The following is a 133,036-nucleotide window of genomic DNA, read 5'->3' as shown; positions in this document are numbered from 1 at the left end:
GGAATGATCATGACCATGATGATTGATACCCATGGGGCAATGGAAATGGCTGGAAGGGGGACGGCGTTACATGTCAGATTAGTAAACTTGCTCTCTCAACTTGTCTTGTCTTTATTACAATGGAACGGTTCTTTTCATATTGTGGCCTGATCTAGGCGCTTGATTGTGAAAATGCTGATGCTGTGAGAGGTGTTGTTGTCTGCAGCATTCCGTGATATCATGTGATGTGATGGACGGAGCCAGGCCTTTCCATATGGAAGACACAATACCCTTCCACAATCCCTCTCTTATCTCCCCCTCTCTAAACTGTTGGTCCTCTTCTATCCCTCCCTCTTTCTGGTCTAGTGCAGTGTACTGCCATCTACAGCGTTGCGTCCAACGAAAATAACCGGCCGTTCAAACACAGCTGAAGTTATATGCAGCGTGACGTCGTTTACCGATGCCGATCCCTTCCCGCTTTCTTGGCACAAGCGGGAGTGGGAGAGAACTTTCGAGGTGAGCCAAAAACACCACGATACCCATAACTTTGGTTATCTCCACTGGACTCGCAAGACCCGGTGTCTATGTATTGGGATTATGGTGGGTATTCTTTTTCATGTCGGGACCTCCGGGCGGAACTAACCCGAGCGTCAACTTAATATGGACCCCCACATGGGGGAAAATGCAAGGAGGTTGTGGAAAATGTTGACTACCTTAAGTGAGTGCGGACATTGGGGGAAAAGGTGTCAGTGAGTGAGTAACGTTATCCAGCTCAACTCTGACGACAGTGCCTTATGCTCGTGGGTTTCACTAGGAACATGATCTTTTGTGTTAGAACTGTCAAGCTTACAACCACCGTACGAACGAGTAACACAAGCCCTAAGTAAAAAGTAAAATAAAAAATAATGGAAAACCGCCTTACCTCTACAACCTAAATGATCATGGGAAAGTGACCTCGGTACACACACAATGAGAGGACCCCAAGACCCTGAGACCCTTCTCCCCTTTTTTTACACCCCTCCCCTTTTCATTTCCTCGCGAATCTGATCTCTCGATTCCACGCCGAATTCGCATCCCCCTCCGACCTCCGATCTTCTCGCCTCCTCGCCGATCACCTTCTCTTTTCCCCTTTCGCTTACTCGCATTTCCCGGGACTCAGAAACATGGTAATCCCAGCTTCGCAGACCCTCAAAATGCACACCAGCCACAGCCACAAGCCACGTAGTTCCCCTCAAGCTAGGACGTGCACGGGGGGCGTGTTTGTGTGCTCGGTCCCCCATGGGACAAACACACCTCTGGCCGAGAAGGGCAACTCCCCTCGCTGATCGTGTGGCGCCAAATTGTGGCTTGCGCGTCCATGATGACATTGAAATTCTTGACAACTCCTTTCATGCATGTATGTACCAGTACGAGACGGAAGATGAAAGTGTGTGCGATTCAGTCTTCCGGACCGCTAAGCACTTAAGCGGGAGTTGTACACACCCTCGACTGCCGGCCTTCCCCCCATTTCGGTAGCTGGAAACCCCTGGTGTCGCCTTTGAGCCATTGTTGCACAAGTGGCGCTGTGATAACTAGTAGCAGTCATTATGATGTTCTCCCGGGCCCATAGGTACGTTTTCCGTTTACACTACAGTCCTAAGGCCATGGCCGGGAGATATTCGCGGGCAGAGCTGCCGTTGATGGAGTGAGCTATCGAGCGGGAGAGGTCGGCTCCTCGAGCCGCGAGTTGTGGCAAGGCGAGGGAGCCCGGGGTCTCGGTCCGATTTGTGGCGTTAACCGGAGATGGGGTTTAAGGGCGCTTGTGGGAGACCGTTTTTCATACTGAGGTTATTCCCGAGTAGACCAGCCGCTGCTAGGGCCCTTCCCTAGTCTGGATATTGCTCGGAATCTAAGCTCATCGAGTTCTGCTCCCCTCTCTGCTCCCCTGGTGTCGTGGCCCAATGTCCCTCTGAATGCTGAAACCCGAGGCCGCACCCCCAGCACAATGGTGCGTGGCCATGCCTACAATCCCCTTTTCACCGGACACGAAATCACCAACCATGAGAGACAAATTGTGACACAGCGTAACCCCAAGTTTTGACACAACTGTTCCTCGCGAACCCCATTGGCGGGGCGTCGTCCCAGACGCGCGGCAGCTCGCAGTCCCGAGGACCGCTCACCACGCTCCCGCCATCCGGTGATCGACACGATGATATCCCGATTTGGACTCCGTGACCTGGGCTGGGGGGAGGGGTGACCATAGAGATCCATGTGGGTTGAGACATTTTGATCCCGTGGCAGGAGGGCTCCATGTCACAGAGGGTCACCTCCAACACTGCTCGTTCACGAACATACTCGCGCGAGGCTGTCGTCGGAGGGAGAAGGTGTAGGACCTCACCCAGAGCCCAGCGAGAGGCCGTTCCGATGCCTACAGTCCGAGCCGGCCGTCAGTATATGTGTACTTACTATCACTCGACAGTTCCGCCGATATGGTCGAGAAAAGATACCACATTGGTACTCCGCGATCCCACCGATCTCACCGATCCCATGAATGCCAAGCCGTGCAATTGCGGCCCGCGATGAGTGGAGGTCGCAACGCATGCTGCACAAACTGCGCTTTCGGAACATCTGTGCGTGGGTGGTCGACGTTCATGCCGCAAGGGCAGCGTGATCAGTGAACAACACGTCCCTGCGCCAACATGCCGGCATGAGTTCTCAACAGTCCGTCGCCCTTCATCCGTACCGTGAAACATTAGCAGGGGCCAATTCATAAGTTTAACACGGAGGAAGGCGAAAACAGCCTCGCAAAACATCCCACCTGCTTCGCCTAAAGCCGTATCCGCTCCGGTTCAATCGGGAACCGAGTCAAAATTAGTATCTAGCGACTCCGAGCGTCTGCTCCGCAAATGCATTCCTTTTGGAGGAGTGTTTATCAAACTGATAAGAAAGCGGTGATATCAGCTCGGAGATGGCACGCGGGAGCGATAGTTAGTTGAAGGCGCTAGGTTTAATTCAACGAGCTCCGGCGACGATAGTGGCGAAAGGATGCGGTACACTTGACGCGATCAGGTCGAGCCAAACACTCGTGTGTTTTATCTCAGTCAGGCGACCAGAATCCATCGCGCTTGCCGCAACGATAGTGGAGCGGCAGGGAAGCGCCTGCCATTTTTGTAGGTAAATAGAGGTTTCTCTGATCATTTGTTTTGAGAAGGGAAAGAGCCCCCAGCAGTAATAATAGCCACCATATTGGGTGCGGCGTATCGGCCGAAACCGCGCGAGACGAATAATACTCACGTTTGGTATCGACGGGGGTATGCAAACTGTAACTGTTTGTTTGTTGCCGTCGACGATGGCCGGTGTCAATTATATTGGGGAGTCACCTGGTTAACGCCACACCGAACTAGAGACTCCGCCTGCCGCCGCCACACTAGTTTGTGAGATGTTGTCTCAGCGTGTGTGCGTGCTTGGCTGGGCGCGTAAGCGGTCATACTCGTAAAAACAGATCCCAGATCCCATCTCGGTGCTTGACTGAGTGTCTCGGTACTAGACCATCTCGGCACCGGACCGTCCCCAAGTTTTGACCATCCGAGATAACTCACCCACCCATTTCCCAACAAGCCTCCTCGCGCTAAAGTCCCACCCCGGAGGATGTCCCCACTCGGCCCCCGCCTCCCCTGTGTGGAAGAGAAGACGGAATGAATCTCGGCTCAAAAGTCGCCACTGAGCTAGCGGTTCATCTCAAACGGAAGAATTCCGTGCTATGGGTGAGAAATTCATGATACTTGCGAGCGTTGGTTCCCATCAACTCCAAACCGGATATTCGCGAGTAGAAAAAAAGGAGAATGTCGTTCGATAGACACTGTGTTTAGAAAAGTGGGGTTTAATATACAGGTTCAGCTCTGCATCGATCGTGAAAAATGGTCGTGGGGGCTCACTTCGACTCGTTGCGCATGACAGGGACAAGGGGTTCGGCCTTTTTTTTTCACTCCCCCTCCCCCCCGCCTTTGGCCGAGCCCAGCCTGAGGTCTATTGAAGGAGACCTAAAAGACAAATTCCACCTCTGCTCGACGGAGGTGAGGATGACGATGTATCGGGCGAGGAATATCGAGAGGCCAAGAGAGAAACACCAACGGATCTAACGGAGCGCTTCATTTTCCCTATATAAAAACCATCTCCCAATGAAAACGATCAGAAGATAGCAAGAAGAATAGACACAACCGGAAAAAGAATATAAGTAAAATACGTGAAGATGAATCACAGACAACATCGGCCCGTAGATGGGGCCTGGTATCTCGAATAAAAAGGGGGAGAAATGTCGCAAAGAAGAGCAAAGAATCAGATCCCAAAATGAGACCTGATTTTCAGACCTCCCCGTCCGCGTGCCCACCAGTCAGTTAATCCACCAAACCGAGACGAACGACCCTTTACCTCTCAACAACGCCGCTGCCACCAAGTGTGCACACATATTGTATCCCAGCCGGTAATATTTTGACGTGCCTCAGCCGACCCGCCCTTCGTTTGTGCCAATCCCATAAAAGATAGCTGGGTCGACGCCAGACACCACCTCCCCATCCAGGAATGTATTTTACCCCGTATCCACCACTCCCCTGATCCGTTTCGTTTCCCAACCCAAGTCGCCAGCCACTCCCATCATCCACAGTCCGATTCATAGGGCGCGTAACAAGCAAGGACAAAAGAACAAAAACAAAAACGAATCAAATCAGTACCGCAGCCTCAGCTCAACCGCCCCTTGGCCGCTGCTCTCCGGCGACGGCAGGTCCGATTCGCCAGGCGCATCGATAGCCATCTCCCACTCCCGCTTAATACCACTGGGACTGCCAATCTCGACAATCTCCAGCGTCATATCCAAGCCCTCGGGTAGTTCCCGGACCACATCGTCGTCGATCTCGACCTCTAACCCGCGCGGCTCGACCACGTGTACCGTGCGCAGCACCCGCGAGGTGTCGAACCCCCATTTCGCGGCTAGGCGGGCAACCAGGTCGCGTACGGTGCGCTGCGTGAGGTAGACGGCCCGGTGCATTTCCGGGTTGCCCGTGGCTGCACGGCGGGCGACGTAGAAGCACGCGACGGGTTTCGGCCCGCGGTCGGCAGGTGGGCGGTAGGTGGAATCCACGCCGAGGGCCTCGATCCAGCCGGTTAGATTCCCGGCTTCGTCTACTTGCCGGACCTTGGTAGCTTGGTGGGGGTCGCGTGATGGAGGGTCAGATGCGGGTCGACTGCCGCTTGCTTGGAGGTCTTGCCAATGTGGGGGTTTGCCGGCAACGGAGGCTTGGGAGTGAAGGGAGAGTGAGCTTGGAGAGGGGGAGACAAGGGAAGAGCCGGCTACGGAGCTGCGGCCGGAGCGCCAGGCGTTGCTCTCACGTGATTCGACTTTGCTGAGCTCGAGCGATTCGCCCGGGAGAGAAACTGGGTGAAGGTCGGGGTCGTCGGGGTCTTCGCCACGTAGGTAGAGCACGCTCACGGGCCGGGTGCTGGTAAACATGTCCTGAAGGGTTTGAAGCTTGAAGTGCAGGTCCTCCTCAAGTGGTACCCGTGGGCCGCCACCGCCTGCCGAACTGGCTGATGACATGGACCAGGTACGCTTGTGCTTCTGCACTTTGCCCGGCCGCTGGCTGCCCTGACCCTTCATCTGCGAACCGCCGGCCCTCTTCCGCTTTCCGAAATCTTTCATCCCACTCTCGGCTTGCGCAATCTGCTGTTTCAACTTGTCGATGGTCTTGCGAACGTGGGCCACATCGTTGGAGAGTTTCCGCTCGGCGCCGTGGTCGCGGAACAATTTGACCTTGCAGTAGCAGATCTCAGGTGTGTTGTTGCTCTCAGCCGCAGGTGATCCGTCGGCCGGAAGCTGGTGGGTTTTGGCGCACAACCGGACCGGGATGCCTTTTACGCCCTTGGAGTGGCTGAAGTCTGTTGAGAGGAAGTTGAAGCGAACCGCAATGTTGCACTCGACCGCACCGTTCACACCGGGAGTCCACACAACGGAGAAGCCGTCGAAGGAAAAGGTCTCGAGCTCAATCCGCGTTTTCTTGTCATCCCCTTCCGGCGGTTGGCCAGCCTCAACATACTCGACCGCCTGGAGCTTTCCTCCTCTTTGATGAGCCTCATTGGTGCCCCGGCCCTCCTTCCACAAGCTCCAGCACACCCCGGGCTTCAGTCGCTGCTGCTCGTCTTCGAACGAGACCCTCACAAAGGTCCGGAATCGCGTGCCGGGGGCGATCGGTAGTGTGGGCGTAGTATCGAGAATCGACAGGGAATATGCCTGGCCCTTGTTTAGATAGGTAACCGGAATCTCATCAGCGTGTTTGATCATCGCCGTTGGCGCGTTCAGGGCGGTGTGAAAGCGGAACTTCTCGGCTGAAGCGGGGAGCGGTACCGACATGGGCATTCCGAACTGCCTTGTCTGGAAGGCCACCATGGCGGCCTGGTTTTGGAAGCTGCCGTCGATAGAGGCGATCCGATCGTCGGCGTGGTCCGAGTCCATGGGTGAGCCCTGGTCCATGGTCTCGTACCCCGTGTCCTGGTGTATGAAGGAGGATGGGGCGAAGGAGGCCTGTGCTGCGGGAGGTTGAATGAAGGCGTTGAATTGCGGGAACTGTTGGGGGTGGAAACCTTGGAAAGCCGCCATGTCCATCGTCCCAGCGCCCGAGTGTACCGCGCCTCCGGAATGGGGCATGGATAATGGGGTCCCAAGACCCATTCCTAGGCCGAGAGTGGGCGTGTGAAGGTCGCCGGCTTGAGGGTGGTAGATAGTGTTCGTGCCGCCCGGGGTGGGCGTGTAATACCCCGGTGCCTGGTTTGCAAATTGCGCAAAGGAGAATGATGCCGGATCCAGCAACGACGGAGTAAAGCGCCAGGGATCGTTCGAGGCCCGTGGGGTCGGGTCTTGGTCGCGGAATGCATCGTGGCCCAAACCATGCGGTCTGTAGAGGAGTGGAAACATAAGCGTTAGCTCGGGTGCAGCTCTGCCAGCTGGATTAGTCTGAGGCGAGACAAACCTTTCGGGTCCCGTGCCCGAGATCTCGGGGTGTCCGGCGGTTGCGGTCCGAGCCGGGCCAGCGACCGCCGCGGTCGAGCCGACTGCCGCAACTTCAGGAAACTGTTGCCTAAAATTGGCCAGCAGGTCGTCCCCTGGCTTTTGCGAACTTGTTCTGTGACGTGATGGGCATTAGCGACAATTTTTTAACCGTGCGCATGTCCCCCACGGGGACGGCAACCCGCGCGCATCCAAGCGCAACCGAGCTTGGGTCATAAGAGAGGGCATTCCGAGCTTACCGCTGGCGAAACATGGCTGCGGCGGTGTGGGCGAGGCCACAAGATCAGGAAGAGAGGCGCAAATAACGCAAGTGGTTGTTTAGAGTAGTCGTCGTCGCCGTTGTCGCTATGGTCGTCGGGATGTAGCGGCGCGGGGCAGCCCTCGAGGTACGTGTTGCTGCGTTTCTACGGGAGCGCGCACAGCCCTCCTGCAGGGCAAGCGAAAGAACAGTGGGCGATTCTCTCCGCTGCTGTTCGAGCGTGCTGCAATAGCACCACGACCAAGTCGATGTGCGTTGTTAACTGCGGGCAAGAACGGGAGGTAGTTGAAACGAGAGTCGGTCGGGTAGGTAAAAAACGAGAGAACACGGCAAGCCGCCAGAAGGTCAAGCTTAGTAGATATGACGAGAAGTTTTGTGGTCGCATAAGGGGGGGGGACGTGGGCTTTGGCGCTGGGGGTATATACCAGCCCGCAGCCGCTAATGCACTTCCCCACTGTCGAAAAAATGCAGTGGATTCCGAGCGGCCCAGGTTTGTGTGTGTGCGCGCAGGCGGTGGAGGAGGAGTGGAGCGGCCGTTCCGAAGGACTTCGAGACGAGAAAGCACTAGAAAAAGGGTTCGGTGGAGAGATCGAAAGAAAGCAGGTACCCTGGCGAGTGTGCGCGCAACGGGGCCCCAGAATACCACAGTACCGAGGAGCGAGAGAACCGGTGGGAGGAATTTGGGGGAACGAGGTGTGGCTGTTAGTTACTGGAAATACGGATGGGGTGTCCGGAGGACCGAGGGGTTTCGAGTCCTCCTCGGCGAAACTTTTTCTTAACGAGGCGTGCAGGGACATGGGGCAGGGAGAAAAGAACCAATACTATTGGCTAGGCGAATATTCCGATTCTCTGGCTCGCAAGCTCGGCTCGATGACAGCATGACGGCTCCCCAACAATAATCGAGGGTAGAAAGAACTACACAGGTATGTACTGTGGTAATATTGGTAATGTAATAAGTATGAGAACATAAAACATGGCTGGTGTGAAAATTCAAGCATCGGCTCAAATTCGGACCTCGCGCCGGACTCACGATGCGGGGAGATGAGGCGGCCCAGGAATATGTTGTTACCGGGGCAAGAACGGGCATGATCGTTTTGACATCGACACTCGCGAGAGTAGGAGCAAATCAATGATCTATAATTCACGTTGCTTCATAAACGTGGCGCGGCCCTATAATTCACATTATTGGGTAGCTACACTCGCGAGGGTCACACTTGGGTAAAGTACCGATACCTAAACATCTCAACGATCGTCGCCACGCATTGCGCAAGTCATGGCGATGCACCGCTTCTCAGAAGGGACGGACGAAACGGATTGCTGAATCGGGGTATCCACAGTTGGTGTAGGAATAGCTAAACTCAATAGGAAATCGGATTTCGATCAAATTCCATACATTGACACACAATTGACTATGAACAATGAGATGGGCTAAACAAAAGAGCAGGAGGTTTGTCCGGCCGGAAGATGGGGCTGTGGCTTGGGCAACGCCACGCCTGACCCGCTAAATGTCCCGTCCAAATTTGGGGGGTTGCATCAAGCTGCCGGAGAATCTCTAGAACTTTTGAGCGTTCACATCAAACCTCAGCCGTGGGATTGCCCTCGAGTTTGGGCACTGACGGAACCGAAAAAAGGCCGCCTGACGGGTAGTACTTTACGACTCTGCTTCTGAGAATCACGACAACTTTACCACAAGAGATGGAACGTTTACACCCCCTCAATCATGCCCAATCGCAGAGTACAGCCTCTCCTTGAACCCGAAGGCATTGCAGGGATCTGCAACCCCATGAATGGCGCTAGTCAATCGGGTTGAGCGAAAGATAAGAATGACGTCACCCGACAGCTTGCATTCTCTGGCCCCTGCGCATGGCCTCACGCCGGCGTCAACCGGTCGAATGTCTCCAACACGGGCTGAGCATGCGGTACGGAGAGTACGTAACATGTATTCGGACAACCTGGGTGCCGTACCATTTCATTGACTGAACAGACATTGTGCACATTTGGGAGATTCGAGAAACGGCTGGTCGGTAACAAACGACTGTACGATGTCGTGTCATGTACGAGAAACAAACCGAGGGTTGGGCGGGCCGTATCCCCGGCTGCACGTGGGAACTAAATTGCGCAGTGCCATCGGCCACGGGCCTCCCCGGCTCAATCAATACAACTCACTAGCACTGGTCCCGCGTGCCGACTAAGGTGCTTCTGGAAGTATTCGGAAACCAGGCTTGCCAGGCAAGTTGGTGACAAAATAAGCGGCGGTGCAAAAGTATCAGAACCACCACAAACCGCCACTAAAAGGGCATTTCATGCCCGTTTTCTCTCGCGACTCTTGCAAAACTGAAGGATCCAATCCAGCGACATCTTACTCCGATTCTAATGTATTTTTTGCACCGGATAAGTGTCATCAAATTGTGGTGATATGCTGATAGTTGGTGGTTGGGATACTTTGCACCGCCCTTTTTTTTTGTCCCCAACTTGCCAGGGTTGACTGTCCTGTCGAGTAATGAGCACCTCATGGACGGACTCTTGCATGCTGCAAAGCCTGCAGCAGCACCAGAGGTTCTCGGAACCCATGGAGCCGTGCGGCCCCGAGCAGTGCGGCCCGGAGGAGTGCGAGACGGTCCGCTCCAGCTACCGACCAACAGAGCGACGCAGGGTCACGCCCAAAAAATAAATAAACAGTACAGGAGGTTGTCAGCGCTCTGGGTGCGTTTCTAAAATGATATCAAGCCTCTCGGTTGCCCTCCTTACTTGTAGTTATTTCACGTCTAATCTATTACTTAAGCCCAAAGATTAAACGACCCCTACTTTGTAGTGGCTCCGGACCCCCGGCATTTAGGTATTAAACCGGCAGCAAGGTTACCTACCTCCCGGCAGAAAGCCGTCTCGACGCCCCGCATCTCCGGTCCCGGCAACCACAATACCCCCCGGACTTCAGCAAGTTGAAATAAATACACGGATACACTACAATACTAGTGTAATAAATATCAAAAAAGAGTAAGATGAGTTTATGGGATCCGCCGCAACGGTCACCGGTTTCTTTCTCGTTCAGTCGTCATGTGTACCGTTGGTGAAAACATGACGTCATTGTTTCATCCTCGTCTCCGTCCCCCAAATTTCGACAGCAGACGGAAATTGTGGTCGGTTCATGGAGCTTGGGCGCCAGGCTCGCAGGGCACCCAAAGCCGTGCATAAAATGCAGGCCTTTTACCCCTGACAGTTGGGCAAATCGCTCTGCGCGTTCGGGATGGTCAACACCATTTTGTCAAAATGCATTGGACCACGAGACTCAGTCGGATATGCAGCCATTCGGAGGAATCGACCCAACGTGTCGTGATTTAGCAGCGTGGATCACAGCGCCCAAGGATTTGACAACCGTGTCTTGCCGTCCAAACACCGATAGAACGATTGGGTAGCTTCCACCTCATGGATGGGTCGCGTGTGTTTTTCTCTCATGAGGTCGGCCCCCGCTCATGACCCCAGGGCGTCATTTCTTGGCAGCCTTCTCCTTTGCACAACCACGCAATGGGGGTATGACGTCATCGTAAGATTGGTAAAAAAACACACGTGCCGTCGCAGACACTGGCATTGACAAACAAGACCCCTGCCCGCCTGAACAAAAATGACTTGCTGCCGGACACAAACGCGGCAACCAATCACCGTCACTTCCAAACACAACGGCCCCTCCTCCGGGCGCGAGACGGGATCCGGGTAAAAAACGGTAAAATGGGAGGACCGTGGGCTGCGTGGGACATCGGGACCCTTGTAACAAATGCGAAGGAGAAAGAGCGCCGGGGCAGCGCCACACTCGAAACACCGAACAATCACCGCTCCGAAGGGAGCTCGGAAGCTCGTGAGAAAAACGAAACCCAAAGAAATCGACAAGGTGTGGGTGGTCCGACTGCCGGAGTGGCCCCCATTCGGCACTATCCCCGACGACACGGATCAGCTCGCCGTTGCGCGCGGGATGGCTGTGCAGATTGCCGGTCCGGCACTGCTGCCGTTCGTCTCCTCCCGTCGTGCCAGTCTCTAAGATTCTACAGATTCACCTCTAGCATGTCCAAGTGTATCTCAACAGTCTTTTGAGGTAATGTGGGCGCTTCTAGTTCCGATATCCGCCTTGTCCGCTATCAGCCTCTTGAAAACGAATCTCAGGATTTCCTCTCAGAGCGTACATAGTAAGTGTTCTTCATGGATCATCTCTGCTCATTAGCAAATGGGGCGAGGAGAAGGTGAGGTAATTGCATCGACGAGAAAAGCTACGACCCGTCCTCGGTTGTCGAATTGCCATCCAGAATTGCATCGAAGCAAAAATCTACGTTCGCCAAAAAAAGAAACCGCCCATTCAACACGACGATGCAGTCCAACCCAACCGCACCCCCCTCCTCTCCCATCCGGGAGAGGATCGGCCTGCGATTCTCCTCTGTGAGTCTCTCTGGAAATGGCTGAATGGTTACAAAATTTCTCGAACCCGCCACCCCCAAAAGCGCTTTGGTTCTTTTGCGGTTCTCCAGTCAGACATGACAGATGGCCGAAAACGTGCTTCCCAATGTCACATCGCCCCGTCAATAGCGGTCGTTTGGCCTGTCGCGTGCCCGCTAGGATGTTTGCAACTCTCCAATTCTGCGAGGCTGAGCAAGAGTGCAAGCCGTGTGTGCGGAACATGGGGCGGAAATGAGGTAGGAGAGAAAGGACCAAATATGGTTTTACCCCTTTGCCCTTCTCGTAACAGAAAGGAGTAGTTATATGATATGATACGAGTAAGGGATGAAGTTGGAATGTGATCCCAGACTCTTAATCCCATTGTACAAGATGAGATGAACACGCTGTCATCCAATAAGCTCAACTCAGACATCGCAACTAAGACTTTTGCGTCTGCCACCACGGATTTGGATGCTAACTAGAAAGATTGATGGCATTTTCACATCTCCCCATCTTGGTGGGACTATCAATTCTTCGGTGCTACTAATAAGCTTAGCGATGGTCCAAAGCAACAGTTGCATGCATGATAATATGTGGAATCATCTACGGTAATAATACTCACCTTATTGCAAGCCTCGGCCCGTTTACCGGGCAAGCTTCCTTTAGGGCTGCGAATCACCACGGAGCTGGTGTATGTAACGGGAACTTGCCGGTATTCCCACTTCGTATTATCAATTTATTTCGACGTTTTTTTGAGTTGATCGGCACAAACAAGCCCAATAGCTCGACACCTCAGCAGCGCAGCCTTCGCACGAATTCATTCTCCCTGCGCTTTTGCCGTCAACGTCCCGTCATACAGCGCTGATCCTTTTAGGGAGGAAAAACGGGCAACATATTTTGATCTCTTCACACGTGTGCACTAGGTACATACGGAGATTCAGAGGGTAAAAATATCATGCGATCTTCGTGTGAGCGCTTGCCCGACGATCAAGACTCGTCTCCGGGAGAGATCATCTCGTATTCGGGCGGCCCTCCGTTGTTTTGCGTCTCCTACTTGCCTCGACTTGCGGCTGGCGTCGTGTTGGAGGTCGCAGTTTTTCCCGTCTCCTCCTATTTTGGATGTATTTTGTTTCCCGGCTGCGATTTGCCCTGCGAATAACGGTGGCTTCCCTTGAGGGTGTGCTCGGTGTGTGCCGGCAGACGGCGTCATCGGGGGATCCGCCGGCCGGCCTCTTGCATTCGACGGAGCTTCGCCCGGTCCGGAGCGGGGACGCTAGGGTGGGGGAGTGTGCTTAAAACAAACAGAACTCAACACTCCAAAATACGGATACACTACAGTGCATGCGTACGGCATACTGCCAATGTCTTGCACACGGCCTCAAATCTGGTGGCAAAAAAAAAAAAGTCCACTCGCGGTTCGCACCCTTTTCGCGAAATGGCGATCATATGAAGTTTGGAAACCATTCGGGCGGCCTCTGAGCGGAGCGGCGTTTAACGGTTAAAGCTTCGATTTTCTCCAGAACGTTACCAAGCTGCAACGTCAAACTCCTTTGCGTTGCTCCAAGCATACTTCCTCTCTTCGTGTAAATAGGGAGGCTGTAACACTAGACGCAAGAGATATAGTGTATTAGGTGAAGGTAATAGGTTGCTAGGGAAGACGTGTAAAATGTTCCCTTTGGCCCCTAGGCAGGCCGATATGCGACAAGTTTGAACCAATTTCTGACCGTTCGAGGATCGAGAGATAGAAACGTGCAGATTGAAGCAGAGGAAGCTAAAATCTCGAGTTAGGATTAGCCGCACGCGTAGGCTTCTGCCCACAAGAAAGGGCGCATCCTGGGTTTAGTATCAAGCTTTAGTCTTTTACTTGGAGTCAACCAGACAGGATTGTGGCGTTGTCCACTGAGTATTGGGCATAGGTCCAGCGAAGAAAGACTTTCTGACCGTGAAGGCTCAGCGAGCTTATGTTCTTGTGGCCACACGGATCAGAAACGACAAGTGGCCGAATATGAGACTGCCTTGCAACACTGAAGAGGCGGCATCCCCCCACACAAGATAAAACTGGCGTTCCTCAACATGAGCACGGGTACTTTAAATATGCCCATCAGAAGGTGAGATGCACCTTCCAAGATTGGGCCTTCCACGGCCTCGTGTGAGAGATCGTCCGGATCATTGGCTGGTTTCTGGCTTGAATGTCGCAAGAAGTCAGAAAGGCTATTCGCAGCCTTCTCCTGGAGTTGAGGGTCGGCGAGCTGATAGGAACTCCTGTTTCGCGCTCGTGGTTGGATGATTGGTCCGTGATTCGTCCCCAGGCGCTGGCCATAAAACTGTGCCGTGACCGCGGGGGCGACCGCGGGGCAGACCACGAGACAAGCTCAGGCGCCCTCTGATCTTGTGAAAGTAAGATTACCTACAATAGGATTGCTCCCTATTTTTATAAAATTATGTTATGTTTGAGGCCCTCCCTGGAGTTAAAAATTAAGTCTTCTCGGAATACTTCTCCTATTCACGTATGCAAAGAATTGCACTTCCTTCTTCCATTGGCTGACGGCGGTGAGCTGTTGTAAACGTTAAGGTGCAACTTCCGCTTGTGTTTCGGGCTACTCTTATGGGTGGAGACCCCTCAAACAACCCCCTCTTATCGGTCACCGCTCGCCTTATCAGGTGCCTTGTAATAGTGGCTCCCGGCCCGCTGATCGGCCACTGACCGGGACCTGTCACGACGCCCTGGGGGGTTTACTCCTCGACCGCCTTCCTTCTCGTCGACAACACCGACTCCTCGTCGTCACCTCCTTTGTTTTCATAGATGGACTGGCTCCTGAGGCTTTGCCGGAAGTAACCCGAATACTTGCCCCACCGAGAACCCTTCTTTTGTTCCCGAAAGCTGCATCGTCAACCGAACGCCCTTACCAACCCGCTTCCGCCATGTGGGCGTTTTCGTCTTCGACTACCCCGGCTGCGCCGTCACCGGATGCGGCGCCGTCAGAGGACCCCCAGAATGACGGATCGAAACTCAAAACCTTCATTTCCATCCTGAGAAAGTAAGCTTTGCCGTTCTGGATCCGTTTGCCCCCGTAGCTCCTTGGCCCCTAATATGAGCACCACCTCCTGGGGACCACGCCTTAGCGGGTTGCGGGCCGAGAAGTTGAATTACCGAGACGGACATTGTGCTCACAGTTCTGAATAGGTTCATCGGCGTGGCCGACCTGGCGTCGGTTCGCTTCTCGTTGCCATCACAGCTCCTCGAACCCACACCGAATCTCGAATATTGGAACTACCTCGACTCCCCAAACGCCTTCGTTGCTATCGGTACCGCAGATGACCCAGTCGACCGAATGCTAGAGGTGTTGCGGTTTTGGTTTACAAAAGACCTGAAATATGCAAAGGGGAAGCCTTGCAAGCCGTACAACTCTTGCCTGGGCGAGTTCTTCAGGGTAAGTGGGGCTTCGCTAGGACGCAGTGAACAACCCGGGGACAATGCAAAGAACAACGAGGTGCTAGGAGCTGATGTTATGGCTTGGTCAGTGTAACTGGGAGACCGACGATGACGCTCCCAAGATCGACACAACCGTACTTCGCCAACTTGGCAGTGCCCCGAACAGCAGCGCTTCGAGTGTTAAGTCGAATAAGCTCGCCGTGCCCAATGGCCTTGGGGCTGGCGACTCCCGCGGCGCCTCGACGGTGTCGGTCTCACAATCAGCGAACAACTCGGGCAAGCCCGTTCGGGTTTCCTATTTAACGGAGCAGACCTCTCACCACCCGCCCGTCAGTGCTTTTTACATTAGCTGCCCAGAGAAGGGGATCCACGCGAAGGGCTTCGACCAGATTACCGCCAAATTCACGGGAACCTCGATCAAGGTGATGCCGGGTGAGCATAATTTGGGCATTTTCATCACGGTGGAGCGCCGTGACAACGAGACTTACCAGCTTACCCACCCCGCTGCCCACCTCGGTGGTATTCTCCGTGGCGCGTTGAGCGTGAGTGTCGGCGACATGGCTTACATCACTTGCCCTGAGACGAAATTGAAGGCTATCTTGCGGTATTACGATGACGGCTGGCTTGGACGGACCACGAACAAGGTTGAGGGTGTCATCTTCCGGTATGATCCGGAGAACGATGATAAGCGGCAGATCCAGGACGTCGCTGAGGAGGACATTCTCGTGAGACTTGGCGGGCCGTGGAAGGAAAAGATTGTCTTTACACTAGGTCCCAAGCCACTGGTAAGGGCTAACCGATCCGGCTACGGTGTATCACAGTGCTAACCTATGTCTACAGGCCTCCCACCCCCCAGAACGCCAGATCACCATCATCGATATTGCACCCCTCTCTGTCGCCCCCAAAGTGCTTCCCCCGGTCGAGCAGCAACTACCCAACGAATCCCTTCAGCTTTGGGGCGAAGTCACCAAAGCCATCCTTGCCAAGCAGTTCTCCCGGGCCACGAGTGTTAAGCAAGAGCTGGAAGAGGCACAACGTGAAAAGGCGCGAGAGCGCGAGAAGAAGGGCGAGGAATGGAAGCCTGTTTACTTCGAGCAGGCCACCGATAAGGCCGGCAAGCCGTCGCTCTCGGAAAAGGGGAGGGAGGTACTTAGTAGGGCGCAGAAGGGGGATTGGAGCATGGAAGGTGTCGTTCCTTAGGCACGGGTGGGGATCTAGGTTGCAGTTTGATCCGTCTTTTTACGATCCATCGTTAGGTTGGCGAGGCGCCGACAACGGAAACATGTGGAAGCGGGCGCATATTGGGCTGGAGGGCATAGATATAGAGGCAGATCTCGGCGTTTTTCCTTTGCCTTGGTTTCTCCCCATCACTTCCGTTGTTTCCCGCCCAGGTGTGCATATATCTCCCTCTTTGTGTGGTTTTGGATCCTGGGCTTGATGGACAGAAGGATCCGTTGCTCAGCGTGGTGACGGGCTCATGGACTCAAGGGGGATAGGTTTTTTAGGGGTTGACAGAGGGGCGGCTGGCGCATTTGCACATTTGCACATTTGCACACTGAACAGAGACCACTTGGCTTGCTTGGGAAGAGGGTGTTGCTGAATCCTCATTCTCCAAGACGAGACACATATTTACTGCATGGGAAATCTTGCAACTAGAACGTATAGCGTAAACGGTTCTGCTCTTATTAATACCCTGTTTTTATCCATTACCCCAACTCAGGATGCTTGGTCCCTTGTGCCAAGTCTTGTTCGTCTCAAATAGTGGGATTTACTTCCAAGGGGGATGATAGGTTAGGGGAAGCAACTGGTGTTATAAGACCAGGTTATGTTCTTAACAACTGGGCCTTTAATATTAACGTTATTATTCCGTTGAAAAACAACTTTGTCAGAGACTAATGTTAGTTTAGTTAACGCATTCTCGATCTTCAAGAGCGTGAGCCTGGATGTCTTGGCACAAGGCAACCCATCTGCCCCACACGGCGTTTCGTCGAGCTGAGGCGGCAGGGGTCCCTTATCGTTATCGGAGGACAGCCGCTAAGCCATATTGCGACGTTGCTGCGATGGGAGCAAAGAAAAAGGAGCAGTGAAAAAAAGGAACACGCGAGAGACTAGAGTACCCATTGGGTAAGGCAAATACCAGGCAATCCCACCCATCTCCATTTCCATGCAACCGTTCGAATAAGAACGCCGACCAGCCTCGAGGGAACCGGAAAAATCACGCCCGACCCAAACGGAACAAAGCGTGTGTGTTGGACGCCTGTGAATTTTGGCCCCTGCAGAATCCACTTACGAGGCCTGCCAAGCCAATCTGCCTTGTGCGTTCAGCGTGAACCCCTAAACTCGATCCAAGACAAGCCAAGCCCAGGCCGGGAGACGCATCACCATTCTCCACGACCACCATCGACCACCACCGATCCACCCCGATCTGGGCCCTTGAATCCCCTCGCAAAGGGCACTAGGGCATAGCTTAATCCCGAGCGATTTAGTGATTTCCAGCGTCGCCTGTGCGCCAAGAACACACCCCGAGAGGAAGCGAAAAAAAAGACAAGAGAAATATTTAGGGTACATACCAAGGGAAGCGGCGAAAAGAAAGGGAAGAAAGGCGCCAAACACACAGATCGACACACACACAAAAATTCACAGCATCATGTCGACGACCACCTCAGGGCTGACACGGCGCCGAGGCGGCGGACCCGGGGGTGCGGGCAATGACGGGGGGAACAACAATGGCAGCAACGGCATTGGCTCGCGGACCAACTCGTCGGCCAACGTTCGCGACGCCGCGGGGGGCGCTACGCCCGGGACGGGCTACGAGAACGGCGAGAACGGCCACCCTATCGCTTTTGACCCGCGCGACATGAGTGAGAGCGCTGAACGCAGCAAGCAGCCCAAGCTTACGCTGATGGAGGAGGTGTTGCTTCTTGGGTTGAAGGATAAACAGGTATGGGCTTTTTCAACCTTTGTCTAGCCCTTTTCTTGAGGGGAGGAGGCTATGGGAGAGGGAAAAAGGATGTAGGGAATGTGCCTTATTCTATGGGCCTACAAGGCAAAACGCTGACCGAGACATTCAACGCGCTACAGGGGTATCTATCATTCTGGAACGACAACATCTCGTATGCCCTCCGTGGGTGTATCGTCCTCGAGCTGGCCTTCCGGGGCCGTATAGCCATGCAGAACACTCCGTCGCGGCGGAGCTTCCCGCTGCCGGATCGTATTATCGAGGTTATTGACGAGTCGCTGACGGGCGAGGTACTCCTGGACGAGGCCCTCAAGATGATGAAGACGAGCGAGAAGATGAGCGTGAGCAGCTGGATTGACTTGATGAGCGGTGCGTGTTATGCCTAGTATTATTTGGGAGGCAAGGCCCGTTGGAATGAAATGGGACAACCCACTAACCATATTTTGGGAATCAATAGGCGAGACCTGGAACTTGATGAAGATCGGCTACCAGCTCAAGCAGGTACGCGAGCGGTTGGCCAAGGGCTTGGTGGACAAGGGCATCCTACGGACCGAGAAGCGCAACTTCCTACTCTTCGACATGGCGACGCACCCCGTCGTCGATAGCGGCGCGAAAGAGGAGATTCGCCGACGCACACGCAACGTGCTGACCCAGCGCACTGTCGTCCTCAACAACTCGCAATGGCTGCCGGAGAACCTTGAGTTCCGCTATCTACGCACCGTTGCTATGGTCTGCGCGGCCTACGCCGCTAACGTCCTCGAGAACGCGCTGTCCACCCTCGGCCACGAAGCCCGTGAGAAGGCTTTCAACCAGACCGACGAGTTGCTCGCCGATTACAGCCAGTGGCCGTTTGGTCGGAAGGCTACGGGTAACGACATTGGGGAGAACTTGCCGCAGGTCATTGGCGAGGTGTGTTCGCTTTCTTTCTCTTCCCGTTTGTCAATCATACTGCCTGTATCCATCCATATTAACCTCCCCCACAGGAAGTTACCAACTCCTCAGAGAAGGAGCTCCAACTTGAAGTCGTTGCCGCGTGTCTCAGCGTCTTCACCCGTTTGGATTCACTTCTCTAAATCACTACCTCCGGAAGTGTACCTGATGGGCCGGCCCCTGATCCCTTCTCATGCCCCGTTTATAGCCCAAGGCTTATGCCTCCATTTATTGTCTCTTCAACACTACTTTCCCATCCCATCTTCTCTCTGGGTATCCACGCCATTCGTGATTCGCTATGCAACACCGGAATTCAATACCTTGGGCATAACTGGGGCTCGGCTGTTTCTTCAACTTGAGCTCACTGCCGAGTTAGGGTCACGGTTTACGGCCAGGCAGGGCCAACCGGACGTTCTAATGTTTGCCTGAACCGCCTTATTCCTCTCTTCTTTTGTCAGGCGGTCCTGCTTCCCTGTCCAACGGAATCAAGACAAACGGGGCACGAGATGGAAGAATTGAGGTCTCCTCTGGGCCGTCTAAGCGAAACACACCCACCACACCGATTATCGAACGAAAATGGATTGGCTTTCTGCTTAGGTTACGGGAAGGTGGCTTTGTATGGGGTGCCGTGGACAGCCGTCTGAGCGCTAATTCCGGGGTTATTCCTTGGAATGCTAGATGAGGGCGAGGGAGTGTAAGACAGCTCACAGGACGAACGGCGACTGGGATACGTTTAAGTTTGAATTAAGCAGGTAGGTAGGCCGGCAAAACCAGCGAAGCAGAAGCGGTGTAAAGCGAAGCGAGGGGGAAGTCGTTGTGGGATACATTCAAACAAACGGTGGTGGCGTCTTATCTTGTTCAGCGCATATATGTATGGGCGGGGCGTGCAATTCAATCATGTTCCTTTCCTCTTTTTCCTTCGGGGTTGACCAGCTAAGGGCTTGCGATTGCGGATTAAGATTTGGAGGGGGGGAGACGGCGGGTCGTTGCATAGGGCTGTTGTTGTTCGCCCTTCCGGCCGTTTTTTACTTTCCCACCTTCGGGATTGGACTGCGGATGGCCTTGGCAAGGTCCGTTCGCTGTCGTTTCGCTTCTGGGGAAAGGAACGAAAAGGAAAGGAAAGGGAAGAAAGGGGGGACGGGGGGAGGTTGCTCTTGTTGTCTTGCTGGGGGAGTGGGAATGGAGCAAAAGGGAGTCCGTTGGTTTTTGTTTCACTTCTTTCTACTTCTGTTGTTTTCTTCTCTTGTCACCTTAACGATTTCTACTGCTTTATTCTGTTTCTTCTACGTTTTACCTTCTATCTCGTGCATATAATTGATGGGTATGTTGTGACACTTGCATGCGGTTCTTCGCAGCTTGTTTGAAAAGGTGGGAAAGGATTGATGGGAGGAATAATCTAGGGTTTGGGGCACGCGGGTGAAGTCCTACTTCGTGATTCAAATTCAATTGCTCATGAGCTGGTAGGTACTACATCGGTTGGAAAACTGGTGTTTGGAGAACGTTGTTTGTGGCCAAATCAGCTGGCATGATGATATTTTTCCGTCCACTCAACGCCGAGGAATCGACAATACCGTCCAGCAAAATGAGATGCACAAAACAAGACCAAAAAAGAGATACCGCACCCAACACCCGGTATACCGCGAACGCCAGACACCCACGATACATAAAAAGTAAAGACCCCCCTTCTCATTTTCTCCCTCCACCAAACCCACCCTCAAACCCCGGCCGGCTCTTCTTCTTAGTCTGGACACCCTTATTCTTCTTCTTCCCACCCTTGCCAGCAGACTTTTCCTCGCGACGCTTGCGCAAGTTATCCTCGCGCTTGCGCTGGCGCTCATGGATAGCCGTCTTGACACCCTCGGCCCGCTCCTTCCACTCGCGCTCCGACTTCTTCTTGGACTTCTCTTTGCGCTTGAGCGCCTTCTTGAGCAGCGACTCGCTGTCGTGCACCTTCTCCCCTTCGGCCCGCCGCCGCGCCGCCAGCCATGTCTCCTTCTCGAGTACCTCCTTGCGCTTGTCCTCGTCCATGACGGCGATGCGTTTCTTCTGCGCTTCGAGCTTGAGGAGTGCCGTCTTGGGGTCTGACGGACCCTTCTTCTTAGCACTGGCGGGGCCTTTCTCATAGCTGAGGTCGTGGGATAGCTGGGTACCGTCGGAGAAGGCGAGGCGACCAAAGGCGAAGTTGTTGGCGTTGCGGTCGTCGTCTTGGTCGAGGAGGGTGCTGATGCCGGGAGAGTTACGCGCACTGCTGAGCGTCTCTTCCCGTTTCCTGTCGGCCTCTTCCTTGGCGAGCCGTCGCATTTCTTGCTTGTGTGCCTTGCGCTGAGCCTGTTTTTCCCGCCGCGACTCGATCAGGTCCTGTCTTGTACGGATCGGCTTTCCATCGTTGTCGTCGGCTTTCCGGGCGGCGCGCATAGCAACGAGCTTGGCTTCAAGGCGGGCGCGGAGAGCGGTGGTATCGGCGGGGATCTTGAGGTACTTGGGCTTTTCTGATGGCGGGACGGTGGAAGAGATAGAAGTCGTGGTGCTGGCGGCCTCGACTGAGTCGTTCTTGATGGTGTCAAACACGGGCGACTCAGGGGCCGAATTTGCTGAGCTGGTGTCGTCTTCGTTAGCAAGGCCGGCAACGTCAATAGGCGCCATGTCTCCGTCATCGCTGTTAGCATCGGCATCGGCATCGGCCTCGGCAGAAGGCTGGATAGGCTCTTCCTCGTCCTCCCACTCGCCATCATCCTCCTTGATCGGCTGTTTCGCTGCCTTATTCGCTTTCCCAGCCTTCTCGACCTCCGTCCCCGCTTTAGCACTCTCCTCCTTCAACTTCTTAGCCTCCTCTTGCTTCTGCTTCTTCGCCAACCTTTTCTCCTCCTTCGCCTTCTGCTTCTTGCTCAAAGCAGTCTCCTCCCCATCCTCTTTCGCTTCCTTCACAACCTTCTTCTCCGAAACCTCCTTCTCCTGCCCCTCTCCCGCGGCCTCCTCATCCAGCTTCAACTTCTTCTTCTTCAGCCCCTCCCCGGGCTTCTCCTTCTCAATCCCAGCGACATCACTCTCATCATCATCCTGCTCTGACCCATCCTCGCTGTCCCCGTCTACCTCTTCTTCCTCTTCCTCCATCTCGCGTAACTTCCGCTTATTCCGCGCCCGCTCATCCAACACCTCCTTCGCGTTCCGGTTCCGTTCGCTGTCCGGGTCAAGCTTCCCCCGCTTGGCAGCACGGGCCTCGTCCTTAGTTTGCTTCTTCTTTTTCCATTGGTCCTGTGGTGAGGTGAGATTTATCCCCGCGTTAACATTCCGCTTGCAAGCGCTCTTAAGTAAACGGGTCTCGCAAGGGGACGGATGGGTTTGCAGCGGGTGGGTTGCTAGGTAAAACCCCCGATCCCCGCGTTGCGCCACGCCGCGCAAAAGCAAACGTCGAAAACAAACATCAGAAAACATACACTTGTGTCCTCCCCGTAATACATCTTCGCCGGAATCAGCGACAAAAGGCCATCAAAAGACTGGGCATAGCCGCGCAGGCGTTCCTAGACCACAAAACCAACCGAATTAGCACGGTCAAAACCAAAACCAGATGGTCGTGTGCAAGTCAGGCGGCGCATACCTGCAACGCTGTATCCCCCATCTTTCAAGCGCTCGCGCCGATTAGAACTCGGAGGGAAAAATAAAAAAAGAGAGACACTATGAGGGGTGGTAGCCGGAGTGCCAGTTCAGATGGCTTCTCGTCGCGGCGCGAGGAACGTTTGATCCGGGGAATGCAAAGCCGCCAATGTTCGAGAAAAATTGACGGGGCAGGATGCGAACGGATGAATTTTATCGCCGGCGAAATTTTGGGTCGATGTGGAGGTCGGATTCTGCCCCACTCATGCATGTAAGTGGTTCTGCCGGGCGGTAAGCGCCGTCAGGGTCGCTCGTTGACGGCCTGACTGACAAACAAACAGCGGGGAACAAGAGCTGGGTTGGAAAGGAGAAATGGCCGGATGGTTGAGTAGGTCGTGGTATTTGTATAATCAATTTATCAAAAGGGCAGGTTACCTGGGTTCAAATCCATAATTCACCAGTTACCAATAGTTACTCAAGTATCCTTACGGTTCGACGCTCCACTTCATCGCTACTACATAACGTTAGATCACAACAGCACAACAGCACCGAAAGCACACCGAAATCCCACTGAGCATGCATCTCCGCTGTCTCATGGGTAATATCCTCGATTGGTACGAAGCTGGTTAAAGATAAATACACAACCCCAAGATGGCTAACCTGGGCTGCACCTGCCTTTCACATCTAAACGCCGTCCTGAATCCATAACAAATCGGCCCAACGCCAGCGCTATGCTTTCCGCCTCCCGCATTGCCGCCTACTGTCCTTGTTCCCTCACTATTAGGCGGTCATCGCAGGTCTGCGACATAAAATAATCATGCATAAAGAAATCTCGACAGATTCAACGGCCTGATCACGCGTGGCGCCATGGATCTGTCGTGCTCGGCATCATCCTCCCCATCACTATCGGGGATGATCTGATCCTCGCTACCCATGGACCGGTTCAGCGCCTCAACCTCCTCCACATCCACCTTCGGCAATGGTATGAAAGCCGGATCCACTGGGAGTGAGGCAGACGGCCGAGAGCTGCCGCTCGACATCGGGGTCGGCGGGGTCGAATAGTTTGGCAATGGCTTTCCGCGTCTCAAAGCCTGAGCCCCCATTCGCTGAAGGGGTGTCATCATGGGGCCTCGCGTAGTCGTTTGTGAGCTGCTCCTTGGAGTTGCTGTTTCCTGGATACTGGACGCCGGAGTGGGCAGGCCATGGACAACCTTTGCCCGGGGCCGGGCACTGTTATAAGAAAACCCCTTCAGCAAATCTCCAAGGGGAGTGGCCGACATGGGATTGCCGTTGCTGTGTTGGTTGGCTGCCGATCCGCTCTGGATTGGAGATGATGCGGGAACTTCAACCGCATCGTCATTATCCACCTGTTCACTCTTGGTCGGCGATTGGATGTCCTGTTTCGGCTTCACGGGGGACAAATCTTGGAAGACGTTGAGGCCAGTACCAGATTTGGCCGACTTCTCCGAGCGCCACGAAGGATCCGGGAGGCTACGAAACGCCTCTTCGATCGAATCATCCGACAGCAACAAGATGTCACTGTCCCTCTGCTTCTTGGCTGGCTTCTTCTGACTGGTCGACGGGAAGAACTTGCTCTTCTCTGGTATGGCAGTGACCACGCCATCGACATCTGCGGCCGAGTCCTCGCATAAACGGACCTTCTTGGGCGGACGAGGCGAAGCGACCGTGTCCTGGTATATCTCGATGGCCGGTCCAGCTGTCCGGCGACGGTGCTCCGAGGAATCTAACACCTCGAAACCTAGAAGTTTCGAGAGAGGTTCCGTCTTCCGGCGGAGGCGAGTGTTGCTAGTATATGGCCTGACTGGGCCTGCTGCGATCTCCTCGGCTCCCTCCACATAAGGCCGCGGAAGTGGAAACACAATGGGACGAGGCTCCTCCTCGACGGCGGTACTGCTGTTTTGGTTGTGATCGACGGCAAAACAGTTCGGATCCATCTCACCCAGCGGAATGCGGCGAGATTTCTTGTTCTGGAAGAACTCCGTGATAGGCTTTCCAAGATTCCTTGCCGGTCCGCTCACTGGGGCAAGAGCTTGGCTAATAGTCCGCTTGCCCGGCGAACGTGGCATCACGATGCGCGCCTTGGTGATAGGGTTGATGTCCCCGACAGCAATAGACCGTGCGGTCTCCGTGTCGACCGGCGCGCCAATGAAAAGCATGTCGTCGACGTTGACCGAGGGCTCAGGGTCGGTCAGCAGGACAATGTCCCGCTTCTTGGGGCAGAATACACGTTGGTGCAAAAAGGTGAGTTCCGCTTGCTTGAAGTCGTCGAGGTATGTGTCGGCAATATGGTGCTTCCCACCAAAGCGCAACATCTTGACGATACGCTCGGGGGTTTTGTGCTTTCGAATCAGGCGGTAGGCGGTTTTCAAGCCGACATTGTTAATGCCATCTAGGTAATCGCAACCGCTGAGGATGGCCATGTGACGAAACTCACGGTCCGTCCAACCGGTCAGGGAGACCTCGCGGACAGAGCAAAAGTCCCGTCGGTTGATCTCAATACACTGGCCGTGCTGGTCCATTTTGGTCAAGAGACGCTTGGCACCGAAAACCAGGAGATCAGAATCCTCCGTCACGATCCCGTTGATAAAGCCGTGGCGCTCAAGGTACACAAGTTGAGCGTCCGCCTCGTACGGTGCAACAACATACGGGATGTCGGCCTTCTTGAGCTCTTCGATCAGATGACGAGCCATCTCGGGTGTGACATCGATGGCCTTCTGAAGCTCGGAATAAGCCTGTGACGGCTTTCCCGCTCTGAGGAGCTCCAGCCCAATCTTCTTACTCTCCTCGCGGCGTTTGAGCCGCGAACTCTCCGTTTTGGCTTTGCTGGGAAGGAAATCGCCATCAAAGACGACATACGGCATCACGCCGAAGTATTTGAACATCCGAATACGGTGCATGGCGAAGTCTACATATCTGAGGGAAGGTTAAAACATGCTTCGGCGTTGCGGATCATAACAAGCGGACTTACTTGCGGGTCGGCTTGCCTTCGGCTAGCTCAATGGCGCAGGCCACGGAGCCACGATGGAGCCACGCATACCCGTCGATCCCCAACGTTTCGCCGGCATATTTTTTGAGTTCAACTGGGCGGTGAATGGATTTGAGCAGCGGAAGAAGGCCTAGATGAACATATTAACCAGATGGCGCGATACGGAAAGATAATTCCGTCTCCTACCTGAAATACCCATCCTGGACGCCCTCGATGACTGGAATCACGGAGGATGGTGCAACAACCCGCCCAGGAGCAAATTTCCACCTCAGAACCTCAGCAACAGCTACTCCAGTCCCAAGGCCATGAATCGCTGATGCCGGTTATTATTGTCCGACTGAAAAGAACTCCGGAAAGGAAGGATTGGTGAAAAAGTCGCAGTCGAAAAACACGTTGTTGTCGGGAGCGTGAATCGGTTCGCGACGCGCGCCAAAAGGATTCAGCGGAGGAGAGTGAGGAATATTGGTACAGCAATGCTTAACGAAACCCCGTGGAGGGTAAAGCAGAAAACAATCTGTCGCACCGATGAGGGTCGGGAGGTGGTGGAGGGGGTGCGATGGGCCCGGCGGTGGGTTGAAGTGGGAGTCGACGGTTTCCAAATTTGGCTACGGGTGGGTTCCTGCGATTTCAATTTACTTTATATACGCGCCAAGCGCGACCGCGTTCGGCGTCCTGTTACCCCCGCGACGGCTCCACACCAGCCAGGAACCGTTCCTGTGAGTGCGGGGTTGACGGTTTCGAGAACCTCAGCTAATTACAATCGATTACTACACTGCAAGTATTGTTCACTTGCTTGGGGAGCTCAAAAGAATTGCGTTGTTATTATGATACAAAATCACATTATATTGCTCCACCAGCTCTAAAATACCGGTTTCTGATCTTCCCGGGGCGTAGTTGTGAGAATTGTTTCCATATGCTGTAAATTACACATTGACGTTAATTACATGTTAAAATACATCTCCGTAAGACGCTGGCGCTTCCATTCTTGGACACGGCCCACAAAAAAAATCTCAACCCAACTCTCACAACTCAACATTGAAGACTCAAAGTGTTAGCAACTGGCTTCAGGATTTGATTTTCTCTTCATACATTTCTCCACGGGAAGAATACATCACAATTATGGCTAGGACACTTGATAAAACGCGGAAGCAGATTGCGAAAAAGAGAAACGGTGCTCTTGATGCTTTGCATGAGAAAAGCCGAGACTCCAAACGGCTTCACCGCGCCCAAATCCGTGACGAGCGTCTCGAGAAAATCGCCGGGGCGAGGCGAAAAAAGGACCAACCGCTACGTTAGTATTCCGAGACTTGGTATGGTGGGCCTGTTGACTAACATTAACAAAGTTGCGCGTGCTGCGTTCTTCCAGGACGCCGTCCAGCAGAACGGCGACAAAGCCCTGGCATTCGATGCCATACAGGCCAAGATAAAGGAGTGAGTGTGGTCTGGTATCAACTACCTTGCATAGTTTGCTAAGTTTGCCCCAGATTCGTTCAGCAGTATGACGAAGAGTACGGCGAAGTGAAAAAGAACCGCCGGCCGGGGCGCCCAGCAAGTACCAGGGAAGACTTGTTGAAGTTGAAGGTCGCGGCCCTCCAGAAGGAGCACCGCGACGGATTCTGTACGTCGCCTTTGCGCTTTTCCGGATTCCGAAACACAACTGACAGATCTTAGACCTGCCTGACCTCAGCACCGAAGCGAATGCCCAACTCCTGAGCAGATTCGAGGGATCCTGGTCATACCTGACCAGCCTCGCCTGGGTCAAGGTATCGGCCACAGGAACTGTCAAGCCGTCGAGTTTCCCTCCCCAGGGTCTCTAGGCCAAACGGGCTGTCATCAAGAGGGGATTATGCGGGGTCCATGTGCTCGCCATGCGAGCCATCCGAACACCGTCTGCGGTCGTCGCGGGCTTTTCGTCGCCGTGCAGTCGGATGTGGTCGTGAGCCGCAAACAGCTTGAGACATTCTGACGAGACGTCGGAGCTCCATACCCTGCGTCCTGCGGAATATTTTACGCCCGCATGCTGTGTGTCCGGCGCCCCGCGTTCACCTGGTGCCCTGGCAGCCCCTCCTTGGTCGAAACATACTACCGACCTGCGGCTGGCCGTGGTGGGCTCCGTCTTGCCGGGGCCTTAGGCCACGCTATGGAAGGGGACCGATGCTTCCGTCCTCCATACCCGGCGCAGGTCCGAAACACAAGCGACGCAGGGCGATATGCAACTCCCCGAACTACACCCCGCCCCGGTTGACAGCTGCGGTGTCATCTTGGGGCTCGACACCGCCGGCAATGGTTGTCGAACAATCTTGTACGACGCGGCATCGCCCCGCCTTTCTTCACCGCACGAGGGACCGCACGAGGAGGGCTAGGAAGACGGAGCAGGGCCGGCGCGCGTCCGGCGCCGCAATTGGCCGGATGGGGCGGTCACACACGGAATAAGCGGCAGGTAGCCGAGTGTCAGCGGCGGCCCGGGGCCATGCTCACCACCTCACGTTTTTAGACCGACGCTCAAGGCGCGCGCCAACACCATGATTCTGCCTCGCGGCCGCGGATGCCGCGTCTTAGTCATGGGAATCCGCCCGCCCTGCGAAGATGAAAGAGGGGAATGTGATATCATAGGGCGAGAGCCAAATGTCAAGCTTGTACTTCCGTACACCACCGTGTTCCTCCCGAGTCAATGTATGGAATGTCACATCCGTGTTTGTGCCTCCTCCCTCTCTGGTCGTCGTCGCTCTGGTACTCGTTCACTTTGTCTTCTATTTTGCTAAGCAGCTCGGATACTTGCACCGAGGGAATCCCTGGGCGATGTAACCTGGCAGCGTGTTTGACTTCGACGCCCATGGTATCTGACCACCAACTATCTCGGGGTTCTATGACTCGACAGCCGCAGTACAACCTTCTATCGTGGCCAACTCGGCCCATTGGGTCTGTCCGCGTAGTTGGGACGATGCGGCCACGTTTTCAGGCAGATTCAGACGTCGAAAGTACTGCAGCGTGCTGCGGTTGGTTTGAACCGGGCCTCGAGTCTTCGAGTCCGACAGTTGTGTTCGTGTCTAGATCTAAGGTTAAAGAATCTAGGATATATCATACCCCCCCTTTTCAGATTTTTCTTTTGTCTCCCTTTCCCTAGTTCCAACTCATTTCTTTCTCCGCTCAACCAAACAACACAACATCCATCATATAGTATATCTCAGCCAACCCTCCACCCAACCCATCACCCCCCCCCATATAAAAGCGCTCGCCCCCCCCTTACAACAACCCTTACAACACCCCCACAACTACCACAACACCACACTCCCCACCATTCGACATCGGGTACAAAATGTGCACCTACACAACCCACATCCACACCTGCGCCCGCTGCGCCCGCCAAGAAACAGTCCTCATCTCCGAACAAATCTGTCCCGTCGCCCGACCCAGCGGCATCTTCGGCACTTGTACCACGGGTATCCTCTTCCAGCAACGCGACGCCCACGCTGGGCCTCCCCCTTTATCTTTATCCCCTAGGTTTTCTACCACCACTTCTACTTCTACTTCTTCTCCTTCCTCCTCTTATAGTACCACTGCCGGACCTTGGACAGCAGGATCGGGCACCCCTGGATCAGGTCCCGCGGGACCGGGCCCCGCAGGATCAGGAAGACAAAGACGCAGTACGAGCGGCGCCTACCGCGCGCGGGGGTACAGTCTGAACCAGTGCTGGCCGTGTCGGGAAGCGGTAAGAGTGGCTATTGCTGCGGCGGTGGCGGCGGCGGGGGAGATGGGGGGTGGTCGATGGGGGGGAAGACGTGCTTCTGGCTCTACTTCTAGCTCTAGCTTTGGCTATACCTCTAGTTCGAGTTCAGGTTCTGGCGCGAGTTCTGGTTCGAGTTCAGGTTATGGCTACAGTACAAGCTCTGGGTTTAAGGCTGGGACTGCGCTGGCAGCGGGCGGGCGGGGGAGGATGGAGGGCTGGGTGGGGGGTAGGAGTGGGAGTGGGGATGGTGGTAGTGGTGCGTTGGGTGTGAGGATGGAGGGTGGTGGTGTTGGGGTTGCTGGGGACTGGGTGTGAGGGAGAGGTTGAGGGAACAAGTAAGTGTGCGGGTCACATTTTGAGTGCGTGCGCAAGATAGACTGGTATATATGGGGCCTGGGTTGGTTTTGTGTGCAAAAGTGATGTTTTTATGAGTTAACGACTTGACGACTGATGAATACTGATGAAGACTGATGAATTGATGAATCAATATACTCGAGTTTGTTAAATCTGCCTGGGTCTTTTCTTCTTTTGACGAAGTGAATTGAGTCCTTCGTAAAGTTGTAAGAGAAACGGTTCTTGGCATACGGATAGGGAACGTTATTTGTGGAGCTCAAGCTATCTGCCCGAGCTGCCCCGCCCAATGTGGCCCGTGCTCGAGTTTTTTTTTTCGAGCTTGCCTCCCCGCTCACCACCTTGACGGATGATGTTTTCATCGTCCCATTGCTCCTTCCTCAACCTCCACCTCACTTTTCTACCTTCCTCTTCACACTCCCCAATCACTCTCCCGTCACGACCCCTCGCATACCCAGCCCAAAATGATGTCCCTCCGGACCCTCGCGCGCTCAGCGCCCCGCACCCTAGCCCGTGCCTCCAGCAGCCTCTCAAGCCGCACTCCCAGCACGCTGCTCCGGACGACCCGCACGACACCCCTCGCGGCTCGCACACAACAGATCTCTGCCTTCTCGACGACAATGCTCCGCCCGGCCGCCAAGAAGGGAGAGGTGGATGCCGAGGTGTCGGAGAAGTTGGCCAGCGAGATCCAGTTTGAGAAGGAGGTCCGCGAGAACGAGCCGCAGCCGCCGAGCATCAAGGACTTTTTGGAGAATAGCAAGTTCACGCTGGAGGATGTGCCTGGCAAGGAGGATGTGTATCTTAGACGGACGTTTGGCGAGGAGAAGTACGTTTCTCTCTCTCATTCTCCTATGGTCCCTTACGGTCCCTACTCTTTTTAGTCTTTTGCAAGCTCTTAATCACTAACCCCGCCCAGGATCACGGTTTCCTTCTCCATCTCGGACCTGCACAACATGGACCAGGATATGATGGAGGACGACAACATCCTGGAAGACGCCGACATAGAGGAGGCCGAAGCCGCGCGCAACACAGAGAACCAAGAAGGCGAAGAAGGCGCCGAGGAAGACGAACCCGGCCACGAAGCCCCCGTTCCTGTCCGGCTCAACATCGTGATCGAGAAGCCGAACCAGGGCGCCCTCAACATCGAGGCGCTCGCGCAGGACGGCTCGATCGTTTTTGACAACTTCTACTACTACGCCGACCCCAAGCTGGCGCACAGCACAGACGCCAACGCGGTGCACGAGGCGCAGGACACCTATCCGGGCCCGCCGTTTGGCAGTCTGGATGAGGATCTGCAGGTGCTGATGGAGCGGTATCTGGAGGAGCGTGGGATCACCCAGGGCTTGGCGCTGTTTGTGCCGGACTATATGGACTACAAGGAGCAGAGGGAGTACACGCAGTGGTTGAAGAACGTCAAGGCGTTTATTGATGCTTAGGTTTAGCGGGCGGATGAGGAGTCTTGGTGTCTCGGGAGAATAAAAAGGGGGCTGAGGGTTGTGTTGAGGGCTTGTATTATTTCCACTCTACGAAACGGGATGTTTGGTGTACGATAGATATAACGGGGATTATGACATGTCTATTTGACATACCGGACTGTATGAATGAAACTCGGGTAAAATAATGGACTTTCGGGTTGTCTTGAGTGTGATTTCAAGCTTGGATGTATCTTGCACGCCATGCTCGCTTAGTCATTCAGTCCCAAGTGAGGCTGAGCTGAGCTGAGCTTGTCTTGAACCTCAACTGCTTGATATCTTTATTGTTAGTCCATGATTATCCCCGCTGGTTAGTTAATTCATTTTTTATTATTATTATTATTTTACTTTTTATTCTTGTTATCGATCAAGCGTGCCTATCAATCTCTCAACCAGTTCCTCCTTATCTCACTCAACTCGGCCATTCGCTCTAAGAGCCCGACATCAAACAACTAACATTTTATCCGTATCTCGTCCAATTCCAAGCAATACCCAACCTACATCCCCAAGCATGGCCTCAAACACCCCAGACCAAGACCGAAACCCCTCCGATGACGAAGAAGCCCAACTTCTCTCCAGCAGCGACGAAGACTACGAGCAATTCGAGCTCAGCAACCGATCTGATCCGAACACCCCAACACCAACACCAACAGCCCCACGACCCCGTAACCGGCCCAACCCGTCCATATGGTCCCGCATCTGCCCTCCCCGATCCCTCACCTCCCACCCCCCAACCGTAACCCCCTTCTTCCCCTCCATCCAAGCCCTACCCGGCAAACTCCTCCTCCCCAAACGACCCTGGCAACGAACCCTCCTTTTCATCCTCTTCGTACTATCTTGGGTCATCGTTCTCGTTCTCAACATTTCGTTTGCCTTTTCCAGCGAGGCCTTTTCCAGCGCGGGGTCCGCTACCGACACATCGGGTGGTGGTATCCGGGAGGTTAGTTGTACCGAGACGCTGTGGCGGCCGGGGAATGAGTGTGGGCTGGATGGGGTGGATTGTCGGCCGTTTGGGAATGTGTCGGTTGTGGTGAGGTGTCCGGGGGGGTGTGCTGGTGGTGCTGGGGCTGGTGCGAAGGTGGGGGGGAGGAGGTATGTAGGACGGGTGGAGGTGGATGATGGACTGTTAGTTGTGGGTGGTGGTGGTGGTGGCGGTGATGCTGGGATTGGGACTGCGGACGGGAAAGGGAATGGAAATGGAATCAGTCCGTACCGAGGCGACTCCTTCCTCTGCGGCGCCGCCATCCACGCCGGGGTCATCGACGATACCACCGGCGGGTGTGCCGTAGCGACGCTGGTCGGGGAGTACTACCACTACTTTTCGTCTGTCCAGCACGGTATTGAGTCTCTCGCCTTCGACTCCTACTTTCCGCTCTCCTTCACCATCACCACCGACCCGACCTTATCATGCCCGTCCTTGGGAACAGGCTCAGGCTCAACCTTCCCCTCTCTCACTTCGTCCATCCTCTTCACCACCCTCGTCTTCCTCTTTATCTCGTCCCCCGCCCTCCGCTTCTTCACCACCTTCCTCGCCATCTTCACCCACGTCGCTCTCACCTCCTCCCTCCCACCAAACCTCCCACCAAACCTCCACCTCCCAACCCTCCTATCCACTTACTCCACCCGACTCCTCCCCACCCTCTTCATAACCCCAATCCTCTACCACACCTGCATCCGTCCCACCCTCCCCCCGTCCCACCTCGCTCCCCCCCTCAGCATCGAAACAACCGCTTTATACCTCCCCCCCCTCTGGCTCGGCGCCCTCGCCCACCACACCCTGGCCCCTTTAACCCGCCTCGACTTAACAACCACCACCATACCTACCTTCATCACCGCCATTGTGTCAATAGTAGCGGTTATCGCCCCGCTGATGCTGCTAGCCCATCAACTCTGCACACTCTACCTCACTTCCGCCTCCACCTCCACCTCAGCCTCCAACCGTCCCCCTTACTCCCCCGCCGGGTCATACGCCTACCCCCTAGCAATCTACGCCCTGCTAGCCCTCACAGGTCTAATCCTCCTCGCCGGCATCCCTGACCTAGGCCTGGACATACACGTCCACCTGCACAGCTACTTCGTGGCGCTGTTGCTGTTGCCCTGCACGGCTGTGCAGAGCAGGGTGTCGTGGATTTGTCAGGGGGTGTTGGTGGGGTTGTTTGTTAATGGCGTTGCGAGGGGGGGGTTGGGGTCTGTGTTAGAGATCGGGGGGCAGACACCCGGGAATGAAGTTGGGGTTGTGAATGGGGTTGGGATGCCGGCTGTGGTACCGCCTTTGGTGGAGGGTTTGGGGGGGTTGGTTAGCGGGAACGGAGAGGGGGAGATGAGGATTCAGTTTAAGTGGAAGGGACTAAATTCAACTTTACCGGAAGAGGATCCGGGGATGGTAACCAGTGAAGGGACGGACGCAAAAGAAACACAAGCGACAAGGGCTAAACCAAAAGGAATCAGCGTCCTAGTAAACGACGTCGAGCGGTACCGCGGTTGGTTCGCAGAACAACCCCTGGAGGAACAGACATTTGTGTGGACACGGGATTTGAACGGCATATTAGCGGATGAGTATTTTCGATTTGGGTTTGTGACCGACGGCGGGAAGGCACTGGAGGGGTATACCGAGGCGGGGACGTGGTTTGTGAATGGGAGTTGGAGTCAGGGGGTGGGGTATTGGTAGTTGTTTGGTTATTTACATGTGGGTGTATCGTGGGATTTTACTAAATCTTATCGTTCACACTCACTACCTCCAGCTATTAGAGAGGTAGCTGACTTGCTACCGCATGACAAGCCTCTACCTTCTAGGATGGTAACTGCTTACGAAGTACCACCGACCTTTTATCCCATCTCTTCCCTTTCTTATCTCAAATTCCGCTCCTTCCGCCCAGGCAGTGCTGCAGTACATAACCCCCCCTCTCACACTCCCTGCCACCGACGTCCCAAGGGCCACAAACCGCCTCGTGGCTCAGTCAGCATTGGGACAGCCCCGACTCGAGAGGCTGGGGGTTCGATCCCCAGCCTTGCAAAAGCCCTCCCGTGGGCTTTTCGTAACCACCGGGCCTTATCACCGAGATAAGGCCTGGTGGTGAGCTTTTGCTTTTTTCGCTTCTGTTTCATTCGTGTTGTGGTTTCCTTCTTTTGTTTAGGGCTGGTTCCGCAGGCCAACATCCGAAAAACCAAACTTTATGCATCGCTAGTACCAGCTTCGGAATGACACATTTACAGACTGACATTGCTACATATCTCTACAACATACTCTTACAATCTAATATTAAGTACAGCTTCCCGATCTGTCCCCCGCCCAGTCCACCCCGCCCACTGTTTCCTCATCTTCCACGCCGCGTGCAAATACAGCTTCCCATGAACCCCCTCGTACACCCTCGACAGCTCCCTCAGACTCCTAAGCGCTCTCAACAGATCAACATCGCCAATTTCACCGCCCGCGCCCGCGCTCCCTGCCCCGTTTTCTGGTTCGCCAAATACACCCTCCCACGTCGCGTTTTCACATGCTAGCTCCTCCGACACCATTAGTTTCCCGTCAATGATCGGACGGAGCTGCGTGACATATGTCAGCACCACGAGCAGCCACAGGCTTCGTACAAGAAGGAGTTGTTGCTCCTGGTCCACCACCCATGTGGTAAGGAGCACTCGTGTGCTATAGACACATGTCGGGAGTCGGGCGAGATACAGGTCAAATGCCGGTTGTTTTGGCTTATGGGTTGCTGACAGGAGCAAGACGGATAAAGCAGATATCTGCTGTACGAGAAGCATAACATCCCGGGTGTCAAGGTATTGCATGTACTCCATAATCGCGGCTTGGGCACCAGGGTGCGTGAAGACGTAAGATACTCCGTGAAACCCCGGCCCGGTCTTCATGACGCCGCTGAACCGCCCGTCGTGCCCGGCCCGCCCGAGGATGTCTTCTGGCGAGAGATAGTTCGTGGATGGCTCTGGCGTTTCTGGTGCAGTCAACAAATCGCCGAAGCGCTCCATCCAATGTACCGCCGAGAGCGTCAGGGACTCCATCACCAGGATGGTCGCCTGCAGCTCGATTCCGTCGGCGAGAAGAGACAAGGGACGTCCAACTCCAGAAAAGAGGCCGTAGAGTAGCGGTTCACTGCCACTGTAATTGCCACTAAAGATGTGGTGTATTGCGAGCGCCCTGGTGTCACCTCCAAAGTTGCCGTTTTCCAGGCTAAAGTAGGACATGAAGGCACGCTGGAACCTGGTAATCGTTAGCTGTGAAACCACGAGCCGAGGCTTTAAAGTCTCATACCTGATGTCTCCGAGAAGCCGCGTTTTGTCTTCATCATCATGAACGGCTCTCGGTGACGGGGTCCAGGGAACTAGTCCGCTGGCTAAGGAATTGTTCACCGTTTGAAGTTGCTCCGGCGTTCTGCCAAGGAAGAGCAGCGTGGCGAGGGCCTGTGATCATGAGTATGGGTATCGATGACTAAAGGGTTACTGCCGTTCACTTACAGAAGGAAGTTCATTATGAGTCCCGTCTGGTCGAACCAAGGCATGCTGAACATGCACTGCTGCCAACAGACGGTCAAACGTGGCCCTCGACGTTGACTTGGTCATCATCATCTTGCAGTTTCCATGCACATCGGGCCACGGACATCGGATACAATGGGATAATCCCGTGAACCCCCATCTCATTATTAAAGGTAGCAACGCAAGAACCTCACGTCTCCGTCCCTTCCCTTTAAGCAATGGATGTCGACCGTTCAAAAGGCTCCGCCTCCCTTGGAGAAAGGAGCTCGGCTCGGCTATAATCAGATCGGCCATCGTGTCCAGTCAAAGACAACGAGTGCCTGGAGGTGGGGATAAGGCGAGAGATAGAATCGGAATGGACTCAACCAGTAGGCGCGAGAGGCTTCGACCGCGTGGCGATCCGCGGGGAGAGCAGCGATCCCGTATCCCCAGCAGCCTGGGACGACCGCCGTGTTTGGGCTAAGCCTAGGTGCGTCATTGGGCATATGGCCTGGGCCAAGCCGAGCTTGCGAGATGGTTGACTCAACTTCGACAGCTGGGGAGGGGCGGCGACAGATCCATATCGGTATCGCGGAACCCGAGAGGAGGTCGTAGACACGCTGTTGGAGACGCCGAGTGGACGGCTAGGACATCGAACCTAAGCATCTCGAGCCATCCATATGCCTGTCCCCGTCATACCGCCAGTCGATCCCGGGTCTTGGGGAGCCGATCCGCCACCGGCACGGCCTAGCCGTTTCCCCCGGTGGTTAAGGGCATATCCGGGGGGGGGTGTTGGATTGGTGTTTCTAAGAACGCCATGGCAGGCGATCAAAGCAGAGAAAATCGGAAAAGTGGAAGAAATCGGCCGGGGTGCAAGTGAACTTGAGGAAGTACTCGGGCTGGAACGGAGGTTGTTATCCCAGACGGGCAGGCGCGCGGGTCGCCTCTTTCCGCTTCTTGATGTCGACGCGAAGGTATCACGCACAATGCACTCGGTGAACGCAGGGCTGTTTCGAGAAGGAACAACCCAGCTTGTTGGGAAATCGAGTAGTCAGCGTTGCACACCTTGTGGTTCCTGCAGCTGCAAGCCGAGACCACAGCGGATTGGTCGAGGGTTGACATCGTTTTTCGCATGCGGAAACTGCATGCAGTAGCGGGAAAATTCCTGTTCTGATACCCTCCCGTCACCTAAGCAGAACTTCTTTTGGCCGCAATTCCAGTCATCGATTAGGAATCACTTGCCCACCATTGCCAGCCCCGGCCTCATCAAGCTACCAACTGATGCATTCATTATGAACTCGGCGCCCACTACATCATATTTGGAACTTGACCCGCTCACTATTCGCGCTGCTGGCTTTGAAGAATTGGTTTTCCTAGGCACTGATTTATAATCACTTCCGGCTGCACCCGCCTGGCAGCTATTCCGAAGCTTCCACACTAGCGGCTCGCGAACGCCGACAACACCACCAACCTACTCTCACTGCAGTCATTTGGAATTTCACAATCTTACCCGCAACTCCCGTCTAACCCGCCCTACATAACACTCGCTAGCTCCCCCCCACGCCACGATTTGCCACTTCTCACTCAGCCGGCCACTTTTGCGATATGGTGTTACCCAAACCCCTCGTAGTTCGCGCTCTCCTATGCAGCCGCCCTCTCGCCGGGTGACACCTCTGGCGTCGCACACGGGTCACCGCAGAAGATGAGGGAGATTGAGACCTCGGACGGGTAGGAAAGCTAGCCCCTGAAATTGGGCAGTCGAAGTCGACACCTTGAGACAAAAGATGGCTTGCGAAGTGCCGCCGCGAACAGATCTCGGAGTCTCAGCCTGGTCTCGGGTGGTCTACCCGACTTTCAGCTGACGGCGGCATTTATATATATATCTGTGTCCGGCGATAGAGATCTCCCCGCTCATCGGTTTGGCATTGGAACGGGACTGTGGCTGGCTGTCCCCGCGCCGTGTTTGGCATGGTGGGACATGTTGATGCTACACGAGTCGCTCGTTGCTGCGGAGTTAACGTTGCTTCTTCAAGAAGCTCAATCCTCACCATCTTTGCGACCCAAAAGGATTCGTTTACCACTTTTTCATTCCAGCTACTGACCGACCGACGAAAATGCGCTGCGACTAGGAATTCCGAATGTCCCCTGGGAGGCTGAACCGAGACAATCACGGACAGAGATTCAGGGCTTCATGCAACGGGAGAATTACCTTTTGTAGAATTCCCAAGAGCCCCTTGTCCGACGGTGAAATGTTGTTGTACTCGGGTTCAACCCCCTCATATGTCGAGGGGCCTCAAGCGAGGGGCTTCGGGAAGGGGCAGTTGGATTACAAGCACAGCATTGTGGGTTACAATGTTATGATCGTTGCTATGAGCAAAGTTGGGTGGGTTTAGGGGGATAAAAAAGACCGGCGAGGGGGCCAGCACGGGGATGGCTTTCCAATTCTGAAGTTTTCTAGGAACGGTACTCGACCGAAGACAGTCATTGAGATCACCAATAGACTCCCCTAAAGCTCTCTGCGATGCGTGTCCATGCATGGTTGTGTTTGGCGCTAGGCGGCTTAGCAGTTGCGCTGGGAGAAGGCCAGTCTTTGGCAAACGATGACGAACAATATTTAGTAGAAAATGAACACCTGGGGGCGTTTGGTCTAGGAGGTAAGTAAACGTGGCAAGGAGACGAAACGAACTGCTCACTAACAAAACCTAGACAGACACCCAATTCACAAATCGGAATGCACCGACTGGGTCGGCGTCGAGGTGATCGTGATGGTGGACTTTATCGACGATTGCCCCCTGAACCCGGAAGATTTGCTAGGTCTCGCCTCCTTACCCCGTGTGGTTATGCCAACAACTAGCTGATGACTAGGACAGGACAACAAACCGCGACTCGGTGTGTATCGACCCTGAGCCGGTCCATCTGCGCGACACCTACCCCGGAGCGGCCATACTACCCATGTGTCTTTGGCACGCTGTCGTCTTCTGAACTGGTGACGGTCACGGTGGTGAGTTGCCGGCTTCCTCGCCCACAACTTATTCCCTCGTATGTAAAACATCATCATGCTAACATACCCAGACCTCCTGCACGGCGGACACCAACCCAACACAAACACTTACGCTCCAGATGTGCTGCACTTGCTCGGCGACCGTCTACACGACTGCCGTCTCTGGCTACACGGCCGGCGCGCCTTGTCACGACTGTACCCCGTACAGTAGCCTCAGCAGCAGTATTAGCAGTGTTAGCCCGGAGTCATCCTGCACCACAGACGACGATATGACAACGACGACCACCACCACCGTTACAGCCGCGACCACTGTGCTAGCCCATACAGAGACCACGACAACAACCACGTTTCTGTCGGCAAGTCCTAGCGAGAGTGAATCGGGGTGTCCATGTGCGGGCATTAGCACGACCACCAGCACGAGCACCGGCACGAGCACCTCGTCGGGATATTGGCCGACGGGTGGGACCACATACACGACGTCGTATAGCACGACGACGCTGGGGGCGCCGTATGAGACGACTACGGAGGGGGCGCCGTTTACGGGGGGTGGGATGCAACAGATTCAACAGGGGGTGGGGGGTGGTGCTTGGATGGGGATCGTGGGGTGGGTGGTGGTTGGTGTTTGGGGTTTGTAGGTGGGTTGGGTTCTTCGGGTTCTCTTGTCTCTTTCTATGATGGAACTAATAAAGGGGATTGAACGTCACTTTTTACGCAGGTAGTTAGGCTTCGGTCGAGCAATTTAGTCTCTTCAGTCACTCTTCACACTGATCAACCGCCATATATGACTGGTGAACACGGAATTCGTCTAACATTCGCACACACATACATAGCCAAAATGATACAGTAAATCAGCACCCCCTCAGGCCTTCACAACCTCCCGTCCCACCGCCTCCAGAGCCTTCACCAACCCCTCCACCGTCCCCGGCAGCGTCAACGCATTCACGACCACCCTAAAAAAGCTCCCCTTCTCCCCCGGCGCATAATCAATCATATACCCCCTGGCCACCAACCTCTCAACAATCGCCTTCGTCCTCGCCGTATTCACCGCCTTATCCTCACTCACCCCACCGACACCAGGCGGTCCATAATAAAAGCACACCTGCAAACACGGCGGCGGGTTCGACGACACCAGCACAAAATCCTCATGCGCCTCCAACAACCCCGCCAACTGCGCCGCCCGCGCAAACGCCCCATCCACCGCCGCCGCAAACCCATCCGTGCCCGTATGCACCCACGCCAGCGCCAGCTTCAGACTATCCGCCCTTCGCCCACACTGCAGCGTCAAATCCGCTAAATCCCACGGCTCCGGCACCTCCCCCGTCTCCGGATCCGCAGCACCAGCATGGAAGAGATACCCCGCCGGCAGCGTATTCGCCCGATGCAGCACCGCCGTATCGGGCACCAACAGGAACGAGCACGTCACGGGTACGTTTAGCATCTTGTGCGGGTTGACCGTCACCGAGTCTGCGCGTTCCACGCCCGCTAGCTTGTACCGCTGCGAAGGCGAGAAAATCGCTGGCCCGCCCCAGCTGCCGTCGACGTGCAGCCAGATCTTTTCGTGGCCGTTTGACGCTGACGGCCCGCCTTCGGAAGCGAGCACGTCGGCGATGGCTGCTAGTGGGTCGTAGGATCCGAGGACGGTGGTGCCGGCGGTAGCGTTGACGTACAACGGTGTCTGGCCCGCGGCGCGGGACTTACGGATCGCACCGCGCAGCTCTTCCGGATCCATCTGTCCCGTCACCGGGTCCACAGGCACGGTCCAAACCGCCTCAGACCCCATGCCGCAAGTGACGGCGGCTTTTTCGACCGAGTAATGGCCGTGCACGCTGGTGAAGAGGGCGAAGGGGCCGGTGGGGATGGCGGAGGCGGAGTTGCCGAGGGTTTTGGTGGACGGGTAGAGGGTGTTGCGCGCTGTGACGAGGGAGGTTAGGTTGGAGGAGGAACCGCCTTGGCAGGTTATGCCGCCGGCGCGGGGGCCGGTGAAGCCGAAGAGGGTCGCGAGACGGTGGGCGGTGTGTTTTTCGAGGATGGTGAGGGCCGGGGAGACTTGGTAGACGTGGACCTGGGGGTATTAGCTTTGGGGGGGATTGTTGTTGTTGGGGGGGTGGGTGTTAGAAGGGGGGAGAGAGCTTACATTGGTGTTGAGAGCAGCGAGCAACAACTCCGAGGCCACGCCAACCTGTTGATCAACACCAGAGTCAGCAAACCCACTCACTCATAGAAAATAAGAAAGAGAGAGATAGAGAGGAAAAGAGACCCACCGCATTAGTACTCGCATACAACTTATCCATAAACCCCTGATCCCACGTATTCACACTATACCTCAACACCCCCCGAATCGTCTCCAACAACCCTTCCTCGCCCCGTCCCTCACCCTCCGGTAGGTCCAGGGCTAGAGCCTTTACCAGCTCTTGCGGGCGCTTGGCGTCCACTAGGACGTTGCGGATGACCGGAGTGAAAGTCCCATTTTCGTTGGCCTCTTCGGTAGGAAGTAGCTGGCCGGCGGCGCGCGAGGGGATAGCGGTGTCGGCGGCGCGGATGAAGGGGATTATGAGCGCTTTTACGGCGTCGATGAGCTGGGGCGGGTGTTAGTATGAGTGTGAGTCAGACAAGGGGATGATAGGTGGTGGCTCACATGTTCGACTTCGTCGGCTCGGTTGAGCGTTTGAGGTTTGGAGGTGCCGTTTATGCCGTTCATTTTGACTGTGATGATAGGCGAGAGGTAGAGTTGGTAAAGAGTATGGTGGATGAGTGTGTTGTGTGTGGTCGTGTGATGGTGGTTGTAAAGGGATGTAAGTGAATAGGGGCAGGGTTGGGGTTGTACGAGACAAAAACCAGCAAAGTTACTGCTCAATATTATATACCGAGGCTGGAGTTACACTCAAGGATGACTCGAGTTATCTCTGCTTTTATTCTGTTCCCTTTATCTCTCTCTTCCTATGACTCTTTTCCAACTTTTTCCTCCCTTTTAATCCTTCCGCCGCTTTGCCGGTCCGGCCCGGCCGGTCTAGCCCCCACGCCGCACGTTTTTTATCCCCACCGCCTAAAACTTCAGCGCTCACCTCGGCCCGGGACGGCCCCACCGCCACCGTTCACGGGGAGAAATAGCGCAACGGTTTTATTTTTTGGGGTCAGTATTGAGGTGAAGAGGAAGATTGGACATTGCTTGAACCCGAACAAAAGGTATAAAATAATAAAAAATAGATCATTATCTTGCGTAAAAGGGTATAACCGGCAGCTTAACGCTACCCCTTACCCCTTTTCCCCCGAGTCCGAGTCCTCGATCCGAGCCCTTACCGGGATACCCTTCCTTTACTCCACGTAAAAGTATTTCCAAAAGGCAATCAGATGTCACCAGGCACAACACCACTTCAATCAGCTGCATGCACTCCAAAATAGGCTTGATTGCGAACCAAACGAATGTCTTGGATTTGTAGTCTCAGAGTGGGTTACAACCTAAACCAGTGACAACCTGGAAACAAGTAACATGTTCCTCCATCTTAAACGACCGACGGAAGCTGCCAGATCCAGCCCCTTTGTGCCACCTGTTGCCCTCCAAAAGTAACAGTAACCCAATTAACAGAAAGAGAGACGAAGGCGCCCAGGTCTGTTCCCTCCAACGAGGTGGGAGGCAGGAGGCTTAAGCATCATTCTGCTTCTTACGCAGATCAAAAACCCGAATCGCCTCCTCCGCCGCCTTCACCCCGCTAAGCGCCATAGCGCCAAACGTCGGGCCCATGCGGTTGGCGCCGTCAATCTCGGACAGCTCCATGCCGCCGACAATCAGACCGGGCACGATCTCACGCGTGTTCTTGACAATCGCGTCTTCGGCCCGCTGCATGTCCAGGCCGCGCATGCCTTCGAGTTGTTCGAGGCGCTTCATGCTGACTAGGCGCTTGACGGAGAAGGCGCCGAAGGGGCCTGTTGGTCGTTAATATGGATGTTGATGATGAAGGAAGGGGTAGATGAAAATAGGGGAAGACATACCGTCGTGGCCGGTGGTCGAGATGATAACCGGCGCGTTGATAGTGTTAGGGTCCATGCAGCTCTGGTCGTCATGGTGCATCGACACCAACGTCCAGTTCGTAACAACACCCGCAATGCGCACGCCCGCAGCGCCCTCCTCATCCGACGGCCGGGTAATCAAATCCTCCACCGTCGTAGCATTAAACATCTTGACATTATCCATAGCCAGCACGCGCGACAGCACAGTGCTAGTGAACAGCGCGGCGTGCTTGACCACCACGTAGTCGCCCTCGTCGTCAAAGGGCACGCCGATTTCCCGGAGGAACACGTCGGCCGGCTTGCGCATCACCATCGCGCTGAAGAGCTGGCCGCCGAGCCAGGCGCCGCCGCCGGGGGCGACGCCCGCTTCGATGATGGTGATCTTGAGGTCCGGGCGGAGCGTACCGAGCGTGTAGGCCGCGGAGAGACCGCAGGAGCCCGCGCCCACGATGACGATGTCGGTTTCGGCGTGCGCGTCCAGGTCGGCGAAGTCTAGGCTGTGTTAGAATACATTGAACCTTATGATAGTGATGCCACGTAGAAAGGAGTAAGAACTTACAGCGGCGGGTCATGGCGCGCGAGACGGTGCTCTCACGGATGGGCGCAAAGGTAAAGTCGTCCCAGCTGCCCAGCATCTCGCTGAGCGGCTTGGTCAGGCCATCGGTGCGCTCCTCAACGGTAGCGCCGGCGTCCTTCACCTTCTTGACACCCACGGCGAGCTGGGCGTGCTGCTGAGCGGGGGAGATCGCAGAGGGAGCCATCTTGTTGTTGTTTTATTTCGGGATTTACCGAGGAGTAAGTTTGGGTGATCTGCAACAGTCAGGATTTTCTGCTCCGACACAAGCAAGGGGAATAGGACAAGAAGCATGATCCTTTCGCTGGTATTATCCAGATCAAGTTTTGCGCCGTATAATCTCAGCCGCTCCGCTGCTGTCGGCAACGCCCACCGGTCTTGGTTCTTGAGAATTCGCCTCCTTTATGGAAGTGGAATTATTCCAAGAACCCTGACTGGAGACAACCGACAGCAATCAGATTGGCACCGGCTCACGCGTTCAGATAGTTACCTGAAGATGATACAAGTTTGATCATTGTGGGATAGGACACCATCGAAAGGCCGCCATGGCTTCTCGGCCCCGAAGGGAGGACGGCATCATGTACCGGACAAAGTCGGTCGGTCAAAGTCTGGGCTGTGGTTAGAGATACTAGTGTTCTACTAAGCAAGGGGAGGAAGTGCGTGCGCACGACACTTGTTGCTTCTAAGAGAGCTGTTGTTGTTGTTTTACTGAAGCGTTGGTGTTCGACGATAGAGAGAGAAAGAGAAAAGAGAAGGGAAGCAGAAAGGAGGGGCAGGGCAAGCGAGCATCCGATATGGAGTCTCCCTTTTATAACCCGGCGCTTCCTAGCTCGTGCGGTTCTGGGCGGCTCAAGGTGCACAGAACATCCGACCCCCACGACTCCTCTTTTTTGGCGAGTAGAACTAGCCGTGCTAGTTCTGCGAGATGACTATCTCCGCAAGCGAGCCCCTCCCGTGATACCCTTTTGCCCCTCTGCCCCTCACGGGGATAGTGGGATAATGGTCGATCCACGGGGAACGGCACGGCCGGTGGAGGAAGAGGGGTCGGCTGATAACCCAATGACGATATCAGATCCGCTCGAGCCGTCTCCGTTGTGGTACCCCAGCGAGTCCAGTTGTGCCAAAGAGAAGAGCTTGGCTTGGATATTTGGGTTCACCCACGCTTGAGTCGACCAACATATCATGTTCCCGCTGTCGTATCGGCTAAGTACGGCCTACGTGTTGGAATTGACCAATGTTATGCCAGCGATTTGGGCCGGAAACCGCTCAGCATTGTTGGTGCTTAATGAGCACCACGTCCGAGATCCGACCTCACCCGCCCGACCCCGAGATCGGAGAGGATTTGGGCCAGGCATTAGGTAAAAGCTGAGCTTGGCGAGTGTCGTCGAGGTGGGTTTTGTACTTATGAGAGGAGGATGTGACAGAGAGAAAGGTGGTCTGGAGAAAAAGAACAAACGGAAGGAGAAGGAAAAAGAGGTAGTACACTAAAAGCAACCTACCCTAACCAACCATAGCCATGAGAAGTCTTGATAAAACGCTACGAAACCTGCGATTTCGGTGAACTCGTCGTTGAACATATACCAAGCCTTTAAGTCCCGTCTACTGGTCCTAGGCAGATGGTAGCAGCTTCGTGACCCCGGCCTCGAGCATCGCGGCTTCGTTGGTTAAAGGCGGGGAGAAAGGTATCTCTACGTCGACGTCATTGCCAAGCTCGCCGATTCGGATGCAGGTGACCCATGAACCGATGGACCTCTTCCCTTTTGCGAATGACAATATTTAAGTGTTCATCACCATGAAGAAACTCCAATTGATAATAAGGGAGGTCGTGGTCGGTACTCCGGAACTATTATCCTTGGGTAACTCGAGCTCCCCACCCTGTTACCTCCGAGGGCCATCGACATCAATCGCGAAGCGGTCGTTCTCGCCGTTTATACCCGCGACGGGCGTCGCCGATATTGGCATCGGCGCGATCGTGAAGACATCGGTAATTTCGTCTCAAAGCTTTCCCGGGGTATATTTCCCGTCCGAAACCTGGGGTTCAGGGTGGTGGAGTTGGGTTGCTTGTTAGTGGAAGTAGCTGAGGCAGTTTTTGGTGTGAAGTGTTGAAAAGCAAAAAACACCTGCGCGTCATCCAAAAGTGGGGCTGCCCTACGGCCCCACCTCGGTCCGGGGGTATTGATACGCGTAATTACATCGGACGTGCCGAAATTGTCATCTCCGACTTCACCTGAACCACCGACTATTGTGATGATTGTTTTCCGGAGGTCTGCTTCCTGTTGTTTTTTGGACTACGGATAAGCCGCACACCCCCACGCAATCCAATTTTACCCAGAACTAATAGCTTTGCGTAGTAGCACTTAACCTGCCAACCGGACGTGTGCCAGGTGTACCGGATTCCACACCTAACTGGCCTCCCAGTCACTGGTCTCGATACGCAGTAAAGACGTTTCTGAACATCCATCACCGATAAAGCAGTCCCACCAGCGCATCCCAACTCGCCTCCTCGTCCCCCTCAACAACAGCATAATCCCCCGTAGCCAGCAGCTCCCACTTCACCTTCTCCGCTTCCGCCCGAAGCCTGCCCGCTTCATGCACCATGCCCTTCCGCTCATACACCCGCGCGATCTGCCACTGAACCCTGGCGGACTCTCCTGAATTCCCACGGTGCGGTTCGTTGAGACGGCAGATGTACAGGGCCTGCTGTAGATGCTGTAGAGCCGTGTCGTCGTCGTCGTCGCCCCCGCGAAGCATCGCGATCCGGCCACGCTGGTATAGAGCGGCCATCACGCTCGCATGTGTGGGGTTGCCTGCGGATACGAGGGAATGTGCTTGGTGACTGAGTTGGGCGGCTGCTTCGAGGTTGCCTTGCCACGCAGAGAGCTTGGATAGCTCGCGTTTTGTCCTGCGGGTGGGAGGTGTGCGTTAGTCGTAGTATAGCAGTGAAAAGCTATCAAGGTGGGCCGCGAAAAGAACAAGACAACGGTGTGAGTGGAGAGGAGAGGCTGGGGGTTTAGCAGGGCGGTAACTCACTCCCCATCATAGTGGCTATCGGGCCCATGGAGCTTGGTCTGAAAGTACTCGGCCTCAAGAAAATCGCGCTCAGCCTCGTCAAACTGCCCGAGTTGCTGCCTGTAGCGGCCCCTATTCCTCAGGAACCGATCGATATCGTAGTCCTGGTAACAGCGCGGCTCGGGATGCGCCTTGGCCATGGCCACTGCCGTGTCGAGATACTTGATGGCCTCCGACGCTTTGTGTGCCGACACCATGGTGTAGCCAACATTGCTATGGGCATTGGCGATCTCTGCATCCTTGTCTGGGTAATGCTTCTGCAGGAGGGCAAATTCCGTTTTGGCTGCGGCGCAGGACTTGTTGCTGCGTCCTGTCCTCTCGTATAGACCCATAAGACTGCGATGGATTTTGGCGGCCAGGAGTGAGTCCTCGTCAGTGTCGTCTAGGATAGACAAGAGCGAGGCCTCCGCTTCCTGAAAGTGCTGAATCTCGACCATATACCTAAGGCGCTATCAGCTCTAGTTGATTTGACCCGGCGATAGAAGGGCTGATGTATTTTATGAGTTGCTTACCATGCGTTGTCACGTATGAGTTCGATGTATCCTGGGTCCCTAGTTGCGAAGTCGCCAACGGCTTTTAATGATTGGTATCGCTCACTGAATGCTAAGACGAGTTGGTGCAAAGTGCTACATCGATCCCACTTTGTCCACAGGTGTTTGGCGGCACCCTGCTGTCGCGGGAAATGTGCGCGGAGTAGAATGAGGGCCCCACGGAATGCCTCGTCTCGGGATTCTGCCGTCACCTGGGAAAAGTAGCTTTCATGTACAACACGGTCCACCAAAATACTGCCCGTAGCGACGTGGATTCGGACTAATGAGGCGACAAGAAGGTTCTCCACCGCCTCGTCGAACCTGTTGATTCGTAAGTCAGTTTGGGAGGTCAAGGCAACAGGTCAGAGACGCTACTATCCTCCAGACGTTTTCCAAAAGTCCCCAATGCGGCCGATTGCTTCCAATCGGTTCCCCGAAACAGCGACAGCGGAACGGGTTCGGGGCTCATAAAGCAAAGCATGCCCATAAGTTCGGAGGCATCTTTGCCCAAGTGATCGAAGATCATCTGCCAGAGGTCGTTCATTTTCTTTCTTTTTTTTTCGAACACTAGAGGTCTCCGTTCCCAAGTCTAGGCCGCTTCAAAGTTGAACTCAGGTTTTGTTACAAGTAGAATAGGTAGGCAAGTAGGTATTCGGCCATTGACTGACCTAGACCGTTGCGAGATTTTGACCCGTAAGACTGTTCCTTCCTTCCCCTACCTTCGAATCTCACACCGGCCCTTTATAACCACCCTTCCGCTACTAATTGCCAACAGCCCCCCCGTCCGACAAATGCCCAACCGCGGATGGTGTATTTGGGGGGGTGCGGGCAGCACCGGCAGTGCCCGCTTTCTCCGCTCCATGAGTTCGACTCATGGACGGGGCATCCAAGCAAAATCCTTCGGGATTTTCGTAGCTGTTCACTTCCTCACCGGAGGAAGTGGGCAGTGAGCCTTTTGTTCTTTTAGCCTTTTCTTATTCCTTTTTTTCCCATCTTGAGATCGCCGGCACGTATAGTTGTCATACACTGCTGTCCCATTGTCGTGCCATCCTCTCGGTGTCTTCCAAGAAACCCTATTGTAAATGAGATTGCTTCCAATTGCTTCCCAGAAATATGGATCTCGGTCTGGATTTGGGACATATAATGTAGAACATGCCCATCATTTCGGAGGCATCTTCATTCGTGTCTCAGGCACCGTTGCCCGCACGCCTGTGGCGGACGAGGATACCTTACGTTATCGGGTTGGTTGGCTTCGTGGCGGACAAACATCCCCCACCCCAGCGCCATTCTTCCAACCAACACCCGCTGGCACCCCGCTGCTCACCGATCTCAACTCCTCTATGCTTATCTCTCGGCCCCGCTGTCGCCTGTACCGGTGTTCCCCCATCGTTGCGGATGCACAAGACCCATTAGAGTGTTCTGTCCCTCGGTTCCCCTCCGAGCGTTACATCACGTACGAGAACCCTTCATGTCGACAATGGACTGGCCGCGTTTGCCCTTGCAAGATGGGACTCTTGTCCCCGTAGTGAGTATATCCCCCAGCGGCCCAACACGCGCTTGTCGCTAAACCCATACTCCCAGCTCGGGTTTGGAACAGGAACCGCCTGGTTCAAGAACGACCCCAACGACCCCGCCAACCCTGAGTTGATCGAGGTTCTCAAAACAGCCCTGTCCAAGGGTTTCGTTCACATTGACACGGCCGATGCGTACGGAACAGAGAGCGAGGTCGGCATCGCCATCAAGGAAAGCGGCATCCCACGAGATAAGCTCTTCATAACCACCAAGGTGATGGCTGGATGGAAGGACGTGCCCGCCGCGCTGAGGAAGAGTCTTGAGAGACTGCAGTTGGATTATGTGGATCTGTATAAATCCCCCCATCTCTTCTCACACGCTTGAGTTTGCCGTCACTAACCTTAGTCTGCACCTCCTAGATATCTGCTCCATAACCCGTACCTCATTCCGACGACCGAAGATCTCCAGAACGCCTGGAAGGGGCTAGAGACCGTGAAAAGCGCAGGTCTGGCCCGGTCCATTGGCGTATCGAACTTCCAGCGTCACCACCTCGAAGCTGTTCTAGACATTTGCACCGTCGTCCCGGCCATCAACCAAATCGAGTTCCACCCCTATCTTCAACGTGACGCAGACTATATCCCGTGGATGCGCGAGAAGGGAGTCGAGGTCTCATCCTTCAAGACCCTGGCCCCTATTACCGTGGGTGCTGGCGGGTTTCTCGATCCCGTCCTCCAGTCCATTGCGGAAACCCACGGAGTAGCCACCAGCACCGTGCTTTTGAGCTGGGCTATCGGCCGGCATGCTGTCCCCATCACAACCACATCCAAGGGCGAGAGAATGGATGAGTATCTAGCCGCCGTTACGCTCAAGCTATCTACTGAGGAGGAAGAGGAAATTACTAAGGTTGGCCTGCAGCACCACTTTCGCTGGTGGGGGAGGAAGTTCTTCGGCCCGGATGACCGATCTTGATCGGACAAGGGGTATTGCCTTAAGTTGCCGAGTTTAGCAAAACACGAGGCTCTGTGAAAATACGCTCTATACAACCCCTTGGCGTTGGGGAAGCAAACACCGCAACAAACATGGAGGCAAACACCGGAGGACGCATGCATTTACAGCAGTTTTAGTGATGTGTCGTTTTTCCCTCTCTTTTTAAGACTTGTTGTCCTAAGCAATTGTTCGGTAAAGTTCAAAACGCCATCCTGATGGGTCGACTTCCCTTGCCTGATAACAGCCTCGACGATAACGCCAAAACGATCTGCGTCAACACGACGCCTTGCCGAGAGTTATCGTTAACTAGCGGACGGGATCCTGGCGTCGTCAATGCAGCTCCAACGCGAATCGGCGGGGACCCCATTCTGTAGGGCTTGACGGATATGAACGAAGGACCTGCATTGCGGTCATCAGCAAAATCAAATCCCCGAAACCCCACGTAATGTGTGTAAACATACAGTGCCGGTCACTCTGCAAATGCCGAGTTGCCCTGCATATGACCCGCAAATGGGCCGCAAATGCGACAAAAAGTGACTATTGGAACAGTGTCTTTTGCTTAGCTAAGCTCTTGGCAGCTCGAAAATACCGCGTCTTGATTGGCTGGTTCATGCCAATTATGCCAATTGCAGAATGTTCGAAATGCAAAATTGACTGGGGACGGGGATGCCGAGCCAGCAACCACATCCCACCTAAGCTTTTGCTTTTTGCGGGCGAAAACCCCGTCAGCCGTAAATTATTTCTAGCTTCTGCACATCCTGCTGCCTTCCGCCAATACCTTATCCCGTGTGCATTCCCATTCAGTTTTTGTTCACTCTTTTTATTCTGTTTTATACTGACTGCCGGTTCCTTGCAGCTTACACCCCAGACTGCTTTTTTCCCACAAACTCCACTCTCTTGCGTGCGATCGTTGCATCTCCTGCGCAGTGACGTCGCGAACCGAGGCCTGCGCCCCACCGATTTTATCATCCTAGCTTTCGAGCAACCCGACAGAGATTCGCGAGATCGCAAACCACACGTGTTTGCGCCATCGATCAGATCGCCGGCTCAGAGGCCGCGTCTCTAGCGGGGGTGAGCAAGCAGTCGAACCAAAGTTGCTACGAACGCGCCAACATCTCTCCCACGACGCGTCGCAACCAGCCTTGCGTGACCTGGAGCGCCAGGGTTACCAGGATTCTTGAATCCTTCAGACCGATTTTCGCGTCATCGACTGTCCGCCCACGCGACACACCCACACACACACACCGCCCCTCGCGATCTGCGCGTTGCTGAGGCCAGGCAGGGGAAACAGTAAAGAGAAGGAGAGAGAACCTCCCAAACATCCCAAAACCCCAAAAAAGACCGGAAAGAAACACAGAACAGCAAGCCAAAATGAAGTCACCACACACCCACACGCCCTCAGGCTCGCTCGACGCCTCGCAGCCCCCAGTCCCCATCTCCATCACCATCTGCGGCGACGGCGGGTGCGGTAAATCCTCCATCACCCTCCGCCTAGTCCGCAGCCAATGGACCAGCGAGTACGACCCAACCATCGAAGACAGCTACAGTGTGACCCGCCGGCTCGACGGCGTAACCTACCACCTCAGCCTCACCGACACCGCGGGCCAAGAAGAATACCGCGGCATGTGGGCGTCCTCCAACCTCGGCGCCGACGCCTTCCTCCTCGTCTACGACATCACCTCGCGCGACTCCCTCGACGCCCTCGAATACTTCAACGAACTCATCGACATGGAAGCCGAAACCCGCCTCGACAACGCCGCTCGCGCCCGCCGCGCCGGCCTCATGCCCCCGGCCCATCACAACCCCTCCTCCACCTCCTCCTCCTCTGCGATCCCCGTCCCCCTCAACCTGCACGGCCTCCCCATCAACGGCGGCGCGGGCTCCGGCGCCAAAATGGTGGCGCCCATCAAAATAGTAGCCGGCAACAAATGCGATCTGCAAGACGCGCGCCGCGTGCCGGCGGCGGTGGGGCTGGACTGGGCACGCAAACGGGGCTGTGGCTTCATGGAGACTAGTGCGCGCTTAGAAGTCAATATTGAGGAGACGTTTGCGTTGATTGTGCGAAGGGTTGTGGAGGCTCGTAGGCTAGCGGCGCTGGGTGTCACGGATGCTGAGTTGGCTGCTAATAGTCGGGGGATGACTAAGCCGTTGACGCCGTTGCCGCCGGCGGGTGAGGGGGAGGAGGGGGAGGGTGAGGGGGGGGATGAGAAGAGTGGGGGGAAGAAGTGGGGGGGGGGGGGGGGGGGGGGGGGGGGGGGGGGGGGGGGGGGGGGGGTCTTGGGGGACGGGGTTCTGGTGTGAAGAATGAGGCTGGTGAGGGTGGTGAGAGTGGTGGGTTCTGGAGGAAATTGCGGTGCTGGTAGGGCCGGTACGCGGTGCAACGGGACTTGATGGGTGATGGGACGGCCGCAGCGGCTGGTGGTGTTGTTGTTGCTGTGACGGAGGAGCCGAACAAGCTCAGGAAGACGCAGCAGAAACATTGGGGGCATGGGGAGATTGCGAAGAACAGCATCCGGATTGTGAAAGGTGACAGACGCATAAGATAAGTGTATGGTTTAGGGGATAGGGGTTGAGGATTCGCGCTGCAATATTATATACAACACGGGGACTTGGGGGACTCGGAGGGTTGGGGGGTCAGGGGTAGGGTTGACATCTCAGCGATGGGGTGCGGTGTGCATGGGCGTTGGGAAAAAGAATCGGGCTTGGCTTTTCTCTGTTTGGGACGGAACTGGGCTTGGGAGCGTTAGATACCACGGTCGGCCGGCACCACAGTCTGCTTTCTTTTCGTTTGTTGTTGTTTGGTTGTTTTGCTGTTGTCATAGCTGGTAATGGGACACAGGAGTCGGTGCGGACCTCACAGAAGCGATTCCTTTTGTTGCTTGTACTATACCAATGTAGGACGAACATGGTGGCGTCTAGGCAGTAATACGAGAACTCAACACAGCGTCTCACTTCTATTTCGTAAAGTAACCGGAATCTAAAGCAAAACCCCCGTCCAGATGTTACCCGTGAGATAATTCTCGGCACCAAGGTACTCACCTTGAGCGTGCAACATACGGGCAACCGAGAGATCCCAAGCTCAAAATGTGGAAATCCTTCCTTCCCAATCCCAAACCGACTCCGACCCATCCTTAAACCCACCGTCAATGCCCCAAAATACTCCGTAAATCGCAAAAGCCCTGAGCCCTAAAATGCCGTCCTCATCTTCACACCTGTATGATTCCCAGGTCTTGGTCTCCTGTATCTACGCCTCCATCCATCTCTCTAGATCCTCCTCTAGGCCACAACTGTAAAGAAGAAAAGCCCAACCCATCCACTCACTGCGCATCAACCCAATCCCGCCACTTCTTAAACTCGGCATACTCCACCGTCTTCTTCTTCCCCTGATACCGCACCACATTCAGCGGCACCTCATTCCACCGTTCCTTCTTTCCAACCCACCCCGCCTTCCTCATCAAACTCACCAGCGTCTCCTCCTTCGTCCACCCTTGCTCAGTCGCCACATCCGGCAGGTAAGTCGCGCCATACCGACGGCCATGATAAACAAACGAGATGCGCAGGCCGTGCGTGCCGAGCTCCCAGTCCATCTCGTCGTCGGCGTCTTCGAAATCCGTCAGCAGCGTCACGGCGACTTCGAGCGAGGGCAGTTCGCGCGTGCTGATGGGGTGGAACCGCGTGTCTTCGAGCGCGGAGATGATTGCGTAGGAGGACAGGCCGTGCTCGATGGGTTGCGCCTCGAAGGTGCCGATGCAGCCGCGCAGGTGGTATTCGCCGTGGCGGGTTGAGAAGGCGTTCCAGGTTACGAAGAGCGGGGATTCGGTGATGGGGGGTGGGAGTGCGGGGTCGGCATCGTCGTCGTTGTCGGCTTCGGCGGGGATGGAGGAGGTGGAGGTTCCTGGGGTGTCTGGGTTGAGCGAGAGTGTGCTGTTGGAGGCGGATGAGGCGGAACTGGATGATGAGGATGCTTCGGTCACACGGGTGAGGGCGGGTAGGCGCTTGGCAAGTTTGTCGGACTCATCGGCTGTGTCGTCCGCTTCGGTGGCACTCGAGGAACGGGCGTATTCAGCCCATGACTTTTGCACTTCGCTCAAGGTCAAGGGTGTTCGGTCCTCAAGGCGGGCTGCCAGGGTTTCAAAGCAGTAGAGGCAATGCTCGACGGACGCCATCGGAGTGGCTTGGCTTGGCCGCGTCGCGGATCACGACGGTAGTACCTAATTTATGGGGTTTGGGGATCAAAAGGATACGGTGTGAAGCGACGACGACGCAAGCCAGGCCTTGGGTTGTTGTGGAAAGAAGGTGCGAACGGGGAGGGGCAGAGCAGTAGGAGGGGCAAGTACCCGTGTGGTCATACCCCACTTTCACACGGTTAGCCAATCATAACCTGCATGCACTAACACCAGCCCGGGAGTCTGAGACCCCCATGTGAACACTGGGCGCTGTTTGTCATCATTCCATATCATCGAAACTACCTAGCTAATTACCTTTATTCATGTGAAAGGTCCTACCTAATCTACCAGAAAAATACAAAAAGCTCACCACCGAACCCTATCCCCATCCGGAGGGATAGCGGTCGGTAGTTACGAAAAGCCCACCGGGGGGGGGGTTTTACTTCGCTGGCCCCGGGAATCGAACCCGGGGCCATTTCGATTTACGACGGAATTGGCGTGGTGCTCCTCCCAATGCCGTTACGCCAAACACGCTGTTTGGCGAATTGGGAGGAGCTGGTGACAGTGCGAGGGAGAAACGGGCTTATATGACGTGGGGTGGTATGAAGCAGCGGTCCTTCCATTCGGTTGACTTGACTAGGGTGAAGCCAGAATTATAAGGCCAAACATTGTTTAAGAAGCTACTGATGTACAGGCATATAAACGCGAGGATGAGCAAAGCGAGGAAGATATGGTGCGTGTCTTGAAAAGTCGAATCTTGCTTCTATCTAGTCTTACAAGGAGAGCAGCCCTCTGCTCTCACTCCCAGCTCATCTCAACCAAAAGTCACATCCCAAGCGGTTATAGACCACTTTCAAAAGCGGCGTGAAATCCCCTACGCAGTTTCTCCGACCCCTCCCCCGAATCCACAAACAAGCTCGTGGCATTTCCAATGAGGCCTGATATTCTCAAAATGGCCGCCACCGAAACTACCTCGTCCCTGACCCTCCAGCCCAGCTCAGTCGGCAATCGTTCATGTTCTGCGACGATAAATGACACAGACATCCACCAGTCAGCTCAGATTCACGGTACCGCTTTTCTACTCACTACAAAGAACAGAAACACTCACGAAAAAAGTACTCAACCAGCGTCCGATTCACCGTAGCGGCCTCCAAATCCCCAAACGCAATAAACGGCGCCGCCATCTCCCCCAAACTAAAATGCTCCACGGCCTCAGTGAACCGATACTCCGGGTTAAACGCCTTAGAGTCGATCTGCCGTGCAATCTTGGCGTTGGCCATGTGGGTTGTCGTGATGAGGGGCTCGGGCCAGTAGCGCTTGGTTTGGTCGAAGATGGTCTGGTTGAAGATGTGGTTGCTGCCGAAGAAGGCGTCGGTGCGGCTTAGGCTGGCGTCGTGCTCGAGGACGTTGTGGCGGTTGAGGTGGTCGCTGGGGGTCGGGGTTATGGAGTTAGTAAAGGTGAGGTTCTAGACATTACGTAGCTACCTTGTGTGCGCTGGTGGTGAGGGGCCAAGGGTAGGGTATAGATTGGGACGTACAGCGTGAAGAAGGTGGCGTTCGGCTCTGGGTTGGCGATGATAGCTTGGTCGAACATGATAGTTGCGAGAGCAGGAGCAAAGTTGAGGCCGCGCCCCATGCCGTCGATGACGGCCTGTCTGGTAATTTTCCGGCCGTCTCGGGGCAAGATACCGTGGTTGGCAAGCGTGTTCATCATGGGGCAGGGGCCGCGGACTATATGCGAGAGATCTTGTAAGCACAACACTTTGACCAGGCCCGGTGTGACAGGCACACAACATAGAGCCAACGGTGTCAAGATAAGATGGCAAGGACAAAACTTACAGTCGTTGGGCCGCGGGGGATGCCACTCCGGAACCTCGACCGCATCACAGTCCTTGTGAGCATACGCTGATGGTATGCTGCCGAGGAGAGTTGAAACATAGCTGAGGAAGATGATGAACGACTTCATTTTGGATGACATCGAGAAACATAAAGTAAAACGAACTGGGTTGCACAACGCTATGTAATACCCATCGGGGCTAACGGTTGCGATTTATACTTGCTGTTCCCCTGCCAGGTCAAGTTAACCCCCCTTTGTTCGTCTTTCTCGCATCTTTCGTCGTATCTCGCGATCTCGTTGTCACCCTCCTGCGCCCATCCGTCCATGATTTTGTAGCGGTAGGTTATCCCTGTATAATACTGCCATAGTACCGAACACAGCGCATTGCCCGGGGGGCCATTCCGCCCGAAATGGGCACAAGCGGGAAACGTCGTTCATCTCGCAGGCGAGTACGTGTCCGCGTATTAGTACTCTCGTACCTCTCGTACTATTTCGCACCTCTCGCGTTCTCGTACCTCTGATTGGCTTGTTCAATCCAGGGAGGCCCACCAGCCCAGCCGTGCTCTGAACGATCATACTCTACCGCAGTAGCTTCCCCGATCACTACTACCTTGGCGGAATCCAACCCATCTCCTCCGTCGCCCAAACAACCCAATGGCGATGCTCAGCATCCAGCAACGCCCACGTTTTCCCCATGAGATGATCCGCCCAACCCTCGACATACCACTGGCTTTCAAGCTTCCTCACTACGAGCAGACAATACGCGAATATGACCAAGGCTTCCTGCGGCGGATCGACGGCATCGAGCAACGGGAGGAAATGCTTCCCTTGTGTCCATTGCCATATCAAGATGTCCCACGCCTCTAGTTTCGTCCATGGTAAAGCCTCTGGGGCCGCTCCCGCTCCTGCTGCGCCTGATGGAGACGATCCCGGCATTGTAGCTCCGCCTGGTGTTTGTGGGACGCTGGACCCATGAGAATGGACGTGGGTCGCACCCATGGCGCCGCGAGGTGGTGTCAGGATCAGCCCAAGCACGCGACGGAGCTGCTCAATCATATCGTCGTAGATGAGGATAAGATCAGGGTTGGCGCAGGTGCGGTGGATGAGGGATTGGACGTCTACGAGCAAGTTCGGGTCCCGGGGCGGTGTTGTTCTCAGGAACGGTAGCATACGGCTCCGGCCGAATTCGAATAGGGGGGTTAGTGTGCCGCGGTAGTTTTGGGGGTTTAACACGTGCAGGATGGGTTCCATTCCGTGAAGGAGACGCAGCCAGTTGGGGATTAGGGGGCTGCCTGGCTCGAGGTCTGCTTCGTTTACGGGACATGCTATAGCTGAAGGAGGGCATGTCAACGTCAGCTACCTCGTGATGCCCAATTATGGAAGGGGGGAATTAAGTTAAGGCGCACCGTAGTAAATCGTTAGCATAGAGAACAGATGTAGCCTCTCGCACTCGTCAGCCTGCAAGTCAGCCAGCAACTCAATGGCGGCAGCGCTGGCGGCCTGGTGGTGGTCCATGGCGCGCTGGAGGTACAGAGCCTTCTTTTGCGGGCGATATCGGGACAGGTGAAGAGCAGAGACAGCGAGGATGGAGCGCATGAGGTATTCGCAGTCGGCAGCCATGTGGACGGCTGTCGTTCGTAGCAGTTGCCGGACTGCTGGGTCGCTGACCATGGTCGTGTAAGTAAAGGTGGTGAAGTTGTGCATGAGTTCGAGGTCCATCAGGTTGATCTCGCATGGAGACGAGACTGTAGACACCGGATGTTGAGGCGGCGGCAACGGGTCCTGGTCCACCGGGACGGCGGGAGAGGCAGACGAGGCACCATGAATGATAAAATCGCATGGCAGTCCACTCTTTATGCATCTACGACATGACGGTCTACTTTCATCGCACTGTACCATGTAACAGACAAAATGTTAGCGGGCGTGACTGTGGACTTCTTTACATGATCGCTTCGCCGCAGTCTTGAGATAAAAAAGAAAGGAATTAAAGATTGGAAAAAAGGAAGAGTGAGAAAAGGACGAAAAAAGTAAAAGGGTCGCGCTTGCGTACCTTGACCCTGCGTCTCTTGCAGGTCCGGCATCCTGTTCGCGTTTTCGGGTGTGGACGGGGCCTGACCACTGTTCGTTTCGGTCTTGCGTCCTGAGCCTCAGTGACCGTTGAAGCTGAATGTACAGAACCAGTGTCATTGGTCTCTACGGGAAGGGGGTTCGATGAATTATCCGACATTGCTGCCGAGGTAATGGAGTGGTGGATTAATACTAGTCGATGTGTAGTTTGGGGCGTCGCGAGAGATTCGGATGTGGTGCGAGAATGAGCAAAGGAGCGAGAGCACAATGCGAGATGGGGTGGAGATCTTTGCATGTATTTGTATCTAATTACGTATCGCCCCCTTTTCAGCCCCCCCCCCAAAAAAAAAGAAACATGCATCCAATTAAGGCAATTTTCACCTCCATGATCGATAACAAGCAGAAACCCATATGTGCGATGATCAGGGCTCGGAATTACCGAATTTCCTAAACATGCGATACTCTCTAAAAGCCAGCACGCTAAGATGAAGGGACAAAACACTGCAATGCCATACAAGTCAGACGGGACGCAACCAAAAGGAGGAACCAACCCAACCCATCGGAAACTCACAAGATGATAATAACCACAAACGTGCCGACCCACGCTACCGCGCAGCTGCTCCCAATGCAAAATCTCGAAATGCCCATGAACTTGAGCACAATGAGGGTGAGCCAAAAAACAGACTCCATGCAGTTCAGTATGAAGTTCGCCTTCAAGATCTTCCATCTGGCGAACCGACGTGTGTGTTCGGTGAGAAGTTGATAGGCGACGATAAAGATCGATTTGATGGACTATGACGGTCCCTTGTGTTAATGCTGGGGGCTAAACACGTGTGAAAAGCATCCAGGCGAGGGGGGCAGACTCACATAAACGATGCCCATGATGTCAGGTGGGGTTATGAAGGGGGCCAGGTTCAGGTAGGTGCCCGTTAGAACGAGAAGCAAAACGACCAGGAAGAGCAACAGAATGTGCTCCCGTAGCTTCCATTTGGGGTTGAAAAAGGTGCCTGTTTTGCCCCTGGTGACGGATCTGTACTTTGGGTGCTGAAGAGAAACAGAATTAATAGTGTGATGACTTGAAGATGCTTTCACTGTATCTCTCTCGAGGGTTGGAGCCAGCCTAAATACTCAAATGTCGCTGGAGGCATCCCCAATCTGTCCATATTCTTGTTGTTTGTTGACTCGATATCTTGCGTGGATTCAGGGGCTGGTTCTCGCTCTGCTTCGCGAATCCTCGTTTAGCTCGCGTTTGTGGGCCTTGGGGCCACGACTGTCTGTGAACGGTCGCGCGTCCCTGGGAATTATTGCAGAAGGCCAAGACAATAAGCGTAGGCAAGCGATGAAACAAATATTGATTAGCTATTAGCTAGCAATGGCTTCAAGAGTAAATCTGAAGTGATGACGTTCTACGTGGAAAGGGGAGGGAAACTGGCCCAGGACAAAGACTCTGACACATGGCAGGTAGGCAGTTTCAGCTTCCCAAATAGAGCAGCAAGATCACTTCTCTTTGCATTGTTCAAAGCTACCAAGCAATGACAACTGACTGAAAGAAACCATTCCTCGATTCTCTCAATCTCAGTTCACTCGCTACTCGACATCCTCCTGCAAGTCATTGCGCACATTGTCGCCAACCGCGAAAGCTTCACGGTCCGTCTTGACTTCCGTCGGCCAACCGGCACTTTTGAGCACCGCTTCGGCAAGGTTGAGAAGCAGGAGATCGCTACCGTGCGCACCCACGAAACTGCTCACTATCGGCAGGTATTCCTTCAACCCGCTGATCCGAGAGTTGTATGGCTTTTGCCCGACTGTATTAAACGAAATGTGAGCGAAAAAATGTATGCGTTGAAGACAAGAGTGCGGTCACTTACTAGGCACTATGAGCGTTGGCACCTAAAGCACCGGTGGTAAGTAGAAGACCGAGAACGATCCGACAATGCTCGGGAGGCTGTTCGTGGTTAGGGCAATCCGCAAGTGGCAACCATTACCCATATATGATGGGGACCTACTTGTTTGCGTCGTCACGGTACTTCGGAGCTGCAGAGCCAAATGGCATCATCATCACGGCATCAGTTATGGTGTCCGGGTCCGGCCCCATGATGTTCTTCTCGAACCACTTTCGAAAGACCTTCATCTCGGCTACGCCCTGCTCACGCTCTTCTTTGGTAAACGGAACAGCGAGGCTCCTAAGAAAAAGGTCTGGTCAGTATGTGAACAGCATCCTTGCCATCTGGGCAGACGCTCACCATCGCTTCCGCATGTACGGCCCCACATATGCCGGCTTCCCAAACTTCTCAAGGTAGTCTCTTCGAAAGTCGTCGAAGGTGTAATATGTATCGTAATACATAGGCCAAACCGCGCTCTGTTCAAGTCAGCTTGGGGAAGTGGCAAATTCCAGAAGATGTCAAGTACCATTTCGAGATACTCCAGCAGCGTCTTCCCTCCAGCTTCCTCGGGCGGATTGGGATGCCCATGTGTCAGTGATACTGATGGGAGTTCGCTTGACGCCGAGGAACTTCTCGACGGCGGTGATAAATGCCTCAGTCATGGCTTATTGCTCGGCATCTGCCTGTGGAAAGAAGTCCAGAGGATAGAGCAGGCGTTTCGGATACTGGGACGAGGCAGGAACATCCAACGTTGCCTTGATCAGATGCTTAGCATCCTTAAGACTTCTGTGTAGCGTTCCGACCGTGTTGAACTCACTTTCGAAAGAATTAGATCCAGTACAATTCCGTGCATCGATTGCGCATACTTACTTGCAGCTCGGGACGATACCTTGTCTGGAGGCAATACCGTACGAGGTCCTGAGACCGAAAAGGCCATTGAAGGCCGCAGGAAGACGTATACTGCCGGATGCTTTTGCAAAGGTCAGAATAGCCGTATAAGAATGTGGTGAAGAAGAAAAAAACACTCTGTCACTGCCAATCGAATGGTCAAGCCAGGCATAACCAGCAAGCGACGCACCAGCGCCAGTGGAACTGCACGACGGAGTCTGATACGTATCACCCCTTGGGTTGAAGGGGCAGTGGTAGTCAACCCACTGATCAGTTGGCTCCTCTGCAGATGCAAAGGCAGACATCTTGGTTTTTCCCACAATGATAGCACCCAGTTGCGTGAGCTTGGTGACGTAGTCTGCGGAGGACGTACGGGGTGGGTAGAGCTCATTGTAGGCTCTGTTCATCATCGTAGTTCGGATGCCCTACAAGTCGTAGTTATCCTTGATACTGACGCGAACGCCAGCCAGTGGCTTTTCTTCACTTGGGTTCAAGTAAAGCCGGCTAGGCACAGCGATGCTCTTGAAAGTGCCTTGGTGCGAAACTGCTTGAAGTACGGACAAGCTGAACGAAACGATGAATCAACATAGGGTGACATGAAAAGAGGCTTGAGGGTCGTTGAGGCGGCTTACCTGGTTGGGTTGACGACATCATCGGCCATGACAGGGACGACAAAGGCGCCGAGCTCATCTTCATAGAGCTTCCAGGCCTGATGGATCGACTTGCCGTGAATGAAGTAGGGTCCCTGAGCCAGAGAATCGTGGGCGAGGGCGGGCTCGGTTGTGTAGACTGCTTGAAAACGGCGGCTTTCCGCGAGTCAGGCAACAACGACCGCAATGTCTACGCCCGGACTGGGTTGCAGTATGACGGCTGAGGTAAAGTCGTCGCAGAAAACATCATCCCGGCGCACAAAGTCGTCCAGGGCCATTTGAGCATGTTCCGAGGCAAACCCAGAATCTTGGACAGAGAGCAGCACGGCGGGGGTCCAGTGCTCACTGTTCGCAGCGGTGCCGACGGTGTTGATGAGGCGGCCCTACCCTCTGCTGGTCAACAATCCACGCGCCTCGCGATCTCGTTTCTGCAAACTGAACTTACCACTTCTTGGGGATGAACGTAGTATGAGCCTCTCGCGAGCACGCGCACCGTAGCGGAAGCCATTGCCGCTGTTTCGTGGAAAGGGGACCGGGCTAGCCTGCGGGGAGGTTTGCAGCTTGTGTGAAGAAAGAAAAGAGCATCTAGGCTGACTAGAGTTCCAGTGCGATGAAAACTTAGATTCGTGCAGATGTACAGTACCTGCTTCCCGGTGGCAGAACTCAGCACTGTACTTGGTTGACGCCAGGAAGTGCCAACAACCCGCGCTAACGAGGTGGTGCTTCGGGTACTGTATGCCCACCGAGTAGACGGCCGGCCAGGCTGGGAGTTTGCAATGTGGCAGGGAAGGTGCGGAGGCGGGAAGTAGCCTTTGAACATCCAACAACGAGTACATCGCCATTCATGCCACAAGAAAGCACAGAGGCTCGACGGGGAGTCTGGAAACTGTGAGGGGCCATAACCCATTGGAATGCAGAGAAAGGTAAATATATCGCCCTCCGCTTCGGAACTGGGTATACATTTGGCTTTTCTTCTTTTATATGTAATAGGATGAATGCTTGACCAAACCGCGTTTGCCGTCCTATCCTTGCAAATCATTACAGAAGCTCAGAACAGAAGGTCAGAGTTTGGGACACTACGATCCCTTATTGCTCAAGTTTCTGCGGGGGAGAATCTGTGAATGAGATGATAAGCGTGGCGCGTTGCATGAGCCTTCACACAGGCACATTGTATCTTGAAACAGAATAAATCTGGTTGTGCTAAACCGACTTGCAAACGACCAAATCTGAACGGTCATGACAACGTAAAATCGCTATCTTAGGCACCAACGTGAGCATCTTCCTTCAATGTTCACCTTGACCAACAGTTGACCAAATGGTCAAACTCCGAAATACCTGAAACCGGAGACCAGTCAGCTCCTCCCATGACGCCCTTCCAAATCTCTTCCGCTTTCTCAATGAGCCAGCGACCAGCTTCAATGTCGCCCAAGTCCTGGTACACGCATCCCAGCATATAATTAGACTTTGCCGTTTCATTCAAAAATGAGTTATCATTCTCAAAGATCCTCAGCGCCTCTCGTGGGTTGGTTCTGGTAGATGGCGTTGTTAGCCTCCCCCTTGTTCCTAGAGGTGTTCTTACGCTTGCATGGCCCCACCATTGTAGGTATAGGGTTAGGGTTATGTCGTGGAGCGACAGATCATGCAACTAAAAATGGTCGAGGGCACAGACCACCACCACCACCTTAGGTAGGTAGCTCAGGTAGGTACCTAAGGTTGACACTGACACCGCCAGTTAATCAATTGTGAGAAAAACATCCTCCTTTTACTCCGTACCGTTTTGTTTTCATTCCTTGGACTCGGTTACTGGGTCCGGGCCGACCGGGACACCTAACCTTTGGTGAGAAAATCACGGAGCCTACCGGCCAGCTAGGCGAGGCCGGGGAGGCCGTAACAAACTGGTGAGAGGCTGAGAGCACAAGGGAGTCTTGACAAGACTCGAGGCATTCTCTACTAGACTAGGCCAGATGTATCGCTGTGATCCTTGCGATCGTGATTTCGGAAGCGCTGAGGCGCTTCAGAGCCACTTGGATCACTCGAGGAGGCACGCCGAAGAACCATATTTCGAGGAACCATATTTCGAGGAACCAGCACGCCAAACTCCGCAGCCTACACCACCGCCCAGCTCAGCGCAGGCGGCGCCCGATAAAGTCAGGCTAGAGTCCATTGGAGTTTTGATTAACTCTTTGCCGACGTAAGATGATCATTTCGCTATCCTCGTTCCTTCATACCAGGAGCTTGCAGATGTTGACAATCGCCTCCGGTTAGTCTTTACACCAGCCAAAAGTACTCAGACCTTGTGATATCCTGCGGAGAGACTGAGTACCATGTACATAAGGCCATTGTATGCTCGCAGTCCGACTTTTTCGCTAAAGCTTGCGACGCAGGATTCAGGGTTAGTGGCCGTTTATATGCTCGCAACAACGCCGCACTAATATTGCTCGTCTAGGAAACACAAGAAGGCAGGATTGATCTTTCAGATCATGATCCTCGGCTTGTCCAGATAATGGTACATTATCTGTACAATTTCGAGTACGATGCGCAGTCGCAACACGAGAGTAGCCCTTCCCCGGCGTCAGAAACAAGCGGGGATGGAACCGTCACTAAGGATACGCCCGAGAACCTCGTCACTCATGCAAAGGTCTACGCTTTGGCAGAGATGTACCTGATCCCTGGACTTAAAGCCCTGGCTGTTCAAAAGTTCAAAGCAGAGATAAAGGATATTTCCGCCTCAGTCTTCTGTGCTGTAGCGGTGGAGGTGTATACGTCTACCATCGAATCTGAGGAGGGCCTGAGAGACATTGTTGTGGAGACGCTTTCCCGGAATATGGGGTGGATTGAGAAAGAGGAAGTACAAGATCTACTTAAGAGTCACGGAACCTTGGGATGTGCTCTTCTCCTGAAGATACGGATTTACTGGACTTGGGGTGCCTACTTAGTTGAGAGGCATGCGGGCTAACCGGAAACTTCACTTCACATAGGTACCCTACCGCTGTAACGAGAGCTTGAGTTGTTGGTCAAGGCCAAGCTGCGGCTGCTCCATCTGCATTGCTGCCCAGTTATGAATGCTGAGCTCTCCTATGAATGTTATCAAGATGAACAACCGGGTTTTTTACTTAGGTGGTTCACGTTGCGGAGGTGCATGGGCGCAATGATCAAACGGCGTGTAAAGTTCCTGAGGAAACAGTCACAGGGATTGGTCTCATTAGGCCGTGTTCTTTTGAAGGTTTGTTGTCGCCTTTTGGAATAATTGCCCTTCTCGGGGGCAGATTGCGTACACTAAATTCAAGACGGACACGCTTAACCGGAAGTGCACGCGGATAAAAGCTGTAGAACCTTCAGACGACAGGGATTTGAAGCCCCACCCAAGGAAACCGGCCGATGCTTGGCACCCGGGGCATCCTGCGACACGGAAGCGGAGATCCTCGGACGATCTCCCCAGAACTCGAAACACTCCAGAACGGATTGACAGGTTTCCGACCGCAACCGACAGGAGAAACACGCAGAAAACCCCCCCGCGTGGCTCTGGTACTGCGACACCGCGGCTCTCTAGGCATATGCATGGCCTCGTGGAGAGCCTCGCTGCCGGTTTCAACCCCCTGTCTTCCGAAAAATAAAGCTGCGCTTTCTTTTGCTTGGCTGACTTGGCTTCGCTCATGGACCTCTCCAGACCCTTTGGGTTCCATTTTTTACGATTAAGCTTGAGTTGACGTGTCACCGATATCGTGGTATTAGCCGAGTCTTGGCGATTCATCCATCGGATTGAACGCTGGACGGCGCCCGTGTAGCATTTAGCGCGCTGCTGAACCCGATGTATGCGCGGGAAGTCAAGACGCCGCGCCTCATTGTCTCAAGGAATATCCCTGACTCGAAGCGATGCGCCCTGGTTGTTCGTCCCTCTTACAAGCGCCGGCCTAGACATGGGAAGCCAGAGATGCGAAACCTCCCGCGGTGAAGTCCAAGGATCCGGCCGACCGGGCGCTTTGAGAATGCATTTTAGCAAGGTTGTCCAAGACTAGGTAGTGATCAGCTCCGCTGGGTATGCGTCCCTGAAACGGGGTGTTGTCGGCCCAGTATCAAGCATGGCGGACCCTGATCGTCAGTTTGCCGCTTGGGTATACGCACGCATGCTTCATGCCCGCAAGCTTGGCTCATGTAAAAGCCGACGAACCCCCTTTACCGAGCTTTCGACTTGGCCCGACTTTACTTTCTATCCTCTTCACTCCTTAACCTTCTTTCCCACCACCGTCCGCAACGCATCTTTCGCTCGTCGCCGGCCGACACATTCGTTTCTTGTCTCTCCAGCACTTCCCGCAGCAAATCCCCATTTAAACATCCATCAACATGAAGTTCACACTCGCCACCGTCCTGGCCCTGGCCACCGTCGCCCTCGCGTACCCTACCGTCCAAGAAAATGGTTTGTTCAGCCACAGCCGCAGCCGCAGTCATGTTGGCAGCAAATACCGAATAAGTTACTAACAACACATATACAGCTCCAGTCAAGCGCCAAGCCAACATCGCGGGCAACGTCGTCGCGCAGACCCCGGCCATGTCGGACCAGGCCGGGAACGTCATCCCCTTCGATTCTACCAAGGTGTACCAAGACGCTAAGGTCAAGGGGCAGTAAGATGGGGACGGGGTCTGGTTTGATGGGGAGTCTGCGGTGAACCCATGGGATTAGGGATACTGGTTCTGTGTTGTTGTTGTCTCTGGGGGTAGGCACTCGAATTTGCTCGTTTGGAGACTCGATTCGTGGACACGACACCGCATATCGTGAGAATAACCATGTTTTTGGGAGGGGTTTGGTAATGGCAGTGCCACAGAGGAGGAGAGGAGTCTTGAGGCTTGGCTAGCTAGCACGACGGGATGTCGTGGCATGGGGTTTATAAGAGAGGGTTGAGTACTCTCGAGAGGACGTGATGGGTCAGAGGGCTTCGACCATACATATTTCTTGAAGAACACGACTGGTGTCGTGATGTTTACCTTGAAGTCCATTCGTTTCCCTGAGGTTACTATGACATTTTGGCAGTGATATCTGAATTGAAGGGAGAGACAGTAAGCGTCTTCATGGCATGGTCGTCTGAACGACTTACACGGTAGCGTCAACCCTAACCCTGAAGTCTGACACTGCAACCGATCGCCCCTCCCCAAAAGGTACCATTATTCGGCTCCCACCTTTCCAGTTTCCATTTCCAAGATTCCACATTCAAGCCAAAAATAACTAATCGACTCTGAAATATCTCCTCTAATACCTATTTTCCACGTGTTTGCGCCATGTCGAACATGCCTGTACTCCGCTCCATCCCCGCCCCCAAGATTCCCCTCACTTATTTCCGGCATGCATCCATCCGCCTGTGTCCTATCGCCGGTCGCAAAGAGAGCCCGATTGACGCAAGACCGGCCCGACAGCACAGCTGGCAGCAAACAAACAACCGCAGACTCCGTACGCAGTACATACCCACCGCAGCATGCTACAAACGGGCAGCGTCAGCATTCGCCAAACGCAGGGGGGGGAAGCTCAGCTTTCACGGTGAACCCCACCTCCCAAGTTGCAGCCTCCGACCCAGCCTGCCCAGCCCACACGACCCGAATAAGGTATGGGGTGGCCCGTTGGGGCCGTTGGGCCTGAAAAGAGGACAGGATCGAGAAAAGCTGAGGGTTTGCGCCGATGGGCCGGGAGGATTGGGCTAGGCTGGCTGGCTGGCTGCATAAGGCCAATGTTTTTATTTTCTATCGTTTTCTTTTCTGACCTTTTTTCTTCTCTTGTTTTGTGATGCCTTCTCGATCGGTCTTCCTCCCCCTCCAGCCCCGGGATTTTGAGTTCTATTTTCTGCCGTGCTGGTGGGGGCCATTCATTCCCCGGATCCTGGATTAGCGGGTGAGCGCGGGGATAAAGAGTGAGAGTGAGTGAGATTGATTACTACGCCGCAGCCGGCTAGCACACGCGAGGTGAGCTGGACAGGGCCAGGTCCAAGGGCTGTTTTTGTCTTTTGTTGGTTCGATCTCTTCGGGTGATCTGAGCCGGAGACTTGCAACCTTTTCGCCATTTCGACCTCGCGTGTCTGAGAGAAGAACTTCGACTGTTGGGCTGGGCTTGGGACGACAACCGAACAACAGCTCACCATGTCGTCGGTCGACCTCGACCAGGTGCTGTATGCGCGGGCAAGATGGCGCAAGACCATTCTGATCCCGCTGTGGGTGTTCCAGCTCACCGTGTTGCTGGGTCTGATGGGCATATTTGCCTACCGCCTGGCCGAGACGTTTGAGCATTATGAGGAGATGAACAAACTCAACCAAGTGCCCATCGTCGAGGTGGTGTAAGAAGTTTCCCCCCTAGCCAGCGAGGGTCTACAAGAGAGGGTCATACTAACAAAAAGCAGGTGGGAGGCGACCAACGTCGGGTTCAACCTCATCGCGCTGATCCTCACGATTGTGGAAATCGCCCGCAAGGCTACGGAGCGCCTGACACCGTTCATGATGGTCTCCACGCAGATCATGAAGCTGACGCTCGCGTTTGCCGTGCTGGCCCTCGACATCGTGGCCTACCTGCAGCGCATGGACGGGTACTACTCGACCATCGGCCTGTCGCTGGACTGCGGTTTACTGTAGGTCTTAGACTCTACGTACATCACGGCTCTTCTTTTTGTGTTGTACTGACTTGCCCAATAGTGCGGCCAACCTCCTCGCCCTCATCTACTCCATCAAAACCTACCGCCGCGTGCTGCACTACGAAGACTACCACCTCACCGCCAACACCAGGGGCCACGTCTATGCCCCGGGCGAAGAGTCCCTCGAGATGGGCCACGGCGGCTACCGCGGCACCACCCCCAACAAACCCTTCGACAGCAGCAGCCGCGGCATGGTAACAGAACACACAACCGAACTCCACTTCTCCGACTCCGCCTACCCTTCCCAAACCACCCAACAACAACCACTAAACCCCTCGCACTCCAACTCGGACCTCAAACGCCAAGTCGACCGGGCCATCAGCGCCGAATTCGGCTGGGGGGATAACAACAACCCGCCGCCCGGAGGTCCCGAATCCTTCCACCCTGGGGCCAGTAGCAGCAGTAACGTGGGGCAGCAGAGTGCACACGAAAGTCGGGAGTCGGATATTAACCGGTCGGGGAGTGTGGTGTTGGGGGGTGGGAAGGTGGCTGTGCATCATGGGGGGGTGGTGGCGCCGGATCTGCATCGGCAGCAGAGTTGGGTTACGGAACGGGGGGTTGTGACGGATGGGGTTGGTGGTGGTGATGGGGATTTGGGAGGTGGTCATGGAGAAGGTGGTCATGGACGTAGGGGGAGTGGGTCGAGGGAGGAGGATGAGGAGGCGTTGTTGCCCGGGAGATGATGGTGAGGGTTATAACGTTCAAGATGAGGGGCGTAGGTCGTGTGACAGGTGTATCTGCACGAGTACGGGAGGATTAGGGAGGAATGCTCATTTAGGCCTGGATTTCTGTCTTGGGATGGAGTTGGGGTATAGTTTGGTTTATCAAGTCTGTTTTGCTTGTTGGAGCTCAGGGTCAGGATGTCTGTCGATTTGCGAATAAAATATCTCTTCACTGTTTACATTCCCTGCCCCTTTTCCCTCTTCCTTTCCTCCTTCTCTCTTCTTCCTCTCTTATCCGCTCACCTAGCCTTCCACCTAACCCTCCCCACCCACTCCGCAAACCGCCTCACCTCCTCCGCCGCCAACAACCTCTCCACCGTATAAAACTCCCTCGCCAACTCCTCATGTCCCCTAAACCGATGCACAAACCGATGACAAGCTCCACACAACCACGCCACATTCTGCAGTTCATCAGGCCTATGCCACCCGCGCTTCACCACTTTCGCGTGCACCATACGTGGGATTAAGTGGTGGTACCCGAGGTTGAGCCAGTCCCGTCCGCAGATCTCGCAGCCGGTTGTGGACATGGCGGTTGCTTTGGTGGAGCGCGGGGGTGGAGGGGGGGAGGTCGCGGTTGTGAGGTAGGCTGTTAGGATCGGGGCGAGGAATTCTGCGGGCGTGGGGAGGTTCCAGGTTGAGGGTGTTGTTGTCGTCGTCGGCTCGCTTGTGGGTGATGATGACCCCTTTTTAGAGGACGACCCCTTGGGAGAGTGGGACGACCCAGCGATACCATGACCATGCCGATACGCCACCGTCTCAGCGGGCGTGGCCAAGCCGTATGCCACCAATGAATCCGGGACGGAGGGGTCGAGGGCTTGGAGGATGGTGAGGGTGTGGTCCGGGGTGAGGGGTAAGGAGTATTGGGTTTGGAGAGACAGGGAGGGGTCGGTCCAGGTGTGGTGGGCGATGGATTGGAGCGTGGGCGGGAGGGCGAGAAAGGTGGCGGTTGCTAGGTAGGTTGTGAAATCGGCTAGGTCGTCGGGGTCAGGTTCTGGGGAGGTTTCTTCGTCCGTAGGTATAGTGGTAGCAGGTGTGAGAGTGGGCTCGGGTTCAGACTTGGGTTCAGGCTCGGTCACGGGCGGAGATGGGGAGGAAGTGGGAGGTGAGGCTGGCTTGGCCTTGGCTGCTCTTCTGGCCTGGCGTTTGGGGACGTGTTTGCGCTTGGTGAAAGGCACGGCGATGTGTTCGACCAAGAAGGAGGACAGGGCGTCGCGGAAGTGCTCGTAGTTGGTCACGAGCTCGTCGGAAATTTCGTCGGCCATGGTGTTTATAGTAAGATGTAGGTTTGCTTATACAAGCGATTGAACACAGAAGTTGATGATTTGGTGTTGATAACGAGTGAAGTCGTGATGTCCAGATTTATACTTTTTACTGATACATGCCTGTAGTGAACCCGCTGTAACCTGACCGTACCCCTATACCCCTGTCCGTCGATCTCCCGTCCGGCCCCGCAAGCCCAACTTCGGCGTCCCGTTCCAGGCCTAGCGGGGCCGCCCACAGGCCCAAATCGGCTCGCCAGTCCCCTGTGTTAACCCCGACTTGACTCACTCCCCGCAGCCTGGAAGCCGCCGGAAAGACACCAGCTGCAACAGGGGCATCAGACTCCAGATCAGAACACCATCGCGAAACAAGCACGAGTGGACACTTGACCGCAGCGAATAGAAGCACCATGGCCATCATCGCGTTCGACCTGTACGGCACCCTGCTGTCGACTGACTCGATCGCCGCCGAGCTGGCGAAAGCGGTCGGCGAAGAGTCCGGCCGCGCGCTGGCTGCGCTGTGGCGCCGGTATCAGCTGGAGTATACGTGGCGGATCAATAGCATGGGTGCGTCCGTTTCCCAGTGAGATATTGAGTAGAAGTGAGAAGAGGAAGAAGAGGAAGAAGAAGAAGAAGAAGATGAAAATTAAGGGCATCGAGATGATGTGTATTCTAGCCTGTCACTGCTTGGTGTTTTACCCTAACCCTCTCACGCTTAATCACCCTAACCCTGACCCTCTCCGACCTCCCTCTCTCTCACTTACACCCGCCTACCCCTTATCACCTCCCACACCCTTCCTAATACTCCTTCAGGCCACTACCGCCCCTTCAACACCATCACCCTCGCCGCCCTGCACCACGCCGCCGCCGATCTGAACCTCATCGACGCCCTGTTCGGCCACAATGGTAACGACATCGAGCAGGACAACAAGAAGAAACAAGTCGAACAACATCTCATGCGAGCCTACGACGCCCTAGATGTATTCCCCGACGTACCCGCTGGTCTGGCACGTATTGTCCAAGAGAAGTCTAGGCCGGCAGACAGTAACATTGATGATGGTGGAAAGGACGGGAACGTGAAAGAAAAAGGCGTGATCCAAGGAGCCTGGATCTTCTCCAACGGGACATACGACATGCTCGCCTCGTCGGTGGCCAACTCACCCGGTTTACGCAGTGCATTGTCACCCTCACAAACGCCACCGCCCTCACAGGACGATAGTAGCAACCCCCCAGGCCCAACGAACTTAAACAATACAAGGCAAACCGCCCTCAACGGCCTAGTATCAATAGACTCCATGCCCCCCGGAGCCCGCGCTTACAAACCCGCACCGCAAACCTACGCCCACTTTTGCGCGCACGTCGGTGCTGAGCTAAACCATGTAGTCAACCCAGGCGACGTCTGGCTAGTCAGCTCAAACCCATTCGACATACTCGGCGCGGTAGCCGCGGGAATGCGGGCGGTGTGGGTGGATCGGAAGGCGACGGGGTGGGTTGATGGGTTGGGGGGTTGTTTATCAGAGGGAGAGGGGGGGTTGGGGCCGACTGTTGTTGTTAGGGGGGTGGAGGAGGCTGTGGGGGAGGTTGTGAGATTGTCTACTGTGTAATACCCATCATACCGTGTCTTGAAGGGGGATTTGGAAGGGTACTTTTTTTGTGGTTAGTTGGTGCTTTGCCTTGCTTGGTGTGGTGGGATATGACCAAAGGGAGAGCATCAAGATGTGAAGGTATGACGAAAAAAACAGTAACCAATCGGCAATGTATTCAAACAATCCGATTTATATGTTCAACCATTATCCTCAAAATCCAAGATATGTACCACCAACCCCTTAAATGCACCAACAATGCCCATGCGGTAAAAGAGACAAAAAAAAGCCTACATCGTCGCATTCCTCACGACTCCGTCCGGCCCCCTGACCAACAACGGCGGCGTCTCCTCAGGACTCTTCCCATTCCGATACTGCCACAACCGACTCAGCTCTTTCACCTTGACCTTTACTTTCACCCCCTGCTCCCTCTTTTTACTCTTTCCTTTGATACTCCCCCCTTTAATACTGCTACCCCCCCTGATACTCCCAAACTTGATACCACTCCCCGTTCTAGATAGCATACTCCCGGTCCTCGACATCACCGGACTACTATCATGCACCTCCACCTCCTCATCCTCACTGTCACTCTCCACTTCCCCGTCTCCGTCCCGTCCCGTCCCATCTCCTCCTCCACCAACCAACACCTCACTCTCCATAAACTCATTCCCATCCTCTTCCACCCCCCACGGCACCCACTCCCTTTCACCCTCCCCGTCCCCCTCTTTCCCAATAACAACCCCATCCTTGTTAACCTGAACCATCAACAACCCCCCCGTCCCCCTATCCCGTCTCAAAGGAAACATCCCATCCAAATAATGCTGCACCATCTGATGTCCCCCCCTCGGACTTGTCCGCGCAAACACCCGACCAATAAACCGTGGTATGAACTGGGAGGAAGGGGAGGAAGTGGCGAAGTGGAGGACTCCCCAGAGGGCGACGAAATCGGTCGTGTGGGCGTAGTGCTCGATGTGGCCGATGGCGCGGTCGGAGAGGGAGGAGGGGTGTGGGGAGGTGGTGGAGGTTGAGAGGTCCAGGGGGAGAGATGGGATGATTTTATTGTTAGCTGGGGTTCGTCTGGGGTTGGTGGTGGTAGTGGTGGTTTTGAGGGGGGGTTGGTCATCGGAGGAAGAGGAGGATGAAGAGGAGCCGGGCCGGGTGGGCTGGCGAAGACGAGGGACCCGGCTGGACTCCCGGTGATGGTGTGCGAGACGGGTTGAGTCGATACATGCCGCGAGGGGGTTGTGTTTGGCCAGGTGCTGCGTGCGGATGTGTCGATGCGGGTTGTTGAAGTGGTTAGCTGCGTTGCCGAAAGTGTAGACCTCCAGCTTCGCGAGAAGATCCTGCGGTAGTTCTTGCAGCAGCCAGTCGATAATCAGACTGCCCTCGATGCCGCCCTGTGAGTGGAGGATGAAGACGACTTTGGAGTACTGCGGGTTGTACAGCGTCTGCTTCATGATCTGGTAGCAGACCCGGACGTCCTTTGTGGCGTAGCCCCAGTTGCGCTGGATCAGGCACTCGACAACGTCGAACAGGATGCCGGCGCTGGATGTGTCAGCCCTGGTATTTGTTTGACACAGCCTAACTAGCTAGGTACTTACGTCTTGTTGTGAATCCCTAGGATCGGCCGCTTAAAGGTTACGGCGAGACGGTTCAAGTTGCCCTGCATCCAGTGTGATCTGCCATGGTTAGTTACCTACTTAGCACTTCCACCACCTCCAACGCCTCATACCAAGGACAGCTTACCCGGCCGCCACACCGTTAATAAAAATCCACTGCTCATGGGCATGCTCCGGCAGGGCCGGGGCATACTTGGGATCCGAATGATACTCGACCCCCTCACCATTCAACAACGAATACAGCACCCTATTCACCAAGAAAAACCCCCCCAGCGCCAGACCCGCCGTCCAAACCGGCAACACAACCAGCGCCGGCAGCAACACCAACCCAGCCACCTGCACGATGCCCAACAGCAAGTGAATAAACAACGCCCAGGCATTCCCCCACGTCGGCGCCAGCTCGCTCAGGTCGCCCGAGTCCGTCGGCGTCAGCGGCCACACGATGTAGGGGATCGCCCAGAAGAAGCGGAAGAAGTAGTAGACGTCCCACGCCATGAGCTTCCACGGCATGTCGGTGTAGCCATAGTTGATCACGGACCGGCCGCCGATCTGCGAGCCGAAGAAGCGGGTGTCGCTGCCGTGGCCGGGAGGGGGGGCCGGTTGTGCTGCTGGAGGGGGTTGAGGCATGTTGAATAAGGTGCCTTAGCTGAATCGATAGGAGGATCAAACAAAAACAAAAACCATAACAGTACCAAACAAAAACCCCATAAATAAACTCATTCACCCCAACTCACCAAAATAATCAACCATCCAATATTTTTAAATTTAAAGAAAGAAAGATGAAGAACCCCAATCAACAACCGTTGCGCCACTCCAACCCCAACGTCAACCTGCCTCGCTTGCTGACCCTGCTCACATGGCATGCCTGCCGGCCAAGGGTGTCAGATGGGCGGCATCGTGTCAGCAGGATGGCTGGGGACGGGGGGCTTGGCGCCCTATGAGAACCTCTGAGACCCCCCATCTTGTTGCCTGGAACACCTGCGATTGGCGATCGTCGATGGGCCCCGGCAGTGGTTCACAGGGCTGAGTCCGCTGCGGTGCCGAGCATTATACCTTTATGGTTCTGGTTTGCCTGCCGCTGGGTGCGTTTGTGAAGTGTCGTGTGCCGGTGGTCGAGTGCGCAGCTGTGGACAGGAACTAAGGGCACACGACTGCGTGGCTTCCAACAGCGAGAAAACATACATCGCAGTTAACGTTAGTTATTTATCATGTTTGGTTTGAGGTTTCACCGAGAAAAGCAACACGAGACGAGTTCTGACGGATACATCGCGGCTGCGAACGAGGCAGCGTGGTTACACTACCGATAAAAGTGTGGCTATGACAGAAGTAAACGGATTTTCCAAATTTCTGGCCTCAAAATGCGTTTGCATGCGAACTGTCTTTGGTTGAAATGGAAGGTGGGAGCGAGATGGTGGCTCGGTGGATGGAGCCAAGCATAAGTTGGCACGGCCGAAAGCTTGAAGACCAAGGGTTAGGGTTAAAGTTGTCCGATAAGATAAACTTTTTTACAATTTGCACCTGCTCTCCGTCGCTCGACCGTCTCTCCAAAAGGAATTGACAACAAACACCACCATGGGCAAAAACAGGAAATCCAAGCGCCAACTCGTCCGCGACGAGAAGCGCGCCAAAAAGCGCGGCCGCGAACTCGCCGAAGACGAGGAGCGCTCCGCAAAGCGCCAGCGCCAGCACGACGACGACGAGCACGACGTAGCGCAGACCTCCAACAACGACCTCTTCACCCTCGACCCCAATGCCGATCACCTCCCCTTCGACGACGAGCATCAGCAGCCGCCACAGCTCCATGATGAGTCCGGCCCAGCCCCGCGCGCCCGCGGCGGCAACTTCGAACGCGAGTTCTTCGGCATGCTGGCCGAGCAGGAACAGGAATACTTCCGGCACGCCGACGAAATGCTCGAGCTGAACGACTTCCCGTCCGAAGACGACCGCCACATCTTCCTGCAGAGTGTCTACCGTGAAGCCCGCGGCAAGGAGCTCAAGCTCGCCAGCAGCCAATCGTGCTCGCGCCTGATGGAGCGCCTGATCATGCTGTCTAATGCGAAACAGAAGAAGAGTCTGTTTGGCGCCTTTGCCGGCCACTTCATGACCCTGGTTACCCACCGCTTTGCGAGCCATTGCTGCGAGAAGCTGTTTCTCATGAGCGCGCCTGTCGTGACGGCTGAGTTGACGGGTGCTGCGGCAGAAGAAGATGTGGAGATGGAGGACGCAACGGGAGGAGACGACGATGGAGTAACGCCCGAGGTGGCCGAGGCCGTCAAGACACCCATGGAAGACCTGCTGATGTTGACGCTGGATGAGTTTGAGGAACACCTCTCGTTCTTGCTGTCGGACCGGTACGGCTCGCACGCGCTGCGGGTGTTGCTTGTCGTGCTCTCGGGCCGGCCGCTCAACCAGGCCGGGACCAAGTCGTTGCTGCAGGGGAAGAGCAAGGAGTACATCACGGTTGAGGGCGCGGCGGGCTTGTCCGGGGAGCTCAGTGAGCAAACGAGAACGGTTCCTTCATCTTTCTCAACTGCGATTCAGAAGATCATTGGTGACGCGACGGCGAATCTCGACTCCACGGCGCTGCGCGTGCTGGCCAAGCATCCTACCGGCAACCCGACATTGCAATTGTTGTTGGAGCTAGAACTCTCGTTGACGGCAAAGGCCAAGAAGGGTTCCAAGAAGGAAGAGACCGAAAAGCCGGCAGATGGGGCTACCGAAAGCGAGAGCACCGTATCCCTCCTCGACAGGCTCGTTCCCGATGCGCCCGGCGCATTCGGTGATGAAAAGTCACAGGCCTGCGAGTTCGTCAACGGCATGCTCTACGACCCCATTGGGTCCCGTCTCCTGGAGACTCTCATTGCCCACTGCCCGGGCAAGATCTTCAAGGGCCTCCATGCCAACATCTTTGGCCCGCGCATCCAGAGCCTGCTCCGGAACGACATCGCCTCCTATCCTGCTATCAAGGTCCTCAACCGGCTGAGCAAGGAAGATCTCGCCGACGCGGTGCAAAAGTCTCTCCCCGAGATTGGCTCGTTCGTCGAAAAAGGCCGTCTCAACGTTATCAAGACCCTGTTCGAGCGCTGTAACGTACGAGGCGCAACCGCTGAACTCACCACCCTCTTACAAGCGCTAACCACGGCCTGCGGCGGGAACTGGAAACACCTCGTCCCGAAACTCTGCCTCCTCAACGACCCCGAACCAGAACCCGAAACCAAAGAAAAGAAATTCCAAACCCCCGAAGCCAAAAACAAAGCCGCGCTCCTCTCCCACGGCAGCCAAATCGTCTCCACCCTCCTCTCCATCCCCGGCCCCCCCTCCAAAGCAATCCAAAACTCCCTCCTCGCCCTCCAACCCGCCCACCTCCTCCGCATGGCCACCTCCTCCCCCACGACCGCCACGATCCTCACCAAATCCCTCACCACCCCCCCTCAAATTCCCCACTTCCACAAACTCCTCGTCGCCTCCTTACTCCCCAACATCTACCCCATCGCCACCACCCACCACGGCAACGCCATCATCTGCGAAATCATCGCCGTCCCCTCTAAAACAGACAGCACCAACACCACCCCCGTCGTGCCGTTTCACCTCAAAGAAAACATCATGGCCCAGCTGGCGCGGCACGAGCACGAGCTACGGGAGACGTGGTTGGGGAGAAATGTTTGGCGGACCTGGAAGGGTGATTTATGGGGGCATCGGAGGCATGATTGGGTGAGGTGGGCGAAGGAGACGGATCCGGAGGGGGCTAGGGTTGCGGCTATGCCGAAGGTCAAGGGTGAAGAAGGCGGGAAGAGGGGGAGTGGGAAAGCTGTGGAAGATGTGAGGCCTGAGGTTGAGGAAAGACCTGAGTTTGAGGAGAGGCCAGAGCCGGAGGATGATATGGAGATTGATGTTGAGGGGGACGACGAAAGGAAGGATGAGGGCGAGGTAAACGGTGTGAAAGAGAAGACAAAGAAGGAGAAGAAGGACAAAAAAGAAAAGAAAGAAAAGAAGAAAAAGGACAAGGCGTCCAACGGTGAAGCCAGTGGAACCGGCGACGCCGAAGGAGAAAAGGAAAAGGTGAAGAAAAAGAAGAAAAAGAGCAAGGAGAAGGCCGTGGATGTGGCTGCAGAAGTGGAAGCTTCTACTTAACGTTAGAAGCCAATAGCTGGCACATCACATATTCGCTGGTCTGTGCTGTGGACAGTATGATACCCAAAATGTCTCAAAGAAAGAAGCCAGCTACGCCAACCCACGGGCCATCTCTGTGTTTTGGACTTTGTTGAGTTTGCATATTCTCGTTTGTTTATGTGTCACAGATGTTGTCGCCCGCCGGGGAGGGGGTCCTAGGCTAGTCCTGAAACTGGGTGTTAGGTTCTGGAACAAAAGAATGTTGTTCTAGAACAAAAGAACAACAGACGATATTCACAGACAAGTCGAGAATGCCAGCGAATGGTGATCACAATGGTACGAAGGTGGGAAGTATCATGGGTTATGCGCCAGAAGCCGCTAGAAAAGGTCGAGTTGAGGGACAGGAGAAGAGAGCGAGTAGTTACTCCAGTGGTATAAACAAAGGGCCTCTGAGGGTTAAATAGATGTAACGTTTCCCGGCTTGGGAGACTGTTACCAGCAACTCACCCACCAACCTTCGCTTTTCCAACGTCAGAGTCTATCGCCTCTTGTAACCTAGGTTTTCGCGATCCTGCTCGCTCCACGCCCTCGTCCATCAACAGTTCTCGCCAGTCCAGAACCGCCAGTCACTCGCTCCTCCCCCCTATCACACTTTTCACCATCTATTTGCCCACTCACATACCCATCCCTCCACCCCAACTCAACAGCCACCTCGATACCCCCCCTTCCTCACCACCGAACCCAAAACTCAAAACCCACTCCCACACACCCAACTTCCCCTCTCCCCTCTCCTTCCTAAAAAACACCAAGCAAAATGCCACGATCAGGCTATGACACCTCAGGCTTCGCCCCCACCTCAACCACCTCAACCGCTCAAACACCAACTCCACGATCACGGTCACGGTCACAGCTACGGCTACCGCAACAGCAACAGCAGCAACAGCAACCCCAACAGCAACCCCAACAACCACTGCCTCCAAATTTACGTCCCCAGTCGCCACCACATCAGCAACACCAGCAGCAACAGCAGCACCACCAGCAGCAGCAGGAGGAGTACCCGAGACAGCCATCCCTCCACGCCCAGCTGATGCAAGGGGTACGAGAGTACGAGTAGCAGCAGCAGCAGCAGCAGCAGCAACAGCAGTACCAACAACAGCAGCAGCAACAGGAGTACCAACCGCAGTACCAACCGCTGCAGCCCCACCATCAACAACCGCTACAATATCTATACCAGCACCAGCAGCCATCATGCCAGCAACCACGCCAGCCACACCCCTTTAGAACTCGGCCTATGCATTATTGTGGTATCACCGACCCAACCCCGAGTTCAATCTCAAGCCCAGGCTCAATAACAAGTCCAGGCTCGATCACAAGACCTGGTATGCTCACGAGCACGAGTGTTAGTGATAGTTCTCAGGATGGGTATGAGACTGAGAGTTTGTATAGCACCGGGGACGAGGACGAGACTCCTAACGGGTACGGGAACAACAACGGGTATGGGAATACTAACGGGTACGGGAATAACAACGGGTACGGGAACAACAACGGGATGCGATTCGAAGGGTGGCGGTAGCAGGGGGAATGATGGGAATGATGGGGATACGGACAAGGGCAGCGGGAGGAACAAGGATGGGTGGGAAAGGGGGGGGTATGTGATGTGAAAGGTTTAAAGGGGGGGTATGTGATGTGAAAGGTTTAATCGAGCCGAGTCGAGTCGGGGTTGGGTAGTGGTTGGTTGTGTGTATCAAGTGGCTGAGTGGTTGACGGGGATAGGACAAGAAGAGCTGAGGGTTGAGGTGATGATTAGGGGTGGGCAAAGTTTTGAGGGAAAGTTTTGAGGGAAAGGCTTAGGGGGGAGGTTTGCGATGTATTCTTTAAGTTTTGAGTTTTGTGTTTTACAACGTTGATTTAGTTTTGGTATTACGACGCAAGAGGTCAGGGGGTTCGGGGTGTTTAGACCGGTGTTTTACTCTCCATAGCAGTATGAAATGATATCACGAGCTTTAGTTACCAAATCCGAGTCAATATCTCAATCCCGTCACTCCCCAGTCCATCAAAACAAACAATTAACACACCACTATCCAATTCCCATATCAACCTCTCTATGCATCCCACATCGGCTACAGTAGCCGGCTAAAAATAAAGCACCTGTATCGTGACGTCGTTGACCACCACCGCGATGATTCACCACCCGCCTGTAACACAAACTCCCCCCTTCTTACATCCATTATATTCCTACCATGCGCCCGCCGCCGCGCTCCTGTCCTGTTTCCCCCTTTATCCTACGGTTGTTACCTGCCACATTCACTGCACACACACACAAACAGGCGAGCCAAGATCATAGAAGAGTCATTACTCATTGTTAAACCCCTTCAAAACTAACTAACCAACCACGAAATGAACGAATTACATACAAGACCAGCTTACAAAACGAAACCTTCAATTTGAATCCGCCCATCAATACAACGCTTCGCTCTCAAAACAACGCCGCTCCCAAAACTTGAAAAAGCCCTCCCTAAAATGCAATAAATTCCCGCCCTTCAGAATGCCCAGCCTCGTTAAAAGTGGTACAATACCCGAATACCACCCCCCCCCCCCCTAAAGTCAGAGACCAAAAAGTCCAAAAAGCCGCAGCGCGGGCGAACTCCTTTTCCCCGTCCAGTTTTGTCATCATTTTGTCGTTCATTTTCTCCTTTGACTTTTTTTGTTTTACTTTTCCCCCTCTTCCCAATTCGCGACGCAATTAAGTATTAAACCTCAACCCCCAAAACAGCCGGTCCATCCCCATCCAAATCAACCCAGTCCGCCCACGGCTCTCCCGGCCCATTTGTCGTCGTACCATCACCCGAAGTCGTCGTCGCCGCGCCCATCCCACCCGGTCCGGAGACCATCGGCAGGTTCATGCCCGGCATGCCGAACCCCATGTCCATGTTCATGTCCATGTTCATACCCATACCCATATCCATATCTCCACTGCCGCCGCCGAGGATATTCGGATCGATCAGCGCAGAATCAGCCTCGAGGTCAGAGAAGAGATCCTGTTTGGCATTGGAAGAGGAGGGTTCATAAGGGAAATGGAACTGCGCGAGCGAGGAAGGGAGCGAGTAACTACGGTTGCGCCATGCGCTGGCATCGGTGGTGTTGCCAGCGGCGTCGTGGACATCGCCATCACCGCTGTCGCTAGCTGTGGTGGTCGAGGAGAAATCGAGCTGCGGTAGGTGTCCATCGTCGTCACCCCCAGTTTCGCCGTCCATAGCCCCCGCAACACATATCTCCATACCGGCGCCACCCTCGACTTGATACGGGTCAGGCATGACCAAACCGGTAGGCCGAGCTTGGCGCGCCGGGGTGGGTGACGCGCTGGTCGGCCGGGAACCGTCAATGCTCAGGGCGAGGGGCGACATGCAGTTGGGGCTCTCGTCGCGGCTCGGGGGCAACGGATACGAGCCGGGTGGTGTGAGGGGCGAGGCTTGTGATACGATCGATCCCCGCTTATTCGGCTGCGGGAACGCCGGTACGTAGCCTGTCTGTAGCTGCAGGGGCTGCGGGTAGCTGTTGCGGTGTATTTGGGCACCGGTTGCCGCCGTTGTTGTTGCTGTTGCTGCTGCTGCTGTCGTGGTTGTCGACATTGCTGATACCGCTGGCCAGCGCGAGGAGGTCTGGAAGTTGGGAAAGTGTTTTGCGAACAGGGCGTCTATTTCGGCATAGCGGTCGGCGTTGCTCGTGGTGTACGCTACGCTGGTAGCCGCGGGCATGCTGAGCCGGCGCAAACTGCGGTCATCGTCTTCACTCTCGTACTGCTCGTCTCCAATGACAGCCTTGCGGGTGATCTTGAGACCCCGTCCGGTCCGCTTCCTGCGGCATTCTGAAGCCTTCAGGGCAGACCTGATGCGGTGCTCGATGTCGCGGTCAGCCCGGCGCGAAGCTGCGATGTAAGCCCTCTCCTGGTTCTCCTCATGGGTCCGCTGGGTCTGAAGGTGAGTGTAAGTGGGGTGAAAACGTGCGGGAGACGAGTGTGCGGGAGGACGGGCAGCTTCTCACCTTCTTAAGAGGAAGCTCCGAGGAGTCGCTATCAGACGTCGGCGAAAAACGCTTAGGGGGCATCGTGATGGTGTAAGTGCCCGGTGAGACGGCGCGTGGTTGAAACCCCTGCTCGCACTCGTTCAGTCGAGGAGTGTTTGTTGAGGGCCGGTGTGGATTAGAGTGTTGAGCAAGGTCTGGTCTGGTATCCAAGCTAATGCCCAGGAGTCAAAGCTATAAGTAGTCGTGACAGGTGAGGTCTAGTGAAGTGTATGTTGACTCGAAGCTTCCAGAAACTTAAACGGAAGTCAAGCAAGCAAGGCCCAAATGGCGAAGGAGGGGGAATGCTTTTGTACGTGTTGGACCTTCCAGATCCTAGAAAGTGGCAGAGAACAGGGAGGAGACGAGGGATCGTTGGCACTGTGACAAGCTCCATTGCTTTGCTGGTTGGCACCGAGCATGGTCGTTGGCTGGGTCGACTGGATTGGATGCATGCCACCCAGACAAGCCAGGGCCGGTTGCTCCGGGGGACCACCATCCAGTCGCTTCACTCTCGGTTCTGTCGATGGCTCCGATCGATGGCCAAAGCCTACCACACGGCCGATCGAGATCAGAGAGCTCCAGCTCTGCACCGTTACGTCAAATAGCGGGGCTTGGCCTAGCCCCCTTCCAGCCCACAGTGCCTTCCCCGGCAGACAGCCGAGGGGCGGAACTCACCGATAACCCGCAAACGGCCAACCCCACTCCCCACCTTCCTCCATTGTTCCGAAGGCACGCCAGCGCGCCTTCCATGACGAGAACGAGAACTTTGGTTTTTCAGATACCCAGGCTGGTCAGGCAGGTAGAAACGCAACAATCGGTCCGGGCGAGAAGAAAAACCGAGCTGGTTCGAGCAATTGAGTAGAGCGCGAAGAGTACCCGAGCTCCCGTTCTAGCTTGCCGTCTTTCGATAACAAGTCCCGGTTACGCGGCTGGGGCGAGACAGTAGAACACACTGTACCCTGAAAGGCAAAGCATGGCTGCCCTGCTCGTCAATTGACCTGACTCGAAATGGCATTGGACGGCTTGGTCCCCGATCACTCTGCGAGCTTTGGGACTGGTGCATTGCCATCCCCCACAGCTTTGCTGCAACGGTCCTGCATTTCTCAACTTGGCCGTTCTTGCTGTCGATGCTTCTGGACCCTTTCCGGCGCGTCTTGGCAAGCTCTCTTCCCTGGATCCAGCTGCAGCCCGTGGCGTACGCACACTGTGCATGATTTGTATCGATTCCCGCTCCAGGCCCTCTCAAAAACAATCCACACTTCCATAACTTGGCCCCGAGTCGCCCGAGCGGTTAGAAGAGGGGCTCGGGTTATGGTCGGAGAAGGTGCGGCACAGAGAGTAGTTCTAGGCGAAAAGGAAAATTTATCAAAGTGGCCACTGGTACGAACTTTGAGATCGATCCCTGGCGTCGCTACACACTGTGAGTGATTGACGGACGCGCGACGTCATTTTGACGAGATGTGCAAGACGTGGAGGAAGGCATTCTCTCAACAATCCCATGCCCGCATTTTCGCTTCTCCATGTCCACGAGGACGATCATAGCCAGGTTGAACGCATGTTTAGACTGTGAAGGGGGAGATCGTTTTACTGTGTAAAATATCCTGTCAGCCAGAGCTCGCCTCCTCGCGAACGCTGTGCTACACGTACTCTAGAGGCCACTCGATGGGGAACTCACACGGCCACGAGAATTGATCGCGCATTTCGGCTCCCTTCAGCGATGGTGCCGTGCCGCTGCGGCCTTGGCTTCGCTACCTTTCACATGCATGGGAAAGCACACTGCTACGAACCAAACGACGAAACCAAACCCGAGGACCTAGCACGCAATGGGTGTATGAGCGGGGCGAACGGGTTGCTGAGCAAGTCGACGAGGGGGGGACGCCTTTTCCACCACCACAGCATGCTTGTCGGCCGAAAAAATCCCCAGCAGTAGTACAGCGCTACAGATCGAAAAACGAGAGCAGGTCGGCCTAACAACCCGAATACAGTGCCAGCCCTTACTGTTTCGTCAGTCAGGGGTGACTGAAAACGGAGCCCCCGGCACGAAAGGCGCAATGGATGATGGCAGAGTGATGAGAGCGAAAGTCACAGCAGGCAACTTGAAGAGGAGTGCGAGTTGATCTGCCATAGTTCCCGGAGCTTTCTGCCCGGCGACGGCGGGGGGGATCTGTGGTGCAGCTTCCATGTTTCAAGCCCCACCCTAAATCAGGCTCCACGAGTTTCTCCACTTTCCTAGTTCGGCAAGAACCCGAGCAAAGGGCATTCCAAAGTCGATTGCCAAAAATCCTTCTCTTGGCTCCATCGTGGTTCTTCTAATGTATCTGCTCTCGCTGGTGCATATTTGCATGTACGAAGTACACTACACTAATACTCAACCATTTTATTGAGCCCACCCAACATGCGACAAGAATCCAATCGGTCTGGCACACAGTTCTCCGAGCGCGGGTCCCGCACACCTGCACTGCAATTTGGATCTCACGTTGACTCAACTAGGTGGATAGACGAGAGAAAGTCCCCAAACTCCAGAAATTCGAACCCACAACATCGGCGACCTAGCAGTCCACCGCGGGTAAATTGATACATGGGTGTAGAAATCCTCGCAGCCGGAGGGACTTCTCCACAGGAGCCTGGCCTCGCGAATTCGATTCAAGTGTATTAGTTAAGAGGACGCATTGAGTGCATGTAGCAAGCACTCGTCCTTGTCATCTCATGAACCCAGCAGTGTAACATGGACAATGTAAAACACACCGGCCAGCCATCCGACTCCATCACTGAATATCACCAGCCACAGGTGCCGGAACCAATCACACCGCTAGCCTTTTCCACTCCCGTCGACTTGACGCCGGCCTACGAAGTTCCGGAGCAAAACATCCGGCCCACCTTTTCCATCCATATCCGGCAATCCCCCAAGGAACCCCATAGAGAAGGCTCGAATCTTCGACAACGACAATCCCCCCCAACAACGCAGCCCCCCTCCTCAATCTCTGCTAAAGCTAGCAAAAAAGCAATTGCTGATCTGTCTTTACACGTGTACACTACACTACATGCGTTAAGTTCCCCCGTCCGCCGCCGACGTCACGCCCCACGCGGCCTCTCGCGTGCGGCTGGACCCGCGTGTCGAGCCGACTCACTGGACACCATACTCAGGCACGAGGCCTAGCGACCTAGCTCGAAGGCACCCAACGCGGATCTGAAGTCGGCTCGTCGACGGCGCCATGACGTTTCGGGTGCCGCCGATCCGCACCCCGCCTGGGCCGTCCCGTGGTATCGGAGCGCTCGGCAGGAGGGGTTACACACAACATGAGACGTTCGTTCGGAAACCGAACTAAGTAGTCCGCATAGCTAGGTGCAGGTGGCTTGGGCGGAGGGTTCTCTCGTTGGAGCCTTGATCTTCAACGCGGATTTCAGAATTCGGATTCTTGATCAAATCATAGTGACGTCAACTCCGTTGAAGCCTCATCATCTGAACGTGCTATGGGCCACCCACGCGTGGCCCTTCTCTCATTTCTCTCCTCCAAACGCCGGCAACGTCGAAACGGAACGGCTATCCAATCCACAATGAGCTCATAGTACGGCTGCCGGCATGACAGGTTTGCTTCGCCATGTTCCACAGCTCGCCCTGCCCTTTACCCCGTGACGAACAATATGCCGCTCTTCTTTTTGCCATTTAACAACTACAAGATGCAGTCGCACAGAAAGTATATCTAAGTTAAGTTGTAAGAAGAGTTTTAATGGAAGACGACCAATGGACCTTAAGAGTTGACCTGTGCTCAAGGCAGTCATGCAGTGCTTACTTTGAGAAAGTGAGTTTGGGCTTTTATGTCCAAGCGTAGAAGGAACAATCGTTCACTCCTTCCGCTGGAGACTCGAGAAGACAGAAAAAAAGACAGAACACAATAAAAAGACAAAATAATAATAATATTTCTCATATCCAATGTCTAAATTGACTTCTGCTATGAAGAAAAAAAATGAAAAAAGACAGGCAATCGCTGCCGGGAATTGAGCCCGACGTGGGGGTCGAACCCACAACCTTGAGATTGGACACTCTCGTAAGAGTCTCACGCTCTACCGATTGAGCTAGCCGGGCAGGCTAGTTTAATTTGTTGGAGACCTGAGTTCGGGTTTCAGGCCTATGATGTAGTATGCAGATGGCAAAACTTTTGCCGCAACCCCTTTCTTCCATTAATCACATACTTTTCTCTCGCCTTTTTCTTTCACCATTTTTTATTTCATCAATTACCTATTCCCTGCACGTCTTTTAGGTTGACTATAATTTCGGAAACAGTCGTGCCTACAACAATCCCCTGTCCTTTTCCAAAACTCTGTAGCACCTAGGCAACTAGCAAGAATGCGAGAAGGATGCGCTTACAAGGCCCGAGAAGGTCTCGGAGTCTTTAATCCAGTTTCAGGGAACCTTCGAGGCGCCAATTTAGATAGTGTCAAATTGTCCGAGATAGCAAGACTCTAGGCAGTAACCACCCTATGTATGAGTGTGCGCGAGATAAGAGTATATGTACCCTCCAAATCTAGCTTCAAAACAACAACTCCAATATCAAAACATCTACTGTCTTATAACATCATCTCAAGACAACCGCTTCTCATCCCTTAAACTAAAGTAAACTAAAACTCCAAACCAAACTTTACAAACACACCCTCCTATCCGCAACCATGTGCTGGACCGTCTCAACCGCTTGCACCACCTGCCGTCGCCCGTTTACGGGCAAAGTGCCGTGCTCCAAGCCTATGCGGGGAGTATGCGTCAGTAACGAGTTCCCTCCCATCAACCGGCCCCCGCCTTGCCCGTTCTGCACCCAAGCGGCTACGACTACTACGACTACTACTACTACCACCAACAACAAGAATAACGACAGCAGCAACAACAACGGCAGCGGCACCAACAACGGCAGCGGCACCAACACCAAGAAGGAAACTACCAAGAAGGAAACCACCAAGAAGGAAACTGTCAAGAAATGAAGAGTCTGTGAAGGTCACCAAGAGTGGGGAACTAGTCAAGGAGAGACATCGTTGTTGCTGGTGTAAGGTCTAGGGGCTTAGACGCGCAACAACATATGGCCCGGAAGACGTCGTAAAATTGGAAAAAGGAGAAGGAAACTGGCCACACGGGATTTAAGCTAGAGTTTCGGAGGATACCTAGTCTCTAAAGTTCCGTAGTCTAGATAATTAGCATACCACATAACTCGCTGTTTCCTACTTTCCTCATGGACTATGTCCTTGTCCGTTTCCTTCGCTTTCAAGACAAGAAATTGTTCTGGGGGACAGAATGACATGCCATCCACGGTTTGGAGTCGAGTTATAACACCGAGCGAGATATAGGTAGATCCATACGCCTCCAGCCACATCGAGTTTCACCAAGCTTACAGATAGACACTGAACAGAGGCCCGAACAAGAATGGTATCAATAAAATGCTGCAAGTCGAACGTAACATATCCTAAATCATCGTCGTCGTAACCTAGTAAAATCCGCCACGGCTGAACCAAGGATTCAGCCAACCACCTCTCCTAGAAGAACAAGAACCCTCCGAGACGGCCCCAGATACCAATAAAAAGGAAAACAAAATAGGACCGAAGGGTCAGGGTGAGATAAAGGATGACAAATGTTAGGATTCAACCCTTCACAACCCTTCCAATGAGAGAGAGACCATACCATACAACCAGAAGGGGCCGCCCCGGACCAGCCGACCAACCGTACCCACCCTGCCTGGCTACTACAATTACACAACCTCCGTTAGGCTGACATAGACCACCCCCTCTTCCTCCGCACCGCACCCCCTTAGGTTCCAAAGAAAAATATATCGTGTCGCATTTCCCACCCCACGGTAAACCTTCCGTCCCAGATCCCACGCATCGCCCAGTATCTTTCGCACCATTGCTCCCTTCATTACCAGTGTATCCTTGCCCGTCCACCCTCATCCTCCCACACTGTCCCGCAACAGTCTTTCCCATCCCTCTTCTCCCCAAAGGCCCCGTCGAGCGGATGCGCTCGGTCCCTTATATCCACCAGCCGATTGGTGTTAACCACCAGAACCGACTTTGCTCCTCCTTTTTCGGACGACCGGGGCGTTAGTAAACCCATTATGCAACCAGCAAGATGATACCCGGCGCCCTCGAGCATGCTCGTTCCCCCATCAGCCCCAAACCCCGCTACACTCGCTCCGACATTGTCGCAAAGAATCCGAACATTCCGAGAGCCGGTCAGGTTCATGCGACAACCATCGATGATGAGGCCGCAACCACCTGAACCCTCGAGAACCCAGAAACCGGATAAACCCCATTCCCACCGTTATTACTCAGACAATGTGAACAGGACAAACAAAATTAGGAAACAGGATTAGGGCAAGATTCCCCAAATGCGGGGAATACAATGTTACATCAAGACGTGTTGTGCTAAAGCCGGTGACAGAGGGGGGTAAAAAAGAAAACATTGCCGAATTTCAGAACCAAATACCGCATATGGTGAAAAAAAAAACTGAAAACATGGGTAAAGCAGGCGACAGTGGTATCAAAGGAGACGATGCCCGCAGCGTAGAGGAACAACGAGAATACCACCACCACAGACGGGGAAGGAACGAACCAACGAAAAAGGGGGGTAAAAATAAAACAAAAATAAAAGCAGGTGAAAATAGAGGGGGTAAACGAGATTTGCCCTCCACCGGTGCTCCGACATTCCCCCTCCCGTTCGTGAGTCCCCATTCCGCCCAAACCAGCCAACCGACCGACCGACCGACCGACCGACCACCCAAACCAGAAATAAAAACTAGAGGAACTTAGAAAAGAAAAGCGAACGAAAATTAGCATATGCCTCACTCGTGCCTCACTCGTTCCCCCCTTTCATTATTCTAGGATGCGTTCGATTCTCGGCCACAGGGCGGATCGGGACACATAATAGGTTTTAGAATTGAGGTATGAAGAAGGAAGTTGAGAGCGAGGGCGAAATAGAGGCCGGGTTCCGAATTGGGACCGAGACCGGGATCGAGACCCAGTAAAAGCAGTGGTAATTGTAAGAAGATGGCGACGACGGCAATAGCGACGAGTCGGTTCGCGGGAGATAATGGGCGTCCTACCACCCCTTCTTCCGGGCGAACCGCTTGTTGAGCAGCGCCAGGACCTTGGGCACGTTGAATTGCACGTACTCAAGGTCCAGGTCGTCCTGGTTGTCCTTTTGCATCTCAAGCAGATCGTCGAGCTTGAGGTCTAGCTCCAGGAGCCCACGGTTTCTCCCTGTTGGTTCGTTGTTAGTGATGAGCTCAGAGAGGGATTGGACCCCGTAGAGGGTCGAGTTCCTCACCTTTGTAGTGCAGAGAGATGACAAACGTCCCCGGCAGCGGGCTGGTAAAGTTGAAATAGATGTTGGCGCGTCGGTTGTCCGGGACGTTGCTCTTCTGAATGACACCCTCCTTCTCGAGCTGTTGGTGGGTGAACTTGTATGGCCCCAGCACCCGCTGGTTCTGCTGCTTGCGGCGCGTGCCCTCGCTCTGGCTGCGCACATTGTGCAGGTAATTCTTGTACGTTTCGAGCTGACCGACCAGGTACGAGTTGTGATCGCGGATCGTCTTGTACACCTCGTCCAGCTTTTGGGTCTCGGCAAGCACGCCCTCCTTAAGCGAGCCCAGGTGCTGCAGCTCTTGCTCAACCTCGTCGCGCAGGAGGCTGAATCCGTCGCTCTTATCGACGACCCGCAGCTCCTGCAGCTGGCTGAGCAGTTCCATTGCCCTGATCCCCTTGCGCACCATCACGGCGTCGTTCTTAGACGTGGCAGCCGCGTCAGCGATGCGCTCAAGACGCAGGGGCCGTTTCGCTACAGACGAGGTCGACGGAATTGTCCGTAGAATCTGCACGAAGATGGACTTGGCCTCCATGAAGTATACCTCTTCCTGGGTGATGTCGAGCGCGGCCGTGAGGTCGTCAATGGCCGTCTCCCACTTGCTGTACAGCGGCAAGTTAATCACCCTGTTCTCCTTCCGCGGGACCTGGGCCGGCGCGGCGGCCAGCTCAGCCATAATCTGAGCAAGGTGAGAGTTTTCATCCTTGCACAGTTCCCCGGTGTGCTTCTCAATCAGGGCGTGCATGGCGTAGATTTCGTTCAGCGTGATGGACAGCTCGAGATCCTTCTTGGAAAGAGCCACGTAGTTATCCATCTCTAGCGTCTCGTAGAAGTCCTGCACCTCACACAAATCCAGCATGAACTTGTTGACACGGTCCTTGTTTTGGTGGATGAAGGGCTGCAGCTTGGCCATGTACGGCTCCTTGGAGTATGACGGCTTGTTGGCCAGGTTCTGGAGCATCTTGGCGATGAGCGTCAGCGTTCTTCTCGGGCGATCGGCAGGTGTTCCGTCGATGAGCATGTAGGATTTCGGCGTGACGATGGCGGGGTTGATGAAGCGGAGGAAGAAGAAACCACCGATTAGTGTGCAGATAGCTTGATCGTTGGCATCGGGATATTTCCTCTTAGTCAGGCTGCGAATCTGCTTGCAAATCCACCGGATACCGTAGGGCGCCTCCTCGAGGCCCTCGATGATGGTTGCCAAAAAACCGTTGGCGATCTCCGTAAGCATCGTCAACCGCGGTTCAATGATGGCCTGCACCTGAGGATTCTCGGCCGCCTGCTCCTGCGTGATTCCCTTGGGCAGCGACGCCGGCAGGCTTCCTGTGTCTTGCTCAATCTGTTCAATCATGCGCTCGTAGACTTTGAGCGGGTTAATTTCGAGGTCCAAGTCCTTGAGCTCAATCAGGCTGTTGATCCTATCGGCGAGCACCGATTTGAGGAAGCTCTGGCCAGGTCCTCTCCTTGTGTACGTGGTCATCATCCGCGAAACGGGAGTGTTAGCGCGCAGGAGCGACGAGTATTCAGGGGTATTGTCGAACTGGTACGTAAGGACGGACTGTAGCAAGCCAGGTTAGCAAATTGAAGTTGTATCATCTCGGGCTTAGAGTGTTGCATACTTGGAACATGGTCAGCAAAAGATGCTCTTCGCGGCTCTCATACTGATTCCCATAGATGGTGAACATGACGGTCTGCAGCAACGAGTCGATCTCAGCCATGGAGACCAGCCGGCAGAGGTGGGCAATATGCCTCGGCTCGGACTGCAGCAGGAACAACAAGTTCCCGTATCTTTGTGTCTTGTCGTCGTTCGGGAAGGCGCCTTCTTGCATCTCGGTCGCATCTTCGAGATGGCTCGCAACTTCGTTTTGCTAGAAGGAAAAGTTAAGTTAGTATCGAGCAGGGATATGTTAAATAGGCGCAATGGGGGCTTCATGGGGGGCAAATGTACCTCTTCCAACGCCATGCGGTTCTGGATCAGAAGGGCGATGCGGGAGTCCAGATAGCGAACGTCCTTCTCGAGGACGAAGTTCTTCTTCGACTGCGACGATATTTTGGACTTGAGGTCCCGCAGTACCTTTTGCGCTGTTATATTCAGTCAGTATCCCGCCCATGTGCTCTATCCCTCCGCAATGCGTATTATCTCAAACTCGACGCGCACGCACCTTTGGCAAGGTCATCCTCAATTACCAAGTCGGATTCGTTAGCCGACATGGACATGTACAGCGCGGACATGGAGTACCGCTTCGATTGGCGAGCGGACCGCGAGCCATCGTAGGAAGACATCGTGTTTTGCCGTGATATCGGCTGGAAGGAGGAGGAGGATGCGGTTGAAGCTCGAGAAGGTGTCTGTAACATGACAGACATGTTGGCGAGCGCCGTCGCGGGGAAAGAGCAGGTAGAGATGCTCAGGCTGCCAGGCCCGAAGCCTCTCGGGGTGGAAGCGGCGAAATAAAGTCGACCGTTGCGTTGGGGGCGCGACCGTGTTGTGTTGTCTTGAGGGCCAAAAGCGTGCTCTTTTGGTGATGCGCCGTGCGGGAGATAAGGATGCGCTGAGCGGACGCTCGTCGCTTCAACCAAGATGGTGGATTAGGCGGTCGCTGTCCGGATAAAACACCTCCACCGTTTGATTCGGAGTTGTTAATTCGGGGTCGATTTTGGTATCGTATCGAGGTTTGAAACGAGCGATAATTTCGTTAGGGATGGAGGTTGCAGTGTTGAATTGATCTTGAACACTAGACGATCCGGGACCTCGAGTCGCGCTCTGGTGTCCGTTCGTCCCAGGGGTGGTGGTTCGTGCTTCGGGCCGGAGAAGGGGTCTTGGTGCCTCTTTCAGTGGGGCAGGGCCACAAAGGGGTAAAAAACGTGGACAGAAGGGCCGGGGGTCAAGGGAGTGTCGCTTCCCAGGTTGGGCTGGAATTGCCGGGTGTCGCGCAGATAACTAAAGCTCGAAAGTAGCCAGTGGTGTATGCCGGTGGTTGTAAAAAGTTGGTGGAGGGTAAGATGGTGAATGGATGATGGAACGACGAAATCTGCGTGTCTCAGCGCTCGGGCGAGTGTGGGAGGGTTCAAGTTGAGCGCCAGGGGTGGTGGGTCGTCCCAAACTTCCCGGGTTGGGGTGAACCTGGTGCGCACTGTGCAGGCTGAGACGAGGCACTTGGAGGGGTGATTCCAGTCAGAGAACGGCCTTCGAGAGTACCGTTGACAAGAAGTCCAATGAATGTCCGCCTCGTCGAGTGTTGCAAATAATGAAAAATGGCTTCCTATTTCATTTCAACCCGTAAGTTTCTTGCTCGGTTGAAAACGGAGACCGGCACGACCTCACTTGAGGCGAAACCAAGGAGCGGGCCCGCGGATGCCCGCAGCTAGGTTGCGTGAAGTTGCCAGGTCCGTACATCCATGAATCCAATGTCGATTGGCTGCCAAGTGGACGTTATAGGCTGGGGGACGGTGTATATCATGACCATTAAAAGGGACGGTGGTCAAGACGGGGATTGCCGTCCGGCAGACGATAAATTTGCTCAATAGTAAAGACCCGAAAACAATAAGTGGGAGACGGCGATAGTGACGAAAGGGTGGGGGATTCCTGCCGCAAAAAGCTTGCTGCCTCCATCACGCCGCTTCCATCTTGGGGTCGTTGCCCCGTGTTGGTGGCCCTGGATGGTCCTGGGACCTGCATGACAGAACAAAGAACGGGTGCCAAGACGAACGGGTGCCAAGACGAACGGGTTCGACGCTAGTCCACTTTGAGTGAGAGTTGCAGTGCCCCTGGTGTTACGCAAGTGGGTCACTTTACGATAGAACAGACAAAAGCCCGAGAGACTTCCCACTAGAAATGTTGATTGTAATCGAGGGGGATAACCTGAAAGGACGCAGTGTAACGAGAAAATATGAAAAATAAGGTCAAATAACAGCTGAAACAAATTTATGGTGGGCGGCAATCAAATGCTTAACCTCCCACCGAGCCGCCGGCCGTGTTTCAACCTCGCCAACACGGCTTGTGGTGCTTGGCATCAGCTCGCTTCTTCATCCGGAAGCTCAGGAAATAGTATAACGGCGCAGAGGTCAGAGCTGGCACAGCGCAAGATGCCGAATATTCAGCCACATTAGTGTAGTGTACTCCAAGTTCCATCTGCTATCTTGGTTTCCACATCTCGCTAATCGTCGAGAGGTTTTTTGTTTTCTGTGTGGAGAGTCTCCTGCCATCGTCGAGCTACGTTACTCATCACCTCTCTGAGGGATGGCACTTTGGGTCAAATTCAACGTTTGCTATCAGGCACATAGGGCGTTTGCGCTGAGAGAAAGCGAAGCGCCCCCCTGGCCTCCCTTGGGGTCCAACGATCGTCCTCCTCAACGGCGACTTTCCCGGAAAGGAGAGCGCGCTGAACCAAGGAATTTGCGGTTACGATCGAGAACCGAGTTCCCTGCCTCGAGCCTGCCGAGCCTGCCGAGCCTGCCAACCTGCCCAGTACCCTACGCCAGCACTGCAGGGCGCAAGTCGAGCGCTGCGATCATGTTTCGGGACCTGACAGCGAGTGGCGAAACTCCATGGGAGAGCTGCCGAATGGAGACAGCCAGACCACCTACACAAACCAGACGACAGGGAAGATGACACGGCGATTGGCTCGCGTAGCCAATCTCGAACCCTCCCTCACCTTGCATCGAACCCCATCAGCGAGGGGCTAAAAGGGATGCCCCGCCATCCACCAGTCGGAATACTAGTGTAATAGATTGTCCACGGCAAGAGCGTGCCACGCTGGTACATACCTATCACCAGAAGTCCCCACCTCGCAAAATAATTAGCCACCTCACACAACCTGAATTGGGATGGAACAACCTTAAGGTGAGGGACGGCCCCTATCTCTCAGGTCGAGATGCCCGGCAAATAAATGTTGGTTAACGGGCCCCCAGACGCTCGCCAAACCGAATGGCCCGCCAGAATTGAACGATGAAACTCTTGGTGGGAGGGTGGGTCGAACACCCCGCAGTGAGCGGGCTGCGGATCGCAGGGGTGCTCGCGGGGAACAGGAACTGTGCGTTTCTTCCGTTCACCTGACGCCCGCAATTTATTCTTTGCATTCGCTTGTGGGGGCTTTCCCACGGTGCCGATGGAAGCGAACAAACCGGACTATCAGTCTTGATGGCCAACATTCCGAACAAGCACCTGGGCAACGGCAAAACTCTGTTTCACCCAAACGCCGGACGCCATGGGGTTGGTTACGATGAGATGGAGCGGCTGTTCCTGCAGGTCCCCGACAAAATGAAATTGTCAATTTTCTCGGGCCGTGCGGGTTCGGATGAACGGGTTACGGAATTGCCTCCCTTGTTGCGTGAAGCCCATCAGTCAATCCTCCCTGTGCTTTGTTTTCCATTTTCATCCGGATCGACAGTTTCTACTTTTAGCAGAAACCGAGTGGATCAGCTGGTCGCCGACCCATCATCATGATGCGCATTTCGATTCCTGAAGAGACGGCGAGAGCCTACACAGTAAAGATGCGATAGTTCACGTCCCCGACAGAAATCACAACGAACCGATGCGGCCCGGTCTCGACGAAGCCACTTTCCAACCCAACAACAAGAATGCATCTTGCCGCACAGAATCAAAGACAAATTGCGAGTGCCTCAAGCGCTTCCCTTTCCCGGCGCGGGGCGATCGACACAGTGTCAGACAGACTCCCGGGAGCCGAACATGGGGAAACGCGCAGCGCCGTTCATTGGGCAAACACGGCATCATCACACAGCCCAGACCCCAAGGCTGCATGCTAGCCTCTACACTAGGGCACCGGCAAGCGCACACACACACGGCAGCAGCGTTGTTGGGACCAAGATCCCAAGCCAACCACACACACCTGCACGGTCCCTCCCCTTCCCACAGCGCCGGGACGGACGGAATGACGGGCAGACAAGCCCCAACAACCCGCGCGAACCTCCTCCTTCACACCCCCATTATGACTACGAACTCGCTCTCGGCCGCTCGAAGGAGTGTGATACAAAACCGGCCCCCACCAACACGAACAAACCCGAGCTCTTGCTGACACGAGGGGCCGTTTGCAACCGCTTACTCTCAGTGCCTTGGTCTGACAACGCGGAGATGAACACTTTAGTTGCCCTTACGGTTTTTTCGGCAGCCCCGAATTACGTTGGCGTCCGGATCTACACCTTCTTTGTCTGACAAGCACAATCGCGCGTACGTAACTACCCGTCAAAATTTGCTGGTGCCCCCTGGTCATACCAGCTGTGGTGCGAGTGAAGGACAGAGATCCTGCAAGTGGTTTGTGTGTACCGATCTACTGTCCTCCTCTCCGTCTTCTTGGCGGCACGGCACCTTGGCCGTACCCGTAGTACTGCGTACTATCTTCACTCTCAACGATTGTCAGGGGGTAATAAAATTAGTCACGCAGAACAGAAATCTAAAGAGATACATGTACCGGTAAGTGTGTTGAGCTGGCCGTCAACATCGCCTGCACCTAGTACAGTTTCTGGCAACGGCCGCAGCTCCGCCTTCTTGGCATCTTGGAAGTGGCAGGGCTGAAGCTTATTCGGTTTGTGACAGGGGCCGGAAAGTTTGTTTTTTTACCCGTTAGGTTTGACGAAAAGGATAGAAGAGCAACAACTAATGAAGGAAGGAAAAACAAAGATATTGGGGCGTAGAAAATAACAAGTAGGTTTGTTTATTAGACGTGCTACCGGACTATCAGTGGTACTGCTCATGATGCCACAGCCGCCTTGACAGGATGATCGCCAAGGGGACTGGCGCTACGCAGTAAGGAAGAACCCGAAGCACTCGTGGACGGAGCAGATAGTTGGCGATACCCAGATGCCCTCTTCTATGCCTCGTCGGCGGCAGGGCATGGACACCGACTAATGACTATGTGACTATTTGCCAAGGCGGGGCATGGTCGTTAAGGCGGACCATGTTGCGGTCAACACTCCCTAGGCAACGCACGACGGCGACCTAATACCATCTCACGAGATTCTTCGGGTAGCGTGCTGCGAAACCGGAGACTAAGACGAAGCAACCTTGAAAAGGTACTAGTTTGAAGACACCGCATCTTTTTGTTGGTTTATGAAGCCATCGAGCGGAAGGGTGGGGTTAACCTGGGTGGGAGTTTTGTAACCCCCCGGCCAAAATACAAGGTGCCGAAACGGGATGGGTTTGAGCTCATGGGGCCCGACATAGAACAACTCGTAGGACAGATGGATTCAAAGCCAAGAGCCAAGCTGTATTCGGTACCTATTCCCTGACTCGTACTTCCGACCTGGGCGGACATCAACATCCTCATGCACTCCGTCCCGACACATCGGACCCCAGACCTCAAGATCCGTCTTGGCACCGCTCCGTGCCGGCTTCCGCTCCGCAACTCGGAGCCGGGGGGCTCCACACCGGCGGTGGGGGGTCATCTCGAAAATGTGGGTTTTTTGTATGCATCAAGTGCCTCGGCACAACGACGGCCGAAGTGGAGCCCCACGAGGTTCTTGCTGGGCGCCCAGGGCGCCCTCAAACTGGCGGGAATGGCGCATTGAAAGCCGGTTGGTTTGTTGGATGGAAGTTTGGTGCTCAAGCCTGACGCTGCAGCTGCACGTTTCCCGCAGCTCACGCATGCACGCACGTCCCTGGGTCTGGGAAAGATTTCGTCCTGTCGTCGGTGTTCGCGCCTTTTGTCATCATCGGATGACACACCCCTGTGTTGTCCTTTCCCGTTCCGTCTGGAGTGGCATCTTTTTCCGCTTTTTTGAAGCGGGGAAGGAATGAATCGACCTGTCACCGCTTGGGACTTACCTTCCATTCTGTATTCTTGATTATGTCGAGAATAAGCTAGAGTGGGAGTCCTTCGAAAATTGTTCCTTCCCCCACCAGTTGATGATTTCTTGCCACCCCCAAACTCCCGTCAGCCTATCATCTGCCCATCACCACCACTTTAAAAATGCGTATTGGGTTTCGGCATGGAATTTGTTTCCCGGCACACGTGCAGTCGAGCCGCTCGAGAGCCGCCCGATCACCCTCTCACAGCCTCTCCACCAAAGGTCGGCCCGGCCCACTCTTCAGTCAAGGTTTTGCACGCAAGCAACTTACGCTAAGGCCCGCTCTCGGCGGGAAATCACAAAAAAGTCGGGAGCTGGGGGCCGAAAAGAAAATGTTCCTGTTGGGTGGGACTTTGCGCCCTGCGGTGTGCGTGCGGGATGTTACGTCCAGGGTGATAAGAGCGAAAAGCGCGAGCAGGATCGGGAGCCGGTTGGAGTCCAGAGCCCGGGACGAGATGCCCCCCCCCTTCCTCCCGGACCCGTTTGCGGAAGCAGTAACTTGGCAAGCAGTCCGCAGTAAGCTATCCGGCTTCGACATGCCCGATCTAACTCCGACAGACCCGCTCTCTTCACTCCCAGCACGGGTAATTGCCCCGGCCTGTCGCCATTGGGGGTTTATTCTCGTGATCCTTTACAAAATGCACTTTTCTCGGAGCCCTCCCCCCCCAAGCTGACCTGACATTTAGTGTCCCTCTCTGTGCTGCCGTGATATTGTTGCTTGGTCTCGCGCTGTTCCTTTTTGATATCGTTCCTGCCTGTTTGACCGAGTGTCTGAGGTCTCGTCAAGCTTAAAATAATAATTTTCGTCCTTTATTCTGGATACCGAAGAACTTCTTGCAAAAGACGTGACCCAGCCAAAGCAGTCACCATGACGGGCAATGCCCAAGACCTAGAGAAACAAGCCCCCGCGGCTCACACTAGCACCGAACAGTCCGACCACCACGATCATGGCCTCTCACCCACCGGCTCAGATTTCGAAAAAGACATTTTGACCAAGGAGACCCAACATAGCCTGTCCACTTCCCACTCTCGCACCTCTGTCGATACCGACCCCCTTTCGCCCCTCGAGAACGCCCTAGCCCGGCCTTTATCCTACCCCGAGATAGAGCAACTCCCACCAGACGACCTCGACGACGACGATGATGAGGACGACAGAGATGGGGCCGGGAACAACAACGCCCTCGACTTGGCCCGTACCCGCACCTCTATCACATCAGCCGCTTCTCGCCCACCAGACTATGAGGTCACGATCGAGGCTGACGATCCCGAGAATCCCAAGAACTGGTGCGTTTCCTGTTAACACTGTCTTCTTTAGCCTGAACCGCAGACTCACAGGAAACAAAACAAAACAGGCCACTCTGGTACCGTGCTTACACCGTTCTGTCCGTATCCTACGCCACATGGGTCGTTGTGCTCTACTCCACCAGCTACACGGCCACCATCCCGGGCGTCATGGCCGAGTTCGGCATCACCAGCCGCCCGTTGGCCACGCTGGGTCTGACGACGTACCTGCTAGGGTTGGCCGCGGGGAGCGTGGTCGTGGCGCCGATGAGCGAGCTATATGGCCGGCGGATCGTGTACATGGTGTGTTTGGGGGTGTTTACCGTGTTGATTATCCCTTGGTAGGTCTCCCTTTTCCCACTTGCTTGTGCTTGTGGTCACTTTTGCTGATGAGTTACTCCCTGGGATAGCGGACTGGCCAACAGCTTAGCATCACTAATAGTCGTTCGATTCATCGGGTAGGTTGTGTCCCGCTTCAAAAGGCATTGGGGGCGCTCAAAGAGACTAACAATCACAGTGCGTTCTTTGGCGCAGCCATGATCTCCAACAGCCCCGGCACAATCGTCGACATCGCCAACCCCGAGACCCTCGCGCTCTGCATGTCGTGGTATAGCGTCGCGCCGCTGAACGGACCCGTCACGGGCCCGCTGATCGGAGGGTTCGTGTACGAGGACCTCGGGTGGCGCTGGGGCAACTGGCTGGCCATGATCCTCGCGGGCGTGGCCGTGGCCATGGTGTCCTTGGTGAAGGAGACGTACATGCCGAAGCTGCTCACCAACAAGGTTGCTCGGTTGCGCAAGGAGACGGGGGATGATCGGTGGTGGTGCGCTCACGACCAGCGCCGGTCGACACTGGACTTGCTCAAGACGAACCTCAGCCGGCCGTTTGTGCTGGCCGCGACGGAACCCATCCTGTGGTTCTTCAACATCTGGTCAGTCCCTCACCTCTCTTGCGAGGTAAATCACGTACTAACTCCTCTAGGATCTCCATCATCTACGGCATCCTCTACCTCTGCTTCGTCGCCTACCCCATCGTCTTCACCCAATACCGCGGCTGGTCCGTCGGCATGACCGGCCTCGCCTTCCTCGGCATCGGCATCGGCACCCTGATGGGCATCGCCATGGAACCCGTCTGGCGACGTCTCATCAACAACTCCCCGAAAAAGGACCCCGAAACCGGGCGCGCCGCCCCCGAAGCCACCGCCATCGTCATGTGCATCGGCGCGCTCCTCACCCCGCTCGGCCAGCTCGTCTTCAGCTGGACCTGCCTGCCCGCCACCATCCACCCGGCCATCCCCATCGCCTTTGGCATCCCCTTCGGTATGGGCAACACCCTCTCCTTCATCTACGGCAGCAACTACCTCGCCGGCGCCTACGGCATCTACGCGGCCTCTGCCATGGCGGGCAACGCCGTCATGCGCTCCATTTTCGGCGCTGCGCTGCCGCTTGCCGGGCCGGCTATGTACGCCGCCATGACGCCGCAGTGGGCGGGGACGTTCCTGGGGTTGTTGGAGGTGCTGCTGATTCCGATCCCGTTTGCGTTTTATAAATATGGGGATCGGATCAGGGATAAGAGTCGGGTGATTCGGCAGATGAGGGCGGAGAAACTGAAGGCGGAGAGGCGGGCTGCGAAACTGGCGAGGCGGAAGGCCAGGGCCGAGAAGGCTGCTGCTGATGCTGCTACGCCTACGACTCCTACGGTCCCGGAGGGCGTGGCGGTGGATGATAAGGCGATCACGGAAGTGGTGATGGCGGGGGAGAAGGGGGAGGAAGCGAAGGCAGATGCCGCTGCGCAGGGGGCGAGGATGGCCTAAGGAACGTGAAACCGGAAGGGGAGAAAAGAGAAATACGGCTGGGGGCGACGAGGAAAAAGGAAGGGACGAGAAGAAATAATACGCAGACGGATGGGATGAGCAATGACCAAACGGAACGGGACGAAGCATGCATTCACGGCGTTTAAAAAGGGGTGTATGGTATGATATACCCTTGGTTGCATAGGCCCGGTGTTTCTTTATACGTCAAGGGGTCTTGGATACGCCAGCGCAGTTTTTGTCGTTGCTTTAAGATATTTATTATACGTAGTTAGCTGTTAGTCGTAATACAAATTTGATGATGACCATGACCATTAGTCTCTCTCAAGGGGTAGTTACTTGGGTGTGGGATGGAATTTGTCTGGCGTCTGATTATTCCTCGCAGGAGGTCAGTTGTCCTAACTAGCGATGTCTCGCAAATACCCACACATTATAGCAAACCAACTCAAGCATCAAACAGCAGATAAAACCCCTTCTTAAGTATCTGCTCACGTACACACATGCGTACAAACAATTAAGAACTCGCAGTTTGTCAATTTCACTTGATTGACTACCTCGCCTACCTCTTCCAGCTGATCCAACCGATCCAGCCGTCCAGCCCAAAATACATACACCACAAGCAAGCAAGCAACCGAACCCCCCCCACAAGATCCTGTATAACGCCCGAGCCGCCCAAACCGCCTGAAACGGCCCCACAATCAAGAGAGAAGAAAAAAAAAGGAACAATAATACTAATAAAATGATGATATGGTATAGTGGTATAGTGGTACACTGCTTTCAGCTCACTTGCCTGCCTAATCTGCCTCTGCTGACCTTTATAATCCATCCCCCCTTCGCTATGCTATATAGCTATCTCTGTTAGACTCAACCCCCACCCCCCAAGCAACGCAACAAACAACCATGGGAAGAGTTCAAGAGGGAGAGAGTAGAAAAGGAGAAAGTTGGGCAAATAGCAAGAGGGTAGTAAGTAGCAAGTGAGAACCCACCGACCCGACCTGAACTTAAGCAACCTTAACTTGTGCAAGGATAAACTCGACCCCGGGCATTACCCAGCTAGTTAAACACAAACCGAAGAACACCTTCTCAAACCTCAACCTAGTGAACCTAGTGGACGAAGCCCGCAAAGGAAAGAAACCCTTAGTGTAGTAGCTACGCGTCCTAACCGATCCGATCCGATCCGATCCGATCCCGGCATGCTAGTGTTCCATGTCCCGTGTCCCATGTCCTGTGTATCCCATCCGACTCCATTCCATCCCATCCCATCCCATCCCATAATAATAATAATAAAAGTGTACATTTCCCGAATCAAACCGAATCACATCAACTGATCTCAAACCGATCACATCAACTCGAACCTCGAAACCAAACTAAACCCCGCAAGTTCAAGCACTCTTTTGGCTTGTCTACCTGCTTGTCTGGTCTTAGTGGTAGTCCCTTTCGAATCGAATTTCGAGACCTCCACAATGCCAATACCAATACCATCTAATAATCATCACATCGCCACCCCCTCACCAACCGTCCCCTGCGCCGTCGCACCCCCCGCCACACCCCCCAACCCAAGCAACGACGACGCCGACCCATTCGCACCACCCGCCCCTCCAACACCCGCACCTCCAAGACCAGCACCAGCACCAGCACCATCCACCCCACCTCCAAGACCAGCAGCAGAACCAACCCCCCCCGTCTTAGACGCCACAAGCGCCAACCTCTCCCGTTCCGCCTTTTCCCGATCCCGCTGTTCCTTCTCAACCTTCGTAATCCTCGGTTTCCGAACCGTTCCACCTCTCGACCCCGGTCCACCACCCCTACCACGCCCACTCTTCGTCGTCGTCGTCGTCGTTGTTCCCGTGGTCGTCGTCTTCTCCCCATCGCCGCCGCCGCGTCCGGCACTGTCGCCGTTGGCACCACCGCCTCCACGCCCGGCTCCACCGCCCCGACTCCCACGCCCCCTTCCCCCCCGTCCACGACGCGGTCGTTCCTCCACCACAGCAGGTTTCTCCTCGGGCACAAGCGGGCCCGAATAAACAAAAAACCCATCTTTACTCGCAGCGGCCTGTTCCTCCCATAACATCTCCGAGTCATCAACAAAATCGTCGTCTTTATCATATTCGTCCTCTTTAAAATTACGTTTTTTCCTTGCCGGCTTTGTCGGTGCAGCGGTGGGCGCCGCATTGGCCGCAGCCGTGTTGTTCCCGCCCATGCCGCCCATCTCGACATTACTTTCGCCCGCGTCAGAACCCTGCAAAATGTCCTCGTCCATTTCCTCGCCCTCGCCCGAGTCGCGGCCGGAGCCGGTTTTTTCGAGAGCGGCGGTGGCCGCGGCGATGCGGGCTTTGCGCTCGCGACTGGCGGCTAGGCGTGGGTGCAGGGCGTCCCAGCCGTAGCGCTCTTCGGCCATGCGCATGAAATTGACGTATTTGTTGCTCTCGCCTGGGTTAAGTGGGATGTGTAGTGAGATGCTGGGGGCTTCGGTTTCTTCGCCGGGGCGGGCTTTGCCGAAGTCTAGGATGGAGCGCTCGCTGCCGGGGACCGCGGGGAGGGCCTCTTTGAGGCTGCTGATTTTGGGGGAGGAGGAGGAAGAGCTGCGGGCTTTTTTGTGGGAGTCGCGCTCTTGTTGAACGACGGCGGCGATTTTCTTGCTCTGTGCCGTGGCCGGCGGCTGGGTAGCAGCCCCCCCGGCGGCCCCAGACGCGGTCGCGGTAGGGATCGAAGTCATGCTGGTAAACGAGGTCGTCTTAGAGTCGGGTTTACTGGCAGCTGCCGGGACTGGGGGCGGTGGTGGTGGGGGAACACGCCTGGCGTCGCTGAGCGCAGGCTTGGGCATCGACTGCGAAGGCGTGGCGCGCACCGCGTTCGAGGGGGAGGAGGGGAGAGAGTTGTTGGAATCCTGGAACCGTGGCTGGGAGGTGGGGTTGGAATACGTCGGGATCGGGGAGATTACGTTGGCCGTCGGTGGGGGATCGACAAGGCTGGCTATCGAAGGGGACGCGCTGGCGCGGTTTGTCATCTGTGCGGGCGCGCGGGGGGAGCCCAGGGGCCCTGTGCCGTAGGGATCGCGGGGGGTCATGGACTCTCTGATCGGGTCGTAGCCGCCCCGGATAGGGTCGAACATCTGCCTAGCGGGTGGGGCCGGCTGCGGCTTCGGCTGCGGCTCTTCGTTTAGTAGGTTCATCATCTTCATCGACCCGGAGCCGCTCTCGCGTTTGGGCGCTGGGGCCGCAAAGCTGGCGTCGGCAGCGGTCGTGGGCGGAGAAACCGCGTCCAGGCTCATGCGCATCGGGGTGAGTTCCGTGATCTTGGTCTGGCGAGGCGGGCCGGACGCGGACCTCGCATCCATCTCCGAGTTGGCATCGCTGGCCTCTGCCGCGGCCGCCTTGCGCTTCCTCTGGACGGGCGGCGCATTTGGGTCCTTGGGCTTGCGCGGTCGCCGCTGCTTGGGCGGCTCTGCTGCTGCCCCATCGGCCGGTGGTGCCTTGGGCTTGACGGTGCTGCCTGGCTTCCGGCCGGGCTTTTTCCTCGGAAGCCCGGCAGCGGTGAGCGGCACGTTGGAGACGGGTTCGGCGGGCTGGTGTTGTTGCATGATGGCGAATCGACCGACGGAGCTGGGATCGACGATGATCTCGTCCATCTCAATGTTCGCGCGGCCGGCGTGGAGGGCCCGTGTAGGCGAGCCGGGCTCCGAGAGCGCGGACGGTGGTGATGAGAGTGACGGCGACGAGCTGTGGTGCTGCTGGAGTTGTGCGTGGTGAGGGTTCATTGCGCTGTTCCGGTTGTTGCTCGCGGCCATTCCACAGCGGGCAAACGAAATTGCCTCGGCAGGGGAGGAGAGGACTGAGTCTAGAACGGTAAAGCGCCGACCAACGAGTCCACTCTCCTTCCAGGTTCACCGAGGGGAAATGAAGGGAAAAAGGAAAAAAGGATTCTCTAAAAAACCGAGCACTAACGTGTTCCGTCCCACGTCGTAACAATGACAAGCACCCACAACAAAAAAACAAGATGGTTGAAAGAAGAATCAATGGGGATAAAAAAGGCCAACAAGGCGGCAATAATGCCACAGGTCCACAGGACTTAATGAAACAAGTTGTAAGTAGACAAGGTTCCGTTTGATGGAAGTCGTCGCAAGTTTGCCGTTGGAGTTGGTGGAAACAAAGCCCGAAAGGCTAGAGCTGCAAGCCTTCTGATAGGCTGCCGAATCTCCAAATGCTCGAGAGGCGCGTGTGTGCCTGGACCACTTTTGGCTCTCTGCGGAGAGTTTGCAGGGCAACCTTGAACCACAAGGCTCGATTGGGTGGTGGCCCGCGGAATGCTGATTGGTCAGGAACGGGCCCGAGCGCCAGGGCCGGGTACCTCCACACTGGAAGTTGCGCGCGGGTTTGTTGGCTGGCTGGCGGGCGGGTTTCGATGTTGGTTTTTTTGCTGCGACTTCCGGGGTTCCAGCCGCAGAGGTGGAGTTGCCGCCTGCGAATGGCTTCAAATGCGCGGAAACGCCTGCAACGCCCAACAGCGGTTGGTGGTCGGAAAAATGGAAAGCCGGAAAACAGCCCAGCGTGCAACAATTCCGGCAATCGGCTCGGTGGGTTCAATTCAACAAGTCTCGCCGATTCGAATTATGGTATTTGCGCGATGCACCGGGTGTAAGAATCAGGTTGTTGAGATGTAGTTTTGCACACTACGCGCGAAAAAGTTGTGTGGTCGATGTTGGGTCGGATAGGTTGTGTGTGTGTTTTGTGGAAGAGGGAGAAGAGTGAGGAACGGGGATTTTGGGGGGGGGGTGGCGCGTGCAAAAGGTGAAAGAGGCGAAGAGAGGAGAAAGAGAGAATGGGAAAACGGGGATGGGCTCTGGTTTTGGAAAACTTTAGATTATTTCACAGCCGGCGAGGGAAAACCGGGGCTCTGACCTCGTCGGAAGGACATCACGGACGCAAGGGAAATTTTGTTCTGGAAAAAAGACGAATGAAAACACCAGGGCATGCGCAAGCGGGCACGACGAAGGGGGGCGAAGAAGCGAGCACGCGGGAAAAGGCAAAGGCGCAACACCAAAGGGGTTGGTTGCGTTGGGCGAGTTGCAGGGTGGAGGACCTTGAACATGCCCGAGGGGGGAATGGGACCATGGATGAATGGATGGATCATGGGGATGGGGCCGTCGAATGGGGAAACACGACGAACGAAACATCAAGACATGAGCACGGAGGGCCATGAGACCACACATGGATGGAGACCTTTGAAGGGAACGGCCGGATGGAATTGGGGGAAACATCCATGGGCCTACGCTGGGGCCTTGGCTGGATGGCTGGATAGCGGCATTGACCGGCCGAGCAAAGAAAACGCCAGGGAAGAGACGGGCAAAGAGACGAGAGAAGGAAAGGTCGCGGTCGCCGATGGGGCCAAGCCATGACCGAGAAGGGGGAATGGAGAGAGATGCCGGAGAGAGAGAGGAGAAACTTCAAACCTCCAGCTGGCAACAGGTCACCGGTGGGCCATGGTACGGTAACTGCGAAGTAATGGATACAATACTTCTGCGCGGCACCTACCCAGAAACGCAAGACGCGGTAACCAAAACTATGCAACAACGACGGCAGGCCGCGGCAATGGATGAGACAGAGAGACAAGAGGCGGGTGCCCAAAAGGGAAATGCAATTCGGTCAAACCCGTGCACACACGCAACGCGTGGATGGGTCCTCCCTTTTGTCATCGGCGCTGTCAGCGAGCTTCCATGTTGTGTGAGAACAAGCGAACAGGAGGACGAAAGGCTGGTATCAATTCTTGGCGCGGGCCACCCAGGGATCGGTTTGTCGGAGCCACAAGCATGCAAAATGGGGGGGGTGCATGGGTTTTTAAGGTGCGGCAGGGGTCTAGAATTGGGAACATCGTTTGCAGGCCGTGGGCTTTCGATCAAAGGACAGGCGCGCCGCGACGTTCTGTGGTGCGTGGTGCGGGTGTGGGTGGGGCCCTCTCAGGTTCCCGAAGCCGAGAAGCGCGGAAAGAGGCTCGCGCACCCGCCGCCGCGCTCCATGGATGTCCATGCCGCAAGGCTGCAACGCACTTCCAAGCGTGCCCTGCAAGCCTACACTGTCCGAGTGGTACGTACCGAGTACCTGCCGTTGGCCGCCCCACCTCCGTTTCGAATGGGGTGCCGGATGCTGCGTGACATCTTCTTTGGCAGCCGCCTGCCCCACGCGTAGCGGCCATTCTCCAGGGGTACCACGGCCCGGTGCACGCCACACTTCCAGCGATTAGCTTGGGTGCATACGATTGCGAGGTGCAGCCGGAGGCGTTTTTTGGAGGGGTCACTCCGACTTTGTAATTGTTAACTGGCGTGTGTGTCGGAAAACCGCAGCCGGCTCGATCGGGCAAGGCAGGTGAACGGAGAACTAATCGTATTAGGAGACCAACTCGTTAACTGCCACAGATTGCACTACACTAAGCCAGGTACAGCGCACACAAAAATACTCGGATCTTTCAATCATTATTTCTCATGTTGCTTTCCCAGCATCGGTGAACTAGTCTCGCGTCGGTCCTCCGTTTTTTGTCTCGCTAAGATCGGCACTCTCGGCTGCAACAAAACCCACCGAGTTTCCATTTTGATGGCTTCACTTCGTATTACTTTAAATTTACGCTCTTTCCTTTTTTTTCGAGCGTGGCTTTACGCCGCAGCATTGTTTCGTCACACCTTTCTTTTCGGTGTGACCCCAAGAAACATGCACAGTGCACGGGCCATCCATGGGGGCTGCAGAATCGTGGAGATCTGCAACCTCCTGGCCCAGGCGGCCCCACTCGGCGGGGAGCAGGCTGAGCTTCCCGTTGTCAACCAGAACCTTGCGTGCCGATTTTCTTCGTTCAACATGAACGACCAGACCGGGCGAGGGTGAATCAACAACCTGGAAGACCGAATACACTGCAAATTTAAATCTCTAGGGTTTCTCTCTTCGTCCACACTAAGTACGCCTCCAGAACCGGCGAAATGGACGCCACACTCGGAATCCTCGACGTCCAAGAACGAGAAGTCGGCGATGCGACCCCGCCAACTTTTCCCACGGCTGCCGCGCCATCGACTACGGGCTTCCCAGCACACAAGAAACGAGTCTCGGCCTTCAAGAAGCAGCGGCAGGGGAATCAGGGTGCTGGGCCACAGGCGCCCGCTTCTTCTCGACCACAGGCCCAAAATGCGAATGCGAAGCCCGGAAAGGTGGACGAACGACGGGGAATCGACCAGGAGAACAAGGCAGTGCTGGATTCCATGTCGCCCGAGGAGATCGCAGAGGCACAAAAGGAACTGTATGAGGGGATGGATCCCAAGTTCATCCAAATGCTCCTCAGACGTGCAAACCTAGACGAACCGACCGGTCCGTCGCCGTTCGATGTAGTTCCCTCCGAGGAAGAGGAATCATCGAGTCTGAATCTCCCACAGCGAGAAAACCAAAACCATCGACAGGTCACCGTAGAAGACGACCCCGAAGACTCCGCCGAATCTACAAAACCGACGTTGCCCACGGCAATCAAAACCAATACCACCGATAAACCCAAGCCCAAGAAAACCGTCACCTTCGACGAAGACGCCGCGCCCCCCGTCCCACCCTCCGATCTCACACCCATAACATCCACCAACCGCCGACCACCACCACCCACAAAAACCACCACTCCCGAGCAACCAACAACCACCGACCCATCCGCCACCGCCAACGACATCCCCCACAACACCCACTTCCCCCCTCCCCCCGCCATCCCCGACCTCGACCCCTCCGACCCCGACTTCCTCTCAACAATGCACCAAAAATACTTCCCCTCCCTCCCCGCGGACCCCTCCAAACTAGCCTGGATGGCGCCCCTCCCGACCCCACACTCCCCCGCCGACCGCGAATCCCCCTACTACCCGGGCCAATCCTCCCTCCCCGTCTCCGCCCTCCGCTTCGATTTCCGCGGCGCCCTCCTCCCTCCGCGCATCTCCCGCGACCTCCCCGTCACGCTAGGTCTCCACCACCACGGCGAAGCCCCCGAAGCAGCGGGATACACCATCCCCGAGCTGGCTCGCTTAGCGCGGTCGTCGGTGGCCGCGCAGAGGTGTATTGCGTATCAGACGTTGGGGAGGATGTTGTATCGGCTTGGGAAGGGGGAATGGGGGGAAGGGGTTGGGGGACGGGGAGGGGAGGAGGATGACTTGGCGTTTGGGTTGTGGAGGTGTTTTAAGGAGGGGAGGGTGGTGGAGAGTTTGGAGGGGGAGGCCGGGTTGCCGGAGGGGGTGGGGCATTTGAGTGGGAAGGCTTATGCGATCGAGGCTTTGTGGTTGTTGGAGAGGGGGGGGTGGAGGGAGAAGTGGAGGGGGTTATAGTTTAATGGAGAGAGGGACAGAGAAAAGAGGGGGAATTGGTTCTGCAGATTGTAGATGACAAAGAATGGACGAATTCAGGGCGGTTTTGCTGTCAGTCGAGGTCACTTGGATCCGGTCTCATGACTGTCGCTGAGCAGTTAACCACAACCGCACGGCACGCTTTTATTCTATCCTCTATCTCGCCTTTTCCCATCTCCCGATCTAAGCTCTAAACCACTCCTAAACCCCAGTCCCCAGTCCCCAGTCCCCAGTCCCCCGTGTACCCGTGTACCCGTGTGGTCGGTAAACGAACCTCGAGGAACCCCGTTCTTGTTGACGCAAGCAATCACTCGCTGATCGAGCCGATATAGCCAAAGCACGACAGGGCATGGAAGTCCATGTTGTAGCTGATGCCCTCGTCTGTTACCATCATCATTAGCATCGTGAGCCACACCCAATATCATCACTCTATGTTGTAATGGAAAACAAGGTTAAAACAGGCGAAGAAGAACGTACTCAAGTCCAAAGACGACGAAACAGTGCCCATGCCATTTCTATTAGGGCAAGAACACTCAATAACCTGTGTATTCCAGTGGCGGGCTGTGCAGGTACACGAGGAATCGAAGAGGTTGCCGCTGTCGGGTTTAGTTAGCTTTGTCACTGAATGCCCCCAAAGAGGAAGAAAGAGAAGAGTGTAAAGGAAAAGAAAACGTACTCCTTCCTCCAAACAACAGCATCCCCATCGCTCAAGCCCAGGCACTGGTTCAAGCCCAGCCAGACATTGTGCGTCTGCTCGTCGATGTGGTCGCCACAGTCGCCGATTAGGCGGCCGGCTATCTCGCCGTGGGTGCCGATTAGGAAGAGGACTGGAACAAAAGTTAGCAGATGAGAATTAAATATGTTATTCTCGGGTGTAATTGGGTTGGTTAGGTTTGTAGCTGTGTTTAAACTGATTCATTCATGGAGGAAAGAAAGTAGCAAAGAGAATCAAACAGAACTAAACAGAGAAGAGGCGAAAGAAACATACGACAATGATCAACAAACCCCCCCTCTATATCCCCACCACCGGGAGTAGCCACATCACTACCAGGGCCGCCGTCGACCAAGACAGTCTTAGCCTCAGCCGTCATGTTATCATTACCATGGTTGTTACCCCCGCCGAGGACCAGGGCGTTAACGCCGGCGGCAGCGCCGAGAGCGAGGATGGTGCTGAGGATCTTAGCAGCCATGGTGGTCGGTTGATATTCTTTGTGGTCGGGAGTGTGATCTGATGGAAAGGTTGTTTGCTTATTCTTTTTGTTTTTTCCCGTGAGATCGGCGATGGGGTCGGCGATGGGATTGACGATGTGCAGAGTAGATAGATGAAAAGAGGGAGAGGAAAGATTGGATGGAGGGGATGGAGGTAGGGGAAGAAGGGTGGGTAGATGGATGAGGGCTAGAGGAAGGATGAATGAATACCTTCCTTCCTCTTTCCATCTTGCCTGGGGAGTGAACGACTTGTTTGTTTAATTATACATTGGAAAGCAGACCGCGTGCTTGCCTTATACATACTTACACCTACATAGCAGCCAGAAACTGTGGTGCTTGTGTTTGAATGTCGGCCTTACTACCCGTGATCGCCTCAGGCTAGGTAGGTTATAGCACAAAGGGGAGAGTGCCGAGTTAACAACCCATCTCAGTTCGGGACCAGGAACTAGACTCAAGAAAGATAGAGGCAAGCAGCACTAGTCATACAGCACAAACAGCACATTCACCATCCTAACTCAACCTGAATCATACACAACAATGAAAACATCAAATATAATCTTTCATAACGGCATAAATAAACCCAAACACTGACCTCTGACCCCAGGGTACAAACACCCCACCTACCAGTCAGCCATACACTCATCCTCATATCAATCAGTCAATAAACCATCTACCACCATCTATCAACCCATCACATCCATAATACACCCCAAGCCCAACCACAACCCATCCAAAAACAAATCACCCTCCCATATGTATAGATGTATCTTCTCCGCTCCCTACTCACACAACAACCACAACAACAAACACACCCAGCCACAACAACTCCTCCCTCCAACACTTTCCTACCACCACCCAGGACGACGGATCGACGCAGGAGTAAGAGGATGATGCTAAAACAAAAACGAGACGGATAATATTAATACTTGTTGTGTCATACAAGGGGAGGGGGGGGGGGTATGTATATGTCTGTATAACAGAGAGGGGGGGATGGGGGGGTTTGTGCATGTATGTGCTTGTGCCTGTGGGGTGCGTACAAACAAACAAACAAACAAAACAGAAATCATCGCACCGGAAACAAGGAACCCAGACGTCAAAGCCAACGCTGAGTCCAACTATACCAGGCTAGGCTGAACCAAGCCGGGCCAAATCAAGCAGGACAAGCCAAGCAAGACGAACCAAGCCAAGGGGTGTGGATGTGGATGTGGGTGTGGGTGTTGCAAGAAAGGGGCCGGCTTTTAAACTCATCGCGGACGGAGTTGAAGAACAGAAGGACGAACCTGTTGCTGTGTCTGTTGCGGTTGTGTCGATGGTGGTGGCTGTAACTGTTGGGTCGATTGCGATTGTGTGTATTGTTGCTGCTGCAATTGCTGCGTCCCAGACCCCCCTACCGCTCCCCCTCGTCCCGCTTGCTGACCACCAGCCTGCTGCTGCTGCTGCTGCTGCTGCTGGCCATGCCCGGGCCGGGCCCGCCCAAGAATGTAGTCCTTGTTCTCGATCGTTACACTCTTGGTCATGTGGTTGACCTTGTAGACGCCGACGAGACGGGCGGCCAGCTCGAACATGTTGTTGCGCAGGGAGATGACGATGAACTGGGCGTTCTTGGTGCGTTCTTTGATGTAGTTGGCCACGATGGAGACCTGGCATCGAACACGTTAGCAGAGTGAAGGATATAAGGGAAGTAACTGCAAGGTGCAAACAGAAGCGGATGTAAGAAAAAACCTACGTTGCGGAAATCCAGAGCAGCATCAATCTCGTCCATGACATACAACGGCGTCGGCTTATAATGATGCAGCGCAAACACCAGAGCCAACGAGCTCAGCGTCTTCTCGCCACCAGACAAGTTCCCAATATTCTTCCACGACTTCTTCGGCGGCATCACGCTGAACAAAATCCCCTCGCTGAACGGATCCAACGAGTCGACCAGCTCGAGCTCCGCGTTGCCCCCCATCGTGATCATCTGGTACATCTCCTTGAGCCGCAGCGAGATGATGCTGAACCCTTCCATGAACCCTTCGAGCCGCAGCCGGCGCAGGTCGTCGCACCGCTTCTTGGCCGCGTCGCGTTGCGAGACAGCGCTAGCGAGGTCTGACGATCGCGCTGCGTGCTCTTCTACACGCCGGCGGTACTCGGCCAGCACCCCGAGGTCGACGTTGACGTTCTGTGTCTTCTCCTCGAGCGCCGCGATCTCGCTCAGGAGGGTCTTCTTGTTCATGTCTGCCAGCTCGTCTTTGCTGTACCGCGGAAGCTCCGTGGGGGCTGCTGACCTTCGCCGAGACTGTTTTTGACTGGCTGCTGGCGTCACGGTATCATCGTGCCCCCCCTCGTCGTCTTCATCCCCATCCGCATCCTCCTCCTCTTCCTCCTCACCCTCGGCCTCAGCCTGTAACTGTGCCGATGCATCCTCCATCTCGACATCCTCGTCCGCATTCTGAGGGGTCTGGGGCCGCGGGGGCTGTGCACTGCCACTACTGCCCGAGGACTCCAGATCGGCAATATTCTGCAGCGCTAGCTTGCCCAGCTTCTCCTCCCAGTGGTACCGCTTGCGTTGGTTATCAGCCAGGACCTTCTGGTTCTCCTCCAGCTTATTGCGCATTTCAATCTCGACAGCACGCGTCTCATTGAGCTCAGCCGTCTTCTCGTCCAGCTCGGCTTTCACCTCAGTCAGCTCCTGCTTCTTAGCCGCCAGCGCTTCCTTGGCCTCATCGACGCGTGTCTTGAAATCCTCCGCTTTATCGCCCTGGTTCCGGATCTCCTCCTCCAGCTGCTCGGCATCTCGGCTGGCAGCCTCAAGCTCCTTAGACGCCTTGGCGTGGTCCTTCCGCAGCTTGACAATCTGCTTCTCCGCCTTGGCCTTGCGCACCTCGGCGCTCGACACCAGCTCGTTCCGCGACGCGATCTCCTCCTTGAGCGCGTCCACCGTCGCCCGCTGCGCCCGCAGCTTCTCGCCGCCCACCTCCATGATCTTGTCCTGCAGCGCCTTGATCTCGTCCTCCACGCTGGCCGTCTCGCCGTGCAGCTTCTCGATGTCCCGGTTGAGCTTAGCGACTTCCTTCTCGAGCGCCACGAGGCGGCTGTCGTCTGTCTTGGATGGCTGGTGCTCCCGCGCCAGTTCCTTAATCCGGCGCTGCGCGTCCGCCAGCTTTCGCGTTGAGCTCTCCACCTCGAGGTTGATCTTTTGCATCTTGGTGTCCAGCTCCGGGATCTGCTCCTTGAGCGAACGGATCCGCCCCTCGAGTTCGCGCTGCCGCTCCTGGAACTCCTGGAACCCTTGCTCCAGCTCGTCCCGGTCCGCCTCGTACTTGGACACCTGCTCCCGGCTCATGCCGGAGACGAGCTTCGATGACATGAGGCCCTTCTTCACGCTGGTGCCACCACCGGACATGGTACCGGACTTGTCGATCAGCTCGCCGGCCAGTGTGACCACGCGCCATCGCCTGGCGCCGTAGGCAATGCGGTTGGCCTGGGCCAGGTCCGTCGCGACGAGGGTGTCCTGTAGCGCGTGGTAGAACGCCGGGAGGAACTTGTCGTCCTTGGGCTTGACGAGATCGAACAGACGCGGCGCGTTCTCGGGCGTCTGGATCGGCGAGAGGTCGCGGCTCCGCAGCTTGTCGAGACAGATGAAGTTGCCGCGCCCGAGGTTCGTCTTGCGCAGGTACTCGATGCACTGCTGGCCGGCCTCGACGGTGTCGGTGACAAAGTTGTCCAGCGCGCCGCACGCCGTCGAGATGGCTACGTCGTACATCTGGTCGATGGCGCCCAGGTTGCCCAACCGGCCGTGGAACCCGTCGATGCGGCCCGACTCCTTCATGCGGATGAGCGCCGTGAGCACGTTGCCCTGCGTCTGCGTGGCCGAGAGGTTCGACCGCGCCTCGTCGGCCTTTTGCCGCGCGTTCGAGAGCTGCGCCCGCAGCTTGGGCTCCTCCTGCGACAGCTTCTCGAGCTCGTTCACCGCTCGGCGGCCCTCCTTCTGCAGCGCCGCCTTGTCGACCTGGCACTGCTTGAGCTCCTCTGCCTTAGCCGCCTGGCTTTCCTCGATGGTCGCAATCTTGCCCTGCAGTTCTTCGAGGGCGACCGCACCAGCGTTGGCCTTCTCCCGAAGAATCGCCATCTCGCTTTCGGCCACTGCAATGGCCGACTGCTTCTGGTTGATCTTGTCCTTCCACGGCTCGAGCGACTTTTGTTTGGCGGCAATCTGGTCCGAGAGATGCTGCGTCTTGCCCTTGAGGCTCTCGCGGATGACGGCCAGCTGGGCCTCCTCTTCCTTGACCTGCTTCTCAAGTGAGGCAATCTCCTCCGCGCCGGTCTCGAGGTCGTTCGCGCACTGCTCGACGGTCTGCTCGGCCTCGAAGGTCGTGCCCTCGGCGTTGGCGATGGTCTTCTCCAGCTTCTTGCGCTTGTCGGTAAGAAACTTGCGCTTCTCGTCAAACTTGACGCGTTCTTGGTCAAACTTGGTCATCTCCTTAACCAACGCTTGTGTCTCCTTTTCATACGCATCGTACTCCTTGCTGCCCTTCGAGAATGTCTTCTCCAGCTGCTTGATGATTTGCTCGCTGCCGTGGTGCTTTTCAAGCTCAGCATCAAGCTCGGCCTGCATCTGGCCGATCGACTCCTCCGTGACGGCAATGTTGTCATCACACTCCGCGACGTAGAGCTGGTACAGGGCAGACTGCTTCATGACAAGCTCATTCTCATCCCGGATGTACGACAGCGCCTTCTCCTTCTTGTCCTCCAGGCCGTTCTTCTCCTTCTCCACGTGCTGCACGCGGCCGCTCTTTTCGAGACAGATCTCGTTGAGCGTCTCAACCTCCGTCGCAGCCTCTTCGATGGGTGTCTTGTACTTGGATGTGCCGATGATGTCCTCGAGATACTCGAGCAACCCGTCCTCGTGCTCGTTGGCGGCCTTGGACTTCATCTGCGCAATGGACTCGACTTCACCTTGGAGAATCAGGAACCGCTTGTGATCAAGATCGACGCCGCGGTCACGAAGCAGCGTCGTGACGGTCGTGAAATTGGACGATTTCCCGTTGATGTAGTATTGGCTGGAGTTGTTCTTGAACGCCTTGCGAGAGATGACCAGGTCCGAGTCCGGGATGACCTCATGGCCACCTCCTGGTTGGTCCAGCACTTCGCGGAAGTGCACAGCTACCTCGCAGTGGTCCAGGTTGGGGTACTGGGCCGAGTTGTGGATCAACGCCGAAATCTTGCCCTGTCTCATTTTGCTGGCTCGGAAGCCGAACACAAAGAGCAGCGAGTCGATGACGTTGGACTTTCCAGACCCGTTGGGCCCGACCACGGAAGAGAACGAGCCGTGGAATGGCCCGACTTCTTGCCTCCCCGCATAACTCTTGAAGTTGTTGAGAATCAGGTATGTGATGACGATGCGGGGCTTGGGCCCGGTCTCTTCCACCACGGTCGGGATGGCCATGCTGCGTGACTTGAGGATAATGTCCATCGGCTTCTCCAGAACGGTGTCCATTGCCTTGATCGGCTTGGCCGCGGCTACCACGGTGTCATCGTCCTGGTGCCGCTGCTGGTTAGCGGCGCTGCTCGTGATGTCGGCGAGCGGGACATTGTGCAGGTTCGCCGGCGAGACAGAGAGCTTAGACGGGCCCTCGGGTGGCTGCAGCTCGGGCGTGGTCGACTTAGCACCGCGGGGTGCCACACTCTTCCGCTTTCCCTGCGTCGACCTCTTCACCGGGACATCGCCCTCCCCGTCGTCTGGCCCCTCGCCGCTTGTGCCCGTCGCAGCCGAAGCCGTAGTTGTCGTCGTGGCTGTCGTCGCAGCGGTCTGGTCCGGGTCGAAGTCCTCGTTCGCCTCCTCGGCGACAGAGGGGGTCGGTGCGGGGGCCGGGGTCGCGCTCTTCTTAGGAGGACGACCACGGCGTTTGGGTGCCGGAGCGGGCACTGCTGGGGGTGCGGGGGTGGGTGTCTCTGCGGCGGTTCTTTTCCGTGTGCGCCTAGGCGTGGCGGCTGGGGCCGGCGTGAAGTCATCGGCACTGTCCTCGGTCTCCTGGGGCGCGTCGGGCATGTCCTCGTCGGACGACTCGACAATGGCGGTGCGCCGGGTCGCCCGTCGTGTGGGGCGTGTCGACATGATGGGGGACTGATTTGTAGGGGTATCGCGGTGCGGAGTTGGGAGGAAAAAAGGAAAAAAAAGGACGGGGAAAAAAGGAGCCTAGAAGAACTGTGCAAAAGGGGACTCGTTGCAGGAGAAGAAAATCAGGCCTGCAAGTCGCGCCCGGGCGATGTGTCGTGAATGGCGCGGTGTCCAAATGCCCCCCAAATGGCAAGTCGCGAAAACGATGCCAGTCGTTGCGAGGAGCCCCGCTGCTGTGTTGACATTTGATTGATTGTAAACAATCAGCCATAGCCCGCTCGAGCCACTTGGGCATCGCACCCCTCCTTTGCCAAGCATCAACACGTGACTTTATTTCAATAAGTGCAATCTGGCCCAAGCTCCAGCTCGCCAGCCCCGTTAAAAGAATCCCAGTTTGTTGACTTTCTCGGAGGTTGCATCAATCGGGTGAACCCAGCAACAGAAAATCCAGCTGTGAACGCGAGCAGACTTGGGACATCTTCCCAACGCACAGTAGGCCAACCAAGGGACCGAAGGGAGGATTAGGCCTAAGTATTACCGATAAGAAACGATGCTCGATTTTTCGCAATTCGCCGCCGCGTTCCCAACCGACGGGCCCAAGCCCTACGACCAGAATGGCGTCCGCGAAATCGAGACCTTTCGCAAGTCTTTTGATGGCGTTTTGTTCATTGATCGCGTGCTGAAGGCGCTCGGAGTGAGTGAAGGTATGATTCCCCCGGTCGTATACGCATCATATCTCTACCCGTCTCTCTATTTAGTTTCTTTTTCTTTTTTATCTTCTACCCATTCCGCTTCCCGTCTTCCCTCTCCCTACCTCTACACCTTCGAGGGCTAACCACATTCTCACAACCAGGCAAGGCATACCCTCCACGCGGCGACGCCGGCCTACGCGCTCTCCACCAACAAATCTGCGACACCAAAGTCTCCGCCCACGCCAAGCTCTCCGTCTTCTACTACCTCCTCCTCGACTACGACGAAGTGCGCGGCGCCCGCTCCAACCTCGCCCAATCCCTCGCCGAAGAATCCGGCCTCACACCCAATTACCAGCTCCTGATGCGCGGCCTCTGGCACATGGACCGCAAAGAATTCAAGTTCGCCCTCGAGCACCTCGCACACCCGGCCCTGCCCCCCGAATTCGCCGACGATATCATCACCGTCCTCGTCCGGCACGCCAAAACCGCCACCGCAGCTCCCACCACCTCCTCCGTCTCCGACGAACCCGACTACAGCCTCCCCCTCGCCTACTACCACACCGCCCAACCCATCCTCCAAACAGCCGAAGCCCTCGAACTCCTCTTCGGCGCCCTCGCCCGCACCAGCGTAGCCGAGGCGCTCTACTTCGCCCGCGGCTACCCATCCCCCGCCGCACACCGCCAGCTCTTCGAGCGCCTCGTAGCCGCCGTGCTCGAGCATCCAGACGCAGCCGGCACGCGGGGCAAGGAACTGGTTAGTTTACCGCTGACGGCTGCTGAGGAGAGGTGGTTTCAGGAGTATGTTGCGACGGGCGAGGGTCGGCGGTCCAAGAATGCGAGGGCTGTTGCGCAGATGAGGCAGATTGTGACGGGGCGGCATCGGGGGCCGATTCCTGCGGCTGTGGGGGGTGGTGCGAGGCGGTGAATAAGTAGAGGAAAATGCTGGAATGGAAAGGAGGGAAGTTGGCGTCGGGGGCAACGACCTCAGGAGGGTTGTGATATTAATGAGGTGTTGCTACTATGAATAGTAGTACACAACGGATGGCAGGGCATAGCGATGGCGTTTAGGATTTGTCAAGAATATCGCAATAATACGGGAATTTTATCCCCATTCCGTCCCCTTTTTGAAGTGTTACGGTTGGCTGAAGTACGGATATGCTGTGCTCAAGGAAAGAATCTCGGTTATGAAACGCCCGTGGACACCATACACCAAACCCAAAGGTAAACAAGCCGTCCACATAACAAGTATCAATCACGGAGCGACGCCAAACACAACAAAGTCAATCTCGGTGAGAGGAAAATTCATTTAGTCCAGACTTGAGTACCCAGCCAGATCTATCCATTGAAACCCCTAAAACACGAACAACGCCGTCATTTTCCAACAAGCAACCCCCATTGTAACATCAAGATCCAACCTAGTCCTCGAATTCAATCGCTAACCACCCACCGTCCATCATAACAGACTTCGCCGTTATGAACACCACTTGTTTTCGCACGTGGCCACAAGAGCATGTATATATAACACAGCCTAGAAAAAGCCACCTCGACACGCCCCCGTGGAACCGGGGGTCTCTTTTCTTCTCCTAACCGACCCAACTTATTCCTTCCCAACCTGTCCCCTCAACGCATCCACCTCTCTCTGCAAGGCATCCAAGTCAGCCAAGATATCCCCCGCATGCGATTCCTGCTCGACCGTGGCCTCCCCGAGGTTTAACCCGAGTCCCACAGGCTGCAGCTCTGCGCCTGTTGCTGCGTTGCTTCGACCATCGTCCGCACTAGCCCGGCTGTTTCCCCGATCCCGGTGTCTCGGTGGAGGCGGTGGTTCCTTGCCCTTGCTGTTCCCGTTGCCGCTCCCACTCACCTTCCGCCCCAACCCCGCCGCATCGGATGAGGATGACAACGACGAAGACCCTGGGGTGGCTAGCGCCCGGTTTGCCGGAGGTTTCTTCCCGCGAACGGAAGTATTCCGTGCTGGTGGTGGTGGGGGTGGGACGAGTTTCGCTACAGCGGCTGGGATTGGTGTTGGGCCTGAGGTCAGAACTGAGGTTGGGGTGCCTGTCCCTGGGGTAGCACTAGCACTATTGCTGTTGCTGTTGCTGGAAGTATCACCTAATGGGGGAGGGGACGCGACGAAAGTGCGGGGCTCGGCGGACACCGTTGCGGGCAGGATATCGGTTGCATTGGAGAGCGTTGATACATGAGAGCTGGAGGCGCGTGACTGGTGGCTCGGACGTCGTGGTGGGGGTGGTGCTGGGGCGTGGACGTTAACACGGAAGCTGGAAGAGCGCGAGCGCGTTGAGTCAAGAGAAGATCGACGTAGCGAGGAGTCGGTCTCATCTTGAGGGGCCGCTGGTGTCATTGCGCTAGGGGTAGCCTTGCTATCGGAACGCCCATGTGGCTGTCGTCTTGGTGGCGGCACTGGCTTCTTTGCGTGCTGCGCGGAAACACCTGAGCTAGCATGCGACACATTCGGCGGAGTAGGCGGCCGTGGTGGGCTAGTAATCTTGGGCTCGAAATGGACATCTGGCTCAGGCGCCTTGCCAGCGGCTTCCCGTTCAAACACGCTTTCCGTGGCCTCCTCCTCTGGTGACCGCTTTGGGGCTAGTGGAAGAGGTTTGTTGACATCGGAAGGCGTAGATGGTCGTGGTCGTGATGGGGACACAGGGGGTGGAGCTGCCGGTCTCCGGCTTGGGCTGATCAATGAGGGCTGAACCTCGTTCGCCGTCCCTTTCGTCACGCCGGGAGTCCCGGTTACCCCAGCCCCGATTCGCTTCCCATGTCGCGAACTAGGCGGCGGTGGCTTTTTCCTCGTCACAGTCGCGGCGGGTTGTAGGGCTGGTTGAGTCACTTCTTGCTCTGGTGCCCCTTGGGACACCACTGGGAGTCCTTGGGCCGCCTGTAACGTTTCCGATATGGACAGACGCGAGAGAGAAGATCCATTCACTCCCCCTTCACTTGGTATTGGTGGATGCCCGGCAAGCTGACCGGGCGCAGAGGTTTCCTTCGAGGACACCGCAGGCCCAGCTTGACCTGTCAGGAGCAATCGCCCAAAAGCACCAACATCCAGCCCTCCTCGTGCGCCCGGCGCCGTAACGGCACCTTGTTCCGGCCCAGTTACCCCATGTTCTAGATCTTGTAAAGTCGTTTGAAAGGGATTCGGTGGCGGGCTCCGTGGCCCTAATACGGAGCGTGGCTCGTTTCCTCTGCCAGATACATCCGCGGACCCCGTTGATGACGGATACTGAAACGGATCGTTCCGGGTATCCTTCTCGTCGCTGTCGCTGCTACTATCTTCATCACCATCACTATCCTCTCCGTATGAGCGGAGGGCCGGAAATCGCTCAGTCGCCTCGGATGACTCGGGAGACGACGGAGGCGATTGGACGCGGACCTTCTTCACAACCTTTGGTTTCTGGAAGCTTGTGGCGGGGGGTGGCTGTGCTGGGCTAGAGAAGGGCTCAAGCTGGTGCCGGAACTGATCTACGCGGGGCAGGGCGGATTCGCCGGGAATCGAACTTGGGGTCTCGTCGTCGGGCCTAGGGAGGTGTGGGACGGCGGGAGAGGGTGTCGAGGGGGGAGGTGCCGGTGTCGATGCCGATGCCGGTGCTTTGCGGCGAAATGGATTATTGGTGCCGAGGGAGGGGTGTTGTTGCTCCTGTTGCTCCATGACTGCGAGCGGTCGGATTCCTTGGGAGTGACCAACCAGAGAACGGACCAACTCGACTCAACCAAACGGAATGCAAACAAAACGGACGGGATTGGCAAGATGCGCGCGTTGGGTGTTCGCCAGAGCCCCGTGTGTTCAAGAACCCATTGCTGTCAAGGCCGTTGTTGTTGGCCGGCTTTGCATCCGACTCGGCCGCGCGGCGGGATGTGGTGGATTCGCGTCAGGGGCACTGCGCTGATGATTCGATCGACCTGACCCAACGTAGTCGCAGCAAATTCCCAGCGTTTCGACGGATATTCAAAGCGCCCGTGCGCCCTATATCCCCGGTTTTTTTCGCTCTTCTCAATGCCCGAATCGTGGCTGCCTACAGCGAATTTTTCGGGGCGGGTTGCACCAGTCGGTTAGTTCATCCAGGCAGGTCCGACTCGACAAGTCCAGGCCAGACCCAAGGGATGTCGTTGACCCAAGCGGTGGGGCTTGGCAGAAATGCCCCGCTGCCGCAAGCTTCCTTCCTCCATTCCGGTGCGAGCCACGCGAATGCACGCCCGATTTCTCGCCTCGATGCCTTGATTCAGGCTAGCCCGCGACTCTCGGCACCAAAACCCGCCTGTAACCATAAATCTTGGAACGCGTTGTCATTACGCTGAGGCAAAGCCACGACCAGTTTGTAATTTCCGGACCACCCAAATACGCCCAATACATGGAACGGGGAGTGCCTCTATCGACCGGGACTCCTCTAACAGCAGCTGTTCTGCTAAGTTCGCCCTCAGACACCTCAGGGTTCACGATGACGTCAAACACATCGAGGTCAGCGGAGCCTCCGTTATTTTCATCCTCCCCATCAACGTCTACCAAACCAACCTCGGTGGATTCGAAACAACAACCTGAGGATTTCCAAACGATACGTTTCACAAACGTACACGATCTTTTCCGTACCATCGACCACACTACCGAGGATTTCCTTGCTATTACACGTATGTTATTGCCCTCTTACTTCTAGATAAGTAGTATACTAATTATTAAGATGTTTCTCCTGGCCACTTTACCGACATCGAACGTGAGCGAGATAGGCGCCGCCGTAAATTCCGTTTGCGCCGTTATAACAGCGACTCCAACACCCTCTTTATCACAATACCCACACAAGCACATGAAAAACTCCATACCGGGATTTACGAAGGGTATCGTGACCAACTTGTCAGAAGTGGTACCGAGTCGAGCTGGGATACAGTCGCCTCTGTCACGTATCGAGCAAAACATAATCACCCTGGAGGAGATGGTGGCGAGGGTGATTCCACTGGCGGCCCAATGCCAGAACGTGGTGCTAAAGGTGCCTGGCCAACACTTGTCGTTGAGGCAGGTGTTTCAGAATCACTAAACCAGTTGCATAACGATATGCGGTGGTGGTTTGCAGCCTCAGACCACGACGTTAAGATTGTTCTTCTCGCCAAGTTTGACCATGCTCGCGACACTATCATCTTAGAGAAGTGGGAGGAGGAGGCAAGGGGCACTCGTCCTGGAGCTGCAACAACACGATACCTGACGGCCGTTGAGCCTGTCCGCCGTCAAGCAATCACGATCACACAGGATCTCACTACCGACCCAATTTCATACCCCGTCACTAGCGGTGCGTTGGTATTAGGGTTTAGGCTCCTGTTCCTGCGTGAGCCGGGCCCTGGAGAGGGGGACTTTGTCCTGAGTGTTCAGAAACTACAGGCGTGGGCGGAAAGAGTTTGGAAGGTAGTATAAGCTAGATCAATAGCCGGTTGACCGAATACTCCATGATACGGATAAGCCTCTGGGCATACCCCAAAGTCCAGGGCCCATTTTGAAATCTGCCGCCCGTGTGAGAGGTCCCAACGCCCGCCCAATCCCAAGTCTACAAAGAAAGCGCTGAACCGCTGTAAACGGACACACTGGCCCCCTTTATAAATGTGATGGAAGTAGAAAATACAAGCATGTACACGTGTTTGTTGCAAGACTCAGCCAACCCCGTACCCAGGAGATAGTGCGCGTCAATCCAATGTGCAAGACGGCCAGTTCCCGTGGCAGCGCCTGATGCTGCTATTCCCCACCGAAAAAATGACCCTCCCAAAGTCCAAAGTCCCGCCAGAACGCCAAACTAGACAAAAAGCAGAGCCTCATATCACAAGAGAAGAAACCACGTCATGACAAGAAAACGATACGACTTTACGCCGCAGCTTCTGCCTTCTTTGGCGTCTTCTCCTTCTTCGGCGCAGCGGCCTTCTTGGGTGCAGCCTTCTTTGTCGCAGCGGGCTTAGCGGCCGTCTTCGCGACACGACCAGACTTAGTCTTAGTAAGAACGGTCGGCTTGTCAACGACAGCAGGAGCAGCAGCGGCCTGCGGAAATATTAGTCACGTCGTTGTCGTGCGAATGGGACAGGCAACGCCTTACCTTCTTCGCCGGCGCAGCCTTCTTCGGGGCAGCCTTCTTGGTGGCAACCTTCTTCTCCTTGGGCTCCTTCTTGGCGGCAGCATCCTTCTTGGTAGCGGCCTTCTTGACAGCAGGCTTCTTCTCCTTGGTATCCTTCTTGGCAGCGTCCTTCTTAGGGGCAGCCTTCTTAGGCGCAGCGGGCTTGGCGGCCTTCTTGGCCAGCTTGGTACCGCCAGAGGGGCCTGGTGTGTGTGAGCAATATGACCATGGGACACTTTCGATCAAGATGACGTACCCTTGGGCTGCTCAAAGACACCCTTGTCGACACCGTTCTTCAGGGCCTTGTTGAACAAGGAGTCGAACATCTTCTCGGTGACGTTGATAGTGTTGTTGGCGCGCACATACTTCTTGAGGGACTGGCGGCTGTTGCTCAAGTTAGCATCATGACACGACAAGAGATCATGTAATCAAGTGAGTGTGGGATCCAGGAGGTACTCCGCCAGCAATGCGCGAAATGAAAATGAGTTCAGAAATGATGCTTACCTAGAGCCGTTACGGTCCTTCAGCTGCAGTTGAGAAACCACGTCAGTAAACTAAGCTCATCACAAAAAGGCACCAGGGGTGGCGTAGTCGAATGGTGCGTGCGACAGCCGGCAAGCAGTGCGCGACGACCCAACAGCAACGCCAATCACCCTAACCCAACATAGAGGAAGACGGGGGTGCAATACCGAAATGATGGCATCAGTGATCATGTCCTAATATCATGTTAGAAACGGAACACATCCAAGATTGTAACAATAGAGGCGTACCTGGTAAGTGTGCTGCGAGCCGGAGGACTTGGGCTTGGGAGCAGCGGCACCCTCGGCCTTGGTCTCAGTCTTCTTAGGAGCCATTGCAAATGTTGTTTGGATTGAGATGAGTCGTTGAAAACGCGCGATTGAGATGAATAAAACCTGAAATGGGTTTTGAGATTGACTGTTGAATGGATAGAAATGTTGCGTTGGTTATAATTGGAATGGAGAGAAACTGGGGACAAGAGGGTGTGGGTGGGCAGTCGCGCTCGGGGGCGTGCCCTGGTGTTTATATGGAAAGCGGGGGGGCTCACTCACACGCGGGTGATTGCGCTGATTGCGCCTCCCAAGACCCGGGGGCTCCAGACACCACACACTTTCTGGACCGAAATTTTGGAGCTAGGCTCCGACACCTGCAACAGATATAATGCGGCCCGTGCTTCCTCATTTTGACTACAAAACCATCGCTTCTTCGCTTGCAGGCTAGATGAGCTGGTTTGTTGTTGTCGTTTTGGATTGGTTCCTCACACTGCTCATGGGCCAGCCTGGCGCCTCGCCTTCAGCCCAACCACCCATCCGCGCAAGCTTCACGAAAGTCGATATGGATGCCTGACTACCTACCCCAAACCTAGCGAATCCAGGCGATACAGATCTGGTTCCGACCATTGCACCATGGGATAAAATGTGGTTGTGTGTTTGAAGGTTGGCACTCTGCCTTCCCAAACAAAACCATTCACCCTTCGCCCAACTTGTTCATCTCGCTAGGATACAGTCCGGACAGCCTCCAATGTCCCGCAAATTCCTATGGGTATACCCACCTCCCATGCGACAAAAGGCGCATTACTGCCAGACTCGATTCCCACATTTCTGGTTTGGCTCATGGTTGTGCTGCGGCAGCTGGTCCGGCCGAGGGGGCCAAACCGGAGCGTGAATGGGGTGTGAATGAGAAGCTGCCGGTGCCAACTGTTGTTGCAGGTGGAATGATGTGCAACGCGGGGACGCTTTCCCTAATCGGGCGATCGTTAACAGAAAAAGACGACATCCCGGGCCCTGACCATTTTCCTGATTGGCTGTGAAAAACAGCACCTTATCCACTTTGTACCTTCGATCATGTGCACCCGTCACAGCTCGAGCTCTCCCATTCTCTGATCTCGACACACTCGATTCCCCCATCCCCTCGGCCTTTTCCTTCCCCTCCTGCTTCCCTCCTTTCTCCTCTCTTCTTTTGTGCGTCAATCGACGCATGCGATGACTGGTTTCTTTGTCCCATTTTTTGTGAGATTTTCGGCCCCTCCCCCGCCGTTTCCCGGTCTTTATCCGGCTTGACGTCTCGGGATGCCGAGATGTGATGAATGCCCTTTCGGTCGCATTTTTGATCTCGCGATGCTCAATAGAAGATAGACACACTCTGGCGCATTCGACCTGACATCCCACCAACCCCTGCTTCATTACATCAGAATGTGTCATACCGATCGCTGCATTCCTAGCCTTCTTTTCCTCCTTTTATTTTTTCCATTACCCTTCATTTTGACCTGATTTCGACAAAAGTATCCAAAGTCACTCCTGATATTGTGGGGAGCCAGGACGTCGCGCTTGAAGCTATCCGCGACACCACAAGCGTTTCGCTCCATCCCACACAACGCCAACACAACAACAGTTCTTTGATATCTGTTCCCATTGTGCATTCCGTCGACTCTTTGGCTATGTGATGACAAGTTTTTTCTGCCCAATTTCCTCTCCATGTGGTGGATTTGGGCACACCCTGCATCGTCAGAGTGGATGTCGTGTCAAGATGCGCGTCGGCCATCCGGCCGCACTGGATTGGCCCTTCTCCCACGCCTCGAACATGAAACGGCATTTGCACAGATCAGACTCTTCGGCGCAGGGGATCTTTTGTTCTATTCCATCCAGCCTCCTTTTTTTCTGTTGGCTTCGTTACTTCTCCCGCTGTGTTGGCCTCTTCCGTCACCTGATTTCAACTCCAGGTCCGGAATCCCACAACACCCGAAAATTCCAAATAACCCGCGCGCAACCTGTCCTCCCACAGTACTCTGTAAAAGCTATTTGCCTAGGCAGATACCAGTCTATTCTGTTTTCTCACTCGAGATTCATATCTCCTAGCTCGCTTACCAGTTCGGCTGTGCCGCTTCCCTCTAAACAAACACGCGTGCCAGTCCAATATTCCAGCCCCGCCAAGCCAGGGCGAAGTCAACAACCCTCGCAACACGGATGAGAGCGTGTCTCTAGCAACTCACAAGACCCGAGTCATTCCTCGATAAACCAACGGTCCCCAGGCCGTTGTCATTCCCCTCTCATTCCATGTTCTTGAGCATTCAGCCCCCCTGAGTCCCATCCCACTTCACGATACGCGTGAGGTGGACCAACAGGGGCACAACCGCGTGCTTCATTTACCCCCAACCCCACCAACACCGGCGTTTACCCGTCACTATTACTCCCCTCCACAGCGTGCTGCCAGTATTCAGTAAAAAGACGCACACCTTCGCGTCATCCACAATATTAGCTCAACGATGTTAAAGAGTCCCAGCCGGATAACTCCAAGCGAGCCTGCTCGCCCTTCCTACGCGTCTCTCGGCTCGCACAGGTTGTCCGAGGTGTGTAACACGCGAACACATGTATGATAATACTGTAGTACCCTTCCAACTTGATTTCCTGTATACCCATGAGTCAGTCGCCCATCCATCACATCACCCAGCTCGGTGATGATTTTTCCGTCCTCATCACTTGTGCGAGGCTGAGTTGGCGGCCTCGTGACCCCAGGCCTGGCTGGTGTGCGTGAAAAGGGGGGTACGCATCGTTCACAAACATCGAGTATGGGTCGGTAATCTCAAGGTTCAGACGCGAGTAGGGCTATGAGTCAAACGTTCGATTGTCTTTTTAGCCGTCTGAGTTGACTTATCTCCCATCACTGCTCGTACTTTCTACTGCGGGGGTTATTATGAGTGGCTTTGGGGGGCTTGGCAGTGTTGGCCACATACTCAGTGACAAAATGTGTCGATAAATAAATAACTACTACCTCAATCAGGATCAAATTATCTTAGCATCTATCCCCCTATTGCATGGAACTGCACGCCTTGATTTCCCCTTGAAGAAATAAGCTAGACTTAAATCTTGAGCAATTGTCACTCCTCGAACTTCAACCTCTAAATAAACACGAGTCATAACTAAATATTGACAATAAAAAACAACATATCTTGACAGAACATATTTGCATCATCCGACCAAGTACCATATTGGGCGTGATTAAACAACAGACCATAGAGTTAAATATCTTTAGCGTGTCGTCAGTTTAGCTTTTAATTGCACATCAAGAAAACATTGGGAACACTAAAGATAAACATTGATATAACTAATGATCAAAAACTAAAAATAACAAGTAATCAAATAAACACAACTCAACAATTCCGACCTAGCTAGCTAATACTCTCATTATGCAAAGAGAAAAAAGATCAGAACATGTTACTGAGCGTATTGCACTATCTTTTTTATTGGGACATGTTGTCACCAAGCCAAATATTGTTTCAATCACCAAACTCATCCAACAGTCGGTTGCGCCACGGAGTATTACTGTCAAGTTTTTTTACACAATCACCCCCGTCCACGCCCCCCCCCGCTGTAATCCCTTATACATGCTCTCCCTCCGGCAATATTTCGACGCTTCCCAAACAAACATTTCACACACAAATCTCAAACAGACAAAACAAGCACACAAAAAATCTGGTCACTGAATTGAAGCTGCACTAAGCTAACACCCAGCAACTTTTGGATTCTCTCTTTCTCATCCCGTCTCCTGTTCACAACATGGAACCTCCCCCAACCAACATCCCATCACTCAAGCTCTAACTGCCCCGAAAGAAACAGAAAAAACCCACATACGCCAGACAATGCATGCGTGATACCCGCCGGTCCCCAAAACCGTGCCATGCAAACAGACAGAGACAGAGACAGAGACAGACAGACAGACAGATAGACAAACGCCAGGGCCAAAGAAATCGCCTGCAGAGGGGTCTCAAAGGCAAGTCAAGTAAAATACTCGCAAACTGGCAAGCCGAAAAGAAAAATAAATCAGAAAATTAAAAGAAATTTCGGTTCAGTGCGCCAATCGTGCGCGCATCCTCCCCTTGCGGTCGCGCAGAGAGCTGCGATGACCCGTTCCCACGCGGCGAGCTACCCGCGCTGCTGATACCGCCGCCCCCGGTTCCTGCACCGTTGACACTAGTACTACCACCACCGCTGATCCCACTCCCCGCGCTGATGGGGTTGGCGCTCATGAGGTTTGCGCTGTTCGGCTCTGAGCCGGTCAGAGGGGGGATGATCGAATCTGGGTGTAGGAGCGCCTGCAGCGTTGGACGCGTGCTTGCTGGGGTCGAGGCGGACACGCTGAGACTGCCGTTGCGACCTCCTCCGCCGCCGCCGTCGGATGATGAGACAGCGCTGCGAGGAGGGGAGCGGGAGGGGGCCCTGACGATGGGGCTGGTGGCAAGGTTGGAGGGAGTGAGACCTGGCGTTGTGGCCGAGGACGCGGAAGGCGGGGTGATTCCGTTTGCTTGGTGTTGCCCGAGCTGGCCGGGAGCGGGGAGGGGGCTGTGCTGGCCACGCGCAGCGTCGATTGGGGCGAGTCGCGGTTCGATCTGGACAGCTTCTCGTGCTTGCGCCTGAAGGTGCTGTGACCCCGGCGAGTCGAGCAGCGACAGCCGAGGGGCAGGTGTGTGGGATGCCGGTGGGGAACGGTGTTGTTGGTTTGGCGGGTAGGGCTGCGGAGCGGGAGCTCCCATCTTCGGAGGCTGAGGAGCGGGAAGCTGTGGGTGCTGTTGTTGTGAAGGATGCATCGGGGGCGATTGCTGGTGCTGCAGTTGTTGCTGCGGCGGCTGCTGCTGCTGATGCTGTTGGTGTTGCGACTGCGGCTGATGCTGAGATAGTGGCGGCCCGTGTGGATGTTGGTGTGGGTGTGGATGTGGGTGTGGTTGTGGTTGTGGGTAATGGTGCGGCTGGGGGGGAGGTAGTGGTGATCGATCATGACCGGTATTCGGCGGATAAGGATGGTGGGCATGGTGAGGGTGTGGCGGGTATGGGTGTAGTCCTGGAGGTGGGCCCCCGGCTGGAGGTCCTTGTGGGTATGAATAGTGGCCGTGGCTATAGGGCGGCGTTCCGACAGGAGAAGGAGGCCACGCATAGCCGGCGTGCGGGTACTGGGGCGGGTATCCGTGGTGCGGAGGAGGCTGGTGGTGGTGAGGCATGTAGGGGGGTTGAGCCACGGGTGCTCTTGCGGCAGCGGCCGGGGTGGCCTCGGCAAGGCTCGATTCGGGATACATGCCCTTTGCTGGTACGATATGACGGAGCGAAGGGTCGCTGCTGGGTAGTGGCAAGTCCTGCAGCGCCCTCGAGCAGTATGCGATCAGGTGAAGATGCTGGCCGGTCGAGTTGGTGATACTAAAGGACTGCTTGGTGAGCCCGTCGGGCTTGTAGCGATACCCATCCGGCTCTCCGTCGTCGTGGTCCTCGTCGCTCCCACGGCCAGAATCCGGCGTTTTACCGGCCGCTCTCCTCCCAGCAGCGAATGCATTCCCCCTCTTGCCCTCCATCTCCCGATACGTCAAGAAGCTCCCGGCAACACGGCTGGCACTCCACGACTTGCCGTCCGTCCATCGCCGCATGCCCGCTTCCCGCTCATCCCAAACAAATACGGAGCCGGGCCGGATGGCTTGCCGTTCCTTTTCTGATAGGCGCCGCTGAACTCGAGGTAAGAGGCCAAGCCGGGTTGCTTCAAAGAGTTTGATAGCGTCGGCGGGTGACCGCACCTGACCGTAGTATGTCTCCATTTTTGGCGGTATGCGGGGCTCCTAGTGTGGTAGATTCACCGTCCATATGTCGTCTTATTGACCTTACGTCGAGCTCAAGCTCACTTGGCTCTGCCCTCCTAACCCTTCCTGTGGTCCGGCCAGTTGCTCACCATCCAGGCAAGCAAATCCAGTGGTCAGTGCGCCCTCGCAGAACGGTGAAAGGCGGAAATTATTTTGGGCGGTAGGCGTGGTTTCGGACAAGTTGTCTACAAACATTACGTTAGATCCTCGGACTTGCACTATAAGAAACGCGGTTCATGAATTCTAGGCCGCTCGGAACAAGTGAGCGTTGGGCCACGCGGCAGAGCAGCGATTAGCGAGGATGTGTCGGTTTGAGAGGGCCAGCCAACGAAACCCGCGGGCAACAGCAAGTGACACCGAAAAGTGAGGTCAGATTCGCAGAGTCGCCCGTGTGTCTCACTCCCTGAGGCGGCCCTCACTGGTCCTGACTGGTCGTCGATGAAGTTTCCTGATGCTCGTTGCTACCCGCCACGTACCCATCGGGGGGCTCGAGACGTATCGAGTCACAGCACATATGTCGTTGTGGGGTCACCCAGCGCATCACCATGCTTTCTCTGACACACGCACGTTTGCAGGTGGAGCGGGTACACCCGAGCGGGACCATAGTTTCGGAGGCGTGGTGTTGTCGCAGTTGGCCTTGATAGGAAGAATCACGCGGATCATCCCTAGTTGGCCAGTGTTCCGCCCAGTTTCCCCTCAGAAGGTTTTTGTCTGACAATTCCCCCGTTGAATATGACTGCTATTCTGATCCTAAAGGGGCCAAAGCTTGGGTGCCGAAATGCCGATTTCCCTTTCGTCCGAGCGCGCGATGAGGTGGAAGGGAGACCAGTTGGAAAATGCAGACGAAGGAAGCAAGAGGAAGCATCGTATACTTACCAATAGGCCCAGACGCATGTATGTAGGTTGGGAGCTGCGAGATGCGCGAGTGTGATTGATTCAGTCGAATGATATTGTTTGGCCAAGGTTACTCCTTCGGAACCGTTTGCTCGTTCGTCTCGTGCTGGAGTCAGGAAAACAGAGTCGCCGGGGATAGGGTTGTCATGTAAGAATTTGGAGTTCTCCCTGGTATTGAGAGCAAACCGACGTTGGAGGTCCGAAGGGGGTCGAGGTCGCTTCTGTACGCAGTACGCGGGGGGGCGAGTACGCAGCGGTTTGTTCAGACGGCATGTAAGCCGGGGTCTTTGGTCGGTTTAAAAGAGTGCCTGGTGAAAATAAGGTGGTCCGCGGCTGGCGGCTGACAAGGGGGGATCGGCTGCAGGTCGATGACGCTGCAGCCCAATGGGCAAGGATCGGTCGGAATGTGGGAGCGGAGACGCTGGAGGAGGGTGCAGTGTGTGTTTGTGGGTTGCAACCAGGATGCTATCAGGGAGTTGGGTTGCAGGCTGTTGTTTTCGGCACAGTAAGGTATACAGTATTACCACGGTATGGATATAACTCGGTCTTCATTGCCGAGACACGCTCGGTGATTTCGAGCGTTTTTTGCAGGCCCGGGCGAGCCTGGCTTGGTTGGCGGGCAAATGGCAGGCCAAGGCTGGGCATGGAGTTCTGATACCAACAGCGAGCGGCCAACCACCGTGTCTAAGCCCGTTTGTTCAGCTTGTTCCCTGTGGCCACGGGCTGCCGGATGCGTCGGGCCTTCTCGTCGTCGAAATTAAAAGCAGACAAACGGAGCTGCGAGAAGTTGTGAGTGCCCCGTGGGAGACGGGAGAGGGGGGGCGTACTCTCGGCTGGTTGGTTGGTGGGTGTTGGTCAGGTAGGTTGGTGGCTTTGTTTTCTGCCCATGAAGCAACACACTGCCTCGCCCTTTCCGCCCACCACAGCCGTCCCGGGCGGGTTGGACAACATGAAAAATGCTCCCCCAACTTCCATCCCACCCCTGGAGTCATGGAAAGTGCGGACGAAGGGCCAAGAGCCCCACCTGCCTGCCGAGCACGCCCAGCCAGAGACCCACTTGCGGTCGCGTTAAAGTTGGGGCCGAATATTTTCCTGACTGGGTAATTAATCAGCATTGAAAAAACGTGCTGCTCTAGCCCCGGAAAGGAACCAAGCCCGAGGCTCTGCGCCAACCCGTTGTGTTGGGGGCTCCCCGCCCAGCAAAAGCCCAGTCTGCCGAGCTGCTCCTTCCGAAAGCCAACGGGGAAAGTGCCCGCAGGGCAACCGCAGTTTCTGCGACAAGGCAGCCAAGACTGCGAAGCAGGCAAGAGCCAAGCATGGCGGAATGACAGAAGCGGAAAAAGTTACCTATTTGCGGACCCGCTCTCTGGCGTCAGCTTATCAATGGAATTATCGACCTTCGCAGGTTAACTACTTTTCTAATGGTTTAGCACCACACCACCTGTGGCATGTCATGCAATTACTGGCGAGGACGCACGCAGTCGGTTGTGTCTGAGCAGAATATTATTGTACATTGTTCGTGAACATGAGACCAAAGACGGGCCTTGGACGATTCCGGCTATGGATACCACGAGTGAAGCACGCTCAGTCACAAATTCGTCCCCCTTTCGCCGGCTCCGTTTGCCTTTTTGTAGAACGCCCGGGTCAGGCTAAAAAAACCGCCATCAATCTTGCTTCTGAGATTGCAAGAGCTAGCCAACATTGCTGGCTGACCGTTGGCTGACAATGTCCCGGTTTTTGTTTTGTGCAAAAAGGAGGTGGCTCGTCGGCTGAATGGCCCCATGGGGATGGTCCTTTGGGTCCGCGATCCCTTCCTTCTCGGGTTCTGCCCCAGGTCCCGCTGCATTGAAATTTCCTGTGTATGTACGAAGTATGACTGGAATAGAACCTGAGACGGTGACACAAGAACTGGGCACAGGTGCGCGCAACGTTCCCAATATGTTGTGCGAGATGGGAGAAATGGCTTCACAATTCGCGGCTTCAACTCGCCCCAACCCACTTCCCCTGCATCCGCCAAGGAAAGTGATTGTCGTTGATGGATAATAGGATTTCAAGCTTATTTCACGGCGCCGCCTCGGGCCCTCTCGCGAGCCTTGGCATTCTTGGGATCCTCTCCACAATCCACACCCCTCCCTTCCCGAGTCTCATGGAACCCATGTCTGGGCTCCCTTGACCTTTTTGGCGCTGCTGCGGAACGGTCGGTGATTCCACATGTTGTGTTGGCTGTCAAAACCTCCTCGCAGGCTCCACACACAGAGGCCTAACCAAGTTAGGTATACTTGTCTTTTTGCTCGACGCAAGTTCCACAGCCACAGCCGGAAAACGATTGCCATCCATGAGACCGACATCGTAAAAAAGCCGCCGTCACCAGACGCAGACGGGCGATTCCATGCTTTGTTACAGCTGTGAAGTCTTGACCGTGTGCATGCGAGACAACCCGGCCTCTGTGCTTTGTCACAGAAACGCTGCCGTAGGGGTTGGAGCCGGAGATCTTTGTTTTTGATTACGTGGTTTTTCTCCTTTTACTCCTTCAAAGTAGTGGAGGCCGCTCAAAACTAGTGAAATGGATAGATGATCAACAAAGACAATGGTTTTCGTTTCTTTATCCGTACGGATACCTGTCCTCTTTTCGTGAGGTATCAATTGTGGAAAACGACTAGTGTAAACTCAGAGTGACTAACGACACAGTTCCATAAGAGGTTCGATTGCCCTGTGGGTAGCCTTTAGTCAGATCCTCTCCCCACTAGTGCAGCCACTGAGTCGTATTCGCGTTGGCCTGGTGGGGAGGGGTTTCGCTGGCGGGCTCTGGCAATGCGAAACAGTCTGTCAGGGTGTTGTTCGAGGCATCAACTCGATTCGATGGGGGTTGAAGGGAGTGGGGTGCGAGGCTGTGCTGGGACTTTGGCGAAGGCTCATCAGTTTGTCTCTGTCTCGAGCTGTATCGCGGAACGGAATGGGGTGTTGTGTAACAAGCCCAACCATGGACTGCGGCTGTCAATCCGCCCACAGGCGTGGCGCGACAGGGGGGTTTGTTAGTGATCAGAAAAGCGAGAACGAATCTTGATACTGTTTTCATCGACGGGCCTCGGTTTGGGTGCCTGTCATATCCGTGTCAGCGTCGGAAGAAGATCCTCGCAGTTCGGCGTTGCATCACCGGACACGGGACCCCCTCAACGACGAGCAATGCTCTGAAAGGCGACACATTTTTCAACGTTTGGGGTAAATAGTTTCGCTGAGCCAGGCAACAAAAAAACCACAGAATTCGCGACGGCGGTGGCGGGGTGTTCAAACCGTCCGTACCTGTCACGTTGTAAATCGTCCACGAGGTATCCGCTGAAACCAAGACAAAAACCGAAGCTGTAGTGTACGAAGTACGAGGGGGGGAGTCGGAAAGTGTTGTGTCAGCAGAATCCCAGACAAAGAACGCTGCATTTGCGACTAGTCCAACAAGGAAATCTTCCCGAGGGCTGCCTTGGATCCTCCCTCCATCAACTTTAACGCCGACGGGGGAATAACGTGGGCTTTCAAAGCCTAGTCGAGACGAGACGATGATCATCAGATTCGTCCTCGCAGAATTTCCATGTTGGGATGGAATGCCCAGAAACCGGCCCAACCTGAACGGAAGAAGGAAGCCGGTCTACACTAGCGGTGACCGTCCGGCATCAGCGTTTGGTAGGCTCGTAAGTTAGGCCCGTCTCGGGTTGCAGGTGCTTATGGTGCCGTCTGCTCTTATTCATTTTCCCACATCAGAGCCGATCACCGCGGAGAATCAAGGCCGGGTGCGATGGCAGCGATACATCTTACCAGCATTTTGGGTCGCTCTCCAAATCGGCATCTCTTCTTCGATCAAAGATTTGAGGATGGATGGAAGGGTTACCAAGCGGCCCCCAATGGCAGAATTAGTGGCGCAAGCGGGGAACTCCCTCCCCCCCCTCCAAATCCCCCAGAGAACCTGTCAGACTAGGGTTACGGGCGGAAGGTCGGCTGCACGGCAGGTCTGGCAATTGGGCGTTTGGTGTCTGCAC

The 133,036-nt window shown here is 55.1% G+C and overlaps 40 protein-coding genes and 1 non-coding gene across 41 annotated transcripts; 19 read left to right on the top strand and 22 right to left on the bottom strand.

Annotated features, from left to right (window-relative positions):
• Positions 1-4,678: 4,678 nt before the first annotated feature.
• Positions 4,679-7,265, bottom strand: C8A04DRAFT_29326 (CP2 transcription factor-domain-containing protein; the record flags this gene model as incomplete). The annotated part of the gene is made up of 3 exons (XM_062780972.1): positions 4,679-6,899; positions 6,975-7,127; positions 7,252-7,265. The coding sequence occupies 3 exons, from the start codon at positions 7,263-7,265 to the stop codon at positions 4,679-4,681; spliced, it is 2,388 nt and encodes a 795-aa protein (XP_062636468.1).
• Positions 7,266-14,612: 7,347 nt separating this feature from the next.
• On the top strand, positions 14,613-16,323 carry C8A04DRAFT_29325 (uncharacterized protein; the record flags this gene model as incomplete). The annotated part of the gene is made up of 4 exons (XM_062780971.1): positions 14,613-14,728; positions 14,875-15,121; positions 15,213-15,908; positions 15,964-16,323. The coding sequence occupies 4 exons, from the start codon at positions 14,613-14,615 to the stop codon at positions 16,321-16,323; spliced, it is 1,419 nt and encodes a 472-aa protein (XP_062636467.1).
• A 1,447-nt stretch (positions 16,324-17,770) lies between these two features.
• On the top strand, positions 17,771-19,155 carry C8A04DRAFT_37812 (vacuolar protein sorting-associated protein 74; the record flags this gene model as incomplete). Its single annotated transcript, XM_062784015.1, has 4 exons — positions 17,771-18,064; positions 18,205-18,451; positions 18,540-18,991; positions 19,066-19,155. 4 exons carry the CDS (start codon positions 17,771-17,773, stop codon positions 19,153-19,155), a joined length of 1,083 nt encoding a protein of 360 aa, XP_062636466.1.
• A 1,543-nt stretch (positions 19,156-20,698) lies between these two features.
• C8A04DRAFT_12700 (uncharacterized protein) lies at positions 20,699-25,741 on the bottom strand (the record flags this gene model as incomplete). The annotated part of the gene is made up of 6 exons (XM_062777427.1): positions 20,699-22,264; positions 22,447-22,530; positions 22,615-22,654; positions 23,246-23,337; positions 23,461-25,537; positions 25,593-25,741. Coding segments are annotated over 6 exons (4,008 nt in total), but the record flags the coding sequence as incomplete, so codon positions are not given.
• Positions 25,742-26,729: 988 nt separating this feature from the next.
• C8A04DRAFT_12735 (translation machinery-associated protein 16) lies at positions 26,730-27,427 on the top strand (the record flags this gene model as incomplete). Its single annotated transcript, XM_062777440.1, has 4 exons — positions 26,730-26,901; positions 26,954-27,041; positions 27,095-27,228; positions 27,282-27,427. The coding sequence occupies 4 exons, from the start codon at positions 26,730-26,732 to the stop codon at positions 27,425-27,427; spliced, it is 540 nt and encodes a 179-aa protein (XP_062636464.1).
• Positions 27,428-28,926: 1,499 nt separating this feature from the next.
• On the top strand, positions 28,927-29,652 carry C8A04DRAFT_29320 (uncharacterized protein; the record flags this gene model as incomplete). The annotated part of the gene is made up of 1 exon (XM_062780970.1): positions 28,927-29,652. One exon carries the CDS (start codon positions 28,927-28,929, stop codon positions 29,650-29,652), a length of 726 nt encoding a protein of 241 aa, XP_062636463.1.
• A 500-nt stretch (positions 29,653-30,152) lies between these two features.
• Positions 30,153-31,124, top strand: C8A04DRAFT_29319 (mitochondrial glycoprotein; the record flags this gene model as incomplete). The annotated part of the gene is made up of 2 exons (XM_062780969.1): positions 30,153-30,514; positions 30,605-31,124. 2 exons carry the CDS (start codon positions 30,153-30,155, stop codon positions 31,122-31,124), a joined length of 882 nt encoding a protein of 293 aa, XP_062636462.1.
• A 547-nt stretch (positions 31,125-31,671) lies between these two features.
• C8A04DRAFT_29318 (LCCL domain-containing protein) lies at positions 31,672-33,828 on the top strand (the record flags this gene model as incomplete). The annotated part of the gene is made up of 1 exon (XM_062780968.1): positions 31,672-33,828. One exon carries the CDS (start codon positions 31,672-31,674, stop codon positions 33,826-33,828), a length of 2,157 nt encoding a protein of 718 aa, XP_062636461.1.
• Positions 33,829-34,406: 578 nt separating this feature from the next.
• Positions 34,407-35,732, bottom strand: C8A04DRAFT_37806 (uncharacterized protein; the record flags this gene model as incomplete). The annotated part of the gene is made up of 3 exons (XM_062784014.1): positions 34,407-35,373; positions 35,425-35,573; positions 35,628-35,732. The coding sequence occupies 3 exons, from the start codon at positions 35,730-35,732 to the stop codon at positions 34,407-34,409; spliced, it is 1,221 nt and encodes a 406-aa protein (XP_062636460.1).
• Positions 35,733-38,145: 2,413 nt separating this feature from the next.
• C8A04DRAFT_29316 (uncharacterized protein) lies at positions 38,146-39,260 on the top strand (the record flags this gene model as incomplete). The annotated part of the gene is made up of 4 exons (XM_062780967.1): positions 38,146-38,278; positions 38,331-38,438; positions 38,495-38,625; positions 38,697-39,260. 4 exons carry the CDS (start codon positions 38,146-38,148, stop codon positions 39,258-39,260), a joined length of 936 nt encoding a protein of 311 aa, XP_062636459.1.
• A 224-nt stretch (positions 39,261-39,484) lies between these two features.
• On the bottom strand, positions 39,485-41,323 carry C8A04DRAFT_29315 (putative glutamate decarboxylase; the record flags this gene model as incomplete). The annotated part of the gene is made up of 4 exons (XM_062780966.1): positions 39,485-40,687; positions 40,760-40,804; positions 40,887-41,201; positions 41,261-41,323. The coding sequence occupies 4 exons, from the start codon at positions 41,321-41,323 to the stop codon at positions 39,485-39,487; spliced, it is 1,626 nt and encodes a 541-aa protein (XP_062636458.1).
• Positions 41,324-42,265: 942 nt separating this feature from the next.
• C8A04DRAFT_29314 (thiazole biosynthetic enzyme) lies at positions 42,266-43,391 on the bottom strand (the record flags this gene model as incomplete). The annotated part of the gene is made up of 3 exons (XM_062780965.1): positions 42,266-42,546; positions 42,613-43,122; positions 43,190-43,391. 3 exons carry the CDS (start codon positions 43,389-43,391, stop codon positions 42,266-42,268), a joined length of 993 nt encoding a protein of 330 aa, XP_062636457.1.
• Positions 43,392-45,664: 2,273 nt separating this feature from the next.
• On the bottom strand, positions 45,665-47,347 carry C8A04DRAFT_29313 (uncharacterized protein; the record flags this gene model as incomplete). The annotated part of the gene is made up of 4 exons (XM_062780964.1): positions 45,665-46,106; positions 46,235-46,714; positions 46,786-47,124; positions 47,244-47,347. The coding sequence occupies 4 exons, from the start codon at positions 47,345-47,347 to the stop codon at positions 45,665-45,667; spliced, it is 1,365 nt and encodes a 454-aa protein (XP_062636456.1).
• A 933-nt stretch (positions 47,348-48,280) lies between these two features.
• Positions 48,281-49,284, top strand: C8A04DRAFT_37803 (NADP-dependent oxidoreductase domain-containing protein; the record flags this gene model as incomplete). Its single annotated transcript, XM_062784013.1, has 3 exons — positions 48,281-48,328; positions 48,385-48,665; positions 48,735-49,284. 3 exons carry the CDS (start codon positions 48,281-48,283, stop codon positions 49,282-49,284), a joined length of 879 nt encoding a protein of 292 aa, XP_062636455.1.
• Positions 49,285-50,673: 1,389 nt separating this feature from the next.
• C8A04DRAFT_12697 (ras-like protein 2) lies at positions 50,674-51,665 on the top strand (the record flags this gene model as incomplete). Its single annotated transcript, XM_062777426.1, has 2 exons — positions 50,674-51,527; positions 51,632-51,665. The coding sequence occupies 2 exons, from the start codon at positions 50,674-50,676 to the stop codon at positions 51,663-51,665; spliced, it is 888 nt and encodes a 295-aa protein (XP_062636454.1).
• Positions 51,666-52,619: 954 nt separating this feature from the next.
• On the bottom strand, positions 52,620-53,468 carry C8A04DRAFT_12696 (AMMECR1 domain-containing protein; the record flags this gene model as incomplete). The annotated part of the gene is made up of 1 exon (XM_062777425.1): positions 52,620-53,468. The coding sequence occupies one exon, from the start codon at positions 53,466-53,468 to the stop codon at positions 52,620-52,622; it is 849 nt and encodes a 282-aa protein (XP_062636453.1).
• Positions 53,469-54,308: 840 nt separating this feature from the next.
• Positions 54,309-55,434, bottom strand: C8A04DRAFT_12737 (Chloroperoxidase; the record flags this gene model as incomplete). Its single annotated transcript, XM_062777441.1, has 4 exons — positions 54,309-54,487; positions 54,577-54,896; positions 55,007-55,199; positions 55,308-55,434. 4 exons carry the CDS (start codon positions 55,432-55,434, stop codon positions 54,309-54,311), a joined length of 819 nt encoding a protein of 272 aa, XP_062636452.1.
• Positions 55,435-55,911: 477 nt separating this feature from the next.
• Positions 55,912-58,828, bottom strand: C8A04DRAFT_37799 (sterol uptake control protein 2; the record flags this gene model as incomplete). Its single annotated transcript, XM_062784012.1, has 6 exons — positions 55,912-56,636; positions 56,712-57,195; positions 57,356-57,437; positions 57,944-58,164; positions 58,240-58,379; positions 58,819-58,828. The coding sequence occupies 6 exons, from the start codon at positions 58,826-58,828 to the stop codon at positions 55,912-55,914; spliced, it is 1,662 nt and encodes a 553-aa protein (XP_062636451.1).
• Positions 58,829-58,959: 131 nt separating this feature from the next.
• C8A04DRAFT_29307 (uncharacterized protein) lies at positions 58,960-59,917 on the bottom strand (the record flags this gene model as incomplete). The annotated part of the gene is made up of 6 exons (XM_062780963.1): positions 58,960-59,177; positions 59,241-59,262; positions 59,305-59,317; positions 59,379-59,555; positions 59,616-59,731; positions 59,795-59,917. 6 exons carry the CDS (start codon positions 59,915-59,917, stop codon positions 58,960-58,962), a joined length of 669 nt encoding a protein of 222 aa, XP_062636450.1.
• A 204-nt stretch (positions 59,918-60,121) lies between these two features.
• C8A04DRAFT_29306 (amidase signature domain-containing protein) lies at positions 60,122-61,301 on the bottom strand (the record flags this gene model as incomplete). The annotated part of the gene is made up of 5 exons (XM_062780962.1): positions 60,122-60,225; positions 60,334-60,542; positions 60,776-60,918; positions 60,976-61,176; positions 61,239-61,301. 5 exons carry the CDS (start codon positions 61,299-61,301, stop codon positions 60,122-60,124), a joined length of 720 nt encoding a protein of 239 aa, XP_062636449.1.
• A 1,758-nt stretch (positions 61,302-63,059) lies between these two features.
• C8A04DRAFT_12703 (uncharacterized protein) lies at positions 63,060-63,749 on the top strand (the record flags this gene model as incomplete). Its single annotated transcript, XM_062777429.1, has 2 exons — positions 63,060-63,185; positions 63,240-63,749. Coding segments are annotated over 2 exons (636 nt in total), but the record flags the coding sequence as incomplete, so codon positions are not given.
• A 1,385-nt stretch (positions 63,750-65,134) lies between these two features.
• On the top strand, positions 65,135-65,417 carry C8A04DRAFT_29304 (uncharacterized protein; the record flags this gene model as incomplete). The annotated part of the gene is made up of 2 exons (XM_062780961.1): positions 65,135-65,207; positions 65,284-65,417. 2 exons carry the CDS (start codon positions 65,135-65,137, stop codon positions 65,415-65,417), a joined length of 207 nt encoding a protein of 68 aa, XP_062636447.1.
• A 1,496-nt stretch (positions 65,418-66,913) lies between these two features.
• On the top strand, positions 66,914-68,141 carry C8A04DRAFT_37798 (uncharacterized protein; the record flags this gene model as incomplete). The annotated part of the gene is made up of 3 exons (XM_062784011.1): positions 66,914-67,107; positions 67,171-67,395; positions 67,460-68,141. The coding sequence occupies 3 exons, from the start codon at positions 66,914-66,916 to the stop codon at positions 68,139-68,141; spliced, it is 1,101 nt and encodes a 366-aa protein (XP_062636446.1).
• A 278-nt stretch (positions 68,142-68,419) lies between these two features.
• On the bottom strand, positions 68,420-69,442 carry C8A04DRAFT_12718 (uncharacterized protein; the record flags this gene model as incomplete). Its single annotated transcript, XM_062777433.1, has 3 exons — positions 68,420-68,839; positions 68,933-69,247; positions 69,332-69,442. The coding sequence occupies 3 exons, from the start codon at positions 69,440-69,442 to the stop codon at positions 68,420-68,422; spliced, it is 846 nt and encodes a 281-aa protein (XP_062636445.1).
• A 407-nt stretch (positions 69,443-69,849) lies between these two features.
• Positions 69,850-71,043, top strand: C8A04DRAFT_12675 (HAD-like domain-containing protein; the record flags this gene model as incomplete). Its single annotated transcript, XM_062777415.1, has 4 exons — positions 69,850-70,006; positions 70,253-70,345; positions 70,382-70,619; positions 70,698-71,043. The coding sequence occupies 4 exons, from the start codon at positions 69,850-69,852 to the stop codon at positions 71,041-71,043; spliced, it is 834 nt and encodes a 277-aa protein (XP_062636444.1).
• A 269-nt stretch (positions 71,044-71,312) lies between these two features.
• On the bottom strand, positions 71,313-73,268 carry C8A04DRAFT_12723 (uncharacterized protein; the record flags this gene model as incomplete). The annotated part of the gene is made up of 5 exons (XM_062777436.1): positions 71,313-71,482; positions 71,549-71,732; positions 71,763-72,567; positions 72,624-72,701; positions 72,769-73,268. The coding sequence occupies 5 exons, from the start codon at positions 73,266-73,268 to the stop codon at positions 71,313-71,315; spliced, it is 1,737 nt and encodes a 578-aa protein (XP_062636443.1).
• Positions 73,269-74,213: 945 nt separating this feature from the next.
• On the top strand, positions 74,214-76,772 carry C8A04DRAFT_29299 (armadillo-type protein; the record flags this gene model as incomplete). The annotated part of the gene is made up of 1 exon (XM_062780960.1): positions 74,214-76,772. One exon carries the CDS (start codon positions 74,214-74,216, stop codon positions 76,770-76,772), a length of 2,559 nt encoding a protein of 852 aa, XP_062636442.1.
• A 793-nt stretch (positions 76,773-77,565) lies between these two features.
• C8A04DRAFT_29298 (uncharacterized protein) lies at positions 77,566-78,324 on the top strand (the record flags this gene model as incomplete). The annotated part of the gene is made up of 2 exons (XM_062780959.1): positions 77,566-77,847; positions 77,869-78,324. 2 exons carry the CDS (start codon positions 77,566-77,568, stop codon positions 78,322-78,324), a joined length of 738 nt encoding a protein of 245 aa, XP_062636441.1.
• A 1,177-nt stretch (positions 78,325-79,501) lies between these two features.
• On the bottom strand, positions 79,502-80,855 carry C8A04DRAFT_29297 (uncharacterized protein; the record flags this gene model as incomplete). The annotated part of the gene is made up of 2 exons (XM_062780958.1): positions 79,502-80,722; positions 80,793-80,855. The coding sequence occupies 2 exons, from the start codon at positions 80,853-80,855 to the stop codon at positions 79,502-79,504; spliced, it is 1,284 nt and encodes a 427-aa protein (XP_062636440.1).
• Positions 80,856-84,812: 3,957 nt separating this feature from the next.
• On the bottom strand, positions 84,813-84,897 carry C8A04DRAFT_t90. The gene has a single exon. It is a non-coding gene; the product is annotated as a tRNA-Lys (tRNA).
• A 2,991-nt stretch (positions 84,898-87,888) lies between these two features.
• C8A04DRAFT_37792 (Rho GTPase activation protein) lies at positions 87,889-90,516 on the bottom strand (the record flags this gene model as incomplete). Its single annotated transcript, XM_062784010.1, has 5 exons — positions 87,889-88,049; positions 88,117-89,710; positions 89,772-90,020; positions 90,101-90,234; positions 90,315-90,516. The coding sequence occupies 5 exons, from the start codon at positions 90,514-90,516 to the stop codon at positions 87,889-87,891; spliced, it is 2,340 nt and encodes a 779-aa protein (XP_062636439.1).
• A 6,304-nt stretch (positions 90,517-96,820) lies between these two features.
• C8A04DRAFT_12672 (major facilitator superfamily domain-containing protein) lies at positions 96,821-99,046 on the top strand (the record flags this gene model as incomplete). The annotated part of the gene is made up of 5 exons (XM_062777413.1): positions 96,821-97,236; positions 97,305-97,574; positions 97,644-97,691; positions 97,751-98,164; positions 98,215-99,046. 5 exons carry the CDS (start codon positions 96,821-96,823, stop codon positions 99,044-99,046), a joined length of 1,980 nt encoding a protein of 659 aa, XP_062636438.1.
• Positions 99,047-100,535: 1,489 nt separating this feature from the next.
• Positions 100,536-102,800, bottom strand: C8A04DRAFT_12686 (uncharacterized protein; the record flags this gene model as incomplete). The annotated part of the gene is made up of 1 exon (XM_062777420.1): positions 100,536-102,800. The coding sequence occupies one exon, from the start codon at positions 102,798-102,800 to the stop codon at positions 100,536-100,538; it is 2,265 nt and encodes a 754-aa protein (XP_062636437.1).
• A 3,204-nt stretch (positions 102,801-106,004) lies between these two features.
• On the top strand, positions 106,005-107,369 carry C8A04DRAFT_37789 (RPAP1-like protein; the record flags this gene model as incomplete). The annotated part of the gene is made up of 1 exon (XM_062784009.1): positions 106,005-107,369. The coding sequence occupies one exon, from the start codon at positions 106,005-106,007 to the stop codon at positions 107,367-107,369; it is 1,365 nt and encodes a 454-aa protein (XP_062636436.1).
• Positions 107,370-107,694: 325 nt separating this feature from the next.
• On the bottom strand, positions 107,695-108,577 carry C8A04DRAFT_29291 (uncharacterized protein; the record flags this gene model as incomplete). The annotated part of the gene is made up of 4 exons (XM_062780957.1): positions 107,695-107,768; positions 107,865-107,983; positions 108,064-108,214; positions 108,376-108,577. The coding sequence occupies 4 exons, from the start codon at positions 108,575-108,577 to the stop codon at positions 107,695-107,697; spliced, it is 546 nt and encodes a 181-aa protein (XP_062636435.1).
• A 1,263-nt stretch (positions 108,578-109,840) lies between these two features.
• C8A04DRAFT_12681 (uncharacterized protein) lies at positions 109,841-114,693 on the bottom strand (the record flags this gene model as incomplete). Its single annotated transcript, XM_062777418.1, has 4 exons — positions 109,841-110,236; positions 110,323-110,946; positions 111,013-114,371; positions 114,480-114,693. The coding sequence occupies 4 exons, from the start codon at positions 114,691-114,693 to the stop codon at positions 109,841-109,843; spliced, it is 4,593 nt and encodes a 1,530-aa protein (XP_062636434.1).
• A 553-nt stretch (positions 114,694-115,246) lies between these two features.
• Positions 115,247-116,313, top strand: C8A04DRAFT_37787 (protein ELYS; the record flags this gene model as incomplete). Its single annotated transcript, XM_062784008.1, has 2 exons — positions 115,247-115,400; positions 115,550-116,313. The coding sequence occupies 2 exons, from the start codon at positions 115,247-115,249 to the stop codon at positions 116,311-116,313; spliced, it is 918 nt and encodes a 305-aa protein (XP_062636433.1).
• A 672-nt stretch (positions 116,314-116,985) lies between these two features.
• Positions 116,986-119,055, bottom strand: C8A04DRAFT_12680 (uncharacterized protein; the record flags this gene model as incomplete). The annotated part of the gene is made up of 1 exon (XM_062777417.1): positions 116,986-119,055. The coding sequence occupies one exon, from the start codon at positions 119,053-119,055 to the stop codon at positions 116,986-116,988; it is 2,070 nt and encodes a 689-aa protein (XP_062636432.1).
• Positions 119,056-119,842: 787 nt separating this feature from the next.
• On the top strand, positions 119,843-120,801 carry C8A04DRAFT_12682 (uncharacterized protein; the record flags this gene model as incomplete). The annotated part of the gene is made up of 2 exons (XM_062777419.1): positions 119,843-120,029; positions 120,080-120,801. 2 exons carry the CDS (start codon positions 119,843-119,845, stop codon positions 120,799-120,801), a joined length of 909 nt encoding a protein of 302 aa, XP_062636431.1.
• A 441-nt stretch (positions 120,802-121,242) lies between these two features.
• Positions 121,243-122,340, bottom strand: C8A04DRAFT_29287 (linker histone H1 and H5 family-domain-containing protein; the record flags this gene model as incomplete). Its single annotated transcript, XM_062780956.1, has 6 exons — positions 121,243-121,413; positions 121,469-121,689; positions 121,743-121,870; positions 121,991-122,013; positions 122,176-122,202; positions 122,257-122,340. The coding sequence occupies 6 exons, from the start codon at positions 122,338-122,340 to the stop codon at positions 121,243-121,245; spliced, it is 654 nt and encodes a 217-aa protein (XP_062636430.1).
• A 3,989-nt stretch (positions 122,341-126,329) lies between these two features.
• On the bottom strand, positions 126,330-128,075 carry C8A04DRAFT_29286 (Gti1/Pac2 family-domain-containing protein; the record flags this gene model as incomplete). The annotated part of the gene is made up of 1 exon (XM_062780955.1): positions 126,330-128,075. The coding sequence occupies one exon, from the start codon at positions 128,073-128,075 to the stop codon at positions 126,330-126,332; it is 1,746 nt and encodes a 581-aa protein (XP_062636429.1).
• Between the last annotated feature and the right edge of the window lie 4,961 nt (positions 128,076-133,036).

The sequence above is a fragment of the Dichotomopilus funicola genome, assembly GCF_033296635.1.
Source record: "Dichotomopilus funicola strain CBS 141.50 unplaced genomic scaffold C8A04scaffold_37, whole genome shotgun sequence".
In the NCBI taxonomy this organism is placed as follows: Eukaryota; Fungi; Ascomycota; class Sordariomycetes; order Sordariales; family Chaetomiaceae; genus Dichotomopilus; species Dichotomopilus funicola.
Note: the sequence above shows the minus strand (reverse complement) of the source record. Positions and strands in the feature narration are given on the sequence as shown.